Source organism: Curcuma longa, chromosome 10, assembly GCF_044706935.1.
Source record: "Curcuma longa cultivar G26 ecotype Majalengka, Jawa Barat chromosome 10, ITB_CL_G26_1.1, whole genome shotgun sequence".
NCBI classification, from domain to species: Eukaryota; Viridiplantae; Streptophyta; class Magnoliopsida; order Zingiberales; family Zingiberaceae; genus Curcuma; species Curcuma longa.
The window spans coordinates 494,139-638,317 of record NC_133870.1 but is presented as its reverse complement, the minus strand read 5'-3'; the positions used below and the strand labels follow the sequence as shown (position 1 = coordinate 638,317).

The window sequence follows — 144,179 nt, the reverse complement described above, 5'->3', positions numbered from 1 at the left end:
TAGATATCCTGTTGATTCCATATATGTATATGTTGTGCATTTCCATTCTAGTATCCACTGAGTATTTTATACTCACCACCCGGACCCTGGGATTTTCCTTTCTTTCTCCCCATGTAGCAAATAAGGATGTGTTTAAAGCTTGGAGTTCTGTCAGTCTGCCCCCATCATGTCACAACAGGAGTGTTTTGTTGTTTTTACTTCGTATAGTTTTTAGACTGTATTGGATTGTTGGTTTCGGATTTATGTGTGTATCTGTAGTTTGAATTTATGTTTGTGGATGTTATCATTGTTATGATTCCACTGCGTTATTTATGTTTTCGTAGACTTGTAGAGTTTATCGTTGTGATGCTTTTCGAGTTACAAGTGTTGTTATGTGGTTATGCATGTGTTTGGATTGATGAGTGGCTTAGTGGACCACATTTCATATAGTTATGTATTGTATTGTTGGTTGGCCGTGTTGGCCTTATGTATCAGGGAAAGTTGAATTGTTACAATGGAGATACTGTCGAAATTTTTCAGATGGTCGTCTCTCAGGACGTGACATATCAAGATATCCTCTTATGGTGTTCAAGGACTTATCAACCTCCATCCCAAGGTTGGGGCATCTTTCCTTTTCCTCTATACCAAGGTTTGATTTTCCTAAGTATTGAATCGAGGTTCTATTCATCCTTCTTATCGATTTAGACTTTCCTTCTTTCTTTCTTCAATTTATTGTGGATTCTTGAGATTTTTCTTTCATGGGTTCACATCAATGACAAACATTATAAATAATAATGGATATAGCCTTACAATCGATAGATGAGAGATCTGGGTTAAGATTGCAAGAATATGATCAAAGATAAATAATATATATTACATTATTAAATAAATTGAATCAGTTAGAAAGGAGGTATGTGATTGGTAAACAAAATAATTAAGAACTCTGCTCAACATAATTATGAGATTTATGGTATTCTCAATTTTAGGAATTTGTTGTAATTGTAGTTTTGTTGATCTGGGTTGGTGGTGCTTATGGTTTTGTGGTGGACGATTAATCTCACCCGATTGAATTGAATTGTATGTGTAAGACATGTTAGAATTATTTACGATAATATTTTTATTTTAAAAATCTATTTTCTTATCTTTTATATTCTAACCAAACAAAGGAATTGTTAATTCTATATGTATTCCTTGCCTATTCTTTTTCGTAGGAATAGCTATGTTAGTCTTTGTATTTTCTATTCTATGAATCAAGCATATCATTACTTTTTTTATTAAGTCATACCTCGGTTTTGTTTTCATATATACAACATCAAAGACAAAAAGAAATATAATGTCCGGAGATATCTATATACAACTACAATCTTTCTTGGAGGAGATGTAATTATTTTGTCCCAATAGTGTAGTGGTAGTTAAGGTCAGATAAGGAAGCAAAGATTATTTATTTTCTTGTAACATCTTTTGTGGTTTAACTTCACACCGTACAAAGTTGTAGTTGAATTAAGAGATTGTAATGAAATGTGTTATATAATGCATTTAATCGTGGTCAATGACTTAACTAGAGAAATTAAAATACATTCCATTGTTCAATCGACAAATGTATTACTCATTAATGCAGTTTTCTAACTACCACAATCAAAATTTTTAGCATTGTCAAATATTATTTAATGTTTTAGATGTTTCAATCAATTTGTTCTTGTGAATCTAGAACCATCATTAATAATATAGTCTGAAGCACTTGTGTCGGAGTCATGGCCAAGTAGATATGGATAAAAATTGGATGTTGCGATCATTAAAAGAAAAGAGCATCCCCAGAGTGAGCTTGGACTGCCTTCTTTCTAGGGCGTGGTAAGTGGTCGTCCCCCTCAATCATTATTGTTAAATTTACCTATTATTCCTTTGTCTTTTATGCTTTGAATTCTAGAGTTCCTTTGCTTAATCCTCTAACAAAGCTTCTTCTTTGATCAGATGCACTAGGAAGGATTTTCAAGGGAGTCTAAAGATGAATTGAAGAGGTAATGTGAAAGTTTAATCTTTTACATCTCCTGGGTTAACTTTTTTCCTTTTGTTTCAAAACCATTTAGTAAATACTTTTATAATGGATTTAATACATGATGAATCCTTATTTACTTCATTTATTTATTTTGTTTTGATTCTAATTGCATATTAAATTGGAGATACTCTATATATTTGCATCGTTCTAGGCATTTTGCTTACTTTGATTCTAATTATTAAGTATATTTTTTTCTATCATTTGATTTATTGACCTCAACCTTTTAATAGCATTGAAAAGGTTGCACTGACATGTTATTCATGTTAACAATGATTTTTTTTCTCTTTCTATTTCTACAAATCATGCACATGATCTTTTCTTGCTTCTAATTTTTCCATCCATTTGTTGACTAAGCTAAGTATCTTTGCTTATATATACATTAATTGTTTTTTAATAAGATATTGTGATAAATGTTTGGGAAGAAATAGAAATGCTTTAGTTTATGATTGAGATTGATTGTCTTCAATTCTCTGTAATTCTTTGAGCATAATTATAAATTCTTAGAGAAATAGAAATAAATTATATAAAACTTGTGCTAATATTAATTTTCTTGGGATCTTATCCATTACAGTATGATATCTATTGCTCATGATAGATATCCGTAATTACATTTTGTTATTAGCTTTATTTGTTGTAACGCCCGAAAAATCTCAAAAATAATTTTAGAAATATTCTATGATTTTTCTAGAATTTTAGAATATTTTTCTAGAATTTTTAGATTAGCGGAAGTAGCAAAAATAAATAGGAGCGTAAAATGTCCTAGGCGGGATTTGAACCCGCGACCTATAAGAATTTGCAACTCTTAAAATATTTCCAATGACCAAGGGAGCCCAAACAAGTCTGTTCCAAAAAAAAAGGAACCGAATTTTATTTATAGGCGAGTTAGGTTTAGAAATCACTTAAAATAAATAGGAAGGAAAAATGTCCGAGGCGAGATTTCCCGAAAATTCTCAAAAATAAGTTTAGAAATATTCTATGATTTTTCTGGAATTTTAGAATATTTTTCTGGAATTTTTGGATTAGCGGAAGTAGCAAAAATAAATAGGAAGAAAAAGTGTCCGAGGCGGGATTTGAACCCGCGACCTATAGAAATTTATAACTTTTAAAATATTTCCAATAACCAAAAGTTCAACAGATCTGTTCCAAAAAAGAAGGAACCGAATTTTATTTATCGGCGAGTTAGGTCTAGGAATCACTTAATATAAATAGGAGGCTTAAGAGAGGGTTTTGATTATCTTCGAAAACCCTTCCCTCACCTCTCGCCCAGAACGCCGTCGCCCTCTTTTCTCCTCCCTCTCGGCGCCCCAAACCCGAAGAACGAGGAGTCCGTCCCCTAGGATCACAAGGAAGGTTTCCGGAGAACTTCTTCTACAAGGACGCTCCTCTCCGCGAGAAGAACGCGTAGACATAGGAAGATCGCCGAGAAGATCTTCTTCTCTAACGGAAGAATTGTAAGGAAATTAGCGCAGGAGGTAAGTACCTCTCACCTGCAGTATAAGTAGCTCCGTTCGTATGCATAAATCCATAGTTTTAGTTATTCAAAAATTTATGTATGTATGTGGAGATTAGTTTCTCTTACAGAATGTTTATGAAAATAATTTACCTTGCCTCAGTAATTATGGACTCGAGTTCGTCCATGGGTGGGCTCCTAGATCGCCCCTAGGCCCTAGATCGCCTAGTATATGCAAGGTTAAAGAGAAAAGAATTATTAAAGAAAGTATTTTACTTTTTATATGGCATGTGCTTGGACTCAGATCGTCCATGGGTGGGCTCCTAGATCGCCCCTAGGCTCAGATCGCCTAGTAGTACCCTAATGGGTTCGGGATTAGCTACCTCGGATCTATTTAGGGATGCGCGCACAGTTAGCACAATGCCGGGCCCACAGCAGGATGATTACTATTTTCACTTACTATATGTATAAGTTTTCAAAAGTTCATTACTAACTTGAAGTGAAATTAGTCTTTAAGATTCATGTTTAGTTCAGTTATGATTTTAGTCCATGTGCTTGTTATGATGCGTATGCTATGATATTTATCTAGCTTATATGTTTCAGTAGCAATAAATGACAAGCATGAAGATATTTCCTTTCATATTTTTCAAAAGCATGATTTTAAAATATGCATCGTTTTGTGAGTAGGATGGTACTTACTAAGCTTTATGCTTATAGTTTTATTTTCCTTGTACTGCAGATAAGGGCAAAGAAAAATTTGAGTAGCGGAGGCGGCAGAGACGATGCGAAGTGTGTGCTGTGGTGGAACTTAGAATAAAGAGCCTTGGGAACTTGCATCATTAAGAATGTTAAAGACTAGTCTTTATGAATTATTTATTTTCCGCACTTTCGAATGTTAACAACTATAGTAGTTCTATGCATTATTTGATAGTTGGTAAATTACATGCTAATTAGTAGTGAAAGGTAAGGTTAGAAGTTACGAAACCATTGTGATGCCATTATGTTTAAACTTTATGTTAATTGTTTGAGAACATGTGTTTACTCAATCATCACATAGAAAGAAATTTTAAATTAATAGTAGATTTTAGCAAGTATAAGTAACGTAACGGATCGCCTTAAGGGTAAGAAGGGCGGTCGTTACAGAGTGGTATCAGAGCAAGTTCTATCCTTCCTCCACACACACATCCAGCATCGTACCTGCAGCTTCCAAGTAAGAGTACCTCTCACATTACTAATGCTTTCTTACTTTTATGTTATAGTTAACGGAAGCATGCTTATACCTGATAGCAACCTATGCATTCTAGTTTTCATAATTTATAGTTAACGGAAGCATGCTTATACCTGATGATACTTTAAAAAAGTAGTAGTCTTATATTGGTCTTACTTGTCATCTTATGAATAAAAAGAAATGGCTAGAAGACGGATCAATAGAGAGGTAATAACATTCTTTTATGATTAGTAAAGATTGTTTTTGAGTTGAACATGCTTACATATGTAAGTGATGATGATAGAAAGTAAGTAATAGTAGTAGTCTTATATTGGTCTTACTTATTTTCTTATGAATAAAAAGAAATGGCTAGAAAATGGACCAATAGAACCATAGGATGCTCAGGCATGGTTCAAGACATTAGAAAGTATCATAGAACTGCTAGATTGGCCTAAAAATGAGAAAGTAAAATATGCATCATTCTGCTTGACTTGGAGATGCCAGAATGTGGTAGGAACAAGTAAAGGCAAAAAGAGAGGTTAATCAAATGACATGGACTGACTTTGAAACGGAGTTCTTTGAGGAGTTCTTCCATATGCGAGTCACGAATAAGCACTACGATGAGTTCACGAAATTTTGACAAGGGGACTTGTCAGTTAATGAAGCAGTGAAGAAATTCAATAGACTATCTCGCTTATGTCCAGATCTAGTCAGCACTAAACGAGAAAGGGGTTAGACCTTTCTTTCTCCCCATGTAGCAAATAAGGATGTTGTTTAAAGCTTGGAGTTCTGTCAGTCTGCCCCATCATGTCACAACAGGAGTGTTTTGTTGTTTTTACTTCGTATAGTTTTTAGACTGTATTGGATTGTTGGTTTCGGATTTATGTGTGTATCTATAGTTTGAATTTATGTTTGTGGATGTTATCATTGTTATGATTCCACTGCGTTATTTATGTTTTCGTAGACTTGTAGAGTTTATCGTTGTGATGCTTTTCGAGTTACAAGTGTTGTTATGTGGTTATGCATGTGTTTGGATTGATGAGTGGGTGAGTGGACCACATTTCATATAGTTATGTATTGTATTGTTGGTCGGCCGTGTTGGCCTTATGTATCAGGGAAAGTTGAATTGTTACAATGAAGATACTGTCGAAATTTTTCAGACGGTCGTCTCTCAGGACGTGACATATCAAGACATCCTCTTATGGTGTTCAAGGACTTATCAACCTCCATCCCAAGGTTGGGGCATCTTTCCTTTTCCTCTATACCAAGGTTTGATTTTCCTAAGTATTGAATCGAGGTTCTATTCATCCTTCTTATCGATTTAGACTTTCCTTCTTTCTTTCTTCAATTTATTGTGGATTCTTGAGATTTTTCTTTCATGGGTTCACATCAATGACAAACATTATAAATAATAATGGATATAGCCTTACAATCAATAGATGAGAGATCTGGGTTAAGATTGCAAGAATATGATCAAAGATAAATAATATATATTATATTATTAAATAAATTGAATCAGTTAGAAAGGAGGTATGTGATTGGTAAACAAAATAATTAAGAACTCTGCTCAACATAATTATGAGATTTATGCTATTCTCAATTTTAGGAATTTGTTGTGATTGTAGTTTTGTTGATCTGGGTTGGTGGTGCTTATGGTTTTGTGGTGGTCGATTAATCTCACCCGATTGAATTGAATTGTATGTGTAAGACATGTTAGAATTATTTACGATAATATTTTTATTTTAAAAATCTATTTTCTTATCTTTTATATTCTAACCAAACAAAGGAATTGTTAATTCTATATGTATTCCTTGCCTATTCTTTTTCGTAGGAATAGCTATGCTAGTCTTTGTATTTTCTATTCTATGAATCAAGCATATCATTACTTTTTTTATTAAATCATACCTCGGTTTTGTTTTCATATATACAACATCAAAGACAAAAAGAAATATAATGTCCGGAGATAACTATATACAACTACAATCTTTCTTGGAGGAGATGTAATTATTTTGTCCCAATAGTGTAGTGGTAGTTAAGGTCAGATAAGGAAGCAAAGATTATTTATTTTCTTGTAACATCTTTTGTGGTTTAACTTCACACCGTACAAAGGTGTAGTTGAATTCCGAGATTGTAATGAAATGTGTTATATAATGCATTTAATCGTGGTCAATGACTTAACTAGAGAAATTAAAATACATTCCATTGTTCAATCGACAAATGTATTACTCATTAATGCAGTTTTCTAACTACCACAATCAAAATTTTTAGCATTGTCAAATATTATTTAATGTTTTAGATGTTTCAATCAATTTGTTCTTGTGAATCTAGAACCATCATTAATAATATAGTCTGAAGCACTTGTGTCGGAGTCATGGCCAAGTAGATATGGATAAAAATTGGATGTTGCGATCATTAATTAAAAGAAAAGAGCATCCCCAGAGTGAGCTTGGACTGCCTTCTTTCTAGGGCGTGGTAAGTGGTCGTCCCCCTCAATCATTATTGTTAAATTTACCTATTATTCCTTTGTCTTTTATGCTTTGAATTCTAGAGTTCCTTTGCTTAATCCTCTAACAAAGCTTCTTCTTTGATCAGATGCACTAGGAAGGATTTTCAAGGGAGTCTAAAGATGAATTGAAGAGGTAATGTGAAAGTTTAATCTTTTACATCTCCTGGGTTAACTTTTTTCCTTTTGTTTCAAAACCATTTAGTAAATACTTCATTTATTTATTTTGTTTCGATTCTAATTGCATATTAAATTGGAGATACTCTATATATTTGCATCGTTCTAGGCATTTTGCTTACTTTGATTCTAATTATTAAGTATATTTTTTTCTATCATTTGATTTATTGACCTCAACCTTTTAATAGCATTGAAAAGGTTGCACTGACATGTTATTCATGTTAACAATGATTTTTTTTCTCTTTCTATTTCTACAAATCATGCACATGATCTTTTCTTGCTTCTACTTTCTATCCGTTGACCTTAGGATCCTTAATCCTAGAACTGATCACTTAAGGTGCAGAACCAAAAGAAACCTTTAGCTTGATTGTACCTAGCCATGCTACAACTAATTCATCACTCGTATCTTCAAACGCCCCTCTCATGCATACTTTTCCTTGAGTTGAGCTCTGAGACAGCTACAAAAACAAAGGAGTTCGTTCCTCTCCCTAAGGAAGCGTAGAAGAAATATAATACTAAGGGTTGCCGTGAATTTGACATATATGGCATTGCACAAAAGTTAAGGAGCTAGGAACAGCTTTGGGAGCATATCCTATTAACTCTTTTACTGCAGGTGGAGTCAGAATGTACTTAATATCCACACAGAACTCGGAAGGAGATGGGACCAGCTGAACCAGAATTCAGAAGTTATGGGGTATTCTTTTCAGCACCAGCCACATCACTTTATTGTCTTGAATGCAAACTTGAAATGAAACTTAAAACCATTAACTTGAACTGGTACCTGTGTATTAATCTAATTTGTTTAGTATGAGTTTGTCGCCGTTAATAATGATAGAGAAGTCATACTTCTCCAAAGACAGATTGAGTCTTCTAACCTCCAATTAAAGTAGTGCAACTCCAAACATCAAAAGGCAGAGTCCCATGAACCACTCCTTTCAGTCGTGCTTGTAGCATACTTGACAGTTTTTGAAAAAAGTTCCTCTCCTTATTATATGCACTTCTCGGAATGCACTACAATAACTTATGTTTTGTAGGAGTTTGAGTTGGAAGTTCAGTACGAGCCCAATAGAGATACTTATAATTTGAGTTCAAAGTTTATGGCAAATTACTGTGGACTTGAACCGCTCAACATGACTTATGTCTTTTGTTAGATTCTCTTTTGAATATTAGTAGCATGTAACATTTTTTACCTTGTAAGTCATCATGTAGGAGTGGGGAAAAACTTGTATATGTCATTTTCCTCTCTCTTTCAAATGATCATAAATAGCCACAATGAAAAGTAGGCGAGCAAAAAAAGTAGTCTCAAACTAGAACTCGAGAGGGGAAAAAGTGAACAATTGGTTAGATCATGTCCCAAATGCTCCTTGTTTTGTTAATTTGAAGTGCACATTATAATAACAAAAGGAGTGGTACTTTTTAATGTGCATATGACTTTCTTTGATTTATCACCCTGAAATGTAGCTGTATTTTAACTCATGTGGGCATCAATCAATGTTTATAGCAAGGTTTCAAATTTCGAACCGTATCACGCGATACGGTCGAAATTTCTCGTTCCGTCGACGCACAGGCACTGTGTAATATCCTAGAAATTTTAGGGTTAGAAATTAACAATAAAAGGGTAAGCTTTAATGGGTTCGATTAAGTGGATTCATGATGGAAGAGAGTTCTGTCAAAACAAATGCGATAAGGAGATTCGTCTTACAGAGACAAATATAACGAAACTAGTTTGGCTCGAACCAGAGGTCGTTTGGTTAGTGAACCAAATGAACCGAGATTGAACCAAACTGAACCAAGTTGGTTTGGTTTGCGCTGGGAGAGGTTTTGACAACATAAATCGGATAAAAAGGTTCGTCTCGCGAAGACGAATCCAACAAGACTAGTTTGAGTCAAATCGGAGATCGTTTGGTTAGTGAACCAAGCGAATCTAAGTTGAACCCGGTTTGCTACAGTAACCGGTTCAATTGTTTTAATAAATCCTAGGTTTTAATTGGATTTAGCCGATAAAAACCTTAGTTAACGGCGGTGGTTTAGATTTAATCGGGAGGTTACTGTGCATTCCCTATTAAAACAGCGCCGTAGCCCTCTTATTCCCTCACGAACTCGACGCCGCTCCTTTGCTGCCGCCGCCTCCTTCACCGAAGCCGCGCCGCAACTCCCTCCTCCTCTTCTTTTTCGATCCTTCTCCCTTGCCACGCGGAACGCCGGTCTTCCTCTTCCCCCTTGCTTCCGCCGCCCTCTGTCGCCAGTGAAGCCCGACGCTGCCCCTGCTGCTCTCAGCCGCCGACGCCGACCAGAGCCGACTCCACCCTCTCCTCTCCGTCTGTCGTTGACGCCCCTGCCGCGACGTCTCTGCCGTGCCGGGACGCTACGCCTGCCGCCAGAGCCAATGCCTTTGCCCCTTCACTGTCGACGCCACACGCCGCCGTCGCGTGGAGAAGACCAACAACAATCCAAGCCGCCGCCCTGTCGTTGCTGCCATCCCCTGCTCGAGCGCCGTCATTCCCTACTCGAATTGCCGTCGGCCACCAGAGGGAGCCAACGCCGAACCCTGCTGCCGGCTAAGGTAAACAGCAATGGTTTATAGGTTGATTAATTAGACTATGGTAGTTGATTAATTAATGCTTAAACAAATGCGATTAATTGAGATGATTAATCTAGATAATTGGGTTAGTAATCAGTTTAATTAGGTGATAATTAGTAACTAATTTCTTTGATTAGTTCATGGATTAAGTAGTTTAAGTTATAGTAGTTAATTGATTCCATTAATCGTTAGAGGTAATCTGGTGATTGGGTAATTAGATAAGCTTATTAACTGATTAATTGCTTTGTTAATTAGTTTAGGGTAGTTGATTTAACTAATGTATTAAGTTCGATAATTAATGAGTAATTAATTAACTAGGTTTAATCGAGTTAATAGCGGGAGTTAGTCGGTTAAATTGAATAAGTAGATAATTGTGTTTTGTTTAATTAGTTACGTTATTGTTGGAGGGTTAATCTCCTTGATTGACAAATTGCTAAGTGGTTAACTTATTAATCAATTCAAGATTTAATGAGTTAAGTAATAATTAATAGATTAACTATGTAATTGTGAACGGTAAATAATCTGGAGAATTTGATTAAGTAAAATAATATTTAATTGTTAATCAGTTTAATAATTGATTAAGGATCATGTAGTTCGTTTGGGGATTTATTTGAATTATTAATCAGATTAAGAATTAAATTATATCAATTAAGTAGTAGTGTTGTACTTGTAAATTTCAAGATCTTGATTGATACGGAGAGATTTTGATCGACGAATCATCTAATTCAGGTGGGTAATTTACTGTATTTGATCAATACAGTTCTTTCTATTTCCAGTGCATGATTCTTTGACAGTTCTTATAGTTTGATACCTTGATTCCTGACTGACACTTGTATACTGCTTATGTTACTCTTGTTCATATCGTGCTTGATCCTATATCCATTGACCTTGGTTTACTGTTCTTGATTTTGTTTCCTATCCTTGATATCTGAGATTATCATGACTTATACCTATGCGTATTGATTGGACTGGTAGGTGTTAATGACTATGAAATGAACATCTCATCATGACGCCTGACAACGATTATAAATCCCAATGATGTGGGTCTATTGTGTCTATAGTTGGCCTTTAGTAGTATATTGATATAGGTGGTTATGACCCCTACTTCCATCATATTGATGGCGACTGTATGGCAGTGTACGCAGTCGATGGCTGTATGGCAGTGTACGCAGCCGAGTCGATGATCTGATCCCGACACCGATTAGGGGTGGTACTCGGAGAGTATTAGAGGACAGATATCGGCCATAGGATATGAGATCACCGGACGCGGAGCACTGATCCCTCGCTTTGGATCACCGGACTACTTTGTTGTAGGGCGCGGAGTACTGATCCCCCGATGCCGGCCATACCCAGTCTCAGATGCTTGCACGAGTGCTGTAGCGTGTGGGGCAGTTGCATCATGCATACGCATATCATGTGCATTATATATATACGTATTAGACCGTATTGATCCTGCATTTTGATTGTTTATTTGTTTGGCTCTTGATTGTTGCACTTTGTTTGACATGTCATTCATATGTGCATTACATGAGACTATTCTAGTGCTTACTACCTGCAGAGTTATTTTTGATATCTGGCTGAACTTTGGTATGTATCCTTGTTATCTTTATTTATCTCTTCATGCACTATCTGTCTCTATTACCCACTGAGTTTTGTACTCACCTTTTGGACCCTGGGATTTTTCTGTCTTCCCAGGTATCAGGTAGAAGCTTACAGATGATACTAGAGATCTGCCAGCTGCGCCATCTCACATCAGAAGAATTGGTAGATTTAAATTTATTCATTTTAGTAATAGTTCGATAGGGTTGTATTAACATTTGTTACATTCGATATGGTTGTAAACCGATTATATACACTGGTATGGTTCTTGTCGCGGTTTTTCCGCTGCGTGGTTTTATACCTCGTGGATTTCAGTATATACGGTTTTTCGACTTCCTCGTGATTTCAAAAGTTGTACTTGTCATATTTTCGCTTACGCATTTCGGTTTTTTATACATGTGTTGGGTTGATTGCATGTGGCCGTGTGGGCCTTATAGGTAGAGTTCATTAACTGTTATGCTTACTTGTATGTGTATGATTGGACGTGTAGTCCATATGTCCGGCCGCATGTGGCCGAGTATACATATTTGTATTCAGGAAATTGTCAGCGATATTGGGGAGGTGTTGTCGAAATTTTTCGGACGGCTATCTCTCGGGTCGTGACACATTGGCACATCGCTAGCACTAGCGATTTCGGCGGGGAGACGTTGCGCGGCCACGGCGACGCCTTCGGAGGCATCGGGCGGCCTCGGTAACGCCAGCGGAGGCGCCGCTCGGTTCCGGCGACGCCACCGGAGGCGCCGCTCGGTTCCGGCGACGCCACCGGAGGCGCCGCTCGGTTCCGGCGACGCCACCGGAGGCGCCGCGCGGGCCCGGCGACGCCTCCGCGCGCGAGCGCGGCATTGTAGTCGCGACTCGACTTGTGATTTATTTTTTTTATTTTTAACTTAAATTTAATTGAGATTTAATAATCAATTCCTAGTTATAGTTGGGAATAATTTAAATAGGCTTTATTAAAACCTATAAAATTATCTTATTATTTTTTTAAAAATATATTATTATTATTATTAAATATTTAGATTAATTTTTTTATTTTAATTAATATATTTTATATTTTAAAAATACTGAAACTATACCGGCACAGTACGATACGGTACCGAAACTGTATCGTTCCGGTCCGAGATCGAAACCTCGGCACAGTTCGATATTTTAAACTTTGATTTATAGTCCCTTTCACTTTCTAGAACTCTGAGATTATAACTACAATAGGAAGTCTATTTTATATCCTTTCAGTCATCGTTCTTTGAATTTACGCATTTGTCTTAGTCTTATACTCACACCAAAGCCTATTAAAAAGCCCTATTTCATTAGGTAGAGCCTATCAGCTAAACTCCTTCAAGTCTAGAGTTGGGATTAATATGTGTTTAATACCTCTTAGAATCTATCTCAGGTTAGGTTAGCCAATCCATGAAATGCAAGGAAAAACTCAGAAGGGCTATATTTGTTCGAAGTCCCTACCTTTATACTCGAATTACATTCACGTAAACCCCAAGAATCAGATCCATCCAAAGTTAGGTCTCCTATAGCTGTTGCCAACAATTGCTTTCTCTTTATAGTTGAGATAGGTTCTTGTTTTGTCCTTTTATCCGAGAAATTAGTTTGAAATTCACTACTAAATTTTTTGAATTGGCTTCGCAATTTCCAATTTTCTATTTGTTAGCATAAAAGATTAAGACAAATTGCATTTATGGTAGATTGCTTGAGTTATTTTAACTATTCATGCATCATCTTAGCTTGTGAGGATTGGTGTGTTAAACATTGAAGACTTTTGACATCAAAGGATTGTTAATTATTTTGTGCATATCCTTCAAATTTTTTTATTGATTTACTCATTTTTTTATGGTTATTGAACATGGCCATTGGTGGCTCATTAACTTATCCATGAAATTCCAATAGTAGTTCTTGCAGTAAGGTCTTTCCTGTGAGTCTAACATCAGTGCCATCTATGTTTCTAAGCTAAGAATTCTTCTTGCTTATCATATTTTCATGAATTTTTATATCTCTCTGAAAGATATTTGTATTTTAATTAATCATCTATCTACCTTGGAAAATCCTTTTTATTACTTTTATCCATGTTATAGCTAGAGGTTAAAAATAGACAACTTTCTCATCTTTTGGAAATCTTGCTTCTAAATGAGTATTTTAGCATACCATGAATGAGAGGTATCAATGTGACCAAAGGTTCTTGAATATTTTCCATTCTATACATAAAAATATTCTTCTCCTTGTTGCTCTAAATAGAATTTGACTATTCTGTGTCCTGCATAGTAAAAACTAATTAGTTCCTTAAATTTAAAATTATTGTATGTCCTGCTCTAGTGAGAGCTAATCTCTTAAACTTAAGTATTTGATAGTTGGGAACTTTAAAAAGGTATCACAAATCATATGTAAACATAGGAGATCTACTCTAAAAACATAGATCTAAATCAATGCACAACATTAAATTCCATTTATTATCTATATATTAAAATCTATGACAACATACTATACTTTTCTACTTGTGTGGTGTGCACAATATTTTTCTTAATCTTTTACCATTGCTATCATGCTTCATACAACTAATGTTGTTTGCCTTTTTTGTATGACTAAAATGAAACAATTTCAGGATAATAAATTGCATATAAAAAGATATGTCTAGAATAATTTTTTTTTAATATTTAATGCTTGTTATATACATCCATAAAAGTTGATGCAAATGAATAACCTTATTTTTTCTTTCTTTTTATAACCTTTTTGTAAGGTTCATTTTTGATTCGATAGATGCTAATCATGGGGTATCCTTTGTGCATTGGGTCATCCTATTTTATTTGGTGTGTTTGAAGATCATCAAGCAACTGATTATATTTGCATATCCTAGTGATACAACATCTGCAAAATCTTGCATGATTATTGTTTTCACTCTTGTATAATAGGAAATCAATTAGTATGTGCTCAAGTTTCAGGAGGTTCTGTTGGTCAAGGAAGTTTGTCCAGTTCTCTTGTTTGCCATTCAATCTTTTTTTTTTCTATTGTAAGATGCTTCTCACATTGATTATGTCTTTTACGATTTTCTTAATATTTATGTTAAACCATTCATTATATTGTTTCTAATTGTTGCAACTTTTGGCTTTGTTGTTGAGTCATGAGATAATAAACTTACGAGGCAATAAAACAATTATTCTCATGATTCACTATTAATTCTTGAACTATTTGACACTTAAATTTTAAATTTGTACCCATTTTATATTTGTAAAATAAGTTAAGCATTGCAATTTTGTGAAAATAAAACTCTTGAATTACTTAGATTTTGGAATGCATTTGATGTAGTTGTCGATAGGAAAGCATACTACAATAGCCCAACTTAGAAATGATTCATAGTAAACCTGCATCAACTGATTATTCTTCTACCCAAATGATTTGTTCATTAAATTTGAAAATGTAAGTTTCTTTTTTGTTTTATTGATGTAAAATTATATTTTCTATATGACTCCTAACTCATTGCATTTGTTTTGCATTTTCAGCACTTTAGCAGTCTCCCAAATCATTCATTACATGATATGCTCACAGAAAATGAAATTAAGGTGAGATTGTTGACAATTTTTTTAGGTCATCTGACTGTTTTCAGTTTTTTTATGTTGTCCTGCAAATACTTTTTCCTCTGAGTTAATTAGAATTTTATAGCAAATAACATGATCCACTATGATTGCTTCGTGTATGCCCTGCCTTAAGAGTTTTGTTCTTATTATCAAGATATCTAAATTCAACCACACAAACATGCACCAGTCCCAAGATACTGCACTTTTTAGTTATTTCATTATGCAGGCACTATATGTTCGGAACTTTTTTAAACATCATGCTGTTCTTTTATTCTTGGTCCATAAGTTTACCATGTCGAAGATATTAGAAAATTTTGTTATCTTGGCCTATTCTACTTTGTAACTTCTTTTTTCCGACACTTTCTAACAGCTTTATTTTGGTCTAAATATGATCATAACATAATAAAAGTTAGCAACTGTTTTATCTTTGTATGCTTTTCTAGATATATTATACACCAGAAGGGCAATTATCTACTGAATGAACAAGGAGTTTATGTTGCTGAGACTATTGCTACTAAAAATTCTAGGCAACCAAAAGACCGTTTTAAGGTTTATAGTGATCAAGATGGATTGATATGCTTACATGACTTAACATGTACTTTATAAAGAGTTTAGGTCCCCGGGGCAATGGTGCAACGGTTGGACATCCGGGTTTCGGTATCGTATTGTGCTAATATTATTTCGGTATTTTTAAATATAAAATATATTAATTAAAAATTTTAATATAAATATGGGGAAAAAAATAATATAAAAAATAATATATACTTTTAAAAATTAGGGATTACAATGCTCCCATATGGTAAATAAATAAATAAATGTTTCATTATATATGTTTTTAATTAAAATAAATATATACATATATATATTAAGTAAATAAGATAAGGGTTTGATTAAGCTGCTTAGGTTATCTATTTATAGGTGAGAGTTGATTGAAATTATTAACATAACTTTTATTATTAACATAATTTATTTTTCTAAGTTTTCTGTCTACACCTTGTGTACCTGTGCGTGTCCCAATTGCGACCGACGGAGAAAATTTCTCTTGTGGAGAGTGAAAACTAGAGTCAAATCAAACCCCCTTCTAGTCTAGTTAACACACCTTTTTTTCATGTCGCTTTTAACTAGGAGTATTGAAAGAACTCACTTGTGCACATGTCTCCTTTGTTGTATGTTGTAATAGCATGTTCTTCAGTATATGTTAGAAAATAGAATTAATGGGCGGGATTACATCATTGTTGCCTTTAATGTACGCTTACTTGCATCTGGGCAAAAAGAACAAGTTTATCCGGGGTTAAACCCCACAAAGCAAAGGATGACAATCCAGAGGAAGAGGTGAAAAATAATGTCATATGGATTGATCATTTCTCATGTAACCTTGCTCTTTTCTCAAAATTGTACCCTAATCAAGTTTTAATGCAGCAATCACCTTTGGCCCCCTGCAAAAGTTGTCATGGTAAATTTATGAAGACTACTTAGCGTGAATAGTTTAAAGTCCTGAACTTTAAATTGGGAGGATTGTCTTAGTCTCATATAATCATTGCAATTTTAAATGACATTTCAGTTGCCTACTTTTTCATTAAATTTTATGACAATTAGTTCAAAAACTTAAACAAGTTTTTAGTTTTTTTTCTTGAAATTTGAATTTTGGTGTCATGCTTGATGATGAATTTTTCTTTTTTTTTAAATGTAAATCGAATTATGCAAAACTTGTAGACACAAAGGTTCACTACCTACAGCTAGGTAATTGAAGGTAAAATATGATACAACATTGTTTGCTCTCTAGTTTTATATTGCAAATAAGGCTTTATTTTTCATTTTTCTTGTTTTAGTGGTCATGATATCGAAATGCATACTTTGTGGAATTGATAATGCAACAAGTCATGCTTCAATGCGCCACTATCTCATAGGAGTAAGCTCTTTTGGTGTACTTTGAAAATATGTACAATTTGGATTTATAAGCTTATTAATAAAAATCTTGTCATATTTTCTATGATCCACCACTTTAATACAGATTTTCTATGTTACCCATGAGATACAATTGATTCATGATTGTGTTAGTTTAATTTTTGTATTTTCTTTAAACATATTTAACAAATTTGACATTCTCTAGGTTTTCTTCTCGCATGAATTTTGTTCTCTTAGTAAAAGCGTGCAGTGCAACAGGTTCAGCGATTGCGATAATTAGGTATGTACGCATAGCCAGCTTTTGATTATTTTTATTTTTTGACAGTAAATATCACCTACTATATGACTTTGTTATTTGCCTTTGATGATATTTGGAATTTTTTTTATCATATGGTAAAAAAGTGTTATGAGAGAACTTCTAATTTACATGCTAAATATGAATCGTGAATGACATTATTTTCACGACTTAACTAAATCATATATTATATTCCAAATCCTAAAGTTTGACCAAGAATTTAACCTCCTAAGTCCTAACCTTTTATGTGGACTTAGTTAATTAACAGAAACTCCCCCTTCCATAAGTTAGTTAAAATGACAAAATGTAGGGGTTATGTAGGGGTGTCAAAAATAAACCTGACATGCTGATAGAGCCCACATCTAGTGTCACGAATGAGCCTCAAATTAGAATTTATAATCAAAAACCCATAAACTCACAAGTAAATGTAATACAGGGGCCACGAGTCGTATTTTCCAAGGATTAGTAGAGAGTTTGTCAAAATCAAGCTAAGATGTCGTTATTTTTGGGTTTTTCTATGAAATGGGGTGTTTTTGGTATTTTTAAAATGAAATACAAATGAAAAGATTTCTATTCTTAAATCTAAATTTATCAAGCATAAAGCTAAAACAATAAATCTAACAATGCAATGGATGTAAAATGGAATTAATGCATCAATCAAAAGCAAGAAATTAAGAGATATAGATGATGTCTATCAAGCAAATGCATGGACTCAATTTAAAACAATAATGCAAAAGATACAATTCCAATTCAAATCACATACCATAAGATGATAAAGGATTATCCAAATTCACAAACTAACAGATCAATTTCAAGAAACAACTCAATCACATTTGCACGTCAACAATCTTATTAACCAAAACAAGAATTCAATCTAATTATCACACGCAATTATCTAACGAATGACACTGACAACTAAAGTTTCAAAATAGCTGAAATGTTATCAGATCAAATTCTTGATACGGTGAACAGTAACCATTTAAACATATTTTCAGATTCAGAAACATTTAGCCGAATGAAAGAACCTAATGAAATCAAAGATTTAACAAGGAATCACTAAACAAAGCAATGCAAATTAACCAAACACTGTAACATTACGGATCAACAGAATTCAGAAACAGAAAGTTCAGAATCAGACAGAAAGAAATTGAAATCCACAGCAGAATAAAACTCAGATTCGGATCTTGAAACTTCCCTTACAATCCAGCCTCAATCTTGCTTTTACACAAGATTTAGTTGAAAACTACAAACCCCAGACAAATCCTTATCGATCTCAATTTGATTTAGATCTGAATTAACTCTTCTGGTTGCGTATCAGAAACCCTCCGATAGCAGAGCAGAGCTTAATCCCGATCTGAAAACCCAGCTCAAGATCCTTTAGATCTCTTGCAATTCAGTGTTTAGAATCCATCAGCAACCTTCTAAGAACCCTTCAGAATATCACTGACAGCTCCGATCTTTGTGAATCCACAGATCTCAGCTAGAAATCGTCGCTGAAAGAAACCTCTGATGAAACCCTCATCGAAAGATCCAGCTTCAATTTGATGCCAACTCGAGGTCGAAGAAGCTTGATAAGGTCTGGAAACTGGATTGGAAAGAAAAATCTCGAAGATCGCTGAAGAAAAACGCAGAGAAAACGAAAACAGAAGCCGCGGGACGAAGGATGAACAGTAACTACGTAAAAATGCTACAGTGTTCTTTCTCGTTAAAGCGTGAATTTGAAAACACTGTGCTGAACCGGGTTCAGCTTCGATTTGCGCCGGTTCAACTCAATTCCAGCCCTGGTTCAACTCAAATCAAGCCGGTTTAGCTCCAATTCGATCCCAATCAACTCAATTCTTGATCATGAAGTTCGGTTCAAAAGAATTTGACTTGACTCGGTCCCAATTAGCTCGATCATGGTTCAATTTGGACCCTACAAACAACCAAACTCAATTAATGCCAAATTAATCATCAAAATTACAGAATTATATCAATCATCTAAAAATAGACCATTTCACAAATGCAATTCAATTATGTTGATTAAACATTTAATTGTCCACAATAAAACCCAAAATGAATCAACAAAATACCATAAAATCCTAGCTTATCAAATTCCCCCACACTTAGCCTTGTGCGTCCCGCTCAAGCCAAAACAATAAAACTAACAAACTCCTACTATCGTACCCCCCTAGATCATCTTCAATCAAAGTTAGAAGCAATTAAAAGAAAATTACCTAAGGTTGTGAAGTATCAAAAACCTAAGCCATGAACTAAACCCTTGTTCTTGGTTAACCACCTAGCAAAGTTCATCCTTCATGACTAATTAAGATAAATGCACCACACTCATTCTCACAAGGTTGTTTTCAGTGGATAAAATCAGTGGCTCTCACCCTAATTCTAATTCATGATCAAGTAAAGTAGGGCTCACTCAAGCAACTTAAGTTTCATGCACTTCCATAGGCTTGCTTGTTTTCTACTCTCCACTAGCATTCTTGATTAGGAATCCACACCTATTAAGGATTATTGAAGACAATAAGCAATCATGAACTGAAACAAATGAAATAAGAATTTAGAAAGAACAAGATTACGAAAAGGAACTTTAAAGAAAATGCATGGTAGTGGTAGATATGGATATACTTAAATGCTAACCAATGACCTCTTGCCCTCTTTTCTATTTCATTTCTTTTATAACACATTTGTTTCTGTTTGTTCTTCAATTCCATGAAACAAATTTGGTTTAACCCTTTCCAATTCCTCTTCTTGATACTTTCTTCTCCTCTTTTCCTTATTTTGCCTCAAATTTCACCAAATATGCTATCTTTTGTTTCTCTTCATTCTCAAGCCCAATTCCTTCACATTTAAATTCTACAAGAGCTAAGAAATAGTAATCAATCATCAGCAAGCAAAATTCAATTCACATGAAACCATAATTGCAAAGTATCAATGGCAAATTTAAATCCAAAAACAATTCAAAACCAAATTGATACTTTCCTTTTTCTCTCCATTTTCTCACTGTTTTTCATCCATTCTTTTTCTATCATGAAGATTGATTACTAATGCTCATCATCATGCAATTTTACTGCAATTAGAGCTCAAATCAGTAGCCAGAAAAACAATTTCAAAGCCAGCTGAAAATTTCAAACAGATTTTTCAGTTTTTCTAGATTTTTTTTCCTATTTCTTTTTTTTTTTTCTTTTTCTTCCTGTCTTTCTTCACTTGATTTCCATTTGTCATCTTGATTTCCATTGTACCATGCAATTCGAACCAATCAGTAACTCAAATAATTTCAAACTCAACTTGAACAGTTAAACAGGTTTTTAATTTTTATTTTCTTTTTTTCTGGCATTCTGTTTCTTTTCTTTTTCTTGCTGCCATCAACAAACTTAATCAGTTTCTCAACTTGTTGTCCAGTGTATGCTTGAATGCAATAATATTTTACAAGAATTAATCAGCTTATCAAGTCTTTTGATACATTTTCCTCCTTTTGAAATCAATTCTGTTTCCTGTTTTTTTTTCTTTTTCTTCTGTTTTTCTTTTTCTTTTCCTGATGTGATTCATTTCAAATCTGAATTTGTGCCCATAACCTTTAACTTCAATCCCACTTCTTCAAATGAATTTCAGCTGATTTATTGAAGACAATTTGAAGCAAATTTTCAACTTTTCAAGGCTTCAGCAGATTTTTTACCACAATTTTTCTTTCAATCCCAATAGAATCTGGTATGTGAGGGAATTTAGCTCTGTTTCAAGATTCTAGCCTCTAACAAAGCATTCTTTGACTATGTAACACATTTCCATTTATATAGCTAATGCATTCAATTGCCATTGAAACAGGCACAAAACTTTAACTTCAAATTTTTTTCAGAAATTGGTACACAACTTCATGCTTTGACACATTGTTTTCATTTTTTTTCAACATCTGATCAAACACCATCAAATGAAATCCTTAATGATCTTATTTCATTTCAGATCATCTCATCTCAGCTTGAAACACTTCAAATTTAAAATTGTTGTTAATTAGAAACAAACAATAGCTCATGGTATCACTTCAAAAATGCCTTTGAAACATTCAAACCAAATCCTTTTGTAGAATAACCTTCCATGACTAGTGTCTTTCATTTTCTTCTCTTCTTTTTCTAATTTTTTTATCAAATCAAACAAATCATTAAATATCATCTTATTTGTTCTAATCTCATCTCAGCTTGAAACACTCCAAAATTTCAGTTCCAACAGTAAGTTCAATCACAAAAATGAAACTTCCAAAACCAACCTTGTACAATTAATTCCATAATTTCTTACATCATCCAAAATTTCCATGATTATGAACACCTCCCCCACACTTAAATCTTGACCGTCTCGGGCAAGAAACATTAATAGCATCTAAGAATATCCACATCCAAGATAAAAGAAAGATGAACCGAAATTAAGGTGAAAAAGATTAAAGAAAGTGATTTGAAGTATAGGTAATAGCATGAAATGTATCAAGCAAAATGTATGGGTGATGAAACAAGTTGATAACCTTCATAAATGTGGACCCTATCATAGAAAATTTAGCCTTGAAAGAACACAAGCAAGTTCTAGAGTAATCAATCACAAAAGTGCATCACACAATAGGGTATAACCTCACTAGGTAGAAAATGTACACTATCTTAATTTCATCACTCTAGACTCCATTGCTAAGGGTCATACAAGTGTCCAAAAGCATTCATCCATGAACTCAAATTCTCAAAATTAAACAACCAAATTTAACTCACTTTTAAAGGCCTCTAAAATGATATAAAAATGACTAGGGGGATACACTTATTCCTTAAACCCAAGAATGCATGAAATGAATTTCAAGCCTTTATTTCCAAACAAAATGCTCATGAAAATGGCATAAATTACTGATATGAAACTGAAAATGAAAATGAAAAATAAAGGATGGTATTAACAATGAAAGTAAAGCGTAAGATAGAAAACTCCCCTTTAGGTCGGGTAGATAGCATCATGAAGTCCAAACAATCCACCTCTAGCTCCTTTTATTCTTCAAAATTATTTCTTGAGCCGGTGGATATAATCCTTTGATCCAATTTATGCCTCACCTTGTACAAAATAATTTCATAAATCCATGCCTTCTTCATTCTGGTAGGCTCCAATCCATCTTTCTTCACATGACCACAAATTAATAATTTGAGCCTCCATGGTGGTTTTCTGAATGATTTCACATTTTCCTCAAAGTAAATTATATATACCCAAATGGTAGGCTCCACACCAATCATATCAACCATTTTCCACCCTATAGCTTCCTTTTGTTGCCTCAGGTCTTGAAATAAAATTTCCTCCTGTTCTGACTCCAAATCTTGGGCAATTATAAGTAGTGGACTCTGATTTTCTTCCAAACAAATATTCTGCAAATTATCTGGCAAAATCTTCAACTCCAACTGTAACTGCTCAATAGGTATGAGTGATCCCTGGGGCTCAGTGCAATCCCCTACACTAACATACCTATCCTCTGAATATATCAATCAAAAAGTGGTGGTCCCTGGGGTTCAGTAAAATCCCCTACACTCATGTAGCCAACCCGCCGGGCTTGTTAAAAAATAAAAAAAATATTTAAAAATATTAAAAATTTTAAGTTTGAAGTATAATTTAAATTGATTAAGTTGAAAGTTTTAAATTTGAATTATAATTTTTAAGTTTAAATTGTATTTTAAATAGATGAAATCCACTAATTCATTAAGTTTTATACTTTAATTTTAAAATTTAAAATAAATAAATAAACTTTCTCAACCCGTAGGCCAACCCAAGCCCGCCGCGGGCCAACCCACGCGGGTCGCGGGCCTAGGCGGGCCAACCCACCTCAACCCATCTTAAAATGGATTGATAAAATTTCAACCCAACCCGCCTAAATTTTTTGGCGGGGGCGGGCCAACCCAGCCGCTTAACCCAACTTGACGGCTATACAAGGTAGTAATAATTACATTACTATTTTGTCTTTATGTTGTATATAAGCTTGTCTGATTTTCTTATGGTTGAATTTAAGTCTAATATGATGTGAGATACCAATAGATTTTTAGTTATTTTATTTTATATATTATTTTACTTTTTCATTCATTTTATTTTAGTGGACCAATTAGAATCAAATTAAACAACTTGGTTTGGTTCGATAAGGAAGAGAATTATCGATAAAATAAAATAGATGAACAGATTCGTTTTGCGAAGACAAATCCAACAAAATTGATTAATCAAATCGGAGATTGTTTGGTTGGTGAACCAAGCGAATCAAAATAAATTCAGTTTACTACAGTAAACCTAGATACCGGTTCGGTTCAAGCTGGGTTTATTTCTTCCGGTTCAGTCATTGTTTTTAGCCGGTTCGTTGCACGCCCGACGCCTTCTCAATCGCGACTTCGTCTCTTCTACGGCGGCTGAGTTTGGCGCAACCAACAAAAACGCCCGCGTCCGTGCCCACCGGCAAGAAAATCGCGGCGGCCACCTTTTAAAGAGGGCGAGCGGGCGGAGGAAGCACAAAAGGGGGCAGAAGAGGAAACCCTAGATCACCACTTTCTTTCTCCCTTGCCGCCGCCGCCGCTACCCTGACCGCCGCCTCCTTTCGTGCCGGAGAAGAAGAAAATAGTCGACGCCGCCGACCCCAGCAATCTCCTCTGCACGCCACCGGCCGAGCCCTCTCTTTTGTGAAGAACACCACCTTCGTTTGCAGACCCCTCGCCGCCGCTACAAGAAAGAAATTGGGACCGGAGTCTCTGATTGAGGTAAGTCTGTTAGGATCTGATTTAATTAGGTTTTAGATGTTAAAGTTTTTCAAGCAGTAGGATTTTCCCTCCCCATTGCTTTGCTCCCTTCTGCCTTGCTCTTGTTAGTGGATGGAGAAAGTGTGTCACTTTCTGTTCGGATTACGATTGGCCTTGCAAAGGAGGCTCCTGTTTCAGGAATAACGTTTCATTCCACATAGAAGAAATACAATACTTAATACTATATTGTTTTAAAACTAAAATCGAGATAAATAAAAGAAACAGTTAGACACACTAGATGGGTTGATTTGAAAATGTAGCTAGTCAAGTAAATTGATTTAAGTAATCAGATCATGTGAAATAAGCAAACGAGATGTGAGATTCGGTTGAGGTTTACTTTGGTATAGAATTTAATATAATATTGTATTAAGAGGGTATTGCTTTTTATGTAAATTTCAGGACCTTGATTGGTACGGAGAGATTCTTAGCGTGACGGTTCGTCAATCAGGTGGGTAATCTCTGTATCTGGTCAATACAGATCTATTCTCTTTTCACTCCATGTTTTCCGTTTCTACTATTGTTGATTAGGCTATTGATCACATTCCTATATCTGGTTGTGTGTACTCCTGTGCTTGGTTAACACGAGTTCTTCTTTCATAGTGCATGATTACCTGATTGATATCTCTACTATAGTCGTTGTTTGATTCATGGCTTGATACATACATTTGTCCTTAATATGATCCTACTACCATCCACACAATGTTCTTAAGTGTTGTTTATCTATGTTGAATTTATCATGATTGATATTGCATATACCTGATGTTGTGGTAGTTAGCAGTTGAACTATGTAAATAGCATGTTGTTGTTAACTCTCACTGCACAGGTTGGGTGGAGCATTATAGCACTGCACAGGTTGGGTGCTACCTCACTGCACAGGTTGAGTGAGAGCATTTTAGCACTGCACAGGTTGGGTGCTACCTCACTGCACAGGTTGAGTGAGAATATTACGGCACTGCACAGGTTGAGTACTACCAAGACTAGCTAGATAGCTCTGACTATGCATGCATTTATTGTTGTTTACTGCATTGATAGCTGGTACAATTGTTATTATAGGGTTATGCACTTGTTATATATAACTACTGCATTTGTATGACATACATGATGGTTATATTAGCCTTGCTCCTGTAGTATCATGTTGGACTATATACCTTTGGATATCTATGCTATTATCTATTTGATACCTTATTTTGTTCTGCACCTTTATCTAGTACCCACTGAGTATGTTTGATACTCACCACCCAGACCCTGAGGTTTTCTATCTCCCCAGGTAGCAGATAGGTACTTGGAGCTTGGAGATTGGCCGGCTGCTTCATCTCACACCCGAAGGTTCCTAGGTTTTGGGTTATTCGTTTGTCTTGGCTTTATGATGTTTTCATTACGTGTATTTTTGATTTTATTTTGATATTGTGCATGTGATAGTAGTGTTGTGGCCATGTAAGCCTTGTATCTTAACTAGTGGGCATCGGTGTGATGTGTAATCTTTATTCCAGCCGCATATGACTAAGTCTTTCTATTTGTATTCAGGGAATTGTCATGGTACTGGGGAGATGCTGCCAAAATCTTCGGATGGCCTCCCGGGTCGTGACATATGATGTAGAAATTTGAAATGTCAGATATGAGATTATTGCATTATTTTTTTTATCTTGAAATGAAGCAAAGAGTTGATGGAATTTTGATCTCATAAAAAAATATGTAATAGATCTTCTTATAAGATTCAACTTACTCAATTGTAATCGAGCTACTACGCCCATGAATATAAATTAGAAGTTACAACTAGAAGATGGTTCAGAAAAAACTAATGTAAAATATTTTAGAAGCTTGGTTGGAGGTTTAATTTATTTAACTCATACTACATTAGATATTGCTTTCTCTATTAGTGTAATTTTCAAGTTCATGCAAAATCCTACAAAGCATCATCTTAGAGCAGCTAAAAGGATTTTACGTTATATTGTTGGAACCATAGATGCTATACTAAAGTTTTAAAATTCGATCTTTACGGATTCACTTATAGTGATTGGGCAAGTTCAGTGGACTATCAAAAGAGCACCTTAACTAGTGTTTTTAATCTTAAATCAGGAGCAATTTCATGGAGTTCAAAAAAGCAAGCTAATACAATCCTATCCTCTTCAGAAGCAAGATATGTAGCAGCAATTTTAGTAGTGTGTCAAGCAGTTTAGATTAGAAGAGTACTTGTACATCTTCATCGATAACAAAAAGATACAACTCATATTTTTTTTTTATGATAATAAGGCAATAATTACAATGATAAAAAATTCAATATTTCATGCCAAAACTAAATATATTGATATTCATTTGCACTTCCTTCGAGATTTAGTTGCAAATAAAAAAATTGAGATAGAGTACTACAACACACATGAATAAGTAGTGGATATCTCGACGAAATCACTTCCAAAAGATAACTTTTTTTTATTTTAGATTACTCCTTGATGTTTATAATTTTGAATTAAAGGAGAGTGTTGATAATTGATTCAAAATTAGTAATAGAGTTAGTGGGTTAATGAGGTGACAATTAGTGGTAGTAGTGATGTTTAATGATTAAAGTAAAAATATATATGTTCAATGTATTTGCATTAATTGAGTTAGTGAGATATGTTTATGGAGTTAGTGGTTTGTTTGAGTTATATAAGTAATTTATAAATATGTTAGATGTTTACGAATGAATCAATTGAAAATTATTTTATAATCTCTTTATTTGTTTTTTTACCTCCGATTAGCTTCCTTCTTAATTATCCTCCTGAATTATCCAACGCGATGAAGGATCACTGAGAGCAAGCAGACAACGTAACCCGATCCGGCGAGGGCAACATTCCTTCTAATCCCCATGTTCAATGTTAATAATGCAGTGACGACAACGGAGAAATCGTGCACCCACGGTCACTGAATTGTTAGGCGCCCCGCTGTTGTCACGGGATCCCCGCACCAAGGAAGGAATGAACTCGCCCCTCCCTCCCACTCTTAATTAGTAGACCGTGTAAGTAATTGAGCTCTCGTGGATTCCGTCAGTACCCACAGCAGAGAAGCAAGAGATGTTTCGAAGAGTTTGGAGAGCGATGAAGAAGGCTACGGGGAAGGCGCCGGTGCGTGGGAGGGGAGAGGAGGAGGAGGCGAAGGCCGAGGAGGAGAAGAATGAGATGCCGAATGGGGTGGCCGGCAAGGGGGGCACGCCAGTGTGGCAGAGGAGGATTCTGATGGGAGAGAGGTGCGAGCTGCCGAGGTTCAGCGGTCTCATCCTCTACGACGAGCACGGGCGGCTCGTCGCCGGCAGCTCTGGCCGTGGTCACTGTCATACTCTCAAGGGACAAGCGCCAGGTGTGACTACTCTCAAGGATTTACTCTAATTGCGATAGTGCATGGTTTTGAGGCTTCTACAACTCGTTGAAACTCCTGCATCTGTAGCAAAATACACTTGTAATGAAATTCCACAAAACACTTTTCTATGGATGTTGAATTTGTGGCGTGTTTAGTTATTGATGAATTTTTATAGATGCTTCCCTTACATGCTTCTGCACACTCAAGTTAGCCCGGCCATCAGTGAAAATGTTGACTTTGTAGCTGTTCTGCCTCTTGTACAACATCCCCTTCATTTGCTTGAGCTGGATTCAGTATGAGGTCCCAAATCCCAAGGGTTATGGCAGGTAACAACATCTCCATCTGAAAATGCACTGAGATTCCTCCGATACAAACAGTTTCAGCAAGCTAATCCAAAGATGCGGATCCAGTGATGATTCAGCAAGCTAATCAAGCAAATCTTATGATTTAATGAGTTACATAAATTATTTTAAAGATTCCTTATATATTACTGAGTGATCATTGTAAATTAAAAATTATTTATACCACTACTAGAATATTCACGATTAACGATAGAATTTTCCATCACTAAATTATTCATCGTTGATGTCATTTAGTGACGAAATTAAATTTTTATCGCTAAATACAACAACAACCAAGCCTTATCCCACTAAGTGGGATCGGCTATATGAATCTTTTTACGCCATTGAGCTCTATCTCCTATTATATCATCATTTATATTTAAATAAATTTTATCTTGTTTTATTGTTGCTAACCAAGTCTTTTTTGGTCTACCTCGCCCTCGTTTGATATGCGTATTTGTCATAGTTTCACACCGCCTAACTGGAGCATTTATCGGTCGTCTAAGTACATATCTGTACCACCTTAAACATGTCTCACGGAGTTTTTCCTCAATAGATGCAACTCCAACTTTCTCTCTAATGCTCTCATTTCTTATTCTGTCCATCTTCGTATGTCCACACATCCATCTTAACATCCTCATCTCCGCAACTCTCATCTTTTGCTCATGTGCTCGAGTCATAGCCCAACATTCAGCGCCATATTACATGGCAGGTCTAACTGTCGTTTTATAGAACTTTCCTTTAAGTTTTAGAGGCACTTTACGATCACATAAAACACCTGACACTACTAGAAAAATGTTAATAGACAACGCGAAAAACGCGTTGTCTTTGTGGGGTAAAAAGCGTTGTAAGAGGCCCTGTTGTAAAAGGGGTCCCTCAACGACAACGCTTTTTAAGCGTTGTCTTTGTTAACATCGACAACACCTTCGCAACGCAGAAAAAGCGTTGTAAATATTACAACGTTTTTTGCGACGCTTTAAAAACGTTGTTTTTAATAGGTATGACAACACATTTTGCAACGGTTAAAAAGCGTTGTAATTGTTTTACAAATTGCTTGGGTTTTTGCAACGTTTTTAAAAGCGTTGTCTTTTGATTTTTTTAGCAGTAAATAAGAATTAATATATTTTGTAAATACAAAACTATTGGCTACAAAATTTACTCAATCAGAGGTACAAAACATACAACTTATATTCACACAAAAACCATTCTTACAGCAGGTTCATAACATACAGCAGGTCGATAACATACAACTTATACAAGTTCATAACACAAATTCAATTTACAACTTCCAACATATAAGCTCCATAACAGGAGCAGGTCCATAACAAAGGTTTCAAGGCAACAGCAGCAGAAATATCATCACAACAGCAGTAGAAATATCATCACAACAGAATATCCTCCAACCCAGGGACTTCGCCAGGACTGGGTTTCAAGGCAACAGCAGCAGAAATATCATCACAACAGCAGTAGAAATATCATCACAACAGAATATCCTTTCCACACCTCTCTCTCCAAAAAATGCATATTTTTTCTATCATTCTTGCTCCTTTCTCTAAAAGGAAACACACCCCAACAGGAAAGAATTTGACAATGGACAAGTAAATTCAGAAGATGCAGAAGAAACCATGGTAACATTGACAGATAAAATCTGGAAAGGGGCTACCTGATACTTGTCTGTCCACCTGTTCAGTTAAGCAATAAAGTCATGTCAGAAACAAAATCATCAAAAGATATAACAAACAGAAAAGAAGGTTCATAATATATAAGTGAAGATCGCTTCATATCTATCCTTAAAAGAGACAAAAACAACTAACAAACAAACAAATCATGAATTTGAAGTATCTAAAATTACATATCTATCCCATAATTTAATTCTCATAAGGCCACATTGGCTACTAATATCTAAGAATTTTCATTTTTGATTGTGTTTACTGGTTAAGAGTGCCGATGTAGTCTTACAATAAATACAATCAAGATCCAAGTTCATGAGGTTGACTCAAATCCTAATGCAATTCTGAACCTCTTTGAACCGACATTAGTGTGATCCACAACAGAATGCAAACATCCACTAGTTTAGTCAACAGCGCATCCATTACTAAAGAAGTGAAAGTTTTAAAGCAAAGAACTACTTTATTTTATGATAAATCTCTGCATGCTATAAATAAATACTATATCATAACCAAACCCAAAATGTTATGGCTGGCATAGTGGCATTAGGCTTGGTAGGCCAAACTTCAACAATAAGTACAAAGGGGTTAGCATCTAGTTTAACAACTCGTCAGTGTGGCATACGATACAAGCTAGACAATATATCAAATGTAAACAAATGGAACAATCAATTATGCAAACACCAATGGGTTTTGGAAGAAGAAGTAAGTGCTCCTCAACCAAAAGCCAAGTAAGAATTACTTTGATTCCAAAGTGAATTTTATATCTAACTCGAATCCATGCAAGAAGGGATCAAGAAATGCTCATAAATTAGGTAAATAAAACTATAACTAGTTTTATGCAAGTCTATCAGTAATTCCACTCATTACCACAAACTTGCTTCAATTCCTACTTTTTTTTCTTAACATTGCCCCCTTTTGAAGAACAACATTTTTCTTTCTAAGTAATATCAGTCCATTTCCTTAACCCAATAGCCAGTACAGAAGCTCAAAACATGTGCCAGAAAACTTGGTAGATCTAGTTCATCTTCATTCCTGCATGAACTCCCTAAAAATGAGAAGTGGAATGCTTACATCTTGAATGATGGATGCTATCACAAATATGCATCACAATCATCATTCTAGGATCCTATCCAAACATCACTAAGCGAAATGATAACACCATCTAAACCTAACTAAGCATCAACCACAAGTGTAGCAATAAATCTGATCAATCTACCGTGTCAATTTAAAGACAACAGTACCTACTAACAGAAAGCATTTAGATCAAACAAATAAATATCAGAGAATGAATGACGTACCCAAATCCCAGACTTGCAACTTGATATTGTTGTATTGCACCGTTTCCACATTAAATCCAATCGCTGAAACAAAATAGAAACGGAAGAAGACAACCAACAGTCGGAATCTTCCAAACTTCAAAATGGAGAGAGAGGGAGAGAGAGAGAGAGAGAGATTCACCAACTTGGTATCGTAGAAACAACCTCGCCCATCTGAAGCCGATCTGAAACAAAGCACCAGATCAACCTCACAATCCAAGAAATCAGTGAAGGAACAAGGGAGGGCGGGGTGTCACTCACAGAGGATGGTGGTTTTCCCGGCATTGTCGAGGCCTAGAACGAGGATCCGCGCCTCGCGGTTGCCGAAGATCGAGGAGAGCATCCGGGTAAAGAGGATGCCCATCTCCTTTATCCAGGAGGTGCGCCGGAGATATGCTCGAAGCGATCTCAGATCCGAGCAGCAGAAACCCCAGTCACTGAGATCGGTTAGGAATCAATTAGAGCAACCGCGAGGAGCGCATCCGGGTGAGGAGGGTGCCCGTCTCCTTAATCCAGGAGGTGCGCCAGAGATACACTCGAGGCGATCTCAGATCCTAGGAGCAGAAACCCTAGTCAGCAAGCGGGCGGGTCGGACGGGTTCGTGCGATTTTCCCACCCGACCCACCATTGGCGGGTTAATAAAATTTAAACCCAACTCGATTTTTTTTCGCATCAAATTCGGCGGGTGGCGGGTGGCGGGTGCGGCGGGCGGGCGGATTGGCGGGTTATCCATGCACAAACTCTTTGAAACCAGCACCTTCTGCTACTCTAAAAGGATGTTCATCACGGATAACCATTTTTGCCAACAATAACCTACACTCCTCTTGAGAGAAACTTGAGGATGTCAAAGTAAAACCACCATTTTTAGTAGGCTGAAAACCAATTGTCTTTTGATTGGGATCAAGTAGTCTATACTTTGTGCAATTCTTCTTCAAATGTGTAATCAGATTACTTGTTCCATGTTGTTTTCCAACAGCAGCATAATCTTTACCACAATGTTTACAACGAGCTCTAGTTTCAGCCCCCTCTTTAAACTTAACGAAGTGCTCCCATACCCAAGAAAATCTTCTATCCACTTTCTGATTCTCAGATTCTACAACATTTTCCGGAAGAGATTTACTTTTCACAGCGACAATCTTTTTCTTTCTTTTTCTCGACATATTTGGCTTCCATTTCAGTGGTTTAGGTGCTGGTGGTGTCTCTTGATTACTTTCTTTGATAGCAGAAATATTCTCTTCAACTTCCATTTGAAAGTTAAGCTCCTAAAGTTGAAATAAACAATGCAACACATATATCACATATATGAGCATGGAAACCATGGGTTTAAGAAACAGCAACACAAGGGCATGTAACTAATCAATATTTTGTAACACTAGATGAAGAATAATAGAATATACAAGAAAGTAAGCTTCAACAAAAAAAAACAAACGAGTTGCATAACAGCAGAAGCAAAACACAGATAATGGCATTGGAAGTAGAATAAAAGTGATGATAATGATAATTGATATTTAATACAAAACAAACAGCAGTAAAATAAAAATTATTGTTAACCAAACCAAGCAAAAATCTAACAAAATTGGAATTTGGAAGTGAAGAGCTTGGATGAATCGAATCAATGTTTTGTTCCAGGAGAAGAGTTAGAGAAAATACCCGAAATTCCACACAACTAGTGAAAAGTTGAAACTTGAAACTAAAGAGTGAAAATTACATACTTGAAACCCTTGATTCTTGACTCCTGAAGCTTGAAAGTTGGGAGAGATGAAAGTGCCGAAGTGTGAGAATGGGTTTGCTGCTGGAAACCCCTCTTTTTTGTCCTTATCTATTATTAAACAAATCATTTTTAATATATGTATACATATATTTTATTATTTGTATATAAATAGGCGGGCGGGTCGGGTTTAGTCGGATTTTAAAATTAAAACCCGAAACCCGCCCGTGTACAAGCGGGTTTGTTAATTTTCTATCCATTTTTATTTTTAATTTTTTTAAAACCTGCGGATTGGCGGGTTCCGGATGCGGGTGGCGGGCGGGTTTAGAGGGCCGGGCTGGTACTGCTCACCCCTACCCATTTGGAACTCTTTCCTCACAATATGCTTATCATGAAAATTCTTTGTCTTCTCCTTGTAAATTCTTGGGTTTTCATAAGCTTTCAATCTTATCTCCTCAAGCTCTTGTATTTGCAACTTCCTTTCTTCTCCTCCTTTGTTTGCATCAAAATTACAAGCTTTTACCGCCCAATATGCCTTGTGTTCTATCTCCACCGGTAAGTGACAAGCTTTTCCATACACAAGTCTAAAAGGTGACATTCCAATAGGTGTCTTATACGCTGTCCTGTAAGCCCACAGTGCCTCCTCTAATCTTTTGCTCCAATCCTTCCTATTTGGTCCCATTGTCTTCTCCAAAATTCCTTTGATTTCTCTGTTTGAAACTTCGGCTTGTCCATTAGTTTGGGGATGGTAGGGAGTAGAAACTTTGTGCAAAACCCCATATTTATTCAATAAAGCCTTCATGTGTTTGTTGCAAAAATGTGATCCTTGATCATTGATAATAGCCTTTGGAATTCCAAACCTGTAAAATATATGTGACCTAACAAAACTCACAACAACAGAAGAATCGTCAGTCCTGGTGGGGATAGCCTCCACCCATTTAGAAACATAATCCACAGCAAGCAGTATATACAAAAATCCAAAAGAAGAAGGAAATGGTCCCATAAAATCAATACCCCGGCCTGTTGAGGCATTTCATTTCTAGAACCTATGTTTCCAGTTCTTTGGCATTTATCACAATTCTTATAAAACAAGTAGGCATCATGAAATAAGCTAGGCCAATATAATCCACATTCTAAAATTTTCCTAGCAGTTCTCTGTGGTCCAAAATGCCCACCACAAGTTGAGGAATGACAAAAAGTGAGAACAGACTGAAATTCATGATCAGGTACGCATCTCCTAATTATTTGATCATTACAAAATTTCCATAAGTACGGATCACTTTTGAATTTATCTTTTTGAGCCCTAGATAATTGTGCAGGAAGAACATTAGCTGCTAAAAAATTAACTAGGTCTGCGTACCAAGGAAACTCACCATGCATCTGAAGAAGGTGCTCATCTCTAAAATCATCATCAATAGCTGTAGGGTGCACATCTCCCTCAATCCTGCTCAAATGATCTGCCACTAGATTTTCCTTGCCACTCCTATCACGTATCTCCAAATCGAACTCTTGAAGTAGCAACATCCATCGTATCAATCTGGGCTTAGCATCAGGCTTTTTCAGGAGATATTTAAGTGCTGCATGATCAGAAAATACAATAACGTGAGAACACAGTAAATAGGATCTAAATCTATCCAAAGCAAAAACAATAGAAAGGAGCTCCTTTTCTGTAGTGGTGTAGTTGGCCTGCGCAGCATCCAATGTCTTTGAAGCATAGCAAATCACATGTGAAGCTCCATCTACCCTCTGTGCCAGTACAGCTCCTACAGCAAAATTTGAAGCATCACACATTAATTCAAAAGGCAAAGTCCAATCAGGAGGAATAATAATAGGAGCTGAGATAAGGGCCTCCCTTAATTTCTGAAAAGCTTCCTTGCATTTTTCATCGAAACAAAACTCCACATCCTTCTGCAAAAGTCTAGAAAGTGGAAGAGCAATCTGACTGAAATCTCTAATAAATCTCCTGTAAAATCCTGCATGTCCAAGAAAAGAGCGAAAATCCCGTACACATACTACAGGAAACAACTTTTATGATAATTGGTACCCAGTTGTCAAGCAGATCAATGACCAGCTCGAATCTGCTGCAAACCTTACCCGTGAAGCAACATCAGAACCGCTACTTTTTCGATGACAGTGAAAGGTGCGGACGTGGTGGACCTTTGCTTTAATAATATAGGTACTATTATTCCTCTTTTAGGTCACTGAGTGGAGAAAAATAATATTCCCTAATGGATTGGCCCCGGGGAGATGTCCATCTCGGGAATAAGTGTGTGCATGCTAACTATGAATTATTGGTGTGCTAGTGGAAGGGCATCTGTAAAAGGGGAACTGATAAGAAGGCACGCAGTACAACTTACTACAAGCCTTACTTCGATTACGAGTCTTGTGAGTCCTGTGAAAACAAGTCCTAAAGTTTGTAAGTTCCCTACTTTTGCAATTTGAATCTTGCCACCTCCTTGCTGTTGAGCTGAAGGAAGGGTCCACATCTCATTATTACCTCCACCTCTGAATCTGGTTCTTGGGGGTTGTTGTTCATAAATAGGTTGAGGTCGTTCTGGCCTCTGGTCAGCAGGTGGATACCCAGGAGGTCCCATAGCAACATCCTTTGCTGGAGTATATGGAGATGTTACTGCACTCGTTGAGGAATAAATATACTGATCCTTTCTTCTTGCCTCCTGGTTTTCTGAAAACTTCTTCAGTATTGGATAATCAAGTTCAGAAATAACTGCTATCGTCTGATAATACCCCTCTGTTTCATCTTTGCTTGGTTTTTCTTCATCAAAAACCGGATTAATTACCTCTGATTTTGGTTCCTCCGATTCATAATCTGGATTAATTACCACTGGTTCATCATGTTCACTATCTATCACTGGTTCAGAATCAATTACTGGATCATCACTATCACTCTCACTAATCCACCCATAGCAGGGAGTTCTTGCTTCTGCTTCCCCACCACCTTTTGTTGCGAATGGGTTAATCCAGGAATCAGTGTCATCAGGCTTCTTATAAGAATTATGATCATCATAATCATCCCATCCGGTTGGTGTTACTGGAAGATAATACTCAGGTGGATGTTTATCCCTATGCAACCATCAGAGGTAAATAGTGCAAATTTACTTGATGGAAGGATTTCTCTCAGCTTTGGAAACTATGTTGCAGCAAGAACAGCTGGACAAGTGCCTTCTTACAATAAAAATGATGAAGAAATTCAGAGTGATGATGATAATAGGTCTACTCATTTACTTGCCCCCTTATTATTGCATGAACTTGCAGAATCAATAAAGCGAATCAATGAGGAAGACAGTGAAGGTGAAAATATCCAGGAAGAATCTGAAGATTTCCTGGGAAATACTCCAAGAATTCTGGTAAGAAAACTAACCAACACAGCTACTATTCCAACCAGAAATAGTGCAGGAGCGGCTGGATTGGATTTAGCATCTGATAAGGAATATTATATTCTTGCCAAAGAAAGAGCTTTAATCTCTACAGGTATTTCAATCAGTATGCCCTATGGAGTTTATGGACGAATTGCTGCAAGATCTAGTGCAGCATGGAGACTGGGTCTTGATGTTGGAGCAGGAGTTATTGATAATGATTATCATGGGGAAATAATGATCATGATATTTAATCATTCTAATCATGATGTTAAAAATTTTGCAGGGGCAGAGTGTTACTCTTTTAACGTTTCTTCTTTCATTAGGACATTCCCTTGCAAAATGTCCCTCCTGTCCACACAAATAACACTTACACTTTTTGTTTCTGATCAAATGCTTCCTCTTTTCTATTCTCGCATGAGTTGCATGAGGCTTGCCCTTGTAAGTTTTTGATCTTCTAACTCCATACTTCTTTGGCCCATAATATCCTGGAATAGGAATTTGCTTGCAAAATGATAGGTTTTTAAGATTTCTTTTGTACGCTGCATCCCTGCATTCCTGCTCAAGAAATTCATAAGCAAAGAGTATTCTAGGTAGTACCCCAACTGTTGGATTGACTTGCCATAAGATTGTTATATAAGTGTCATAAACATTCTTATAGTGACTATAAGTATAAATATGTCTTTGACCTGAAGTCACTACGATTCCCTATATAACGAGTTGTGCACTTTAATATCAATAAACATCACTTGTAATAAGGTTGATTATAAAGTGATTCACTAAATATGCAATAAGTTATGTAGAGGGATGTGAGTGATATATATGAAATTTGTCTCTTCAATATTACAAAAGTAATGTCTATGAACCCCTTGATTAAATAGGACTACTAAAATACATAGTCATGCTCAAGTAAGTCAATATGACATGGTCATACTCAAGTAAGTTAATATGAGATATTGAGTTTATTTGGTTAAATTAGCCAACTTAGATATCAAGAAACACATAGATTAATGAGAAGATGACACTATCTATCTCGTAAATCAATCTAGATATCATGGATAAAATGACTAAGTTATACAATATAATAATCACAGACAGGTTAGGTCAATTCTATGACATTCTCATCACTTGAGTAGTCATGACACATTACTAGATGTCACTCATTGTTTATGTTTTAAAATGAGAGGAGTTACTGTCAATGTTATGAGACCCTATTGGTCACACACAAAGAGCACATCAATTTTAAAATTTATTTTATTTTAGTATGACTAAAATAAAGTGGGCCAAACCATGTGATTCTTCGTTTGAAGGGAGAATTATTGGGATTATAATCAAAGTCTCACATTAAAAAAGATTAATGAGTTAATCTAATTGGATCCTAAACTTATTGCATTAATGGGTTAGTCTAAATGAATCCTAAATATATTGGATTAATGAGTTAATCTAATATGGGTTTGAGTTTTTCAAACAAGCTCACGGTTTTATATCCACATTTGTATTTTCGTGATATGCATGAAAATATAACAAAAGAAAATATCTTATTAGATGAGATATATTTTTTGATACGATCTTATTTGATATGATCATGTCAAACTTAAAAGTTAGAGTTCGACTTCCTCTTTATATAGTAGCTAGCACTATGGCATGGATTATAGAAGTTCTCCAATTATGCTCATGAGACGGGTGACGATTGTGCTTGTGTGGATACTATAGAGGTGCAGACATTCTGATCGCACTCAAATCAACTTCATCCTCTAGATTTGCAAAGGTTTGCGCATCGAGAGGTAACATTATAAACAACGAGTAATTAGAATTCGTATGGATCATGCATGAATTCTTTTTCCATTGTGCATGTATTTGTTTTCGCATCAGAACCTAACAAGTACATCTAATATGAATAGTTGTAAAGCATACGATGATACACTAAAAATCAAATTAAACATGTGTAAGTATTTTCTTCATCATTAAATCAAGTTTGTATACATTGAAATACATATTGAAATTGTTAGTTTTATGGTTCTTCCCTTGTAGGTTAGGTCTAGCAAAAATATTTAGATTGTTTAAGTTAGATGCATATAGTTGATCATGTGCATGGAGTTGAGTCTATATGATTTATCACATGATTAATGGATATTAAATTGATTGAGATTATATGATAGATTTTATGGATCAAGAGTAGAGTCATGTTTCTTCGAACTCATGGATGGTCATCAAGCTTGGAGATGGATCCAAAAACACATGCATTGATTGCTTTAATCTTGAATTTGTTTTAGGTGTATTGATTGTAATTTTAAGATAAGGTTCTAGGTAGAGTTTGTTATCTATGTAGCTATATAATAGGTCTTAGAGGATGTCTCAAGGTTGTCATAGGGATTAGGGTTGACTCTTGGCTATTGGATGGTCAACCAAATTAGAACAAACCTAGATCCACTTTTAAATTGAAGGTGGATCAATCAACTTGAATGTTGGTCAACCAAACCATGGTTGGGTCTAACCATAATATTTGATATTTCGGTAATATAATTTAAGTTAGATACTTATATTTGATCACTTGATGGAATGTACTAGGCTTTTCACAATATTGAAGGGTCAAACATGGATGATAGACTTTATGAATGATCAACTTTTAAGAAAGACCCGACGACCCATATGTATTATGCTGATTGTTCTAATCTTGGATTTATTTTGAATAGATTGATTACATTGGTAGCATTTTAGTTTACAGTAGAGTTTGTTATGTAGAAAGTTTCATTCTATGCCCTAGGTAGTATTTTTAGGTTGTCTTAAGGTTTAGGTTTAATCTCAAGTGTTGGATGGTTAAACAAATTAAAACCAATGCACCCTAAGATTCAATTTGAGTCAAAGCGTATTTGCTGACAAACTTATGGTAGCTCTTTTTCTAGTTTCAAATGTTGTCTCCAATAGTCATATTCGAATGTGTGTCAATCAAAAGTGTCATCCAGATTTCATTCAAAAGACTTATTTAGTGGTTCTTTTGGCAACAAATACTCACACAAAAATAGTTATAACCATAGTTTATTTTGCTCAAGTGCCAAAAAGGAGCACAAAGAAGCTTGGAAGTAAAAGTCAACGTCTCATGCCAATATGTGACATCCTTCATCTTGCTCAAGTGTTAAAAGGAATGTAAAAGAGCTTGGAAAGCAAAAGTCCAGGTCTCATCATTGTTTCTCGACATACTTTCCATAACATCCTTCTCACATAGGATTAGATCTTCATATATCGGATGAAGAAGAAATTTTCTCTCTTGTACTTATTCAGTGTTTTCTTGAGAGAGTAATTGTTTGTAGAGGGCACTTAGATGCAATCAATTTATGTTGTATCAATCACTAGATCTCTAGCAACACTAGAAATTTGATTGGGACCAGGATTGTACATGTTATCTTATTTATTAGTATTGTTATTTGTCACTAATTCATCAAACACATGCATAATAACTATATTTAACAATTGAGAACTAGGAGTGCAAATGACTAATCAAGACAAATAGTATAAAAATATTAATGTTCGAGCTCAAAATATGTGATAATATAAATAATTTAGACTCAAACTTGATTCAAAATGAAATTCAAGCTGAAGTCCAATTCACCTTGTTCGAAATTTGATTCGAACATAATCAAATAATAACTCAATGACTCAAATTTAAATTCGGTTTGAGCTATTTGAGTTCAAATTTTACCCCATGAAGATTTTTTAAACCCAACTTAGAAAATTCCCACAACCTTCTTATCTAAAAACATGGCCCCATGAAGACATTTTAAACCAAATATTCAAAGCAATTGCAACAAGAAATTTAAATTAAAATGCAAAGTTAGTAAGCAACAATTCTCAGCCTAAATATGATTCCATTGAGATCCAGCATGGTCCACATGAGTTGCAGATAACAAATTCATACACAATGGCAAGAAGTTGCTTGCTCATGGAGCAGCCTTTTGCTTTCTAGCAAGCTTCACCCTGCTCTTCTAGTTTTCTCTGTTCCACAAGCTCCAAATATCCTGAAAGGTAATCATCAGACTCGATTGTTCCATCTGTCTCTAAGCATAATGTGGCCAAGTCAGCATGAATGTAATCAGGGGCAAGGTTGGTGGGAACAACAACAATAACGATGGTAGCTGGACTAGACACTTAGTAAACTTATTCCAAAGAAATCAAAATAACATTTCTAAGAGCCCTTCAATCTAAAGTAGTCGCCAGCCATGTCACTGACAACCTAGGCTCACTCTTAAAGAGGCTTTAGGTTGCTGAAAAGCATGGAGGTATACTGGGATTGCTAATCCCACCATTTGACCCTCCAAGATGCAGTCATCTCTTAAAAACAACAACTATGATCTATCATAACACCTCCACGTCCATGATTGATCCTCAACTCTAGCTCCTAGATACATGGCATTTTGGCCTAAGCTTGCAAGTATTTTTTTTATTATTCAAGCAGGGCCAGAAACCCAATAAAAGTAGGTTAAAAATTATTTGGACACAATTTGCAATAACCATTGATCATCATCTACTCAAGCACACATTCCAGCAGTTACTAAAGCAACTATTAATCAATGTAAGACTAAAATCTTGTCCACGAGTCGATAAAAAAACAACCTTGTGAAACCTTGTTTTTTAATACCAATAACAGCATTAGACTTGATTGGGAAAAAAATAATTGGCGAGGCAAAGGAACAATAAATTGCAAGTGGCGAATTCTAATGTGGTGGTTTTTTGGTTCCTTTTCCTTGCCATCCATCAAAGCAAAACCAAGCCCAAATATGCAATTGAGAGCAGCTACACATGAAGCACCAACCCTCAGGTTCCCAGCTAAACAACACAACCAAGATTACTACGAGAATGTGATAACACCACCTCATATCTTTTGCTTGAAGCATCAGTGGTAATAAAAACTATGAATTTTGAATTTACAAAATTTAGTGGAGACATCACTGTATACTTGTCCTATGCTCTTCCCTGTCTGAGATTTTGTTTGGGTAAATAGAAACAATATTGTCAGAAATTGAGATGATGCCTCTGCAAATAGAGAGCATTTTCCATGACCAAACCTGCAATTGTTTAATAGAATTCTTACGGATTTTTTTGAAACACCAACCACCATTTGCCTATCATTCACTCACAGCGCACAAAATTGTACTTTTCGGCAAGTGCAGAAGTGTTCAAAATATTATTTATCAGCATCTTGAACTTCAAACTGTATTCACCTCCACTGAAATATAAATATAAAAATAAATAAGAAACTGTAAGAAAAGAAGTTAGGGGCAGTATATGATGACGGACCTGATGACTAACTAAATGCAGTGATAAATAACTGTTTACAAAAATAAGCCCAACTGTTTTCAGGTTGCACATCAATTCCTCTACTAAATGGGTCTTGTAACAGTGAAAGCTCAACTAGGGAACAGCAAATCCATCCGTCGAATAAGAAAAACACTTGGCTCTTCTAATTTATATATCACATGGTAGTATTGACCCGAAAATTACTATACCAAAAATTCAAATTAAAATCTATCCATAGATATCTTTCAACTTTCATATAAAATAGACATATATCTTAAATACTACTGTAAACTGTGCAAGACAAATTGAATATATCACTAAGAAACAAAGAAATTACATGTGACCCAAACAGATTTAGCCCCAAAAAACAGAAAAAGCAACCAGATTAACTAATCAGTATACTTAACATCAATTAGTCATGATTTTATCAAAAAGAAGCCACATTCACAAACACAGAATAATAAATGCACAGTTTTCTAAACTTGTGAGAATCTTACGAACCAAAAATAGATGTATTTAAGCAATCAAGAAATAAAAATAATACCAATCTAGGAAAAATCCAAATTTATGGGATTCCTCAAGTTAGACAAAAATGTATTGAGGAATCAGGGAGAGCAATAGAATCATATCAAGACCGCGGGGAAACCAATAAAAAGCAAAGTTTTTCTTCAAAATCCAAAAAGTTCCTGAGTGTAAAGATCCTTGTCATTGACATGTGAGTTGACCAATTGATCATGAGATTTTCATCAAATGCATTGCTATCGCGACCAAAAGGGGGCAGCCCGTGCAAGAAGCTCCCCGCCAATGCAGGATCCCAAGGAATGGTCTATTGTACTCAGCCTTACTCTGTTTTGCAAGAGGTTGTTCCAAGACTCGAAGTCGTGACCTCCAAGTCACATGGCAACAATTGTACCATTACGCCAAGGCTCCCCTTCTGCTATCATGACCAAGAGGTACAAAAAGAAATACAAACGAAGGCTACAAACAAGTGATGATGAGAGATGAAATATCAAATGTCTCCTAATAGTTCTAAAAGAAAAAAGGCATTGGTGCAACCTTCCTCTAAGAGATCTGACCTTGAGTTTTGAAGTTCAGATAGAGTTTAAATTAGACTGTCTTGTGATTTGATATGTGTGCTGAAATGTGCAAGGACTCGGTGGATACACACATGACGATGATTTAGAGCAACCACGTTCATGGTTACCCAATGGTCCGTTGAGATCAAAAAAGGATGATATGGGACATTTAAGGAACCATAGGACAAGGACCATAAGAGTGTAGCTGTGAGTAAAATAACAAACTACGTAAGAAGAGCGTGAAGGGTGGCATGAGGGGGGAATAGTGATCATAGTAACTCCCGAAAAGTACCACTAGCTTTTGCCTTCTCGGTCAACTATCGATGAAGAAACCTCTTACAAGCTTAAGAATTACAAGGATAGATAAAAAAAAATACCGAAAGATAGAAAAAAACTTAAATATAATATAATTTCAAATACTACTACAATTAAATTAAATTATTCAATATATAAATTTAATTTAATTTTAAACAGATTAAATTAAATTTAAACGTATCTGATCATAATTATCTCTACTTGGGTGGACTCCAATAAATCCTAAATTGACTTTTACTCGATCCTAATTTTTAAAATATTAATTTAATTATTTATTTATTTATTAAAATTATTTAAGATATAAATTTTTTAAATAAAATCAAATTTGATATTTAAAAAAGTTTGTATGTTCTAACGTTTATGATGTCAATAGAGCTCGAGAATTAAAATCATCATTCAAGAATTATAATATATATATATATATCAATCATCATTCATTTATCATTTTGCTATGCAATAGAAAATTTATACAAAACTTTTACATATTCTCAAAATAAAAAAATATATTATTTCATATAATTTGAAGTTTTTAAATAAATGTAGCATAATCAATCCTTAAATTCATCAAAATATATATAAAGATGACCATCATAAATGCTAGGTTTCAGACATGATGCCTCTGCAATGAAACTTAAAAGTGAAGATCAATTTTCATCACCATTATAAATGCAAACTCTTGGATTTATACCTCTACAATAAAATTGTAATTAAAACTATTTAATTGTGTAATATTAATAAAAATATGATATGAAAATTGTATCGTTCTGGTTATATATCCAAACTCTAATACGGGTCGAAATTTTAAACCATGGTATGAAACGAATACTTTCAATTTTAGTTAACCATGTTTTGAGCAAGCTAGGGGAATACAAAGATGCCAAAGAGCTTTAGCAATAAGTTGTTGATTTTCATGAAAAGCCTGTACAAAAAGAGGAAGCCTAAATAAAAAAAAAAACAATTGAAGAGGTTGTCAAGAAAGTTAAGAAATTTCACAAATTAAGGAAGAGGAGGTAATTCAAGCTCCAACCATTGAGGACACCATAGTGGACTCAAAACCCTCCTCTTGAGCAGATGACTCAAACAAAGAATCATCCACCTCTTCACGAAGTGAAGAGAGCAATATTGGTTTGTGGGGTCGGGTCATCCACCTTCAAGATTAGTCGGATCCAAACGAGTTGGATACCTTAATTACCAAAAAAAAGGCCAATACAATTGAAGAGAAAATCTCAAAAAAGAAGACCCGAATAACTCACAATCCAAATCAAGTCAAAAGAGCACATCCTATATTTTGGGTGCAACCAAAAGGGACACTAGAAGAATAGGTGTCGAAAGATAAAGGACATAAAAAATCCTAAACTTGGTTTGGTGAATTTGATTTGTCCACTCCCCCACCCAATTTATAGAAAGAAGTGAAGAAGAAAAATCACATTGTGTGCTTCACTTGATGAGAAAGAGGTCACTACACACTAAAATACCCAAATAAGAAGGTGGTGAAGGAGAAAGCCAAAAAAAGAGAATAGAAGAAACTTAGGAGACTCAAGTTGAGGGAGGAGGAGGAGGTGGGGGGAGAGGGGTAGCTTCAAGTATGATGATAAATCTAGGGTTGGAATGCATGATAACTCTTAAGGGTAATTTCCATGATAAGACAACCTTGCCTAATGTTAGGAAGGAAGAAATGAATCTAGACAAACAATTCAAAAGAGGTAGACACATGCCTAGGAAAAAGAAAGTCCAAGAGAGGCAAGATAATTCCACGATGAGAAAAATAGAATTGGAAATTCAAACTTCAAGGGCAAAGCTTGAGGAAATAGAGAAGACTATAGAAATTTCTTAATGGGTCTAAGAACTTAGATGTGATGCTTCGAAGGCAAAAGCCTAAACATTTAAGGCTGAGGAACCATCATATGCTAGGGTGACATATGACTACAGTATGGGAGATTCATTAGGGCAAACAATGCCAAAGTGGTATTTAGACCTAGGAAGGTGGCTAAGGATGCAAGCTCTAGGGAGAGATTCATTAACCAACTTGGGACCCATGATTTGGTAGATACAATAAAAGGAGACTAAAATTAGGACAGTAGGTGTCTAAGCGTTGAGAGGATTTTAAAACAATGTAGAATTTCTTGTGAATTTCAAAAATTCGTAAAATACGGCTATTCATTGATCAATCACCTAGGGATCTTGAAAAAACAATTAGTTGGGCTTAGGTAGAAATAGACTGGAATTACAAGTAGTAGGCAGACATGGGTAGGAATCAACTAGCACATTGCAAAACTACTTAATTTAGCTTTTTCAGCTTTATTTTTCTATGTTGTCGAAAGGGAAAAATAGTATTGTATAAGTTAGGAGAATTAATATTCTTCTCAATAAGATGTTAATTTAAAATTCTCGACTAAAAGGGAGCTTAGGTAAGGGGGAACCTAGACTTAGGTCTCGCATGGTAAGCATTTTAGTTCTAATGATGGATTTGGTAAATTTTGGTAAATTGTGACAAGGAAGATAGGCTTAGGTCTAATCTTGCATGTTGTTATATTTTATTATATATGTTATTTTTCTCTAACTTAAACAGATTGTCAAATATCCAAAAAGATAGATTATTAATGCGATCATGCCCAAAATGCTTTGATGTCACGTAGGGTTTTAATGCTTGGGTAAAAGGTTTGCATTAGGCTCAATCTTGTGATTTAATGTGTTTAAGTGTGTAGGGATTCAATGGATAGACACATAGGGATGACTTGGTGCGGTCAAGGTCGTGGTCACTTGATAGCTCAATGTCCATTGAGATCTAAAAAGGATGGTATAGGATATTCAAGGAATTGTGAACTAGGAGCATCAAAGTGCAATTATACCTAAGATAGCAAACTACATAAGCATAACATAAAGGATGGCACAGGGAGAGAGTCAAGGGTGGGCAAGAATTCGATGCATTCGAGGGATGAAAAGCTTGACGGAAGATAGCTGAGGACTACATCTATGAAGGAGTGAGCATGAAAGGAATGAGAAGTTTGACAAGAGATATCCTAGAAGCGAACACAGTAGTATGGTGAGTTGAGAATTGAGCGAAAATATACTTGGGGGTGTGTGTAAATCTCAATTTAGATGACTCGATCATTAGATGAGTTGTAGTCAAAATATTAAGTCAACTGAAGGATTCCTTTAACTGACTAGTGGTTGAGTCAACTGAGGTGTAGACTTAAATGCGAACAGTCAGTCAACTGGTTCGTATGGGCAGTCAAATGATTGGATGGTATGTGTTTACTTGCATATGTTTATTTTGTTCTGCTATGTGTTTGTGACCTTGGTAGATCAATAGCAAGAGAAGTCTAGAAATTCTATTCGCACTACATGTGTTCCAACAAAACAAACTCAATATAAAGAACTAGAAATGAGAAATAGATAGCTATCTTTTCTGATAAAATATCAAACCTAGTGTGAGACAATGGACAACAAACCAAGGCTCAATGTTTGTCTAAGCTTACCTGTTGAAATGGATCACTTTCTTCCCCGTTAATATGAACTTCCTTAAATTTAAAAATATAACATTAATTTTAATAAAATTTGCTAATTCTATCCAGATCTACAGTAGGTAGCAGAGCGTCTAGCATTTGTTTCCACAGATTATCTAACATGCTTTTTGCCACCACTTAACCCAGTTGTTAGCTGATCCGACCAGTGACGATCAATAGCCTGTTAATCTCTAAAGAATTTAAGAAATTTCAGAAGAGTTACGAGTTACAACCTTATCCGGCTTATGGAAGCAATAGCTCGAAAAGCACTTCGAATCATATCTTCATTACGATCTACTTCTTGCTTCACTGCATCTGCCTTTGGCTTGTGACTGATAGTCTTTTCAAGAGGATCAACAAGTGAGTCCAGAACTGCATGAGAAACAATAACAAATAATTTGCAAGTAAAAACTAAAAAAACTTCAATATGATAAACAATCAGTCAAAAAAATAAAAACCTGCAACAACAGCAGCAGGGCATTTATCTGCAAGTTTTGAGAGGATAAGATGGCATGGCATCTTCACATCATAATGATCTGAAAGGATCATAAAGTTTAAAGGTTCAGATGACAATACAAACTAAATTTTAGAGGCAATCAGGCTCAACACAAGTAACATAGCCAGAACTAATTAATCATCTGAGATATGGAGTAATTCTCTGAACACTGAAGATATAGTGAAGATATTAGATGAAAAAAATGTCACATCGGCCGAGATTTGCTACTCTAAATGACAATAATCATAGGTTGCATTAAGTTTATCTTTGCTTGCTTATTTTAGAGAATCCATACCACTTAATCCAGAAATCAGGTAAGGAACTATAAATGTAGAGGGATTCATTTGATCCAGACAACTGTCCAACAAGGTGTCCACACACTCAAAAGCTGCTTTTCGAAGCTCAAGACCATCATCTACAATGTGCTTGAAAGGACCAAGATCCACTGTTCTTATCATTTCTTTCTGCAAAAATAATAATAATAATAATAATAACATATGCTTGGTGGTGCAATAAACAATAATTACTTTTAATAAAAATCAAGAACCATTGCCAGTTACAAAAACAAAAAAGAGGTAAGAAAAACAAGCTTGCCAGTATATATATAAATGATATGATTTTACCAAACCCGCCTCCATACCCGAATCCAAAAATCCTCATACCCAATTATTTAATCGGATCTAAAAAATCCCTCCATACTCTCCTCTATTTGGGTCGGGTATTGGATCCTCCATCGAGTTCGGAGAAAATTGTCATCTCTAAAATTGTTCTTCAAATGAACTCTAGAAGCAAAATTTTGTAAGAGAACATACTGTTTGAATGAATGACAACAAGTCAATAATTAATCTGGTTTAAAGCAATTCATGCCAATCCACAAGATGCAGCAAACTTGGCACCAAAATTATGCTTAAACAGCATAATCATGTAATTAAGAGAAAATGAATATCTTACCAAACTAATATAGCCTCTCATTAAATGTGCCAACTCTACATCCTTCTATTGTTACTCTATGCAAAATCAATCACATTCTCTTTAATCTTGCAAGATAAAATTGCTATAACACCAGATTGTGAAGAAAGCTGAAATAAAAAGTCTTATAGATAATTCTGACCACATTAAACTCAACAAAAGGTTATTTTCCAATCCCTATGCAGATGCCTCATTTAGAAAAAGTGGATTAGGCATTCCTAGTGAATGCAAAATGCCTCTTTTACAAACAGACCAAATAAGGTGAAGACACACCATACCTTAATGACAGTCTGATCATAAAGCAGTGGTAATAACTCAGGAAGAAGTCCTTTAATCAAGTTTGGTTTGTTATGAGCAGCTGTACTCAAAGCCAGAACAGCTGCACGACGAACATGCTGTTGGAAAATACATTGGATTAACATCAACTTCAACAACTAAAAAGATTATTTACATCATTAGAAATCATGAAGTAATACTCTATCACTGTCTTTAATGAGCATCAAGAATGTGGAGATTTCTGGATACAAAATTTCATCTATCTTTTCAGGTCTTTCAACAATAGCGTATTTAATAGCAATAACAACTGTTGCTCTTGTGAATGCAGTAGAACTAGCAGTCCGTTCCTACAGCAATAAACACAAATGTGAATTCTGCAAGTGTAGAACGTGCTATAAAAATTTCCATCACAACTCAAACAAGGTAACAAGACACCTGTAGTGCGGGTACGAGCTTTTTAGGCTCAATAAGCGCAATTTTGCCCAAACACTCAGCAACAACATTGCGAACCCCTTCTTCATCACTTTCACAATGATTGAAGAGTAAGCTCAATATCTTCTCAACATTAGAATCCTGAAACTCACTTTTGCCAGGCTGATCAATAGATTGTCTAGCAATAACCTACATAGACAGCAAAAAAAGTTGATGAATTGCACCTAGACCATATGCCCTAAAAGAAATCCGAGATTTGAAGAAATAATAACCTCTTTCAAAGAATGAAGCAAAAGGTATTGCTTTTTTTGTTGATTGTCAATTTGATCCAAGATAAACGGAAGATATTTAGATAGATTGCCCACAGCAATGTTTCCAAGAGCATATGAAGCTGCAGATTTTATCTCTTCAAAAGGAGACTGGAATGACTCAATAACAATATTCTCAATGTGCACATGTATGCTCAGATCCTTCCTTCTTCCAATTTCTCCCAGACATAGCAATGCCAGGTGTTGTTTAGCCTGTTGAATTGTAAAAGACTCAGAATCATCAACAATAAATAAAATGACAATTTTGTTAGTAGCTGTGGCATGAGTTCACCAAAATTAGATAGTGAGATCTGATATTTCATATTTTTAATAAGAAAAATCCTCTCATTTCTAAGCACCAGCTCAAACATTAACAAGTTTCTAGAGAATAAGGATAAAAAAATAGTTTAGTTCAGACAGCTACATTTGCATAGAGCCTCTATAACTTCATATCATTGTACATATAGGTCAGTCAAATTTACCTTTGTAATAAGTGTGATAAGGTACAGAGATTCAAAGTTCGGATTGTAGGACCATAGCATAGGGTTGGAAGAACCTCCAATAAATTGAAATATTTTTTAAAAACTAAATTTTACATTTATAACTTATTGTTTACATTATTTTTTTAATATATAATAATAGTAACATGGGCATTATATACTTCATCCAAATCCTTGTAGGATTGACTCTAAACCAGAATCTTATTAATCTATGATCTTGATCTTGAGCTAGGATCTTATGAATATACAATCTTGATCTTGATAACCTTGACTAGATGAAATAAAATTACTTTCTTATAAATATTTTAAACCTTGAGATTTACTAAATAGATCATCTGAGAAGAAGTTGGTAATCTGGGATTCTTTTAACTATCCACTAGAAAAAAGTGTTTTTTTAACTTCTGTTGTTGTCATGCATCAATAATTATCATTTATCTTAGTGAAGTTGCTACTTAACACATAAATATGCAACGGTTAAAGAATTTTATTACATTTTTCAAATAATTAATACATGATTAAAATCAATTGTGCTTTGTCATATTATAATATAGATCCTAAGGTCCAAATCACAGTCTTAACTACCAAGCATGGTATGGCTCAACGTGAATGTAACATATAGCATCCTTTAAGATTTTGGTACTTATATGCTACTCTGATGGAGTGGGATAAGACTTGGTTGTTGTTGTTGTATGTGCTACTGTGACAGGGTGGTCAATAGGCAAACTGTCTAATTGCAATAAGTACCCACTGTTACTGTCTATTCCTAGCCAAACAGTCTTTCCACTTCTCATACGGGCGTTTGATTGGGGATTATCGTTGATAACCTTGGTTATCTGTCCAAGGTTATCAACGATAATCTTATTTGATTCAGATTATGATCGATTCCCAAGTAACGCAGCATCACCGCTACATCAGCAAATGAGTTATAATCCGAATATATGATTACCTTGACAGTCTAAGATTTTCTGCGATTTGAAAGGTTAACAAAAATTTTTTCCATGATTATCCTCCAATTTTAAAACTGAGTTAATTAAAATATACCGTGAAACCTAATTGAAACCAAATTAATTAATTTAATAAATTTTAATTTAAATACTTATAAATTTAAAAGAGATAATTTATTTTAAATTTAAAAAATAAAATTAATAAATTATATTTATTAATTTAACAAATTATTTTATTAAAATATATATAAATTTATTTTAAATTTTAAAAAATAAAATCAATGAATTATATTTATTAATTTAACAGATTATTTTATTTAACGAATTATTTTATTAAAAGAAAATTAACAAATTATATTTATTAATTTAATGAATTATTTTATTAAAATATATATAAATTTAAAATTTTCATGAATTATTTTATTAAAAATATATAAATTTATTTTAAATTTAAAAAAATTATAAATAAATTATATTTATTTTTTATATATTATCAATTTATTATAATCATTAATATTATTAATTTAATTTAATTTATTTAAATTTTAAAAATAAATTGAATAAGGGTAATATAGTAAATGTTAAATTATTTTCTGATTATGTTTTATTCCCTCCAAATAAAATATAAGTTGAACTAAACAATATTAGGTTATGTTTTATACCCATAACCTTGGTTATGTGATTACCTTGGTGGTAATCACATAACCAAAGTTATGTATGATAACTTGAACCAAACACACCCATAGGGCTTTGTAATATACACTAGATTACATAACCAAAGACTAGACACCAGTGGTTGTAGCTTTGTCTCTTTCCAATAGTTAAAACAGGAAAAATAGCCCTAACTACACAAAGTCCCTCACTAGCCCATATAATCATTTATTCCATGAAATCTCTCAGTTCACTCAACATCTTAATATCTCAAATCCTATAAACCCTCCTTTGTCTTAACTTCTAGACCATTCAAATTCTCCATTTTCCTTCTTGTATTTATCTTTCATCCTGGCATGGATCTTAAATTGTAAAAATTTGATATTACATGCATGGCAATTGGAGAAACATAATATTTAGCAGTCTACCAGTGTGATTACATCGCTTTTAGTGGAACACTAAGGATATTGCATCTCTTAAGCAGCAATCTGCCAGGTGTTATGCCAGCATTGTCAAAAGCATCAAGGTATCACAAAAATTTAATAAGCATTCCTTCTCGATCCTTGCTAGCTATTGTTTATACTAAAGCCAGGAATACTTGGTCATAGGCAATGGAATCGTTATTTCGTTAATCAAACTAACTAATAAATATTCATATTCTATTCATAAGTTTCCATTCTCGAACAATAACTACTCTATTCCTGAATCAATTCCATCTATGAACCAAAAGTACTATTACTGCATTATGTATGCACCAACTTCATTAATTTACCATTAGATGTTTGAACTGGTAATGCAAAACATTAGTTTTTCTATTATTAAGACTTGCACTATGTTACTAGGATTCTGGTTATGTCCTTTACTTGAATCAAGAGCTGGACCTTATAAGGCTATGTCATGCCAGACATATAGATCTTTGACCACATATTCCCACTTGATAACATGTTTGGAATAGGCTCATGCATGAGTTGGATACACATACTCAAGACCAATTTACATTGATAATAAGATCCAAGTAACAAATACTATACCTGGTTGATTTCACTTTAAGCAGACATGAAAATTATAAAGAGTGGCCTTAAAGTGGGACCATCTTTTAAAAGGAATTGTAAAGTGATAGAAAATCATAGTTGTGTTGAGGGCTAGACCTTATAAGGGTATGTCGTGCCTGATTTTTTTCACTTAAACTTAACATTATAAAGAGTGGCCTTAAAGTAGGACCATTTTTTAAAGAGGGAATTGTAAAATGATAGAAAGTCACAGTTGTGTCCCTATGCTACAATATAGTACTCTTGTAGAAGGATGTACAACATCACTTCATTTTCATCTTCAAGCAATTTGTCTAAATAAGTGCAATTATATTACAGAAAGTGACCCATTGCAGAGCCTGAAGGGGGATAGCTTGAATTTTATCATGAGTCATATACCAATCATGTAGAAGTTCTTAACATTCCTAAATCTACATTAAAAGATGCAAATGTTCCAGAAACAAAGAACAAAAAATTCATAACATACAGAATTCATATTGCTATCATCTTTCAGAATTCCTTTCAGCATGTCTACAGTGGTTGCACATTTCTGATCACCAGCTGCTAAGCAAAGTACAGCAACACACTGTGCAACAGAATGAAGAGCCTGTTTAGCAAGACCACCAGACTGTGGTGAAGGCTTAGCACTTGAAAGGAGCGAATCTAATAGTGAATCAAAGCTTGTATTTGCTGAATGAACCAAGGAAGCAAAGAATCTCTGTAATGCCTGCAAAAGTGCAAAAATAAAATTTTAGTCAGTGTTGAAATACAAAATTTCATGCTGAAACAGCTGAAATTCTATGTACTTGCAAAGCTTGACCCTGCAACAGCGAGCTCCTGATTAGTATTAGAGCTTGAGGAAGAACTTTATGACTAACAGTCACACCAACACTTTGACTAGATATTTTGGCCATCATCATCGTGCAGCAAAGTTCCAGAGCAAGTGCAGTCATATGTAAGTCTGCTTCACTGCCAAAAAAAATCATAACTTAGATTCATGATATATCAAGTAGCATAGTATACAGTTCATCAAAATAACCTCATAAGACTATATGCAATATTATCAAAAGAACCTTATAAGTGTTGAAAGTTCCACTACTATAACTTCATAAGTTGTTGAGCTAATTTGCTCGCCGTATGCAACTACTAGGGAGTTGAGTGTGCCCAATGTTGCCTGTCTCAAGGCTCTGTTAGCCTGTAAAATATGTACAAAAAACAGTGTGTTAAAATGAAATAACCATCATTGCATGAGAAGTTTATGAGCTATCAGTTAATGGCACGGGCATATACCTTCCGCAGGAATCCCGTCAGTTCAGAAACAACTTGTTCCAAAACACATGAGAGGTTTATGCGCAGAGGCGAGTTAGCAATTACAGCAAATGCCTGGATTCACTAAATATATTTAGCAGAGTAGGAAACATCAATATAAATATATAAACTCTGTTTACTTTAACAACATTGTATAATGAGCCTGATTTACTAGCATGGAAAAAAAACAGATACAACTAACTTGCAAATGTTATAAACTTGAGCAGAATATTAGAAATTATGACAAATGCCATAAAGAGCAGTTTTGGATGGTAGGCGATATGCAGTCGGCCAACTGCCTAGAACCTAGGCAGTAAGCGAGAGCCTATGAAGTCAACATCGAAATATTATTAAAATATGAATCATAAACTCAAGCTTGCAATTACAAAAGGATAATAAGAGGTTTAAATGGATTCAAAGCAATAGGACAAAAAATGAAAACTACTTAACATGATAAGATAAAAAATAGGTAAAAAGGATGATGAAGAAGAGGATGCAACTTACTGTGAAGAGAATGAAAATTTTAAGAATATATGAGGAAAAAACAAGAGAAGATAGAATAAACCTAGAAAAGACATGGAAGAAAATTTAGCCGAAAAGAAGGTTCTTCCAGTGGGCAATAATACTAGTAATCACATCACATACATGGTACATACTACCTCTATATTTAATCTTCTGCAAAATTCCATGGATATGTCTTCTTTGGATGGTGTAATCCACCCTTTGTATCAAGTCTTCTCATGCAATTCAAGAATTGCAAACAAAGTTCAACGCATATGAATCAATGTTAAAACAGCTTGAGACCAATGAAGCCGACTTGACAAGGCATAGAACAAGGGAATTGTCTTGTTTGTATTGTTCTTGCAAATGTGGGTTAATGAAACAGATTCATGTATGACAAGTGAAGATAAATTAGTTTAGAGGTGATATTCAAAGTTGATATGTAAGGTCAGTTTGCAAGCTTTGCATGTTAAAGATATTTTGTGTAATCAATGATGCACTCAATGTGTTCACTGAGTTTCTGTATGAATAAACTTAGTGTCAGTAATATTAATTAGTTAACAAAGTGATTTGCAGATGTTAGGTGTTACGACTCAATTCACAATCAACTTCATTGATCCATGTATAGTTTAGATAAGCATGCGTTGGAAAATCATGCAGGAACAACACTATAATAATGTCAATCCGGACATCAATATAATAGTGAGGCCCTATTCCACTAGCAATGATCAAAAAAGCCTAATTCTTCAGCAACAACAAAGAGGTTTTTGGCAGCTCCACACAATGAGAAGCCTTCTCTTTGTACGATGGCAAGCAAATCCATCCATATCCCAATGCAAGGTCGTCAAGCTCCTGTCACCTATGTAGCCTGCAGCAGTATATTTCCTTCCTCTCTTCTTCCTCATGTCCCAGCACGAGGCTGTCAAGCTTGTCACCTATGAATCAAACAGCAGTAAGCTTCCTCCCTCTCTTATTTCTTCTTCTACTTACTCATGTCCCAGTGCAAGGTTATCAAACTCCCATGACCTAAAACAACAGTGGTAATCTGCTTCTGCTTCTCATTCTTGTAGACAAATATAGATACTTGGACATGGTTACCCCTCCTGTATCCATGTCAACATGGGTACAAGAGGATAACCAACTCTTCATGGTTGGCTTGAATTTCATAACCATATCGGTGGCATATTCGCAAGGGTAACCAATGAGTCTAAGTACTCAGAGTTGATATTCTTCTTCTTCACATCCTCTTCGCATCTCAGTGCAACATTGTCGACCTCCTATCACCGAAGTTTCGAGCTGCACCAAAGTTTCAATTTGTGACCGGAATAATATGGATTTTAGTACCATATTGTACCATGTCAACACAGTTTCGGTACTTTTTTAAATGAAAAATATATTTATTTAAATATTTTTATTAAAATTTGATTGTTATGGATGTTTATTATTGAGTTAAATTTGAGATGTTGAATGTTAAGTTCAAGTTTTGATATTATATACTAATAATCATGGTTTGAAATTTCAACCTGTGCCACACATCCATCTTAACATCCTCATCTCCGTCTTCTGTCTCGGACATGAATGATACGATTTCGGTATCGTACCGATATAGTTTCGCTATTTTTTTAATTTTTAAATATAAGTGTATATTAATTAAAAATTAATTTTATTAATATTTGATTATTTCGTTATTAATGTGATATTTTGAGGTGTTGAGTTCATATTTCAATATTTTCTCATAAGATGATATTTATTAAATTTTTATAAAAAATTATTTTAAAAATTAAATAATTCTTAAAATTCAAAATTAAATCTAAAGTTATAAAATTATTTGAAAGGTTGGAAGATAATTATAAAATTATTTAAAGACTAAAATTATTTTTTGAATGTATTTGTAATTTTTTAATTTTTTAAAATTTATTAGAAATGTTTAAGAATTATATTTTTAAAAAATATTAAATTATTTTACATTCATATTCAATTTTTAATATATATTAAAAAATTTAAAATATTTTTAAAATTAACAAATTTAAAATAATTCTTAATATTTTATAACTATTATTAATAATATATTATATTTATAATTAATATATATAATTAATTATTTATAATAAAAAATCTATTTAAAAAAAACACGACCCCACAAAGAATGCAGAGGGGGCGCACACCCTCCATACCTCTTAAAGAGCCACCACCACCATGGGGTTACAATGCCCTCATCGTCGCGGTGCCAGTAACATACCAGTGTGATCCCGCGCCAGAATAGTAAATAGCTCCCATTTCGGATGGCACAGCTCACTATTTCAATCCCTGAGATTAATTGAAGTCACTAATTAGGCATGACAGAATCGAGTAGGTTTAAATTTAATTTAATTTAGATTTATTTTAATTACTTTAAAATTAAATTAAATTTATATATAAAATAATTTAATTCATTAATATTAGTATAGTATATTTTATAAGGTTAAAAATTATATTATATTTATTTTATTTTTTCTATCATATTTTTTTCTTTGTTTACCTCGTGGACAAACGAAAAAGGGAAAATAATATTTATCCTTTAAGAGTTTATTTTTCTCTCTCTGATTACCCTTGTGGATGGATAAAAGAGGGGGGGAAATTAACAGGTCAAAAGGAAACAAAATAACGGGCAAATGAGGGGAAAAATTAACAAATGAATGACAGAAAAAAATTAACGAAGGGAAACGAATTAGAATTATCTGTGTAAAAAATGAAAAATGACAAACAAAAATAGGGGGAAAAGAAAGGAAAAGGAAAAAAATAACCATCCTTAAAGAGGTTAAGAGGTTTTTTCTCTCTATTTACCCTCGTGGACGGATGGAAAGAAAAAAATTAATGAGAAAAAATTAATGGATGAACAAGGGAAAAAAATTAACCGAGGGAATGGAATAGGAAAAGAATTAGAACTGTGTAAAAAAAATAAAAATAGGAAAATAGGGGGAAAAGGAAAAAAGGAAAATATAAAAAAAATGGATCACAACAGTCAAGACCCGCGAGGTCATTGCTTCCTTCGTGAGCTCATGAGGCCACCGATCGAGGTCATGGTGACCTCGTAGCTCCAAACCAGTGCCAATGTCAGTAAATAGGCATAACAATAAATTCTACCCGTGCCAACTGGCTCAGCTTCACATTTTATACGTTGCCTATGAAGCATTCCAACGCTCTCATGTCCCAGCACAAGGTCATTAAAGCCCACAACGGTCTTCTTCCTCCTCTCATTCTTTAAACAAGTATGACCATTTGGATTCGATTTGTACACTCATATATGTGTCGACTTAACATACTATATTAGATCTTTCATATTGAATCATGATTAATAATTCTTTTAGACATAATCATGCTTACTTGAGTAACAAAGTTAAGGCCAACAATAGTAAGCTTCATCGATCTCTTCCTCCTCTTCTTCTTCCTCACATCTCATCGCGAGGTTGTCGAGCTCCTACCACTCATGAAGGCAACATCAATAAGCTTCTTCTTCCTCCTCTCATTCTCATAAATGAGTATGGCTACTTAGACTTGATCTTCATACCCATATATGTGTGATGATGACATGGGTATGAGGAATATCTAATGAATTTTTTAATGCTCCGTTCTAATTGTATTACATCTTTCATATTGAATCGTGGTTTATAATTCTTTTGGACACAATCATGCTTCTCTGAGTTAACTCATCATAAAATATTGTTGTGTGATATGATGGAACAGTTTATTATTAAATTGCTAAGCGCAACTAAAAGGACAACTTAGGTTAGTCTCTTCTACCTATATAAACTTGGAAGTATATAAATAAGATTATCAAATGAATAAGTACATCAAGCTGAATGATAAAAGTTTATATAATGGTCATTCATAAACAAGCAAATACAAATTGAACAATAAATACGTGGAAATGATGAAAACTAGTCAAGCAATGTAATCCTAGATCTTAGGCCCATTTGTGCTTACAGCAAGGCTTCAACCCATAAGCAAATATTAATGGGTGCTTCCACTTGATTCTATATTTCAATTAAGAGGGTCTCAACCCATTTACATATTTTAATTGAGGGTGTTGGAGTGTGTATGAGATGATATAGTATTTGATGTGTGGATATGGCTATAGTGTTTCACCTTAACGAAAGAGATTATAATTTGTGATAAAGCTTTATAGTTGGTGATAATTGTAGATGCATGAGTGGTGATGGTAACTCAAAGTTTGATAATTGGTGATAACTTAAAGTTTACTCTCATGATAATTGGTGATAACTAGTTGATGATTAGTGAAACCCTAAAAGTTGGATAATTGATACCTAAAGTTTGATAATTGGAGATATCTTAAAACTAGCTTTAACTTAAAGGTTCTTAATATTACATGATAGAATTCTTGAACAATTATGAATTCATGTACATTTATTATTGATCCACTATGCACATTTGTACTCATTCTCCTATTACTATTTTCTTGATCTCCAATTATATGTTGGATACTAACTTGGTTATAGCATTGATTATGATTTCTCATATGATACATGTTTACTTAAGTTATCTGCTCTAATATTATTTTAGATCACATGTCCCATGCCTTATCATATGTTTGACTAAACTCCAACGAGCTATGATAGATGTAAATTATTGGATATTTTGAAATTAAGTCCAAAATATAATGGTAGTCAAAATCAAGGTTCAAAATCTCTGACTCATACCGAAATTTTGGCTTTTAACTAGAACAATACTATTTCAGTATCGTGACAATATTTAGATATATGGTGCCACTAATGGATTGGGATTAAAGAAAGAAGGAAATAAAGTATAGAAAAAAGACATTGTTTATGTCGAACATGGTTTTAAATCTTACACCATGCCGTGCAAAACAATTAAAACATATCATTCCAGTAAATTATTGAAACTCAATACCACTCAACACAAACATATCTTCCTCCTTCAACCTCCAATCTGTCATCGATACCCTGTATCGGAGCATCAACACGATACTAGAACAATATCTTTCCAGTCAAAGATCAAAATTACGATACAACTCGAGATTTTGAACTTTTGCGCCGAGTGGTATCGAGTTTCAGTGATTTACTGAAATAATACATTTCGACCGTTTTGCTCGACATAGTATGAGATTTCAAGCAATGGTCAAAATTCAATCAAGTAATTCATCTTGGTTAGTAATTCAATTGTTATATATTATTATTAAGTGATTAACCTTTTCAGATAAGCACAAGGGCTAAAGACCTTGATTGAGTACTTACATGAAAGCTTTATATGAAATAATATTTCTTTAATTTGAAATTTTAACTAAAAAACCATCTTGGTTAATAACTTCAAGGTTTGAAATCTCGAGCTAAGATAAGTTTCAGTCCCTACTCAGCTCGAAACATACCACCTGTGCCAAGTGTCAATACTAGAGGGTATCTCAAACACCATAAGAGAAGGCGGAAGGAAGAAGAGAAGAGGATGGAGAGGAAGAGACCTCGATGCATTGCTAGTGTTGGAAGGTGTTCCAAACACCATAGGAGGTGGAGAAGGAAAAGAGGAGAGGAAGAAGATATGATGCATCACTAGTGTCGTAGGGTGTGCCTAACACCAAGAAAGAAGGAAGATATGGTATGCCGTCGGTGACCGAAGGTGTATCGAACACAAGAACATGAGGAAGGAGAGGACTAAGAAAATCCAATGTTCTTTCACATTGTTTGTTGTTTTTAAAGACTCATGCCGACCTTGCAAAGCACGTGGATGACTCATGTACCTCAAGGGAAGCCTTTGGAGTGTCATCATCATCATCATAGAACGATCACCAAACAACCTTAATCATGGTAGAAGGTTGTCATCGCGAAAGGGTCGCCAAAGAATCATTGTCATCTCAAAAGGGGCATTGAATAGACATTGTCATTTTGCAAGGCTTGCGATCATGCCGAACAACCATCACAAACGCCACCAATATTGTCCATTGTTTCTAGAGTTTAAATCGTTCATGACAGCTTAGTTGAGGGGTTTCTTCGATCTATTATTAAGCATGCTGATCAGCGGGCAGAGGGAAATGTTTTGCCTATATCAACTGACAGAGAGCAATATTTTATACCATGAATAACTCAGTTGCTATTACTATCAACCAGTAATTAGCCCTATCATATAAGCAGATATATTTAGTTTTGCTCACAAAAAGGGCCAATGAAACTTGATCAAGTACTTGCATGCAAGCTTTAATATCGAACAATAATTGTAATATAATCTAAGGAACTTTGCTAACAAAAATAAACTGACAGTTTTCCAAGGACCTTTTTCTCAACATACATACATTAGAAACATCAATAAACAGCACATGAAGTAGGAGTTAAAACCAAAGCAAGTATGGCAAATTGATGTGATATAAAATATGAAAACAATTAAAACACTACATATGAGATATTTAGCACTAGGAATTATGAAAGTTGAAAACAAATAAGCAGACACATAAAAAAGATATCAGATCCACATCCTGCTATAATAGAAAGTTCTGATGAAGTAAATATAACCTTCACAGCTGTTAGCCTGGTGATCTCATTTCCCATCCTATCAACTAGTATGGGAAGGCAAGCTGGTAGATCCTTTTGAAGGTTGTCACCAAAAGTCGATATCACAAGGCTCATGCAAGATATCGCACATTCTTTAACCTCCTGGATTAAATTAATATAAGTTAGATTCCTCCTTGATCAAATTGTCCTACATACCACTGAGTTTTCATTTTTGATCTTAAATCATGATCCAATATGATTTAATCTGCATGTTTATTGAGTTAGCTTTGTGTTGTAAACTCTAAATCTAATTCATCAAAAAGAGAACTCAGGACAAGCAGATCTTTATAGATATAATCATCTATTCATAAATACATAAATGAGAAAGATAAATTAGAATGCTAGTAATCAATTAAAATGAAAAAAGTAAAAAAAAAAAAATCCTTGAATAGTTTCTTAATTTATAAATCTCATAAGAAGATTTCAAACCCTATGAGAAGCAGATGCCACAACATAAATTTGCTTTGTTTTTTTTTTCAAAATTTTTAGTTTGGAGACATTATAATATAGATGAAAGGTGTTCAAAGCAAAGATATAGTATCTCACCAACCTGATCTTGATCTTGATTTGCCAAGCGAGCCAATATAGCACTATAGATGGGGCTAACATATGGTCTGAAGTCCGGCGTGGAAGTCTAGAAAAAGGGAAGCTCATTTTAACACCTCAGACAACAGCCAATATTAGAAAATAACATGTTACCTCAAAATTAGGGCGAAGTACACGAACTAATTCTCCGCAAACCCTTAATGCTTCAGCAGTTACTTTATAGTATCTTTCACCAACAGCAGATAGAACAGGACTGGAGAGAGCCTGAAGTTGTGCTTTAGTAAGCAATGAAAGAATAGAACAGGTATTCAATATTCATCTTAGAAATTACTTTATAAGCCGCTTTATAAAAGATATGGTGGATGTTTACATACAAGGTTGTGAAAATCGCAATGTTAAAACACTAGAGTGTCAATAATTCTTATGTGTGGCTCTTGTAGAATTGTACAATCCAAATATACAAGTGAAGTTAGTTCTACAAATAAAGGTTCAAAGTTTTTGTTTCTTTGTCAATTTCGAAATCATCCTGGAATGGTAGCCTCAATGTTCAGCCATGAATACACATGATATGGGATATGGGTTGGCATGAATATGATGGTATTCCCCATCCCCCCCCCCCCCCCCCCCCACCCCCCCTCCCCCCTCCCTATCTTACTAGCAGAGGCATCCTAAATAATCAATATGCATGAGACAGACTTTGTTAAGGTTAACTTAAAGTTGTAAGAATAGCATGTGTTAGATTAATTAATTCACAACTTAAAACAAAATGTCATAATTGAATATTTTAAAACTAGCTGAATCAAGGGCTTAAATGTGTGCAACATATGTAAGAATGGTACAACCAATATATGATTGCCCCATTTTTAAAAACAAAACCACATAATACTTAAATATATAATATTTAGGTGTGATAATGAGACCATAAATTGCAAGTCACAACTCTTGTTACTTCTTCTTCCCCGGCATGGTTTCCTCTTGCATCCATGACTCTTTTTCGCTTTGGCACTTATAATTATTAGCTTGATATTCTGATATCACATGGCATAATATGTTGACTTGTTGATCATTGATGATTGAACAAGTAGCAGCAGCATGGCAAAGACTCTAGGTATTTTGCTAGGAGAATCCCTTGATGGTAAGATCAAATGGCTAAGAAGAAGCTGTGCTTCAACACATGCCAATGGGTGAATCTCCTAGCAACCTCGAGGAGGGCCAATCCAGCCTCCATTGTGCCCTTGACAAGTCAATCCTTCTCCATCTCAAGAAGCCTTGAATCAAGGAGGCACTTGAGGGAGAGCTTGAGGGATATAGTGTGATTAAGAAGTCAAGAGGCTTCTTAAGGACATGATCCTTTGCAGCGGCACCTAGCTGAACCCTAAGATGGCTTGCAAAAGTAATAAAGGGAGAGCTTGACGGTGGGGTCCACCTGGGGACAAGGGATTTCATCATGGCAAAGCAGCAACTGGAGGTGGAGGCTTGTGGAAGAAGATTGTCGTGTAGCTCACAAGTGCAAGAGAAGACTGGATTCACGTGACCTTAAGTTTGCATTATGCACAAAGCTCTTAGCCATAGAGGGCTTCGATTACTCATACATGTGTGAGAAAAGAGAGAGAGAGAAATGAGAAAATTGTCTACCTCCCAGTCAAGGGAATACTTCTTTTTGGACAGCTCTTGCTCATGTAAAGGGGCTCTATGAACCCTAAAACTACTAATGTGGACAAAAACCAAATAGACCAATCAACTATTAATCTACTGTTTCTGACAGTCACCACCAACACATCACTCTCATCATCCCCTATCACACAAACCCACTTCCGGACAATCACAATAAAATCTAATTGGCATCCATTTTGTGAACAATACTGGAATAACATTGAAGTATATAAAGAATAATAAACTAAGCAACTTCCTACACCATATTTAAGGTCTTGTTTCCTATGGGGAAAGGAAACATCTAGAGGAAAGAAAATTCATAACAAAAGGTTGGAAAATGTTTCCCTAGATTTGATTTACTTGAAGTGAAGGAAAAAAAGTGGAGCTTTCCTTCCAATTGTTTCTTTGGAGGAAATGAAAGAGGGCCGACAAGTTAAATTTCAAAACTTTATTCGTTAAACACATTTAAAATATATATTTGAAGAAAAAAACAACATTTCAAGTTTGGATTTGAGCTCCATTACATGCAAACAATGACTTCCCACCCACCCACTCACTCCACACACAAAATTGGGAAATATTTTCCCACTCTTTTCCATCCCTCCTATTTTTGCCAAAGGAAATGGAGGGAGAGTGTCACTGGGAAAATCTTTTTGCCACCTTTCCATCCATATTTCCTTCTTCCTGCCTATATTTGTTTCCCTCATTGGAAACATGCACTAAATGTAGAGTCATGTCTTTTCCATGTAAACACATGACAAATAGCATAAGCCCAAAATAAAAATAGTTTTCTTTTACCTTAATGTACGGATGAAATACAGATGGTGAATGTGAAGCCATAACCAATCTGGTGAAAACAAGGGCCTCTATCTTTAAGTTTGAAGTGGAAGATTTGTCCTAGATAAAGGAACAAAAAATTAGCAATGCAGATTACGTTAAATGATCCTTACAAGGAGAGACAGTATTGCACTAAAGCACCAAGCAATAACTTACAGTTAAAGCCTTTTCGATCCCTGAAACAAGAGAGCTGATATGCTCAGCAAGACAATTAGGTAAGACAAGCACAAGTTCTTTCAACACTGAGAATGCTCCAACCTAAACGCATTTACTGCAAATTATCATTAAAAATACCAACACTAGCCAAGAACTAATGTAGGAAGACATCTTACCTTTGTTTTAATAGATTTTTCACGGAGTTGTCTATTGATTGATTTCACAATTTTTGGCACTTCTTGATTCAACAACCATCTTGGACTGCGGAATCAATAAAACAACATAATGTTACATCAAAAAAACTGCATGAGAAGAATAGCATTAGTGGTTTGGGCAAGTTGAAGTGAAAATCTTAATTAGGTATAAGATAATAATGGAACAATGGAACATAAGACATGCAGAAAATGAAATTTTGAAATAGAAAGAAGGAAAACATATAATAAATTGTGGAAAGGAAATATTAAAATAATAAAATAAAGGAAAACATCTATGAAAAGATAAGAGTGCAAAATATCCTTTATATTCACAATAATGTGATTCTGCCGCTAATATCTTTTCATTTGGAAGTCATTGCAAAAAAAGTTTCTTTTAATTTACTAAATCAACTTGTCAAATACACCTCAAGGTATTAAGTAAGAACTGATCCATTCTAGATACTAGTCAGAAGTCAGATATGTACTAGGAGCAACCAACATATCAATGTTTATACAGGGTGGTACTAGAAGGCACCCAGGCCAGGTGAAAATGAAGAAGAGGGTGGTGTGGCTCCAATGTGAAGAAGCAGGAAAAAAAAAAAGGAAAGTGGGGATGAGGAGAGAAAATAAAAAATTATTAACTGATATGATGTTATCAAAATAGAATGTATAAATATTTGCTGACTTGAATTAGGATTGCAAAGGATACCAGGTCTTCCAACTGAAATTTAAGAACATCAAAGTTGCATTAGTGGTTTGAAGCCTAAGAGCTTGGTAAAGTGGCACTCAATATCCCAGAGACTGACTGTTCACCAACTATTCAATTAAAACATGCATTTAAAGTTGTCAGCTGATTTAAGATGGGAAATAGATGACTGAGAAGGTTCAGTAACTAACCCACTATCTAAAATTTACTTGTAAGTGATCTGAGCAAATATGATATTTGCAACAATAAAGACGAACCCATTGCATATGATATAGAATTTTTTTTAATAATAGGTGTATGATAAACAGAACAAACCAAATTTAGCAAATAACATACAAGAACCAAATAAATAAAGAAGTGGTGCTACTTGGATAATTTGATCTTAGTTCATTTTAGCTCCACCTTGAATGGAAATTACAGATACTACTTTAACTGCACCTTGCAATTATAAAATACATCAACAGTGATCACAAGATACTCTTCAAATTGTCTAGCTTGAAAATTACAATGCAATTAATTACTTGCCCTGACTCATTAATGTCGACCTGTCCCTTTGACACATTACCAGTCTGGTGTAGCAACTCGATAAATGTGTTAAATACGTCCATCTGAGAAAACAAGGATATTTGTAGTTAAAGGACACATCAGCATATCTTGCCTCTCCAACAATGATTTTAGAAAAATTCTAGCACCTTGACATTCTCTTCTCTTTCTTTGAATCTTTCGATCAGCTTGGGGCATGCCTACAAACAGCATTAGGAACCATCTAGACCATAAGAAATGGGGTATAGAAAGTGGGCAAGTTACACTCATAACAATACTGCCAAGTAAAAATTAAAAAGGAAATATGCATGTCAATTTTCAAATAGAAATACACAACTTCAAATAAAAACCATAAAATTCAGTTGTTAGAAGATAGAACAGTGGTGATCACAAATATATATATGATCTTCCAAGATTATATGTAGCATAAAATAAAAGAAATTTAAATACTTCACATACCTCTGCATACAACATTGTAAGCATCTCCGGCCGTGATACAATAATTGCCTGTAAGCATTTGGCAGCTGCTCTTCTAACTTTCCAGCTTGCATCCTCGTCATCAGTATACTCATTTTCACTTTCACTGCAGAATTTAGAATTCAGAGCAAAAACACAGAAAGATAGTTCTGAGGTTATGCTTATAAACATCTAAGCAACATACTCATCTTCCTCCTCCTCATTCCCTTCTTCATCAGTGTCCTCTTCCATGTTATCAGTAAAGTTTGGATCATAGCTTAAATACTCCAAAGTTAGATTTAAAATATTATCACAGTAAGGAGATATGTCCCTTGGACATCTAAGCAGAAAACTCTCCAATGCCTGAAATAAGTTGGAAAAAGGTACATCTAACTATCTTTTACACAATGATAATGTAATCTATTTAAATTATGGAGAAGTTAACAAGGACCTAGGCCAAATTACCTGCAAACTGTATTCACGAAGTTCTTCATCAGATTCTGACGCACTCTTGCAGTAATTGATAAGCAATGGAACAGACTCACCAAGGTGTGGCCCAAAACGATATCCAACAGATCGACTAAAAGAACAAGAGTATGCACATTAAACTCTAATAATCTACACAATTAGGCATTACAGATGCACATTTAAAACAAATCAAGAAAGCAAAATATGATTGGTAAGTCAAATTGCTCAGAAGAGACTAGAGAACAGACATGAATAGATAAAAGTCACAGAAACAGGCAAGTTCAAATAGTAGCAAATAGCTCATGACAGAATCTAAAGATATATAATGGCAAAGACAGAAGATGATAACACTATCATACCTCCAACCAAAGTAGATGATAAGCAAACTGTAAAGTGCAATTACTTTTTTTCAGGCTAGATTAAAATTTTAAATATCTCATTGGTAAATAAGCTTAAGTGAATTTATCAAATATTTCATATTACAGACAAATTAGTGTGTGCAGAGAAAAGACCAGGAAATTCACTAACCAGTCGACTCAGTGTTGGTTGACATTGAATTTATATGTTTGATTTACTGTAGAATTTACTGTCAGTGATCTTGATATATACTGGACCTTGTAAGTATTGATTGTGTTGATTGACTTTTGATCCATATTTCAATCCATAAGTTGAACAAAATCATGAGATTTGTTCATTGATTTATATGTAATTGTTTGCAATCTATGATCTAAATTGTTTATCTGTGATCTGCAATTTGAGTGGTTGTGATCTACGATCTAAATTGTTTATCTGTGATCCTGTCTCCATTGATAAAAGGTTTTTGGTTGAAGCCCAGTAGCTGAGTATACCAAATAAATCAGCCTATATTTTAATTTGTTTAACCTTATAGGTCTTGTATAATATGAAGTATAGATTGGATCTAAGTTGCACAATGAAACTTGGTTGGTTGTGTACTTGTGTTACTTTCAAATGGGTAGGAACCATAAAAGAAGTGACTTGCAGGATGTGATGCGGATTTTGGAAGATCAGATTCCAACTGGCGAATGAATTTAGAGGACCAAATTCATGGAAATGAGAATATTGTGGTTGTGACCTAGAAGTTCATTAGGGTCTACTTTAATCAGGAGCTACTTGATCATGATAGAGCTTAATTTGACATAAAGGCTTATATATTGTAGGCTCAGTTTAAGAGGTGGAGACCAAAAGGAAAGAATGGGAGATCATTGAGCTCATGCAATCCAAGAAGGCCACCTTGGGATAGTATCTATCATTAGCGAATTATTTCTCTTTCCATTTGACTAATCATGAATTATCTATTGATGTGTTGTTAAATTTTCTAGGGGTGTATGATTAAGGTGTAGTGAATGATGATATATTTTTGTGCATTAGATAAGGTCATTGTTACAAATGTGCATAGATTGATGAAATGTACATATGCTAAAAAAAAGGAGAAACTCTAAAGGAATAGTTCATGTTGTTCATGTTGAGTTTGAAGAGAGAATTGTGATGTGTTCAAAACTGGAGACAAGGTCAAGGTATGGGGCTGGCGATTAAAGTAGGGTTAAGTCCAAATGTTATTTGAATTTAGGTCGCCTATAGTGAAACCACACCGAACGAGGAACCTCAATTTATCTTATTGTCTCTTCTAGTTGGCTTCTTCTAATTATGCTGTGCTTTTAATCTCTTATACTTCATTTCATCATAGGATGCTCTCATTGATTTTCCTTGATTTGCATTCATGCTGTGAAATCATATGACCTATGATGATTATGGACATTATAAAATATGAGATTAGGATGTAATGTATAATAGACAAAGATATGATGTTTATGGATATTAGTATCTCATTCAATGACACACAGGTATGGATCCAAATGTCCAACAAGATTATTTATATTATAAATTTTTACCCCAACAATAGGGGAATTGGATGGCAATTCAAAGTGGTTGGTGTTCAAGTGTCAATGTCACACGAGTACATAAATGGTGGATAAAAAGTCCATATATAAAAGATGTTAATCGATAGATAATGATGATCATGCTTTAGCATCATGAATTGTTTTATACACATGAGCTACTAATGAGATATTCTTGCAATATGTAAAATGATACGTAACATAATTTAAGACTACCTCCCATATATTAAGCTCTTTCAAGATGTATAATTATAGTGATCACCAAGCTTGTTAGTTGGACAGTGTCGAACATGATGTAATTCGAGCTTGTGTACCCATGTTTGAACAAACAAGCGATGCCACTTTCAAGGGGAGGTAAGAGTGGATGGGAAACCTAATTTAGTTCATTGTTACTCAATTTATCCTTGTGGCATATATTGAAATTTCATGTCATGAAATCCAACACAATCAAAATTTTAACCTTCCAATAAAATTTTGAAACCCAATACCAATCTACATAGCTAATCTCTCTGGTGTCATCCATGCAAAGGACTAATATATTGGACCAGGCAATGATGAATTTTGACTAATGTTTATTAGTCGAGGTGCTTGTTATATTTTTGTAACTTATTTTTCTAAAAATTTTAATTCAACTACCTCAATATTTAAAATGTCATTGGAAGTTAGAGTTGGCCTCCTACCTTTAGGGCACACTTTACATCATGTTGTTTAAAATTGGGTTGTACTTCAAGGTGTAGGTCTCTCTTCTTCACTGATTTGTGTAGAGTTCTAGTGTTTCAGGCTCACATTCCTCCTAATCACATAAGTCTCATGTTCCTCCTAATCACAGGAGTCTGAGGTGGTGGCATCTCTATCTTTACAAACTTCATCGACGAGACAAACTCCCAGTTTGCCACACTTCCCAATAAATCTCAACATTGTCTCTTTGCCATAATGATAGTCGCTCAATTAGCTCCTAGCTATCAAGCCACTAGTAAGGGGTGAACCCGAGATCTAGCCCAACAGTTTCATTATAGGAGCTAAGTTAAAGTCATAGGCACAAAAAAAGATCAAAGGATGATGTAAAAAAAACAAACAGGGAAACCAAACTTGCAAAGAAACAATTAGATAAGTAGGCTAATTAAACAAGAAGACAGAGACTGAGAAGTTCAAAAAGATGGTAAAAGAGATCTAAAAAACTTTTTTTTTACAATTTTCAAATTTTTCTCCTTTGTATTTGTCTCATATTGAAGAACTACTAGTGAATATCAAACCATAAAATTTTGTTGGTAGCAACTTCAATTAGATTAGCCATTTTATATTATTTTCAACATCTCTTCTCTCCAACTTAGATGGTTGTAAACTTCTCTTTCTAGCATTTCTCCCCTTTCAATGTAAATTATTGAAACTCCAATCTTGTTTTTTTAATCTGAAACACTTTTCTCTATTAGTTGCAAGTTCAAGGAAAATAGATTAGTCCGTCTCTCTTCTAGTATTTTCTTTTTCTCGAGTAGATGCCAGAATTTACAAAGCTAGAATCATAATGTATCTACTTCACTCTACAACCTTTCACAAGTGTCATTTCATTTTTCGAAAAATTCAAAATCCTATGCTATCTTCAATGTAAGATGAGTAAGCAAGAAGATTAAATTAAATTCTTTGTAAGTCAACATAAACTTTGTCATTTGACAATTTCTCTCACTTGGTGTCATTAATTTTCAATCCAACCATCAAAACTTCAGAATAAATTCAACTTTTTGCATCTTCTAGCCATTGTAGCAGCATTACCTTCCTCTGTCATTTCATTGTCGCAAAGTTCAAAATACTGTGCTATCTCCCATTTAAGATAAGGACGAAGATTATATTAAATTCTTTTAAACAGGATTTGAAATCTCCAGCCATGCCAATGTTTTGGTCTTTGACTGGAAGATACTATTTTGGTATCATAGCGACCTTTCGATGTATGGTATCATTGATAAATTGGAGATGGAAGGAGAAAGAGATGAAAAGAAAAAATGAGACAACTATATAATTAAGCACAGTGTTTGTTTTCCATTTGAAATGCTATAATTTGGACATTATCTTCTACATATACAAACTATAAAAAAAATAACACTATTATTGAAACTTTAGCGTGTCAAGAGATGTCGAGTGTTAATATGAAATAATACCCATCGACACAATTGACACAACAACACAAGAGACATTATCTCAATGCCAAGTTGTATCAAGTTTCCATAATTTATTAGAATGATATATTTCGACTATTTCGTCCGGCACGGTGTGAGATTTCAAACTCTGCTTTGAGTCAATATAAACTTTGTCCTTTAACCGTTTCTCTCTTGGTGTCATCAATTTTCAATCCAACCATCAACATTTTGAGAATAAATTCCACTGCTTGCATCTTCAAGCTACTATACTAGTATTACTTCCCTCTTTGTCATCGAAAAGTGCCTTTCTCTGTTTTAATTTTCTCTTTGTTCATTAACAAACTAGACGTAGATAGTGTCTGTGATCCAACTTGAGACGGTGTCAACTTGAGAGGGTGTTAGAAATCATATCAAGTTATCAGATTCATGATTACATGTTGAATAGGTTTAATCCACTGGATATTTAAATACAAATTATTATAGTTAAGTCCTATAAATGTAACATAATAATTATCCTATACAATAATACTAACAAAACAATAATTCACCCCCTTCTCGACATAAAAAAAAATCTTGGATCCATTGGAATGTACTGATGGGAAAGTCTTGAAAAACCGTTCCGGTGAATTCTTGCAGAACAAAAATTTTTCGGAAACGATTTCAAGTTGTCCTCATAGTTAATCAAACCAAGGTTTGATCAACGCATTTAGATCATTGGGCTCTTGTGTTTGGTTTACAGGATCCGAGATAAAAGGAATAATTTAATTATAGCGGAAACATAAATTATACCTCTTCTTAACGGGATGTCTAGAAAGAGTTGAAGACCTCTCGATCTTCTGTTGTATTCCTCTCCTCTTCTCGAATGTTGTGTGGGCAACGATCCTTCGAGATGATTCCACCAAGTCTCTTCACTCCGATGGCAAGCATGCAATGAACCAACCCTTTCTTTCCTTCTCTTTTGCTTCTCCTTCCTTCTTCTTGTTGGCCGCCGGCCCTAGAAGAGTTAGAAGAGGAGAAGAGGAGCTGGCCCTAGGAGAGCAAGGGAAGAAGAACTCCTTAGAGGCCGTCGGCCCTAAAGAAAAGAAGAAGAGAAAGGGAGGAGGGGAGCCGGCCCTTCACAATGAGGGAAGATGTGTCCGGCCCTAGCACAAGGAGAGGAGAAAAATTTTCCTAGTAGTAATTTTCCCTTTGCAAGCCTCCTCTTTTATAGCTTAGCCATCTCACAAAATTTGGTATGATTATAATCAAATCACATCTTCTTATCCAGATTTGATTAGAAAAATCATAACCAATTTTGTCTGCGGAAGAGATAAAATTATGATTCTAATCAAATCAAATCTCATCCAGATTTGATTAAAAAAATCATAATTAATTTTGTCTGCAGAAGAAATAAAATTATAATTCTAATCAAATCAAATCTCATCCAGATTTAATTCTAATCAAATCAAATCTTATCCAGATTTGATTAGAAAAATCATAATTAATTTTCTCTGCGGAAGAAAATTAATAATTTCGTAACGGAAATTTAATCGGAATTTCTTAACAAAATTTTTCTCCGAAAAAATAATTTCAGAAATTCTTAAAATTTCCTATCCGAAATTTCATATAATTTTCTTAGATGGATACGAGGTTTTATCCAGAGGCTACAGCAGGGACCTAGAGGAGAAATTAATTTTGGCCTCCTGATGGACTTGGGCTTCCTGTGTTCTTCCTGAACACCCAACTTCAATCCCATCAATAATAACTCATTCCACTAGAGAGTTATTATTGCACTACCGCACCAATCCCATATTATAATATGGACTCCTTACTATAAGTACATTAATCTCCCTGTGTTTAAGATATTGTATGTCCGTTAATTAAATGAGTTACTGACAACTCGAATTTAATTAACTTCTAATCTAAGAGTAGTATCACTCAACCTTATTTATCATGCGGACAAAGTCCACCTGCAGGGTTTACATGATAATCCTTATGAGCTCCTCAAGGGGACATCATCAACCTATATTTAGGACACAGATTCCTTCTATAATTAACAACACACCATGTACATAATACTACTTCCCAACTCATCAGGTCTTTTGATCTATCGCACTAAATCTCACCCTTTGATGAATAAAAGAAATATATACTAAGTACATGTGTTTGTTATTATATTGGGATTAAGAGCATGTACATCCATTGTAACAGAAGTTTAGTTCGATTATATAGTCAGTATAAATTGAACAATTCTCAGATGATCCTGCTCAATACACACTTAGTGTACTAGTGTAATTCTATAGTCAAGACAGACTAAGATCAAATTACACTACAACCAGTTCAATGGTTTGTCCAATCCATCTTGGTTGTGAACACTGTTTGTAATCTATAAGGTACTGATAACATGGTCTTCTGTGTGTGACTCCGCACACCATGTTTATCTACAATATAGATTAAATGGAACCTTGCATAAAAACTAAATACAAACATTGACCAAATGTGATTCTTATTTCAGAATGTTTATTTACATAGATAGCTAGGATTCTAGTATACATCCCAACATGTACATCTAACCAAATTTTTTATGGTTAATGTCGGTCAAGCATACATAAAACCACTCAAGATACCACATTAACAAGGCAAATTAGGCAAATACATATGCACAATTTGATAGAGAGGAGAGAGAAACAAATCAAAACTATTAAAACATAAAAGTTGGTGAATGGAAAAATACCTTAAGGCTCCAATCATTTGAATGTTTGTCCTAGCAAATTCAGGTTTCATGTTCTTGCTTTTCAACAATCGAACAACTTCAGATGTTGCCTTTGCCAGCAGATCATCTGGTAGACTTGAGGCAAGTGATGCTAAAGGCAACAAGAAATGGTATACACTCAATTTCAGAATTATGACATGGAAGCAGATGATGTACTACTTGTGTATATAAGAGACCCTCAAAGTGTGTGTGTGTGTCTGTGTATATGAAACACTTAAAAAGAAAAATAGAGCTTTGAGGATTCACATGCAAAAAAAAAGCATCACATAAAATAACTTATTCCTCACCAATACAAAGAATTGATTTCTTTCTGACACTGGCTTGATTGGAACCCAACTGGGAAAGAAGAGCAATCAGCAATTCCTCGTGAGCATCCTTTGTCATCAAGTTTCCAAATTTTTGGAGAGTGTCACCTAATATGTCAAGGCACTCACACTTTATTTCATTACCCTTCCCCTGTCACAAAAGAGCACAAGAGAAGTTTAGTAAGAATAGATCTGTTGCCTAGGGAAGCAAGAATTCCTGAAAGAGTAAACAAATGATACCTGTAACAGAACAAAAGCAAACAGTTACTGATGGATTTTATTTTCCAATAGGAAATAGAACAATAATAAATAGTTAATACTATATCAAGCACACACAAGTTCATGGTCACAGATGATTATTAAAAGAAAACAGCATAGCAACATGAACAGAGTTGTATCCTCTGCAACATAAATTAGAATTATGTCAGACCAACAAGTCAACACAAGTACTCAATTACAACTAGCTAATGATAGAGTGATGAAAGGGGATAAAATAACAAAAGAACAAACAGGAAAATATAACTGCAGTGGTGATAAGCATTCATATAAATGTCATTATTGCAATAGTTCAAGCAACCTACAGATCCTGCCATTAGTTTATCAAAGTCAATGCCATACAAATCAAGATGGTTAAATTTAGACTGTGAGACAGAAACAAAGTATGGTATGCTCCCAAGTGAAGGAAGAAAACGAGTATGGAAGCTGGATGTGCAAGTCAAAATTAGTCACCAATACAATAATACGTTAGAAGATCTTAAGAGCAAGCTAACTGCAAGAATTGTTACTGCAAAGGTGATAAAGCCAGCACTAGTAATGGAACCACAAGCTGCAGGAATAATGAAATGCGAAAGAGAGCAAAGACATGTGGTCAAGGGAAAACAAAAGATGAAAAGACACCATGATGCAATAGAAGTAACAGAAGAAATGACAGGGCTGGCTGACTTGAATTTCTAAAGGAATAAAGATAATACAAGGGAAATAGTAATTACATTAAATAGTAAAAAGGAGTTAACCATATGGATGAACACAATACAGCATAAGAGCAATAAACTTTGTGTGGCAAAACTATTAACTCAAACATTGTAAATTGGGGGGAAAACCCCCTCTTCTGATGTTTTGCTAGTTGTTTAAAGTAGCATAGTTACCAAAAATATATATATAGCACTAGTGGAGTAATTGAGACCTTTGATGGTAAAATGTTGAAGTTAATTATTTTTCTTCAAAACAATATAATATCCACTTAAATTGAAATTAAGTAGGGACCAAAGTTTGTAAAATTATAGGAAAATTTGAAGGGTGATAAATGGCAAATAGACTACAGAGAAAATATCTGACACTTAGAGAGATGTCAAAACAAAATATTACATTTTAACAATTTTTTTATCTTTTAATCTTGCAACTAATGAAGATAACTGATGATAAACAAAAGTCAGATTAAGATTCTAACATCTATTATGAGAGTCATTATGATCAAGAGAAAGAAAGTAATCTTGTCTAAATCTTCCACTCAATAGTAAAAAAATCATGAACACAAAAGAAAAATAGGATTGCGAACAAGGTTGAAAATCTCAAGCTAATTTGGTTTCTGACCAAAACAACACGATTTTCTTAATGTGTGATATTGTGTTGATACAGTTTTGGTATTTAATTTCAGATATACGTACATACCAATAAAAAAGTTATTTTCATTAATATTTGAAAGCAATATCCTGCAAATTATTACAAAAAACTCTACCACCTTGCTTATAGAGGTATCTCACTATCTAGTGTTCACATTTCATCCCATAATATCTTTTGTTTTCAATAAATCTATAAATTTTTTAATTTTGTTCTTTTTGTTTCCTTTATTGGTTAAACAAAAAGTTAATTGTTTCTATTTATTTCCTCTGTAGGAAATGAGAACTCACTAGCTAACTGAAGAAAGAATTTCACCATGTATAAGATGTGTATTCTATATCTAGAAAGCACATATGTGTTAATGCTTGTACAACATTATTTTTTGCAAACTAAAAATTGTTCAAATGAGATTAAAATCCCTTGTAATCTTCTTCATCCAAAAGAGAGAAAAACACTCTTTCTTCCGTTTTAAAATTCATGTAAGAAAACATTATTGACTATTCTTTTACAAGTTGTTACGTACTCGTCTAACCCTTACTATTTGACAAGATACAAAGGTTAATATATAACTCTTTTCTACATCATTTTTAATATCATAATAAAATTAAATTGAATAAATTATATCATTTTTTATAAGCAACAATAAGGTCTTGTATATAAATTCCTAGTGTAAAGCCTTTGTTCCTCAAAAAAATAAATGATAATTAAATCTATAGTTCAAACTTCAATCAAGCCCTATAATTAGTTGTCAAAACATAAATAGCTTTAAAATACAAAAGAGTAAAATTTATGCAATTTACATTGGTTTTGAAATAATTAATCTAAATTTTATTTTATTTAGCAAATCCTGTAGCTGGGGGACACCAGTAAAAAAATGATTCAAGTAGAAGCCAAATAAAAACACCAAAAAGTAAACATCTAGCAGAACAAAGAATGCACAACTATATTTGCTTTTTATTTCTTTCAAAGTATACATCTTTGTTAATCCATTAACTACTAAATTTTTTCTTCAGTTCAAGAATTATTATTTGAATTTAGACCAAATGTTAACTTTTATCTAGCTTTCAATTAAAATTTTATTATACATTGATTATTTAAGCAAAACCAAACTAATTATTATTAGGATTTTTAGAAGCCTAAATCGAAGCATAATTGGGGTGTGGTTGAGTCCTTTAGATAAGGTTTGTTATTTTGGTTGAGTGGGTTCACATTGGATCCAATTTGAATTCAATTTGATCAATTTAAGATTGAACCAAATTTATTTTGATTCAAATCAAGTTCGATTGTGATTTCTGATTCAGTTGGATCTAACTTGTGGATGAGATTCTAATTTATTTATTTTTCTCCCGTCTCTCTCATGTCCTCTCTCTTGTGACACAGGAGCAGTCGCCTCCCACCCAATCTCGCCTCACTCTCAAGATGTCAGAGCAGCCATCAATTCCACTTGTTCCTCCTTTCTCCAGCGGGTAATCATCTTTCTCTCCCACTCTCAATGTCGCTCTCTCTCCCTCCACCCTCTTCTCTTTCTTTAATGTTGACACATGGGTCTGCATCTTGTCGCTCTCTCTCCCTCTATCCATGTTGAAATCACCTACGTTAACGAATTTCAGTGTCGATCAGAACGAAATGTTCCAAGATTTCAATCAGCACAACTCAACACCTAAAACCTTGATAGTGAAACTAAAATGCTAATAGTACTTCAATTTTGAAGCAAAAGGGGGAGCAACAAATTTAATTTCTAGCTTCAAGACCTAGATTGTTGCTTGTGATGGGAAGAATAAATGAATATGGGAAGTTGTAAGTAGCACCTAGTTGGTGAGAAAGTCTTCATGAAGTACAAGGTTTCTTCAAGATAACAGGAAAAGTATGAAAGTATTTTCTATTGAAATCTTCCCTTTTTAATAAATTCTACCCTTTTGTTGTTCCACTTTTACAAAATTTAGCTACTCATTCTATTATCAATTGGTACATATCTTGGTCATGTTTAACTTGCACTAATCAAACTTTTCGTTGTTGGTTTGTCACAACCACATGCTTTGGTGCCTAGGACACTATAGCACCCTAGGTGCTATAGTCGCAACCTAGTGTAGAAATGCAACCTCATGTTACAACTTGGTAGTCGGGCAAATGAAGTGTTACATGTCAATGATGATGAAGAAGGCTTACATGGTGATTGACATAGAAGGAAGGACCATGGTGGTGGTTCTAGTGTGTCGTAAGTTGAAGTATGATTACTACATAGTAGAGCTCACTACTCAGAGTAGAGGACTAGTGAGCATTGGCGATATATCAAAGGAAGTGGATGATAGTTTGGCTATATGCATCACCAACAGAAAGACATGGGGTAATTGATAGCTAATGTTGTTAAGGAATATCGAGTATCATTTGTTGGATGACAGAGAAAAAACTTAATGACCTATAACATTCACAAGTGAAGGTTCAAACCAACGGTTAGCAACACAACATTGTAATGGGAAGGCAAGATCACAAGAAAGGATTGAGAAAACTTCTAAGGTGTTGGATCTTTGGAAAGCATAAAGATAGTAGCAAGTGTTTGTTGAGGACACATGGAGCATGCTTTTGGAGCTTCTACGGATTGGCTTGGTCAAAGATGGCATGGAGTAGCGAGATCACAGGTATATGATCTCAGCAAGGCCACAAAGAACCAAGAAACAACATGTCATAAAATGGGCAAGGGAGAAGGCAGCAACTGAAAAGAACTAGATGGAGTGAGGCGAGGATCAGAGGCAAGAAGAAAGGGATGTCATGCCACAACATCAAACCTGCTATCACCTTCCAACAAGAAATTGGGGAAGAATTTTGAAAGAAACCATGCATTTTACCAAATTGAAAAGAAAATAGTAATTGTATTCAATAAAAAACTAAAGAGTTACACCTTATATAGGACCATAGTTTCCATGAATACAATAAATAAACAATGTAGAACCACTCTATTAATTTTAACAAGGAGCTTTCGGAAAGATGAAATGAAATAAGCATGCTTAACAGCTTTGAAAAGATATAACAAAGGAAAAATGTGTACAATGATTATGAGTTTATAAAAATATATTTTCTGTGGACCACAGCAAAGCAGAGAGAAGTACTACCAATACTGCCCTAGAGAAGTACTACCAATACTTCCCTATGTTTTAAAATTTTCAAATTTGCCTACTCTAAACCCAATCAACCTTCAGCAAAACCCCCTAGATTGCATTAATCAGGTAGGTGACCATAGCACAAATTCAAAATATTGCATCCTTAATTAGCAGCAAAGGATTTCTTTAAAAAAAACGTAAAAGGATAGTGAGCCTCAAACATTCAAGGAAAGAGTTCCATAAGACCCCCAAAATTTTAAACAATGATTACATAGATAATGTATAAAAAAATTAATTGATTTGAATATTACTAGTAATAGAGACTACATATAAGTCCATGGAGGGATAAAATTCAAATACCGATCCAAAATAATTCATACAAACACGGTTTGATAAAAATGCCCGCTAAAAATAAAAAATGGCATTTAACTTACAGGATTAGTTATGCCCTTTGTCAATTGAGGGCCAAGTGAAACAAGTATACGTTGCGCAAGAGATGGTGTGTTAACTTCAACAATTATCGTCTTCAAGGCTATACTAGCAATATCACGATATTGATCTTTCCCATTCAGCAACTTGTCACAGAGCTTATTCGCCATTTCCATAATTCTCTCCTCACTGACCTTCTTGACAAGAGGAGCTAAGCTGCACTCAGAAAAAGGGAGGGAAAAGATCAATAGCAACATACTGAACTATATCATGCAATTTAAAATCTCCTAAATGACTTGGCTTGAAAATACTACGAAAAAATGTTGCTCGACAACATAGTTGCAGACATACATAAGAAACGATGCTGTCAATTTCCAGGTCTGAGCCAAGAACTTCTTGGAGTGTTGATTGATTTGTTTTTGCAGAGGTAAGAATTACTTTAGTCTATGAACGACAAATATTATGTTTTTCTATGCAAAGGATAATAATGGAGCACAAACTTCTCCTGTAACTCCAATGATACACGCAGTGCAAAGTAAAAAGGGGATGAAAATAAATGGATGAGAAACATCTTAAAGTACATTAATCTCTGATACAAATACATTACAATCATTGTACCACTAGAAGTAGGTACAAATCAATCTCATTTGAGTCCCAAAAGAATAACAGGGGACTTTTTTAACAACTGATACATGCAATCCAAAGTAAAAGAAGGGATGACAAATAAGTGGATGAGTAACATCTTAAGATTCACATAAGTTCACTATAATCACTTTACCATTAGCAGGTACAAATAAATCCCACATGAGCCCCAAAAGAAAAACATGGGTTTTTTGAACAAATCGCAGAATATAGCATATGTAATATCATCCCAGCAAGAAAGAAATTACAAATTTAAAACTTGAGAATAAAAAATACTGCGATCTGACAAATATGTTCTCTTCTAAACAATCTTTTGATACATGTCCAAGGAAAAAAAGGCCATAATCCTGCATGCAACTTTGACCAACATTCAATTCTTCTACACTAATGTATTTAATTAATGGAAAAAAGAAAAGAGACAAAAAACAGAAAACAATGTCAATTACTGACATTATTCTAAATGTTGAAACTCATTTGCCATGCAAATAATATACAAGAACAATAAGACATACCAGCTACATGGATTTATTCAGCCAATCCAGATTCTATAATATCCACATAATAAGCAAATGAATATGTTAATATAAAGTCTTCCAAATCAAAGGCGTCATAAGCGAAAGTCTTGAATATAATGTAAGACTCAAACCATTTCACTGCTAGTCCAGAAACATCTCCAGCTGCATCTTCAAGCTGTTGGAGAACAGCACTTGTTAATTTCAACTCCAGATCAGAATCAGCTTTAAAACCTTCCTTGTTCAGTTCACTAAGCAGATCTGAAGTTGCCATATATCGATAATCCTTATCCTTGCCTGTCATCTAGAGGGCAGTCATTATCATCAGTACCCAAATAAGCAAAAAAAAAAACCTTTTATCAGATTTTGTAAGACTAAAGTTCTGTATGTGCATACCTTCTCCAAAATACTTGTTATATTAATGTTTGCCATATTTAATAGGTTTGACAAACTCAGACAGAATTCTGTACTATGCCTGCACAAATAGATTCCAAGAGTTAGGCCAGTACATAAATTAAGCTCACTACATATGGCGCACCCAATTTTAAAAATCATGATATGTGGTGGTGGATCGTAAGGGTTTATGTAACTAAAAACTACCAGAAACAGGGTCCACAATGCGCCTATTTATTGGTATCATGATCTTGATGAGCTATATTTGTCAAATCAGAGTGCATATCTGAAGAATTTCAACATAACATCACAGATGAAATCATGGTTCGTAAAAATAAAATACTTAATACTTGGACACTTCAATGCCCCCCCCCCCCCCCCCCCAGCCACGCACCCACTATTTGTGCAAGAGTTTCAGACACAATGACCACGTGAAGAACATTTAGAATATCAACCACAGCTGTCTTGGATACTCGTAACAGGAGTAACAAAATCAAAAGCAAATATTAATAGTGTGACCTCAATGATTTTTCTTTTTCATTTACAAATTATTATGTTCATTTTCATTAATTGCTTCGTTCAGGTAGTTTCATAGCAGAACGAAATTCCTTCGCCTAATTAATACAAATCCCTTGAATACCCCGGGAAAGGGGAAGTGAGAACGAACCCTGACGATCACGAGAGAGGAAGCCTTTTTAACCACCTGCAGAGGTTATCTTAGAACAGAGATTCGTCCTCAGCCAAGCGTCCACTACCGGATGATCGACAGTGCTGGCGGTGGTGATGGTGACGGTGACCGACGCCAACAGAGAAGGTGGACTTCCGAGCAACTAAGGAGACCCCAAGGCGACTGCCCTCCGGGAGAGAGGAGGGAAGGAGCTCGGCGCTAGGCGAACGGAGACGGCAAACAGGGAGGTCCCGCGAGACGATCGGAGCAGAGAAGTGGAGTGAGGTAAATAAAAAGGGTTCGGGCTGTTCTAGGTTTGGGGATCTCTCTCGTCGCCGTCGGATTACGATCGAGGGGCAGAAACAGCGAGCCTTTCAGTCCTAAGTTGGTCCGTCTCAAACCACGCTCGGCAATTTAGTGAAACTTAGGTCTCACAAATATTCAATTCAGCTATCCTACTTCATATTTTACTCGATCACACATACATTTTCTAAAATAATCCTTCCTTCATCCGTAATGTTTACATCGTATTATCCAATAAGCCCATTCCTGATCCGCCGCTCTTTAAATTCTCAAACTGTAGATTGGGTTTCATAGGGACTGTTGCTCTTCCACTCTACTATCCCTTTCCAAAGTTGTGTTCTCGAAAACCTTAATATCAGCTCCTTTTAACTGTTGATCTCCTTTGAAAATCATAATGTTAGAGCCGCTCCATCAACTCCCTCCATCTTAGTGGCAAAAGGTGAATCCTTTACCTCGATGGTCTTTCACTTGCCATTTTCTCTTAAAGAGAGATAAATCATGCAAATTTTACCCTTAATAACATTAGCGCTTATAAAGGGGTAAGATAATTAGTGGGACTTCTGCACCCTCATTAAGAATTGACCTCCGATCTATCGGTGGCAACACTTTTATAGGAATCATCTATCTGCGCTAACACAACAATAACTTTTATTTTTTATGTAACCTTACATAATATCCTAAGATCTTGGTTCAAACTTATCGTCTTCTCTAAAGATAAGATTTTTAACGATAAGTCTTTGGTCTGATATAATGTTAATATACTTTAAAACTTAAGAACCCATGAAATGCTCATTATTCTCATGCCCTAAATCCCTTACTTGAAGGTATCAAATTGAGTTCTTCCTGCCATCATTATATTCTTTATGTTAGTATAATCAGTCTCCAAGATTTTAATTTTTGATAATATACATGTGTCTAATCAAGTATTGATCAACGGTTGATCCAAATATGACTAGATGTTTAGAAATGAATAAAGTCTAGTTAGATCAAAGTTGATCGGATGATTAGCAAAGGTAAAGTCGAAATAGATCAAGATTAACCGGATGATTAGCACAAGTCTAAGTAGGTCAAGGAGTGACTGGATGCTTAGCAAGAGAAAGTCTAAATAGATCAAGGATGATTGGATGTCTAATAAATGGTGAGTCCGATTAAGCCAAGATAATAGGATGTTTGACAAGGGAAAGTCCAAGCAGGTCAAAAATGATCGAATATCTTACAAGTAGAATGTCTAGGCAAGTCAAGGATGATTGGATGTCTTACATATGGCAAGTCGAAGCAAGCTAAAGGCGATCAAATGTTTGGCAAAGAGAAATTCTGAAGGAGTAAACATAAGATGATGACAAGTCTTGGAAGAGTATAGTTCAAATAATAGGTAAATCTAGTAGGTCAGGTAGACTTACAAGATTAAACTATGTTGCTTGTTTGCACTTATATGCTTGTATTGTAAGAACCTAGAGCTGGAAGTAAGATTGAGGAAGCAGATAAACACAAATCGGATGCAGCCAAACCAAGTCTAAAGTGAACCAGTTTTAACATGGGTCGAACTGGACACTAATTGATCCAGTTAACTGGACAATCGGTCCGATCAATCGAGAAAATTGGTCTAATCGACCGAATGAGTTCAGGTGCGAAATTAGATCGATAATGTGGCTTGGTTTGATAGACCAAAAAAAGTTTTTGATCGATTGATAAATCTAATAAAGACGAGATCGTAAGGCTCGATCCAAATCATGAAGAACTCAATCTTTTTGATCAGATTTGACTAGGTCCAGTAGATTGATAGGGTTTATCTGTAGACCGATATAATGCTATAAAAGGACCACAAGATCAAAGCCTTAACACATCAATCTCTCATTCTACAATTCTATTTCCCTACTTTATGCTAAAAGGAAAAGCAACAATGTTCTACTCGTGTGACCGAGGAAGTGCCAAGAAGAGTGTGAGATGCTCAGGGCTCTGGACCGACCATCAACTTAGTTGATTTGTTTTAATTATACACATATGTGCTGCATCTTTATCTATTAGTGATTGTATATAAAAGTATAAAAGGATTCTCTGTTTTTGAACAAGTTTCGAAAAGAAGATACACATAGTGAACTCATGCTTGAGGGTGTAGGACTTGGATGTACTAACCATGGGAAGTTGAGAACCAAGAAAAATTCTGTATCTTGTGCCCTTTTGTCCTTTCTTTTATTGCTTTTATATTTCATTGCTACTAATGCTCTTGATAGAAAGAATGAACAATGAGTACAAAAATGAAGATGATTAATATTCACCCCTGATCCGGTGGGGATATTTGATGATGACGTGGATGACGAGTATAATAGGAGGTAAGGGAAAAAGATTAAAGATAAGCATTCATTAATTTAGGAAACCCCGACCTCTCTCTAGCCTCGGTATGCTTCCGTAAGCATGAGCCGAGCTCTTTTGGCCTCGGTATGCTTCCGTAAGCATGAGTCGAGCTCTCTCTGGCCTCAGTATGCTTCCGTAAGCATGAGCCGAGCTCTTTTTGGCCTCGGTATGCTTCCATAAGCATGAGTCGAGCTCTCTCTGGCCTCGGTATGCTTCCGTAATCATGTGTCGAGCTCTCTCTGATTTCTATATGCTTCCGTAAGCATGTGCCGAGCTCTATCTGGTCTAGGTATGCTTCCTCAAGCATGAACCGAGCACTCTCTGATTTCGGTATGCTTCTGTAAGCATGTGCCGAGCTCTATCTGGTCTAGGTATGCTTTCTCAAGCATGAGCCAAGCTCTCTCTGGTCTCGGCCGATTTCTTTAAGCGTACGCCAAGCTCTTACCACAATCTTTACACACCTCTCGCTTCACATGCCGACCTCACGACTTGGTCCCAACATCATGTGTTGACCTCATGACTTGGTCTTAGCATTGCATGCTGACCTTTGAACTCAGTCCCAACGTCATGTGCCGATCTCACGACTCAGTCTTAGTACGATCCCTGCATTCAAGATCAACCTCCTACACGTGATATTTATTGAAGACATGGTCGTTCCACCTAATCCGAAGAGGATAGAATCGATTCTTCCATGAAAATAGGAACACATCCTTGAATATGTATAAACAGACAAAGTCTCTCCAAAAGCGGAACTGGTATGGTAGAATATTTCTAAAACGGTTGATAAGATTGTGGAACAGAAGACAATTGCTATAAAAAGGTAACCCATACCTATGGGTATAGGTACGCAGACATATCTATCCTAATTTCTTCAAGCCTTTAACTCCCTGCGCTGAACCCTAACTTAAGCGTCAGAGTGGCTTGCCGAGATCCAACCCCGGCGCCATTCTAACCCTCCTCTTTTTCAGGACCTCTCTTCTCTTTGGATAACTTTCTTCGAGGAGCGTGCACGTCGTTCGAACCTTGTACCAGCGTTTGAACCATCAACGGTGTATTAGTAGAAATAAATTGGTACCGTCTGTAAGAACATTGAGCCGAGACGCTACGATGGTTAATAATGAAGGAATAGGTGGTGAGCATGATTCTACTGAAAAGAGTTACAGAGACAAGATGATGGTTATGTTAATTTGAGAGGTGTCCTATGGCAATCGCCTTACGATTATATTATTTATTGGATAAATAAAAATTCATTATTTGAGTGCACATTCCATATGTGTTTGATTGGATCTTAAATTCAAATACTGAATATCCCAAATATGATTTATAGCATGAGAGAATTTGTGATTGGATCATAACTAGTGAGCATATCTACATGTGCAATTATGAGTGTATTGAAATTATCCCTAGTTGAGGAATTGATGAGCACGGATGTCATTGATTCTGTCGAGACTAGCACGTTTTGAACTCCTTGGTTAGCCAAGCAGCTGATCTCACTGCCGTCAACATCGGATATTGAGAGTTAAACGTGGAAGCTGGTTAAAGGTAACCAGTTCATTGGAATGACCTGTCCTGAGACTTCATATAGTTCTATTCATATGTCAATGAAGATATCAGTGCAGCTATAAGTGCGAGTTTCCTTTGACTTGCGGTATTCAAGTCACCTTGGTCATGGAGGCTTATACTTTGACATCTTAAGCAAGCATCTCCGAGGAGGTGTGGACCCGAGATAATTGGGTATAAGTCGAAGTGCCCGAAGGTATTTGAATATCCCACAGAGGATTCATCGCTTCTTGGAAAAAGAGACGTATACCCTGCGGCCACTTGTCAGGATTGTTACTAAAAGTCTTTGGCCAAACCATTACATGTTAAGAGTACGAGACTCTTGGACACATCTACAAGTAACTTGAATCCACAGGACAAGAAAGCAGCTTGGGCTAGGCGTGACGTAGTCAGCCTAGTGGGGACCGACATATAGACCATGTCCTGAATCAAGCGGGTATAAGACAGTGAAAGAAACGAGGCACGATTCAGTGTAGCTGCTGAAGGGTTTAGAAAATATCTGAAATCAATTATTGATTTTTTGGTCAATTAGGGATCATGATATACTACTAGGTGTCACTCATGATCATTCCGTAATTAATGATTAATTACGAACGACCAATATAACCAGGAACCTATTGGGTCACACGCACTACAAATTCTCCGAATGACTTAAAATAACTTTGAGAATTAGATTCTCAAAATGAGAGAAATAAAATCTTATTGTACCAGACAATGGACAAAATGATGGAACTCGTCTTATGAAGACGAAATGAATGAAATTGATTTCGTTCAAATCAGAAGTTCGTTTGGTTAGTGAACCAAATGATTTGATTTTGAACCAAATTGAACCAACGTAGTTTGGTTCATGATGGAAGAGGTTTTGGTGAAACGGAAGAGATGAGAAGCTTCGTCTTTGGAAGATGAAACGAACGAAACTAATTTGAGTCAAATCGGAATTCGTTTGGTTAGTGAACCAAACGAACCAAAATAAATCTGATTGCTACAGTATGGGTCTGACCCGAATCTGGTCAGGTTCAACCCATTATCAATCGGTTCAATCAAAGCCTAATCACCGATTAACCCTAATGGCTTGTTTGGGAGGAGGTGAGGGAAGGGGAAGGAAGGGTAAATAAGGGAAAGGAAATTTGTAAACTTGTTTGTAAAGGAGGGAAGGGGAGAGAAGGGGAAGGAAGGGTAAGCTTTCCCCTTGCATGCCCATAAATAGACATAATTCCTTACACTCCGATTTGGGATGTAAGGAAGGGGAAGGAAATGTTAAAACATATTTATTCCAATTTTACCCTTATATTAAAATATTAATTATTAAAATAACTTATCTATTAGATTTTTGCACCATTGCTCCTCGTCACATAACACAGTCAGTCACAGGATCTCATCACTCGCACTTCTCGATGTCAACCTTCGTCGTAAATTTTTACATCAGTAAATTTTTATAAAAATATATATATAAATGTTGATTTATCTTTTATCGTACCAAAGTGTACAAATTTTGTATTTCATATATTTTTATATATCTATTATTTTTTTAATTTTTTATTTATTTAAGTTGTAAATATTAATTTTTATTAATCTTATGAGCTATATATATTTTTTCACATATAAATTTATTTTAAAAAATAAAAGTATTTTTGTAATTTTATATATTTAGTTTATAATTTCGATTGACGAACTCATTGAACGAATAGTTATAAGGCATTAGATAAAATAAAATACCTAACGAACAATTATTTCTAAATTATTGTAGATCTATTTTAACAAGTAAGGATATTTTTGTAATTTTATATATTTAACTTTCATTTCCTTCCCCTTCCTCCGCATATGTTACGTTAATGAACCTTCCCTTCCTCTCAAATAAGAAAAATATAAATACTTCCCCTCCCCTTCCTTTCCCTCCCCTCCTCTTCCTTCCCCTTAACGAACCTTCCCTCACCCCGAGTGTAAATGTTTCGGTTTAAAAGAGAAGCTACAGTGCATCTCAAGGGACGCGCAAGCACGCCCCTTTTCTCTATTTTCTTCCCGCGAGCAGAGCGGCGCGGCCCTCTCCAAGATCGCGACGAGGAACCAGGAATAAGGCTTCTCTTCGAAAGAAAGGGGCCGACGGTGGAACCTTCTGCTCTAATCGGGTTTTCTCCACCAACGACCTCCTTCTTCCTGAGTCCACCGGTGGTATTCTTCTTCCTGAAGAGCACGCTGCCGCGAGTTTTCTTCCCCGCACAACGCCCTCCGGTCGATCGCGAGCCCGACCGCCTCCTTCACTCTTCCTCTAGTGAGCGTTTGGCGGCAAACGGACTGTCAGCCCTGGGTTTCCCGTGCGAGAGCCCGGTTCACGGTCTTCCTCCCTGTGATAGAGTCTCCACGCTGGCTGTTTCTGGTCCGAGTGATCGTACCCATGCTCAGACGATAGCCGCCTTTGCTTTGATGGCCAACTGCCGTCCCTAGTTTCTGTGTTGCCAACCAAAAGAACCAGAGAGCTCGCTCTCTCTGTTCTGTGTTGCCGAACAGAACAAACAGAGACTTGGCTTCCCTATTTTGTGTTGCCGAACAGAAGAAATAGTGACTCGGCTTCCCTATTTTGTGTTGCCAAACAGAAAAAATAGTGACTTGACTTCCCTGTTTTCGTGTTGCCGGCCAAAAGAAATTAGTGCTCTGTTTTGTGTCAACGGAGAAGAAAGGGTTGTGTCTTGTTTTCCTTTCGGAGTTTGTATCCATTACCGGAGCTATTATAGCTACCGGTTGGGCATCATTGTCCTGTTGTTGATACACTCGTGTAGGGTTCCTTCTGGCCTCTGATGAATTGTTTATCAAGGACAGATGCGGCCGGAAAACAAACATGAATAATAGCTCTTACTAAGAGTTGTCCAATCATGCTCAATCAACCACAGTCGTTTGATGACCGTTTGTTAATTTCACGGAAGCTTACGAGGCTTCCAAAAAATTTTCTATCAACGTCAAAAACATTCTGATTGTTTGTCCCAAATTGGCGATCAATGGGTGGCCACCATCAACTACACCAGGAAATCAATTTTTGGTGATAGTTAGAAAGTCCCGGAACGATCGCGACACACGTTGTTGTGTGGTTTCCGGAATAAAGTTTCTCTTGATTCGATCATCATCGATCATCGGCTAGTACCGAAGATGATGGCACGACTCATGGCTTCCGAAACCGTCCAGATGGGAACTTGGCGTGGACCACCAGTAGAGGCGGGACTCCGACGATGACTGCTTGATTGATGCTGATCCATCTCAAATGTCATCGGAAAGGTACGCACAGAATTATTTAATTCTTCACAAATTTTAATTATGCATGTTTAGAATAATTTTATTATTCTGTAAAATTTTGATTTCCTGTCATGGCTGGTACATGTTGTTTCCTATTTTGCCATGCATGTGTTATTTAATAATTAGTTTTAATTATTTGTATATTTTCGCTGCACACGTTTGCGAAACGTGTTAACACGCGCATTGCACTGGGACGATCCCAACAAGTTCCACATCTAAAAACACATGAAAAAGATCATGGATTTAAAATGATGGAATATATCTCCATTGGTATGAGGTCTTTTAGGGAGAGCCCAAGAACAAAGTCATGAGGGCTTAGGCCCAAAGTGAACAATATCATGTCATTGTGAAGATGCAGACATCCTTAAGGATTCAACAATTGGTATCTGAGTGAGGTTTCGATCCTCGAACCTGTGGGATATGGGCCCACTACGCTTCCTCTACAGGTCATGTAACTGGCGATGGGCTCAGACAGACTCAGACTACAATAGGAGCAGGAGCCGATGATCGTCCAGCATGAGCAACGAGCGATGGGCTCAGACTACCATAGGAGCAGGAGTCGATGATCGTCCAACATGAGCAATGGGCGACGGGCTCAGATAGGCTCAGACTACAATAGGAGCAGGAGCCGATGATCGTCCAACATGACCAACGAGCGATGGGCTCAGACAGGCTCAGACTACAATAGGAGCAGGAGCCGATGATCACCCATGCAATAATGCAAGGATGATGCATAACACTAATACAAGCAACATTTATCAATCTACACTCCATATAATATGCACCAGTATCAAGATGATATGGAACTAAACAATGAACCGATAAAAACTGCATACGACATGTACCAAATAATGACATACTAGGACAGATATAAAAAGTATAAAAATTACTACTAGCTATAGCAAAACAATAACTAACGACTAGAAGAGTCATGATCTAGATCTAACCATGTGGTTGAACCTTAAACAAAGGAAGTGGGTACTCCCGTGTCTAAATCAAGAGGACCAGACACCAGGAAGAATGTTCTAGTTGCGGCTAGGTAGGAAGTCCTAGTAGGTCGGATGGACCGAGGGGCAGAAAGTCCTGGTGGGTTGAGGATTCAGACATCAAACGGAGGCTTTTCGTTTGAAGGGGGTCTGTGGTCCTTTGTTTGAGGGGGGATTGTTTGGTTGCAAGGGTGCAAACATAGTCCCGCATCTAAAACACATGGAAAAGATCATGAGTTTAAAAGGATGGCTTAGGACCAAAGTGGACAATATCATGTCATTGTGGAGATACAGACATCCTTAGGGACCCAACAATTGGTATCAGAGCTAGGCCGCTCTTCACCGGACTAACCGTCAGAAGAGCCATGATCCAAATTTAACCATGTGAGTTGAACCTTAAACAAAGAAAGTGGGCTCTCCCGTGTCTGAATCAAGAGGACCAGACACCAGGCAGGAAGTCCTAGTAGGTCGGGTAGACCGAGGGACAGAAAGTCCTAGTAGGTCGGATGGACCGAGGGGTAGAAAATCCTGGTGGGTCGAGGAATCGAACATCAAAAATGGAGGCTTTCCGTTTGAGGTGGGTGTGTGGTCTTTTATTTGAGAGGGGATTGTTGGGTTGCAACGGTGCAAACATAGTTCCACATCTAAAACACATAGAAAAGATCATTAGTTTAAAAGGATGAAAAGTATCTCCATTGGCATGAGGAATTTTGGGGAGAGCCCAAGAATAAAGTCATGAGGGCTTAGGCCCAAAGTGGGCAATATCATGTCATTGTAGAGATGCAGACATCCTCAGGGACCCAACAATACTAAATTGTTACGCCCCGGGAGATAGCTGTTCAGAAATTTTGACAATATCTCTCCTATAACAATTCATTTTCCCTGAATACATATACATAAACGCCTACATGGCCTATCCATAAAATAATACCTGTAGGTATTAACTAATAAATAATAAGAAATGTGACCCACACGACCACACACGTGCATAACTCAATAATATGACCCACACGGTCACTCACACAATACATTGCAAGATGAATTCAAAATCGACACATCAATCGTAACGAAACATACTAAAGACACTACAATCCTAAATATTGATACGAAATCATAACTCGAAACTCCAGATACGGGTCGTAAAGCACTCACTTCCACATTTGATATTCTATGATCTTGCACCTTTAATAATAAATATGATATAAATTAAATCAAAAATTGATACTCCTCTATGAAAATTTATTTATTTTGTAACTTACATAGATTTGAAACCATAGTGCAAATTCTGTCTCTAACTTTAATAAAAGATAATTGAGATACCAAACATAACTATAAAGGGATTACTAATTGATTATATCAATCAACTCACCTTATATATAGTTTGACCTCCTCACAATTCAGGAGTATGTATGTTCTTGCAGCATGATATTCTTATTGATTTAACCATCTTGAATTAGAAGCACCAAATGGTTTACTAAGAAACTTGAAAATAGAAAGCATTGTAGGGTCAATTGGCTGAGTATCATCATAATATCTAGGATTCTTGCGATGTCTGGTGTTGACAGTATCAGCAAAATAATAGGAGCAGAATGAAGTTGCTTCTTCAACCAAATAAGCATTACATATTGACCCCTCGACTCTTGTTTTGTTGTGAACATTATTCTTTAATTTTCTCAAAAATCTTTCAAATGGATACATTCATCTATACTGAACAGGACGAGCTAATTGTGCCTCATAAGGTAGGTGAAGGGGTAGATGTTCCATTGAATCAAAAAAACTTGATGGAAATATACACTTAAGCTTACATAGTATGATAGAAATATCTATTTCTAGCTTGCGGATATCAGCCGTCATAATACACCTGACAGACAAATCTTTTAAAAATAGACTCAGTTCTGTAAGTGCTTGCCAAACATTATTAGGTAGAAGGTCATGAAAAGCTATTGTCATAAGTCTTTGCATGAACACATGACAGTAGTGACTCTTCATTCCAAACATTTTTAACTTATTTATATCCACGCATCGGGTCATATTGGAAGCATACACATCAGGAAATTTTATCTATTTCAACCAACTACATAAAGCTTGTCATGTCCCGAGAAACGGTTGTCTGAAAAATTTCGGCAGCATCTTCCCTGTAACAATTCAACTTTCCCTGAATATATAGTAAGATAGGCCCACCCGACCATCTACATATACACACATGCATCAATTATAGCAACCACCACTACAACAAATCCACATACATCGACGATAATACCAAAGCACAACGATAGTGCTCACAATAAAAATCCAACGACAATTCTACAAACCACACATCAGAAATAATACAGAGTCACACAAACAAATAAAATCTGAAAACTATACAAAGACCCATAAACTCCTGCTGTGAGATGGGGGGGTAGTTCGACAGAACTCCAAGCTTTAATGTTCTTATTTGCTACCTGAGGAGACAAAAACCCCCAGGGCCTGGGTGGTGAGTATAAAATACTTAATGGAGACTAGATAGAAGTGCATAACATAACAAGGTGTCAGAGGAATATAAGCATGAATATCAAAGGTATACAGTCTCAATATGAGCAAGGTCAACTACGTACAAATAATAAGTATCATATAATAATGTATATCATGTCATACAAATACAACAATCATATAACAACAAGTGCACAATCACAATTATATAACAGTAAGTGTATCAACTATAAATGCAGTAAACAACAACAAATGCATGCATGATCATTGTCTGCACTCGCCACCCCCAGTCATCCACCTAGTGCAGTGAACTGGGGCGCAAAACAGGACAACTGCACACCCTCTAACCGCAAACCACTACACATGACTGAGGAGCAGAAAAATGTCACTATTTACACTTGCCACCCCCAGTCACCCAGCCAGTGCAGTGAATTAGGGCACATGATAGGAATCACCCGCTCCAACAACAGACCAACTACACGCAAGGGGGAGGGGCAATCTTCATGAGAGCTATCTAGCTAGTTCTGGTAGCACCCACACTGTGCAGTGCTATAATGCCCTCACCCACACTGTGCAGTGAGAGTTAACAATAACAACATGCTATAATGCATAGTTCAACACATAACTACTACAACATCAAGATATGCACAACATCATGATAAGTTAACAAAGATAAACAATTAAGGAGACTGTATTGATGATAAATAGATCATATCAAAGCCAATGGTAAGTGTCAAGCACGGATCAAGCAACGAATATAATGAGGATAGCAACAAGATAATTTTGCACTACGAAAAGAAGACCTATGTTGACCAAGCACAGGAGTACCCACCTGGTAAGATGCACGTCGCAATAGGAATTCTCCATATAATAAGATCTATAAATCAAAATCCTACAATTTACACAAAATGCAACACCCTCTTAATACAATATTATATTAAATTTTACGCCAAAGTAAACCCCAACCGAATCTCACATCTCAACCAAATTTAACCTAACTAAGTCCAATTAACATAATTTAATCCGATTAACCTAATTAAATCAAATTAATACAACTCGATCGGTTTAACCCAACCAAATCCAGTTAACTCAAGTTAACCTTAATCGGATCAAGAGTTAACCCTAACCCAAATCAACTCATCATTTTCAATTAATCTAATTAAACTGGTTTAACTATAAGCAAACCTTAACCTAATTCAATTAACATAACCTAACCAAATTAACCCTACTAATCCAATTTAGCTCAATTCTCACTTAATCCATCGGTTCCAACCTAATCCATGGTAATCACATTAACCAATTAAACCTAATCTCAAGTTAGGAATCATTAGATTAACCTAATCTTCACTAATTCAAAACCAACAGCTCAATCCTATGAAAACAGAGCATTCCTATTTACTAATCTATTCCAACCGAAAAGAGCAAATCAAGCATAGAACAAAGTTGAAACAAGAATTCCCAAACCCCCCGGACTCGTTGCTAAACAAGAATTGAACTCACCTCAGCTCGAACCCTAATCAAGCTCTGATTCTTGTTGTCGAAACCAACTTCAACCAATGAAGGAGGTAGCGCTGGTCAATAGAGGACAACGGCGGCAGTGTTGGTTTGTCGGGGACGGTGGCTGGGGGAGGAAGGCGCCGTCGCTAGTCCTCACGTAGCGGGCGGTGATCTGCAGAAGATGGCGGCGGTGCTGAGCAGAGAACGATCGCGAGTCGACGGTAGCAGGGCGGTGGCATTCTCATAGAGGAGGGGCTTGGCTGGGGCGTGCAGAGGCGATCGCGGGGGTCAGCGGGTGTGGGCTTTGCAGAGGGGTGATCGGGGAAGGAACTCTATTGTGTTTCCCTCATTCGCTCCTCCACGCTCGTCTTTTAAAACCTGATAGCCATGGGGTTTCCAGCGCCGGACACAGGTGTGCAACGGCTTTCGCGTTGGTTCCGATAAACCCAATCGTCGGCGTTGCGGGTCGCGTGGAGAGGAGGCGGGTGACACGGGTCGCGTGGTTGCAGGTCATGCCGAAAAGATTTAGTTATAATAAGGAATAAACAGTAACTTTCAAATGGGCTAAACGTGCTTAAACCAGATGCTGTAATCATTGAACCGGTTACTATACGAATCAGGTTCAATCTTGATTTATTTGGTTCACTAACCAAACAACCTCTGATTTGATCCAAATTAATTTTATTTGATTCGTCTTTGCAAGATGAATCTTTCCATCCCTTATATTTTGTCACAACTTCTTCCATCTCAAGCCAAATTAAGTTGGTTCAATTTGATTCAAGCCAAATCGCTTGGTTTACTAACTAAATGACCTCTGATTTGACCTAGATCGATTTCGTTGATTTCTTCTTTGCAAGGCGGGTTCTAATCTCTCCACTAGCAATTTACGTGTTTAATCTAATTCTAGCTCTGGCCCATTAATCTTATAGGCTTGGCTAATTTTGGCTTCAACCAACTCAATTCGGCCCAATTAAAAACTCAACCTTTAATTGGTTAATCCTAACCCTAAAATTTCTAGTATCTTACAAAGTTTCTTTACCTTCTCTGTCTTATGTATAACAAACCTTTAGATATTAATTTGTTGTTTCATTTTGATGCAATTCAGGTTTGTTAACCAATCCTTTTAATTCCTCTCGTGATTTTGTAGTGTCTTTAGTTCTTCTAGGAACATTCATCATTGTATTTTTCTTCCAACCACATTTGCACATGCTAACAATGCATTTATTTATCACTTTAGAATTAGGGTTCATATACTGGTAGAAATTCATAACTGTTTATTTAATCAATGATTTCTGCACCTGACTTCATTGTTGGTTGTAGTTTTCTGACTACAACATTCTTTAGAATTTTTTTTTTATTTCTCCTGAAAGGGTATTTTAACTGGCAAAAATTTATGATATTATCAAACCAAGATACCTTTCCACTGTATGGTAGTGAAAATGTATCAGACTCGATCTGTCATGCAATGTGGACATGCTAATTTACCAATTGTGCTCCATCCTGATAACATTGAGTATGTTGGAAAATCACTAAGTGGGTGTTTGGTTGGGGGTTATCATTGATAACCTTGGTTATCTGTCCAAGGTTATCGTTGATAACCTTGTTTGGTTCAGGTTATAATTGATTCCCAAGTAATACAACATTACCGCCACATCAGCAAATGAGTTATAACCCGGTAATGTGATTACCTTGGCAGCCTAAGGTTTTCTACGATTCCTAAGGTTAACGAAATTTTTTCCATGATTACCCTCCAATTTTAAAATTAAGTCAATTAAAAGGTACTATGAAATCTAATTAAAATCAAATTATTTAATTCAATAAATTTTAATTTAAATATTTATAAATTAAAAAATAAATTTATTTTAAATTTAAAAAATAAATTTATTTTAAATTTAAAAAATAAATTTATTTTAAATTTAAAAAATAAATTTAATGGATTATATTTATTAATTTAATGAATTATTTTATTAAAGTAATTATTTTAATAAATTATTTTTTAAATTTAAAAAAATGAAATTAACAAATTATATTTATTAATTTAATAAATTATTTTATTAAAATAATTAATTTTAATAAATTATTTTATTAAAATAAAATTATCATATTATCTTTATTAATTTAATAAATTATTTTATTAAAATAATCATTTTAATAAATTATTTTATTAAAGAAATATAAATTTATTTTAAATTTAAAAATATAAAATTAAGGAATTATATTTATTAATTAAAATAATTATTTTAATAAATTATTTTATTAATATATATATAAATTTATTTTAAAATTTAAAAAATAAAATTAACAAATTATATTTATTATTTTAATGAATTTTTTATTAAAATAAAATTAAAAAATTATACTGATTAATTTAATGAATTATATTAAAATATAATTGAATGAAGGGTAATATAGTAAATATAAAACTGGTTATGTTTTATTCCCTCCAAATAAATAAAGTAAACCAAACAACATTAGGTTATGTTTTGTGCCCCATAACCTTGGTTATGTGATTACCTGGTAATCACATAACCAAGATTATATATCATAACTTGAACCAAACGCACCCTAATTGTTCATAATAAAGTAGCATACAAGGTAAAATTGATTTTACTTGCAACATCATAAGTCTCTGATCTTACATTCCATAATTTATTCAACTCGGCAATCAGAGGTTGTAAGAAAATATCTATTTTCTCTTTCGAATTCGTTGGACCTAGAATAAGCACAGTCAGAAATATAGATTCATCCTTTATGCACATCCATGGAGGTAAATTATAGGGTGTTAATATAACTGGCCAAGATGAATATTGTTGTCCTGACTGACCAAATGGTTGAAATCCATCTGCAGAAAGTTCCAATCTCACATTACGTGGTTCCATCGCAAAGGTAGGAAATATTATATCAAGATGTTTCCATGCAGGGGAATCACAAGGATGACACATTATACTTTCTTCGTGCATATGTTGATGATGCCACATCATGTGAGAAGCTGTGGCCACAGATGTATATAAGCATTGATGCCTAACAGTTAAGGGAAAATAATACATAACCTTCCGTGCAATATTTTTCTTTTTCTTCCTTGGAATGCGACTACGATGCTTGTAACGAGGGTGACTACAAATTTTACATTTAATCAATTCAGTGCCTTCATTCTAATATATCATGCAATTATTTATAGAACAATCAATCTTCTTTACGGGTAAACCTAAACCCCTTATCAATTTCTTTGTACTATAGAAACTATCAGTCATTTGGTGATCAGCAGGGAGCAACTCTGACATCAATTAACAAATGTCATCGTAACATCATTCTGAGAAATGATGTTCAGCTTGATGTTCAATAATCTTGCAGTAGTTGTTAGTTGGGAATGGTCAGATGAAATACCTTCCCACACTTCTCTTTCACTAGCCTTTAACATGTCATATAGTTACTAAACTGCAGGTGTTGGTATTTCATCTACATTAGATGGATCAATTACATTCATTGCGTCATAAATCATTGATTGCATCATATTATCATCAGATGTTGATTCCCCTAAAATATATATATAGTTGTGTCAGATGAAGAAGCAGCCGAAGTTCCAATTCCATGAGAAACATAAGACTCACTGTGACAATACCAATTGTAATAGTTTGGAACAAAACTATTTTTACATATATGCACTTTCACAGTATCCTCATCACGGAAAGCTTTATTTCAACATTTGTAATAATTGCACGGACAATGTAATTCTGCACCATTCATGCATTCTGGATGACTCTTAGTAAAGTTCACAATCAACTCCAGCATAAAATTCAGCTCGGATAAATCCATCGTCTAATCTATTATACATCCAAGCTTTATTCATATACATTGTAACCTTCTACAAAAATAAATTTTCATTGAATAGAAATAATATGTAAAATTGAACGCACACATAATTTAAATTACTTTTTATGCACTTAGACTTTATACTATCAATAATATTTAAACTTAAATTAAACATTCAGTTTGAGTTTTAATATTAATATTGGGACTAACCATGCTACATAAAGTTTAATTAATTTCATCCTTTCATGTATCTCCAACTCCAATATACATTCATTGGACCACTTCACTATCTTATTCATCAGTTTTGCCAGTGTTTTAAATTTTGAAGAAAACTTGAAAATGAGGATAATACAAATGGCAAGATTTGTTAAAATAGTCATTAAATTATGAGAGGGGACCAATTATATATTCCAATCAATTACAAACTGTTATATATGAGACAAGATTCATTATTATTTTTTCACACATCACTAGGTTGAGGATGAGGTGACCATATACAATTCAAATTGTATACATGTGATCTCTATCCATCATCTTGTTTGTATAATCATATTCGAGATGAGGAATATGATTATATATATTTTAATCATGTCCATTAGTATAGTTAAGCCACTTATCTAATTAATTAAGTCATTCCTATTCAATGTATTTCTTAAGTTGTGAAGCAAATTTACTTAATTAATTAAACTGATTATTATTTTAGCTATTTTAATTTTATTTTAATTTTAGTGATTACGCATCAAAAAATTATATATTCCTGTAAAGATTCAGCTTAAAACTAAGTGTATTTTACTTATGAGAGAAAATAATTAGTAATCAATAACTATAAATCCTAAACCATCACAATCAAATTTTAATCAGATTCAAGATTACTATAAATTCTAAATCATCACAAACAAATTTTATCACAAACAAATTTATACTGATCATATACTAAAATTTATATTGACATCGCATCTAAATTATACTAAATTCATCGTAACCCTAAATTTATACTCATCACAACCCTAAACCGAGTTAGCCGACCGGAGGGGTTACCTTTGGGGAGAAAAGGTCGGAGAAGAGAATGTCGCACGAGGATAGTTCACCAGAGGAGAGAACCCTGATAACAAATCAGTGTTGGAGGAGAGTTCGCTGAGAGCAAATCAGAGAAGAAAACGACGCGCGTGAGGTGAGTTCGCCGGAGGAGAGTTGTCGCGCACGAGGAGATGGTCGAATCTGAGTTTGCCGGAGGAGAGAACGCCGAGCGAGAGCAGATCGTTGGATCTAAGATCACCAAGAGAGAAGAAACGTGCATGGAGAGAAGAAAAGGGTCGGGCAGGGAACCCTAAATTTGCGATTTTAGTGACGGATTAGCGACGAACTTTTAGTTCCGTCGCTAATTTAGTGATGAAATTTTAATTCCGTTGCTAAAATAGGGTTCGCCCGACTTAGAAATTAGCGATGGAATTTTAATTCTATCACTAAATTGTCGCTGAAATAGGGTTCGCCCGACCCATAAATTAGTGATGGAACTAAAATTTCGTTGCTAAATTAGCAGCAGATTTAAAATTCCGTCGCTAAGTCATATTTTTGTTGCTTTATATTAATTCCGTCCCATATTTAGCGATAAAATTACAATTTCTATCGCTAAAATAGTGACGAAATATATTTTTGTCGCTATTGCCGTCATTATTTTAGGGTGTTAGCGACGGAAATAAAGTTCAATCGTTATATTAGCGATGAAACTTTTTTTTTCCGTTGTCAATCTAATGATAGAAATCTGTCGCTAAATGAATTGTTAGCAACAGAATGATTATTTCTGTCGCTAACGTTAGCAACGGAAAAAAATTTCATCGCTAATTCCGTCGCTATTTTATGATTTTCTTATGGTGAATTTCTTAATAGACTTTATGAGAAAATTAGATGAGAAGCTCTAATGATACTATATAAATGAAAAAAGAAAATATTTCTATATCACTAGTATCTTCAGTCAACACACGTCTAGATGATCAATATATAATTCTCACGTTTCTGATGAAAATTTGTAGTTTTTAATAAATTAATTATTTATCGTCTTGACTTGCTATGGAAAACAAACTGTTTGAACAATAAAAGTCTTCTAAAATCTTTGTCAACTGAGTGAATTAGAATATATATATTTTTTTAAAAGATCAAATCAACACAATCGTAATATATACATCAGCAGCAATTACGATTCAACAATCAGAGGGCTCATTATTATTGACCTGATTCTTTTTATATTTTTTAAATCTTGTTGATCTATTTATTTTTCTATATTTCTTATTTTATTAATCTTCATCTAGAAGATATAATAGTCTCCACACGCGAAGCCTTTAATGGTCTTAAACGTAACTAATTAACATATATTTAATCATATTTCATTCGAAGTATTTCTTAACTATTATCTTAGTCAATTATGGCTGTCATTCTTAGCTTATATAAAGTTGAAGGATACATGTACCGCAGAAGCTGTTAATTAATTAAGTGGCATTTAGTGAATCATGGAGTCGTCGGAAAGTAAAAGAATGCTCATTTCTGTTGCTGCTGCTGCAATTATTGTCTTCTTCTGCTTCAGTGGTTTCTGCTATGCTCAGAACTGTAATGTTTCCTCTTTTCTTAATTAATCAATACTTTTTTTATGATCTAGAGCCCTTTTAATCCATGTTCACTATCGTAATTAGTTGTATATGCATGTTGTTTGTGAACAGCGCCAGCGTATGGCTTCGTGAAGCATGCGGCAGATGCTCCACGGGTGTCGTACCACGACTACATCATCGTCGGCGGCGGGACAGCTGGCTGCCCCTTGGCCGCTACCCTCTCGAAGAGGTTCGACGTATTGGTGCTGGAAAGAGGCGGATCGCCTTACGGGAATCCCAACGTTTCCAACCTCGCGCAGAGTTTCGTCTCCGAGGATGGCGTCATCAATACACGAGCTCGTTGCCTCGGCGGCGGCACCTGCATCAACGGCGGGTTCTACTCGCGCGCCAGCCACCGGGAAGTGATAGATATGGGATTGAACCCGAAGCTGGCCGACCAGTCGTTCCAGTGGGTAGAGCGAGAGTTGGTTTTCTGGCCTCAACTGACGGAGTGGACTTCAGCTTTCAGGACAGGGCTTTTGGCTGCCGGAGTCACCCCTGATAACGGCTTCACCTACGAGCACTTGGAAGGCACCAAGGTCGGGGGGAGCACGTTCGACCCAACCGACGATCGCCACACAAGCGCCGATCTGCTCAAGTACGCCGACCCCGCCAGGATCACCGTGCTCTTGCGAGCCACTGCGCAGAGGATCTTGTTCAAGAACGTTACCGGCCAGCATAAAAACTCACAGGCGTACGGAGTGGTGTACAAGGACGAAATCGGAAACATCCACGAGGCCCGCCTCAAGGGCTTCTCAGCAGGCGAAATCATACTGTCAGCTGGCGCTCTTGGTAGCCCACAGTTGCTCATGTTGAGCGGCGTCGGCCCCGAGGACCATCTCAAGTCCTTCGGCATCGAGGTGGTCCTGGACCAGCCAATGGTCGGCCATGGCATCGCCGACAACCCGATGAACATTTTCGCCGTGCCTTCGCCTGAGCCACTGACTACCACTCGGGGTCAAGTCGTCGGAATCCGTCCGGGCTTCTATGTGGAGTCCTTGACTGGCTCTTCGGTCGCAGCGCTTTTTGAAGGCAACTTCCAAGGCGGCGTAGTAGTTGAGAAATTGGCAAAGCCTCTCTCCCGAGGATATCTTCGTCTCAAGAATCTCGACCCAGAGGACAATCCATCAGTAACTTACAACTACTTCACGGAGCCTGACGATCTTAAAACATGCGTGGAGGCATTGCAGACGATCATGAGAGTGATCGATTCCCAAGCGTTGTCCAAATTCAGATATCCGAATCAAACGGTGGAGTACTTACAGGCTCTCACTGCGAGCTTACTCGTCATTAACAGAGCAAGAAGTGCGCAGAACGCCACTTCGCTGGAGCAATACTGCAGGGACCTCGTGCTCACCATTAGCCATTACCATGGCGGGTGTGAAGTAGGGAAAGTGGTCGACCATGAGTACAGAGTGATCGGCGTGGATGGGCTGAGGGTGATTGATGGATCCACCTTCAGTTTCTCCCCAGGAACTAATCCTCAAGCCACTGTCATGATGTTGGGCAGGTGATAATCAAGTAGTGAATTTTACGTCTAATTTTGATTATTATAAAAGCATGTCTAACAACTAATGAATGCCTTGCTGCTTTTTTTTTTTTGATGGTGATATTTGTAGGTACATGGGAGTTCTGATACGAAATGGTGGTGTCGAACCAAGTGACTGATCTTCTTGTTGATATCCAAACGTGTGTCGCCGATCCTCTATTTATTTTCACGATTCTATTTATTTTCATAATAAATGTAATATGATCTATGCTTATGTACTTTAATTCTCCAATAAGACACTAAATTGAACTACTGTATACAAGAGCTAATCAAATCATCATTAGTGTTCTCAGACTACTACGATACAACGATAAAGTATTTCGATAGTTGATCTGATATTAATGGATTGATTTTTAATTACGATGCACGATAGATTAATTTTTTTAATGGAAGAACAACTCTGAAACATTAAAAAAATATAAAATTAAATATCAAAATGATAAAAATATAATAATAATAATAATCATCATCATCATCATTATCATCATTAGAAGAAAAACAGAAAGCCTTTAGCCCTAGTAGGTAGTGGTGGAGCTACTAGTGGGCCAAGCTGGGCTATGGCCCAGTCTTTGTAAAATACGGAAAAAATAGGATTAATGGAATTCAGGTTTAAAACCCGTTAATCCGTTAAGAATTTGTAAAGCCGCAACTTTTCCTCTCCCCAACCGCGAATTCCTCTTCCCCCTCGCGACGCAGCTTTTCTTCTTCCGCCCGAAATCGCAATCGGGCCTCTTCTCCGCCGCCTTTGGGAGGTTGCTGTCTGCCGCCTCTTCTCTGCCGCCTTTGGGCCGCTGATCAAGCGGATCGTCACCTTCCCCGCCGCCTCCCTCCCTCTACCCTTTTCTGTATCTTCTTCCTGCTCTTGCTTCGATGATCTAGAGTTTGTGCTGTGTTGCCATTGAATTTGGTGGAGATTGGGCGGCCGTCGGGATCGATCTGTGACAATTAATGCCGGAGTTTTTCTGAAACCCTAGATCGAGGATACATCATACAAGGTACTCTCTTTGTTTTCTCCCTATTCGGAATATTGCAACTTTACTATTTTATTTTGGTGGAAGCAGAAAAACTTGATCTTGTTCTTTATTATGCTTTCCTGGTCTTGAGATGCTTTAGTTTATGGTAGACAAATCTATTGCAAACTCTCTATGTGATCGTTCGTGACAAAAAAAAAACTTTTGAAGCTGTACATTAATCTTGTCTATTTGGTTTGATCTTGTTCCACTTGTGAGTAATGTAAATAGTTTGTCACTCAATCTATTTGTTTGTCTAGGAATTTAGTGTTGATATGATGCTCAATCTCACAAAAGTATTCCTTTTTTTTGTCAATACTGCCACATTGTTTTACTGGTTTCATCTTAAACTTTCCTCGAAAATATGATGTTTCCTGTATTCTTCTTCTTGACAAACACAAAGTTATTACAGCATAGGTGTGTACTTGTGTTGGATTTCTGAATTTGATGGAGTTTACAAATCGATTTTGGAGATCGATCGGTGAAGATTGTGATCGGAGGAATCACGACAGAGCGTTATTAGGGCTAAGCTAAATGCTAGGGCACGGATCATAAGTTTTCTTTGGATCGGCAGGGAGGAGGAAACGGAACTGGCTAAGCTAAATGCTAGGGCACGGATCATAAATTTTTAATTTATGATTAAAAGTGGATGATGATGATTAATTTGTGTATTTTGAGTTGTTTGTGTTTTATATTTCTTGCTTCTTTCTTTTTCAGAATTAGATGATGGGGAAGAATAAAACTCTGCATTCATTTTTCAAGAGAAAAAGAGATGAGATGTGTTGAAGATCGGGAGATGGCTAGAGGAGGGGGGGGTGAATAGCCTCTTTTCGCAAATCAATCGATTTTCTCCTACAAAATGTTAGTACACGGCGGAAAATAGAAGAAAAACAACTAATAAAACACAAACAATGCAAACACAAGGATATACGAAGTTCGGGGATAACTTGCCCCTACTCCTCGGCGTGTCCATAAGGTGGACGATCCCGTGATCTTCGGTAGATCACACCTCGGATGAATCCGGCTAAAAAGTACCTCCTTCTCGGTGGAGTAACCTCTCCACAATCAATCTCAAGAATAAAAGTTAAGTACAGAGATTATAAGAAGGAGAGTTGAGGCTAATAACACAATGAACTTAGCACCACCTCAGGCAGAGAGCTTCAAAAAAGAGCACTGAGCACAAGCGAGCAGAGAACACACCAAGCACACACAGTCTTTCGTTGTAGTTGTGTAACCTTCTCTTCTCCTTTGCATGCCCTTCTTGTAGCCTCTTCCCTTCAACGGATACCTGAGTCCACTGCAATCCGAGTCAGTTGCTGAGTCATCAGAGCTCTCCAGCACCACTGAGGTCTCTCCTCTAATTACTAGTCTACGCTCCTCTGAGCCCACAGCACCTTGAGCTCATCCTCCTGTTTGCAGCTCAGATCTCCCGTTGTCTTTTACCTGGAAATCCATATTCGACAAACTGCCATAATGCAAAGCCAAGCCTTGACTCTCCCTTCATTTGAATTTAAATCCTATCTGCAAGCTCAGAGTAAGTGATTAGCAAAGCATAGCAATATATCAGAGTATCAGAAATCAGAGAATCAGAAATGAGCAGAAACCACTGAACACGATCAGAAAAAGGTTAATCGATCAAGCCATCGATTAAACGTTGCAAACCGTTTCTCAACAAAATGTGTAATCGATTAAGCCCATCGGTAATCGATTACCACATATCTTAATCGATCAGGCGGATCGATTAAGAAATGGTAATCGATCAAGTGATCGATTACCGTCGCTAATCTGATTCCTCATTAAAACTAGTAATCGATCACAGGATCGATTACTCTTGTCCATAATCGATCAGTGAATCGATTATGGTGGGTTCTGTGGGATTTTTCAAATTCTTACAGAATGCTCTGTAATCGATCATCTGGCCGATTAACCAACCTAGCCCTTGGTTAATCGATCCACCCATCGATTACACCAAAGTGAATTTGAATCCCATCCAATCTGATCACTTGGTTAACTCGTATCTAACCCGAGCCAACCACATTAGATCATGTATTCAGAGAACAGGCTCCCAAGCCTCCTCTGACAATGATTCGGTCCGAAGACAGGCTACCAAGCCTTCTCCGACCATAGTTCGGTACAGAGAACGAGCTACCGAGCCCTCTCTGACCTAATCCGGAGAACGAGCTACCGAGCCCTCTCCGACTTCATCCGGTCCAGAGAACGAGCTACCGAGCCCTCTCTGACCTAGTCCGGAGAACGAGCTACCGAGCCCTCTCCGACTCCATCTGGTCCAGAGAACGAGCTACCGAGCCCTCTCTGACCTAGTCCGGAGAACGAGCTACCGAGCCCTCTCCGACTCCATCCGGTCCAGAGAACGAGCTACCGAGCCCTCTCTGACCTAGTCCGGAGAACGAGCTACCGAGCCCTCTCCGACTCCATCTGGTCCAGAGAACGAGCTACCGAGCCCTCTCTGACCTAGTCCGGAGAACGAGCTACCGAGCCCTCTCCGACTCTATCCGGTCCAGAGAACGAGCTACCGAGCCCTCTCTGACCTAATCCGGAGAACGAGCTACCGAGCCCTCTCCGACTTCATCCGTCCATTGGTCAATCTGAATATATTGAACTTAATTCTTATCCAACTAAAATGAACTTAAATCTGTGTCAACATCAAAACAACAATCGGGACAAACTGCATCAACAATCTTCCCCTTTTTGTTGTTTGACAACACGATTTAAGTTTAGGTCGAATATCAACAATCTTCCCTTTCATATATGTAAGTAAGGAGATCAAGATCCTCCCCCTACATTACTTTGGGATTAAGTTCATGTAAGGGAGATCAAGATCCTCCCCCTACAACAATTAAGTTTATTACTTTGGAGATTTACGTTTCCCCTTAATTAGTCATTCTAAACTTAAACTTAGTCCATCCTCTCCCCCTTTGTCAAACACCGAAAAGGGTGTAGACTGGTCATCAAGGCTCACCAACTCCCCCTTAATCCAAGCGTCTCTCCCCCTTAACGCATTAATATAAAACCAAGAGTGAGTAAATAACATGAGAAACAGACACAATATAAGGAAGAAATAAACATAGCAAAATATGTCAAACATAAAGAAATCATAAGAGAAAATATGTGAAACAACAGTAAAGTCAGAAATAGTCCAAACAATAGTCAAAGTCACATGTATCATGTAAGCCAACAACAAAGGATCAACAATCAGGATCAACGTGAAACTCTATCATGCCACTAATCCGTAGATCTAGCTGAAACATCAGGTCAGCGAGGTGGGAAGACGGAGGAACGTCGGCAGTAGGAGCACTACTGGAGGGCTGCGGAGGTGGATGACCGCTCATCCAAGCCTGCATCATGTCATACATGCCGGTCATCTGGCCTCTGATCTCCGTGAAGCCGGAGTCCATCCGTGCCCCGAGCTCCGAAAATCCTGTATCAATCCGCACTCCAAGCTCGGTGAATCGCGCCTCCAGTGCCTCTATCTGAACCTGGTAGTCTGGCTCCGCCACGTAGTCCGGATCCTCCTCGTCCTCAGCAACATCTGCTGCCTCGTCAGCGGGATCCTCGACATCCATAGCAACCGGTGCAGCAGCAGGAAGTGGAAGTGTCCCTGGCGCTCTCCCATCTACCCATCGTACCTCCCCGAACCGTGTAGTGATCTTGGATTTCGAGAAGGCTCGAACTCCAAGTCTAGAATATTTCTTAGGTCATCTTTTCAACCTTGCCCCTTGTTACATTTATACCCAACGACTCCAACCACCCGTGAGAATATTGCCATAAGGCATGTGTACTTTGCCGTTTACCGGCGAGGTATGGTGGATGATAGAAGCAAAGATGTTAGCGGTGATGTCAACATCAAGCCGCTGAAGTAAGAGCATAGACCATAAACAGATGGGGAGGTCGAATGACAGCTAAAGCTCTAGAGGTGATGGGAAGAATACAGTTGACAACGATTTTGAATAAAATATAGTCAACTGCAGTCATCCTAAGAGCCCGAAAGGCGGTGATACCGCCATCCGGTCCATCAGGACGGGGACGATGAAGAAGCTGCTGATGCATCAAATCAATGGTGATCTGATCAAACGGAGGAGGGAGGACCTCGGGTAATACCGGAAAGCAGACAAAATCAGACTGAGCTGGTCGACAACCAAGATAATCAGATAGGATCCTATAGTTGAAATCAATGTTGGTCTTGGCTACCCGAGTTCTATAGTTTATGCCATCGGTAGTATGAAGATTATTGTAAAATTCAGCGAGACGATCAAAATTGACCGCCCGCTCACAATACACTACAGATGACAATTGATAATGCTCAATAAGTTGAAAGATAGAAAAACAATAATCATGAACAAATTGGCGATCCACTGCACGTGGAGGAATTAGTTGAAAGGAAGATCTAGCAAAGGCTTCTTGAAGAGCAGCATTAGGAAACCTAGAGTCAGTGGGTGGCTGAGGTCTAGAGGTAGGTCGTGTAGGTGGTGGTGGAGATCGGGAGGTGCCCTCACCAGAAGGGTTTCCCTTAGACCTCTTCCTATGGTGACAAAACATGAACATAGAACAAGGCAAAAATGGGTAGAGGCAAAGGGAAGGCCACGGGAACACAACCACGGGAGGACACACGAACATATCACCAAGATAACTAAGGATTAGAAGCAAACAAATAATCAAAAATAACAGTAATCAAATGAAATGAAAATAATGACAGAGGAGGAAGAGATTACTTTGGTGCCATTTGTTTGTCGACGGCGAGCAGAGAACCGCAGGAAGGAGGGATCGCAGCAACGCAAAAAGAAATCGCTCGGTTGGGAGAGGGTCGCGCAGTTAGAAGAAGAAGAATCGCTCGGTTGGGAGTTTAGGGTTTGAAGAGGCGATGGGTTTTGGCCGGTGAGAGTATTAAAAATGGGTGGGTGAATCGATCACCAACCCGATTTATTGCGTGGACAAGTGTTAATCGATCAACTGATCGATTATACTCTGATTATAATCGATTGCCGAATCGATTAAAAACCATTCTGTTCGATTTTGAGAAATTACAATCGACTCGTAATCGATCAACGATCGATTACGTGTGACGGTAATCGATTGAAGATCGATTACAGATCGATGTTAATCGATCAACCGAATCGATTACAAATCATATGTAATCGATCAGACGATCGATCGAAAAGGGTTCTGATCGATTATGTGGATTGGTAATCGATCAACTGATCGATTACCATGTTGTGTAATCGATCACCAATCGATTACAATCGGTTCTGTTCGATTTCCTAATGATTGGTAATCGATCAACTGATCGATTATTTCAAACTGTTATGTTCTGATTCCTAATTGATTTCTGTAATCGATCAACATTCTAATCGATTATCAATTCTGAAACTTTTCTGAAACTGAAACTGTATCAGTTTCTGAAAACGAGTTTCAGTTTCTGAAAAAAACCATCAGAAACTGAAACTGAAACCTAAACACATCCTAACCATCAAAAACCCTATCAGTTTCCAATTGCCAAGTTCTTGTGTGCCAAAACTTCTGTGTCATTTCTTGTGTGCCAAGTTTCAGTATGTGACAAGTTTCAGTTTCTTGTGCCAAGTTTCTGAAAACGTATCAGAATCTAGAAAACTATCAGAAACTGAAGCTATGAACAAATCCTATTTCTTGTGTGCCAAGTGCCACACTCCTATTCTCAAGTCAAGTCATGAATCCTTTGCTCCTATCAATCTATGGTCCAATTGATCTTCCTAGGTTCTTGCGTGCCAAATCAAAGAAACTCAAACATAATCGATTTCTTGCGTGCCAAATCAAAGAAACTCAAACATAGGAGACAAACACAAGAATCAACCAATGTATTTGAACAATGTAGATAAGTTCCAATAGGATTCCAGCCAAGTTTCCTTGACCGGAATGTACAAGTATGATCTAGGAACCAAATGCACATCAATTATACATTGGTATTCCCCATACTTGATTGATATATCGTCAACCTCATTATTCAAGGGATGCATGATACATTTTGAATAATTTGGTTGATCCTAGCATCTCACCCCATTTCTAGCAATACAAAAATATTTTGTTAAACCTTATAGTTTGTGTGAGATGTCCCCAAGTTGCCCAACAATTTGAATGACCATGAAGGATTTTTTTTTAATTAAAGAAAAACTTATGGTGCAGTGCACATTCCCAACTCCCTTCTTAAAAAGCTAAATTCACTTTCGGGGAGTGGTTTAGTGAAAATATCCGCTAGGTTTGACTTTGACTCAACATGTGAGAGTACAATATCTCCCCTAGCCACATGGTCTCTAATGAAGTGATGTCGCACTTCAATATGTTTGGTCCTTGAATGATGGACTGGATTTTTTGTAAGGTTTATGGTGCTTATGTTGTCACACAACACTTGCACACCCTTGTAGGATAATCCATAGTCCTCTAAAGTGTGTATCATCCACAACAATTGCGATACACTCTCTCCCATGGCAATATACTCCGCTTCGGTCGTGGAGAGAGCAACACAATGTTGCTTCCGACTTGACCAACTAACTAAGGATGATCCTAAAAATTGACAACCCCCACTTGTGCTCTTCCGATCCAACTTGCACCCAGCATAGTCGGAATCGGTATAGCCTATCAAATCAAATGACTCGGTACGGGGGTACCAAAGACCAACCTTAGTTGTGCCCTTAAGATATCTCAAAATTCTCTTAACTGCAATTAGATGAGATTCCTTGGCACATACTTGGTATCGAGCGCACATACCCACAGCAAATAATATATCTGGTCGACTAGCTGTGAGGTATAGCAAACTCCCTATCATACTCCGATATTGAGTTAAATCTACAGGTTTTCCACTCTCATCATTATCCAAACGAGTATTGGTTGCCATAGGAGTGGTTACCTCCTTTGAGTCGCTCATTTTGAATTTCTTGAGCATCTCTTGAGTATATTTGGATTGATGCACATGAATCCCTTCTCTTGTTTGTTTAATTTCAAGTCCAAGGAAGAAAGTCAATTCTCCCACTAGACTCATCTCAAACTCACTCTCCATGTGCTCAATGAACTCATTCAAATAGCCCTTATTGTTAGACCCACAAATTATGTCATCAACATATACTTGGGCTACAAAAATATTTTCACCATCTCTACGTAGAAATAGTGTAGGGTCTATTTGTCCTCTCACAAAGCCTTTTTCAATTAAAAATGTTGACAACCTCTCATACCAAGCACGAGGTGCTTGTTTTAGCCCATACAGAGCCTTCTTTAGCTTAAACACGTGGTTTGGAAATTCAGAATTTTCAAACCCCGGTGGTTGTTCAACATAGACCTCTTCTTTAATAAAACCATTTAAGAAGGCTGATTTCACATCCATTTGATAGAGTTTGAAACCTCTATGTGCTGCAAATGCAAGCATCAATCGAATGGACTCCAATCGTGCCACGGGAGCATAAGTCTCATCGTAATCAAGGCCTTCAACTTGACTATAGCCCTTGGCTACTAAGCGTGCCTTGTTTCTTACGATTTCTCCCTTATGGTTCAATTTATTTTTGAAGACCCATTTTGTTCCAATAATGGTGGTCTTCTTGGGTCTAGGGACTAAATCTCATACTTGGCTTCTCTCAAATTGACCTAACTCATCTTGCATTGCGATAATCCCAATCGGGATCATGCAATGCCTCGTCAACTACTCTAGGCTCAATTTCAGAGATCAAGGCAACCTCATTAGCCTCATTCCTAAAGAATGATCTAGTTCTAACCCCATGATGGATATCTCCAACAATTTGGTCTTGGGGATGACTAGAGGCTAACCTAGTTTGCCTTGGTGTTGGAGGAGCTTCTTGGATAGTTTCACTAGGCACAGGATCAAGCTGAGAGTCAGACTGTGTTCCTTGTAGCCTAGGCTCATCATCATCAGAGTCAAGCTCAACATTTTCAACACTTGGGCTTTCATCTAGTCCTAATCTCCTAAGCTCAAATTGAACTCCTTCTACATCTACTGGTTGATCAATTGCTTTTGGAATTTCTTCAAATGCAACATCAGATGACTCCTCAACTATTTTAGTCTTCTTGTTGTAGACTCGATAGGCTTTGCTGACAAGAGAATACCCGACCAGTATCCCTTCATCAGCTTTTGCTGTGAATTTTCCAAGATGATCCTTGGTGTTTAGAATGAACACCTTACACCCAAACACCCGAAGATGTTTAACTGTAGGTGGTCTTCCAAACCAAAGTTCATATGGAGTCTTTTCTAAAAATCTATGGATAAGGACTCGGTTTTGCACGTAGCAAGCTGTGTTTACAGCTTCAGCCCATAAGTAACTCGGTAAAGAGTACTCATTAAGCATGCTTCGTGCAGCCTCTTGTAAGACTCGGTTCTTCCTCTCTACAACACCATTTTGCTGTGGTGTTCTAGGAGTGGAGAACTCATGTCTATATCCTTTTTCTTGACAAAATTCTAAAAACCTATGGTTTTGAAATTCACCTTCACTACAAGAAAAAAAGGATTTCCCGGCGGTTTAAAAATCGTTTAGCGGCGGTTTGGAACCGCCGCAAAATCATTTCCCGGCGGTTTACCAAACCGCCGCTGATACCGGTGTCGTTAAACCATTTAGCGGCGGTTCTAGAGAACCGCTGGAATAACCGCCGCTAAAGTAGATTTTTCGGCGGTTGTTTTTGCGGCGGTTCGAAATATTTCCCGGCGGTTTGTTTAGTGGCGGTTAGAAATGATTTTCCGGCGGTTGTATTTGCGGCGGTTTGAGATAATTTCCCGGCGGTTCTTTTAACGGCGGTTAGAAATGATTTCCCGGCGGTTGTTTTTTGCGGCGGTTCCAAATAATTTCCCGGCGGTTCTTTTACCGGCGGTTCGAAATACTTTACCGGCGGTTTGTTCAAACCGCCGCGAAATGGTTTCCCGGCGGTTCTTTTACCGGCGGTTCGAAATACTTTACCGGCGGTTTGTTCAAACCGCCGCGAAATGGTTTCCCGGCGGTTTGCTAAAACTGCCGCAAAATAATTTCCCGGCAGTTTTAGCTTTGAGTGTGCAATTGCAAAAATTCCAGCATGCGATGATTTTTACAAATAAATAGAAAAATAAACCAAAAATTGTAATAAATAGAAAATTTTACTTGCATTAATTTCTTACAAAAGTTGTCAGGTGTCAAATCACAAACAGTGAATTTAGGTTACAAAAAAACTGAAAGTTTGCTTGGTTACAAAAAAACTGAGAAATCTCTTTCTCAAATGTCAAAAATCCTAGAAATAGATCCCTCGCTTTCCTTCAACTAGGTTGCAAATTCGTTGTTTTTTGAAAAGTAGTCATCCTTGGAGAGCTCTTCAACTTGTAAAGTAGTCATGCCTGCACAAGTACAAAAAAAAAAGATTAGAAGAGACAAACTATAACCTAAAGAATTTTTAACAACAGTATCATTCAAGGAAAAAATTTTCAACAGTATCATTCAAGGAAAAAAATTTCAACAGTATCATTCAAGGAAATCTACTTCAATTTTTAACAACATTAATTTCATACTAGCAGGTAAATCTACTTCGATTTTTTAACAACAGTATCATTCCACGAAAAAACAATCAGTTTTTCCTTAATTGATCCTAATTACCCAATCTAATCCAGCAAAATTTCTTAAACCACATCATATTATAAAGCAAGACATTACCCAATGAAGAAATGAAAGACATTACATATTATAAACCACATCATATTATTTAGCAAGACATTACATATTAAATAGTGTTGTGAGAAGCAAAGAAAGGATCTATAATCTTACATTCAGCTTTGTTTCTATACTAATTTTTCTTAGCAGACAAACGGAGTAATCACACTAATCAGCAGGTGCACTAGTAGTTGGGAATCAGCAGCTTTGTTTCTAAAATTTCTTATTAAATAGTGCCCTCTTTAAAAATAAACAATAGAAGTTCATTATATGGAATGAGCATGGATAGAATAATTGATAACTTCATAGACAAATTTGGGAATTTTTGTGCTCACCCTCAAGAAAAGGTTTCAGCTTGGACTCTAACCAATCAATGTTCTTCTCCAAGTAATCCATGCAGTAGACAAGACCTAAAGGCACATAAACAATAGATTATATATTTAAAAAAAAACAGTATCTACATAAAACACTTCTCATAAGCAAAGGTAAATAATAAAACATACCTAAGCTATGATGCAATCTAGCTACTAATTTAATTTGGACTACGGTTGGAATGATCAGCAAGTTGTTGAGCATCATGACTAGCCGAGGAAGATGGTCTTGCACCTTGTGAGAGTGCAGGTGCACTCCCTTCATCTGGGGCCTAAAATTAAAAATACTGATTGAATATAAAAAATTAAAAGTAATTTTAAAGGTGTTAACATACATACCATCACACCAATCAAAGAGGCAAATTCAGGTGGCAAATTGCTTCCTTGCATTTGCAGAATATATTTAACAGCTCCCTAGCATGCTAAATTCTTTAAGTACATCAGAAGAGTAATGTGAAAATTAAGAGCGACACATGGACATATTAGAATTCCTTAATTTGCTAGTACATGCAGCGTAGGAGAAGATACCGTAGAGGATCATCAGCTTCTCATACCATGCTTTCCCTATTACGAAAGGATCTGAGAGAAGGCAATTTACATGATCTTCTAGGGGGATCCTCCTATATGGCTCCTCCAGCAGCAGTACCTGATCCATTTATATCATCCCTCATGTACACCTTGCCTTTGGATGAATCGTCGTTGCCATTGAATGAATCACCAAAAGATGCACATGCAAACTCCTTTAATGAAGGGAGCCTTACCGGCAACAATTCAGATGAAAAATTGGTTGAGAGGTATTTGTATTTCTATTATTAAATTTCTATTTCATGGTATAGATGTGTGTGCAATTCCTGGAAAGCTATCAACTTTTTTGTGGTTCATGCTTGTTTTGTCATCATTTTTTTTTCCTTTTAGCCATATGAAGTTCAGACCATTTGAGATGGGAGACCGTCTGAAGTAAGATACTTTGGTTATAAGTTCATGCAAATTATGCCTAGTGTTGGAAATATTTTAGCTTTGTAAGTTAACAATACATACATATATACAATGCGGAATAATGGTACCAAATTGTTCTTTCTTATTAATATTCAGAAGATATGATACAAGCTCTAACAATTTTATTGGTACAATATAGTTAACATGGATAAGTAGTTTCAAATACTATATGATCGGGAAGTTATCATTTCTTATGTACTATAGTCGGTCAGGTCATCTATAGTTGGAAGAAGTTGTGCTTTGGGAAGCTAAAACTTGCTTCGGGGGTTGATATTAATGAGTCAGCCATGTATAGTGAAATGCTGCCAATGAAATTAGGAAACAGAATTAAGTTGTTCTCTAAATGCTTTTATGTTTCTATTCTCTAAATGTTTTTTTTTACTTGTTTGATTGATGTGCTTCAAACCTCAGGGTTGAACCATCCCTAACTGACAAGGATCAGAAAGAGAGAGCTCGAAGGTGCGACTTTGTGCAAGAGCTTGTTCTGTCTACCATATTCGACGACACATTGTGAGGCATAAATTTCACGGGTGACAGTATTCAGAATGCTTGATAAAAATAGACAAGCATGTTAGGAGACAGAAAATTCTTGTTATAAATCAAGATAGGAGATCTTGCAAAAACAAGAGGGAAAAGTGGATCATTTGGAAATAACAGATCCAAATCAAATTTTCGTATAAAGCAAGATAGGAGATCTTGCAAAAACAAGAGGGAAAAGTGGGAGAATGCATACCTCTCCTGGCCCTAAAGAGGGGGGAAACGGAGTGCTAGGGGAGTTGTCGTCCGGTGGCCGGCGGAGTGAGAGTGGCGGTGTCGGCGTGCGCGAGAAAGAGGGCGATCGGGTGTGGGCTAGGGTTTGGAGTGCGCGAGGAAGAAGGCGATCGGGAGTTGGCGTCCGGTGGCCGTCGGAGCTGAGCCGATACGTGTGTAGGACAGGGGTGACGGTGATGGGGTGTGGGACAGGGGTGACGGTAATGGGGTGGTAGCGGGAGCTGAGCCGATGCGTGGAGACGGTGATGGGGAAGAGAGCGGCGAGTGGATGCGGAAGAGAGTGCGGGAGTAGAAGGAGAGAGTTAGGGCAGCAGTGAGGGTCGTCCGATTAAATCTAAGGGGGCTTTCCTTGGTATCTAAGAGATCCACGTCCATGCTAATTAGTGTTATTTTGATTAAATAAAAAATTATTTTTAAATCATCGAAAAAATAGAATATAGTGGCGGTTAAATTTTAAACCGCCGTAAATTAAATTTTAAATCACCGCGAATTACTAAACCGCCGCAAATCAAATTTAAACCGCCGCTAAAAAATTTGTTTTTGCGGCGCTAAAAAATTTGTTTTTGTTAATTGAAACCGCCGGGAAAACAGATAATAGCGGCGGTTTTTAAAACCGCCGCTAAATAACTGCCGCTAAAAATTTGTTTTTGCGGCGGTTAATTGAAACCGCCGGGAAAACGGATAATAGCGGCGGTTTTAAGAACCGCCGCTAAATAACCGCCGCAAAATCGTGATTTTTTAGTAGTGTGTAAATGCATGAGACTGTTTGATTCCATTTCCATCTATTTATTTTACTCCATTTCATAAACTCTTAATGCTTTCATTATCCTATAACTGTGTTATTATAGATAAAGAGCTCCTTTATGATGTATCTGTTCAGGCAACCCATCTTGGACAAAGATGATGATAAGGTGGGATCTCTTTTAACTTCTCATCTTCACCTATATAGGAAGCTGGACAAATTATGGAATAAACCTCCCTTCCCCATCCTTGCTTCACTTCCCTTCTTATGCGAGATGACTTAGAGCAAGCCGAGTTTGGGGCAAGAAAATAATTGTAATATAAAATATACATAATAATCTATAAAATATTAGTTGTAAACTAAAGGGGCAGGCTTGGTGGCGCGTGGCAAAAAATCTTGTCCAACACCTATCTTCTCCCACATAATCTTGACAACTCCTTTGTGATGTATCTTATCAGACAACCCATTTTGGATAAAGCAGGGTGCGTTTTTAACATCTCATCTCCAACTCCAACTATGTACAAAGTGGGATAAATTCCCATCCTTGCCCTGCCTCCTTTCTTATTTCGCGGTGAGATAATAAAATATAATATAAAATATACATAATAACTATAGGGGCAGGCTTGGCGATGCGTGGCAAAAAATCTTATCCAACACCTGCCCCTCCCACATTATCGATTTTTTTTCTTTTTTATCTCATTCCTTGCCCATTAACATAACGGGGCAAGATGAGACAACCTCAATCATGGCAGATCCAATCTTAATTGGGATGAGTTAAATTGGCATCCCTAAGTTTTTAGAAGTGTTATGTTCCTTATTAGGCATGCAATTGAAGATAAAATTTTGAGAAGTCATTAAGGATAGAAATTGAATGTTGAAGCTAGAATTGCTTCATGACCATAGTCCCACATGCATAATTATGGTCACCCATGGCATCTATATATTAAGAGGATGTCCCTCTCAAATGACTAATCATTTCAGAATTAGATGACTCCTTTCCACTTCAACAGTGTAAAAGCCATTCTCTCCTCAACCTTAATACATTTGATTTTTATTGTTATTTTTGTTTAGGGACTTTGCCTAAGAATGATCAAGGGGCCCTCCTTAACACTCCCCTTCCATTTTGCCTAAAGAAAACCATGGATGAGTTTCCATGTCAAGGGCCCATGATTCCTATGGGAAGCTTTTCTCAAGCCAAAAACAAACATAGGAGACAAAAGAATCCATAAATGCATGAATTTCATCTTGTAAGAGATGAATCCAGTTCAATTAAAAGGGCTATTCCTTTGACCAAGACTCAAAGGGAGGATGATACTATTTAATGAAAGAAGCCTCCTAGATTCTAAGATTGTCGAATCCTTCTTTAACAAATAAATCTAGTTACACAAACGAAGGACTCTTAGGTAGCTTGGCAAGATCAGAAGACATTCTATAATATGGTTTATAATAAGGCATTCTTTAATAATTTATGATGATCTATCCAAATAGGCACAATCATATCACCAAATTTCTATTCTATTAAACTTTCCTAGTGATGATGAGATCTTCTTTAGATCACTAGTATGTCTATTGAAATTGCACACTTTTCATATAGGTTCCATATCAAAGTAGTAGTATCAAGTCTTTAGAAATGGCTGGGCTAGCCTATTCCTTGGAAGATGACGTCAGACAGAATAACGATTATTCTGGAGGCGGAAGATTAGAGGAAAATTATATAGAAAACAAGTATAAAATATTGGAAAAACGAAGAGAAGCCACCATCTCTAGGGTTTTTGTCAAATTTTTTTTTATTAAATAATTAAAAGTCATCTGAAGGGGAGCCTTGGCGCAACGGTAAGGTTGCTGCCATGTGACCTAGAGGTCACGGGTTCAAATCCTGGAAACAGCCTCTTGCCAAAGGCAAGGTAAGGCTGCGTACAATGGATCCTTTCCCCGGACCCCGCATGGCGGGAGCTTCGTGCACCGGGCTGCCCTTTTTTTTTAATTAAAAGTCATCTGAAAACATCTAAACATGTGTATAAATAGACCCTAAACAAACCCTAGCTTGAAAAAGTTAAAAATACCCTCAAGTCCTAAAAATAAAAAATTCTATAAATAGTAAAAAAATATATTTTGAGCCTCCGAAAAGGCACTAAACGATATTTGATGGGTCTAAAAGTGGGTTGGTACAGGTTCCACTCGTACTGAATAGAGGTATCTGAAAGACTAGTTGTGATACCCGAGTCAAAAGTTATAGCTCGTTGAAGTTCGACTCCTCTTGTGACATTCCTACATTAGAAGAGGCTTTTATAGGACCCTATCTGCAACATGTGCAGAATCCACTAGAAAATAAAAAATAGCCATGGTCTTGCTTAAGTGCCAAGAGGTTTCCGCCTAAGTGTCTTGACATTTTTACTCCTTTGGCCTTTCACATGCTCTCAAAGTTTAGCTTGCACCTTTAAGTCATGGTTATTAGTATCGATGGAATCAACATATCTTCACAATGGTATTAAATTATCCACTTTGGGCTTAAGCCCTCATGGTTTTATTTTTGAACTCAACTCAAAAGGCCTCATACCAATAGAAATATCTTCTATTTTATAAACCTATGATCTTTTTCCATGTATTTCCAATGTGGAACTTTGATTGTATCCAACAATGATGAGTGAGTGTGATGAAGCATATTGTAGCTAGAGTGCTCCATTCTCATAGTCCATGTGTGGTGGAGTATATAATAAGTTAAGAGGTTTCCCTCCTAAGTCCCAAATGACTTGTCATTTTGGGGTGGAGTGAGCTCCACCCACCTCACTTCAATAGTGAAAAATATAACATAATGTTGTTATGTGAAGGATCCTGAATATTAATGCTTCACCTAAAATTGTATTTTGATTACTATAACTGCTTGAAACAAATTTCAGATAGACATCTATGAAACCTTCTTGCCCAATTGCATAATTAGACGTTACAGACTTCCACTTGGATTGCTTCAATTGTTATAATCTATGTAGTTACAATTTCTTACTGGGCATATCCCCTCTCAAATTTAATCTCATCATTCTCATACTTATATTTTCTGTTTACCTAAAAATACCATTACTGTAGATAGAGTTTCTACTTAAATAAAAATATCCTTGCAGTAGCTGTGTAATTGATGAAATTTCACATCCATCCATATCTCTACAATGGTATGAAATTATCCACTTTGAGCTTAAGCTCTCATGGTTTTATTTTTGGGCTCAACCCAAAAGGCCTCATATCAATAGAGATATCTTCTATTTTATAAACGTATGATCTTTTTACATTTATTTCTTATGTGGGACTTTAATTGTATCTAATAATGATGAGTGAGTGTGATGAAGCATATTATAATTAGACTGCTCCATTCTCATAGTCTATGTGTGGTGGAATATATAATATGTTAAGAGGGTTCCCTCCTAAGTCCCAAATGACTTGTCATTTTGGGGTGGAGTGAGCTTCACCCACCTCACTTCAATAGTGAAAAATATAATATAATGTTGTTATGTGAAGGATCCTAAATGTTAATGCTTCACCTAAAATTGTATTTTGATTACTACAACTGCTTGAAACAATTTTCAGATAGACATCTATGAAACCTTCTTGCCCAATTGAATAATTAGACGTTACAGACTTCCACTTGGATTGCTTCAATTGTTATAATCTATGTAGTTACAATTTCTTACTGGGCATATCCCCTCTCAAATTTAATCTCATCATTCTCATACTTATATTTTCTGTTTACATAAAAATACCATTACTGTAGATAGAGTTTCTGCTTAAATAAAAATATCCTTGCAATAGCTATTTAATTGATGAAATTTCACATCCATCCATATCTCCACAATGGTATGAAATTATCCACTTTGAGCTTAAACTCTCATGGTTTTATTTTTGGGCTCAACCTAAAAGGCCTCATATCAATGAGATATCTTCTATTTTATAAACCTATGATCTTTTTCCATGTATTTCCAATGTGGAACTTTGATTGTATCCAATAATGATGTGTGAGTGTGATGAAGCATATTATAATTAGACTGCTCCATTCTCATAGTCCATGTGTGGTGGAATATATAATATGTTAAGAGGGTTCCCTCCTAAGTCCCAAATGACTTGTCATTTTGGGTTGGAGTGAGCTCCACCCATCTCACTTCAATAGTGAAAAATATAACATAATGTTGTTATGTGAAGGATCCTGAATGTTAATGCTTCACCTAAAATTGTATTTTGATTACTACAACTGCTTGAAACAATTTTCAGATAGACATCTATGAAACCTTCTTGCCCAATTGCATAATTAGACGTTTACAGATTTCCACTTGGATTGCTTCAATTGTTATAATCTATGTAGTTACAATTTCTTACTGGGCAATCCCCTCTCAAATTTAATCTCATCATTCTCATACTTATATTTTCTGTTTACATAAAAACACCATTACTGTAGATAGAGTTTCTGCTTAAATAAAAATATCCTTGCAGTAGCTGTTTAATTGATGAAATTTCACATCCATCCACCCTTCCTACCAGAATAGTTCAGGATCTACATTGGAGCTTGATTTAGAACACTATGTTGTTCCAGCACCATCTTCCATTGCCGGTGCTCTTTATGCAGCTAACTTGGCAGAGACACCAAGATCATTGCTAGGGACTGGGGATTCCTCTAAAAATGATGCCTCAACTGGTGGTTCATATGGCACAAGTAAAGCTGGTGACTGTTCTAATAGCTTCAAGGTACTTACATGCAACTCTTTTCCTAGTTCTAAGGTCATTGGGCACATAAAAGCATAGTTAATTTCTGGCCTGTAGATATGTGCAGAGCTTGTAACAGGCAAGAAAGGAAACCTTTTTAGAAGTGATAAGTATGCCCTGTTTAGTTTTTGTCATCTAGCTACTAGTGTTTTTTAATGATATTTATCAATTTTATTTTCCTTTGCATCAATCTTTTCCCTATTTTCAACCTTTCCAAACTTTTATATTTTTTCACTCATGATATTATGCTTGATTTTATTCTATTCTATAACTTATTTCAATCTTTATTACTAGTTTAAATTTATTCTATACTATCACTTTATTTCATATTTTCATTTACTCAGGACATGGATGCTGTTGTCTCAGATCCTTGCAAGCTTCTCTCAATTCCTGGTTTCGACTCAAAGTCAGTTGGCACATTCTCACCGGTTCCCAAGCAAGAGGTTCAGAAAGGACTCTTGGTTGATAGAGGCGTGGGCCCACCTAGACTTATTAAATCAGCTGGTGCAGGCATATTCACATTTGATCGCAAGTTGGACTGTGAAACAAAGGTTTGTTCACGGAAAGGATCCTCTGCTCACTTTGTACTTTTTAATTTTGTTCATTATTAGTTGGCTTGTGTGCTTCTCTAGTGTATCTTTATTTCAGTTAAAAAATTGATGTAGGATTAAAACTTTTTATTATATTCACAGTAGTTATACCATTCATTTCTTGGCTCCGGGTTATAATTTCTAAGTCATTTAGAAATCAAAATAGCCATATGACATGTGGGCTCTAACCACAAGGTCTGCAGCAATAGCTTGTTATGTTCTCACCAAACTAACATGGATTTCAAGATGCAAATTTTGATAATTCTAGATTGCATTCTATGAATAGGTTCCTAAAAACATTTGCTAGTCACTGCCATGCAGTTGTGATAAAAGTCAAAAGATGGATTTGCAGGTAAGGGGATTACTTACATCCTCTCGTTTAGTTTACTACAAGAAAATATACTTTTGGTAGAGAGAAAGACCTCCGCTCCTAGAATTTCCTTTGCGTATCCTTACCTTAATAAGGGAATAAGCCCTTGAGTGATTCCTTTGTGAACTTCCTAGGGAGGAACCCTAGACCTTGAGCTTTCGAAAATGGAAGAAGAAGAGGGGTGGTTTCGGTGGAGGAAGAAGAAAATGACTTTTCATCCCCTTGCCTCTCCACTTACTCCTATTTATTCTAAGTGAAGGTGTCCCTTCGCCTCCCCTACCCTTATCTACCATTTCCCTTACCTTTCTAACAGCACACTTCTGCTGGGGCTCCTGGTTATCACATGCATCATAAGGGTTTGTTACTTGCTTGGAGGTTCGGGGTTTGAACTTTGGCTATGTATCCTTTTTGCTCTATTTTCTTTTATTTTTGAAAGAGCCCACATAAAAGCCCATTATAATCATGCAAAAATTCTTATAAAATTGCTAGAAATTTTACGGGCATTACAGTCCCTACCTTATAAAAAGTTCGTCCTTGAACTTAGAATAGCTCTGGATATTTTTGTTTCATATCGTCCTCGCGTTCCCAGGTGGCTTCTTCGAACCGTTGACTTTGCCACAAGACCTTCACTAAGGGCACCTTTTTGTTCCTTAGTCTTTTGACTTCTCGGTCTAGTATCTGTATAGGTCGACTTTCATAACTTAAGTCCTCTTGAACTTGCACTGTTTGTGGCTCAATCACTTGGTCTGTACTGGGAATGCACTTCTTGAGCTTCGAAACGTGGAACACGTTGTGAATAACCGACATCTCCTGAGGCAGCTCTAGCTAAGCTACCTTGCCGACTCTCTTCAGGATCGGATACGGTCCCACATAGCGCGGACTCAGCTTACCCTTCTTTCCGAATCTCATCACTCCCTTCATAGGAGCTACTTTGAGGAATATCGAATCTCCGACTTCGAATTCCAACGGCCTACGCCGCATATCCGCATAGTTCTTTTGTTGGCTCTGAGCAGTTTCAATTCTTTGGCGGATGTTCTATATAGCTAGGGTGGTGTCGTCGATGAAATCTGTTTGGAGTCCCATCTCCTTCTTTTCACCACCCTCGTACCAGCATATAGGAGATCTACATCTCCTTCTTCCCACTTCCTATCAATCAAGATGACCTACTCGACTGAGCAACTGACTCAATTCCATGATTAAAATCAGTGTTAACATTTATATAATCAATTAAAAAGTGAACATCAGGAGCCAACATCATCAGAGAATAATAATAACTCATATATAGACTAACAGCCTATAGTCTCCTCATAATAACTCATATATAGGCTAACAGCCTATAGCCTCCTCAGAATTTATTATCGCATACGTTATCTAACATCACGCCACCACTACTCAGGTGTACGGTTGAGTACTCTGAGTATAAAACTAGGCTTATAATTAACACCTTTTAATATTTATCATTTTTGTATCACAATTAATTCACTTTATATCTTTTCTCATTTCTCATAATTATTACATTCTTAATTTGTATTTTTCTAGATTTGGTCTAAACGACCAATTAAATTCAGATGACATCTTATTCATTCATTTATGTATCACCGTCACGACCCGGAGGTGTCATTCCCGCCTTCGGGAGGTACCTCACTCGGTGACAATATAATAAAGAACCCCAACTGAAAATCAGCACGTCAAGTCTCTGAGCAACTCTAAAGCAACTTAACCAAGGTAGTATTAACTCTGTGCCTGCAAAACTAGAAACCAAAAAAATATAGATAGTTAGCCAAAGGCTAAGTGGGTAATCAGAATAGATGTGCATGAATGTACTATTAATTAAGAAGCCAAGAAATTAGAATGGATCATAATCTCATATTATCTCTTTCAATTCTTGTACAGTTCTCCATTAGTACATAGTATAATATCTGTATATATATATGTATATACATCTCTTTATCATTCTATTCATTTATTGTTATCTGAAAATCAAGTAATATTACTTTTATTTATCATCACCAATAATCTCAATCTGATCAAATATTATGTACAGCATCAACATTTATATATTTAATTAAATAGTGCATATCATGAGCCGATAACATCAGAGTGTAGTAATAACTCATATGTATGTAGGCTAACAGCCTCCTCAGAATATACTGTCGCATATGTTATCAAACGTACGGGCTTTCTCTCTAGCCCTCACCGGTGGAAGACAAGGTAAACACTGACCGTGGCCTCTGCTCTACCACAATAATATGTGATCGGTCAGTGCTCTGGACCAAGGGCTACATTACGCCACCACTCCTCAGGTGTACGGTTCAGTACTCTGGTAAAACTCTAGTATAAAGCTAGGCTCTTAATTAACACCTTTTAATCTTTATTATTTTCTCTTATCTCATTTCTTGTTATATCTTTTTCATTGATTATCATCAGTGTTACATTCTCAGTATGTATATTCATCATTTGGTCTAAACGACCAACTCAAATCAAATTATCTATTGTTCACTCCTTTAGGTATCACAATCATGTTTACAAGTAAAGGTGCATGAGTATCAACCGATAAAAGCTAAGTATCAATAGAATGATATATTAACAGCAAGAACTAAAATAGGTCAAACAATGTAATGATAAGTATCAATAGGCAGAGTAAGTCAGAGTATTTGTTAAATTTTGAAAACACCCTTTTTCCATTTTAATTACCCCCAGATGAAACCCATGTGTGAACAGAAAGTAAATCAATTATTTTTACCCTTTTATGATTTAATTATTTTAACCCTGTTTCAGTATTTTAATTATCACTTTAATCCCCTTTTTTAAAAATAGGTATATAAATATACATGATCAATTTTAATCTAGTTATTCATGCACAAAGATATATACGAGTCAAAGGACAGAAGGTACCCACATTTATCTCTACCAAACTCTGAGTGTCAGCAAATTAGCGTACTCCACTCGAATCAGTATCTACACGTAATATTAGAATAATTCAAAATCAGAATATTCCTAATACCTTCATCCCCGTACCAATTTCAATAATAATCCTCATTAACAAATCGCTTAACGAGAGTATACCTTCTAGGGTCGCGATTAGTTGCACCTAAAGGCAACGATTATTTCTTGTTGTTGTTGGCCGATTGAAACAGGCAGCAAGTTTACCAATTGACACACGAACTCGGGGCTGACGGCTGTGGACAGGCAACAATTAACAACGGCTGAAACAGGGCAGAAATTAGAAAAGAGGAACAAAGAGATACCAAGGTTGCTTTCCCTTCGTCGTTGGTAGCCTCGATCGCGATCGACAATTTCTGCTCGCCACAGCGTCGTAGGCGGAAGGCAGCAGAGAGAAAAAGGGTTCATCACCGGCTGGATTAGGTGAAGAAACAGAAAGGGAAGCCAACCCTCGATTTCGTTCATCGCAACCCTCTCCCTTGCCACACGTGATCACCTTCGCGAAGGCGACATCGCAGGCGTCGGCATCGACGTTCACGGCGCAAGGAAATACGGGTGGTTGAAGGCGGCGCTCGCAGAAGGAAGGCAGCAACGATCGCGACGTTACAAGTAGCGATCGCGGGCGGTCAGAAGGGCGGAAGGCAACGGCGTCGCGGGCGCTGGCAGCGACGTCGCGACACAGCAAAACAAGGGTGTCGCCGCTGTGGAAGGAGGCGGCGATCGCGATGGGCAGAAGGCAGCGGCGTGGGAGGCAACGACGTTGTGGTGGGAGAGGGGTTCGGCTAGGGCTTTCGAAATCCCTTAAATTGCATCCGCAATTTTTCCACCGAAGAAAACGGAGCGGAGGTTGCGAGACGTGTTCAACGATTTTATTTTATTTTATTTATTTATTTATTTATTTGAATTCTAACATTCTTCCCCTTTGATCTCCGCCCTCTGCCCCTTTTAACCATGGTTGTCACAGAATTCTCGGCGCCATAAGCGGAACTTCCAGTCTCCGCAGTTCCGACGAATGCGGGCACTGCACGATCGCGTCGCGTTCGCACGTGCTGCTGACGAGAACCAACAGAGGGAGCCATGTCGGAAGAAGACAACGAATAGGAGAAAATCGCGTGATTCATGTTATAACGAGGAGCTATAGTAATTTTAAACCGGGATTAGGGTTTTGAGCTAATCGGATCACGCGGCCCAATTAAGCTAGATTGAACCAGCTTATAACCTAGGGTTTACTGTAGCAATTGTATCGGTTACTGTAGCAACCCGGATTTAACACAAAATCACTTGGTTTACTAACCAAATAAACTCTGATTTGCTCCAAACTAGTTTTGTTCAATTCATCTTCACAAAATGAAGCTCCTCATCTTTTCTGTTTTCTCAAAACCTCTTCCATCACAAATTAAACTAAGTTGGTTCAATTTGGTTCAAAACTGAATCGTTTGGTTCACTAACCAAATAATCTCTGATTTGACTTAAATTAGTTTCGTTCATTTCGTCTCCACAAGACTAGTTTCATTCTCCCCCACTAGCAAAATTTCTCGTATCTTACAACATGAGTCTCCTAGCAAGTTTAGTCGAAGGAGACGCGAATTACACTGACTAGACCAGTTCTTCAGTGCCAACTCGGATCAAGCGTGAGTCAAGAAAGTCATATGATGAGTCAGCGAACCGAATCTATATAGGAGGTCGAATCTGATCGCGTGCATCCTTGAATGATGGTTGTGCATCTTACCCACACGCATGCCTTATCTGCGAACGTCATTTCCGAGATGTATGTCATTTACAAGACACCTTAATGAGGGTGAGGTGTCCAAGGCGACAACTGGATCGCCATCATGATTCGGATTTGGTGGGGCAGTGAGCTGGATATTACAACACATTTCGCATTTTCGTCTGGTCGATCGGATGGCCAGGATGAAAGCAGCCGAGGGTATAATAGGATGGGGATAGACATGTGGCGTATCCATTGCCCTTATTCTTCCTTGCCTTCACCTTCCTTTTCCTCTGCCTTCTTCCCGAGCGACCTGTGTCTGCAACTTCGTCGTTGCCATTAGCCTGTAAGTCACCGCTAACTCTCCTTCCTTTCCTTAGGCTCGCAAACTCTAGAGATGGACACCAGAGGATCCCCAGTCCCATGGTATGAGTCGATCCCATCTACAGTCACCCACGAGACCAGAGAGGAGCTTAGGATCCTATTTGGAGTATCAGGCATCTGTAGGATTAGGATATCGAAGCCAGATCAGTGACCTAATACCCCACCTCCTAGCTTCATTACTTTTTTCTACGAGCAGCTGATTGGTGGCCTCTGCTCTCCCCACCCCCTCCCCTCCGAGTTCTTCCAAGGCATAGCCACCTGTTTTCACATTCCTCTTCAACAACTGACCCCCAATTCCTTCTAACTTCTCTGCAGGGTGGCCCTCATGTTCCAAAGCTACCTCATCCCACTCAGCTTGGTCTTTTTTCATTAATTCTTCTATCCGAAGAGGATGGAACAAGGAGTATTTTACTTCACTGCGAGGCTGGGTTGCAACTTCCTTGGTAAATACCCGATCTTGCATAAGGGTTGAAACTCATGTTACTTTTTCGTCAGACCTCCAACTCCCTTCTCATTCCCGACTAAGTGGCAGCCTAATATACCGAGTCCTCCCCCTAGAGTCCTATAAGAAAGAGAGAGCACATATAGAGGTGGTCCAGTGATGAGTTAGAGTTTTATGCAACTTATGAATTTATATTGGGTTTCTTCTATAAAAATTAATTGCTTAATTGATATAATTTGATTGTATTTATTGTATGATGGATATGTGGATGCTAGATTGTAATTTCTATGATTTTATGTCTAATTTTTCATTAATTGAAGTTGATTCGATCATTGTAGGGCTCAAAATTGAATCAAGATCAAGTCTAATCGAGATCAAATCCAACCAAAATTGATATAATAAATTGACCCAAACCTCATGATCAAGACTCAAGTTTGATTTGAGCTGAACCCATGCGAATTAGAGCCGAACCAGAACCGAATTGGAGCTGAACCGAGCTAATTTGGAATGAACCAGAGCTGAACCAGAATTGAATCGGGTTCAATTCAAATCGGCGTTTAAACAGGTTTAACGAGAAAGCTACAGTGTCCACGACTTTTGGTTACTGTTCATCATCTTCTTTCGTTCTTCCCGCACCGTTTTTCTTAATTCTCGCGCGGTCAACCTCAGATCTTACCATTCCAACTTGACTTCCGGATCCTAGAAGACAACCACAAGTGAGACTCGACGACAATTGCGAGTGAAATCATCTGGTGAGGGTTTCGCCAGAGGAATTGTTCCGCCGTGGGGTTTCAGCTAGGATCTCTTGATCCGAACAAATAGGAGCATTCAAGAGCATTTGAAGGGGTTCACCAAAGGTTCTTGAGGGTTCCTGAACTCAAATTGCAAACGATCAGATCTTGTATCAAGTGGATTCTCAAATTCTTGATTCGGCTTTGTTCGGTGTATCACGAGAGGATTTCGAGCACTGCATTGATTGGATCAGATTTCATTCAAAGTTGAGCTGAGCTAAGTGGTAATCTTGTGGATTTTTGGTTTTGGATCAGGTCTTGTGTGACAGCAAGGAGTTTGAATTGGAAGGGAAGCTAAGTTTTATTTCTGCTTTATTTGTCTGTAATTTTATTTCTGAATTTCTTATTAAAGAGATCTATCAAAGACTCTTGAATTCATTTTGTTTGGTTAATTCATCATGCTCGTGTAGTTTATCTTGATTTGATTTGTTTTAGTGATTTCTTAACTGAATTCTTAGCTCAATTGTATATTTAATAGTTTTATGGAATAACATTTAACATAGTATTCATTAAGCGGTGCTCTGGGTATATTCAATAGATAAATCAGAGCAAATATCATCTTCGATCGGACTATATATATATGAAAAAATTTATAGTTGTTGCACATGTGTTATGTGTTATTTGTAAATTTTATGATGATAACCTTGAGCAGGACATAACGATTTCATACATCTAATCAGAATAAAATATTAAAACACGCTTAATATTTCTATAATTCTATTCGCATTTTATATAGGAGCATTAGATTTTAGAATTATATAAAATCCAATAACTTAGGAACTTCAATTGTATTTAATCAGCAATAAGACTACACACAAATTTCGCGTCTTTTCGTGCCCAGTTTCATGTCATCGCCAATCAACGAACTAGAGACGACGGACTTGTTTGCAGTGCAACAAGAGAAGCATACAAGCCATCCTGAATCCCCATCAATTGTTCATGTCGTCCTTGCTCAGCCACAGCGCCATTCTTCACCACCGCAATCGCATCGGCTCCTCTAACAGCAGAAAGCCGGTGCGCAATGACTACCGTCGTTCTCCCAACCATGGCTCGATCAAGTGCATCTTGCACCACTCTCTCCGACTCGGCGTCCAGCGCACTTGTCGCTTCGTCAAGCAGCAACACTTTCGGATCCTTAAGGATGGCCCTCGCAATGGCTATCCGTTGCTTTTGTCCGCCTGAGAGCTGCACACCTCGCTCACCGACGTTGGTGTCGTATCCTTGAGGAAGGCCGGAGATGAAGTGATGAGCTCTGGTGGCTTCGGCGGCGGCTATGATCTCCTCCTCCGGTACTGGTCCTTGCTTGCCGTAAGCTATGTTGGAACGTATGGTACCATTGAACAACACGGGCTCTTGGCTCACCAACCCAATCTGCTGCCTCAACCAACGAATGCTCAACTTCTTGATCTCTACTCCATCCAACAAGATGAAGCCTGCATCAGGATCGTAGAATCTCTCCAGAAGAGCAATGACTGTGGACTTTCCACAACCGCTCTCTCCGACAAGTGCAACAGTCTGCAGAACATTAATTGTGCAAATTAAAGAAGGTACTAAATTAACGAGAATTGAACGAAATAAATAAACTTTCCACAGATATCGTTGAACTTAGGAATAGAGTATGTTTTGTTCTTCTTGTAAATACCTTTCCGTGAGGTATGCTCAGGCAAAAGTCAGTGAAGATCTTCACATGCGGGCGAGATGGATAACTGAAGTTGACGTTTTCAAGCTTGATGTCTCCTCTCACACTTTCAATCACAGTTCCCTCATTGGAGCTCGAATCAATTTTAGATTCGCGATCTAGAATGGCGAATATGGAGGCAGCTGAATCCTTGGCATTGGAATAGTCGACGAGAAGTGTGCTCGAAATGGAAACCATGAGAGCTGCCAAGGATAAAGCATAGAACACCTACAATTCGAAATAAGACTCAGAAAAGAAAAAATGGAAAGCGCAGAGATTGTAAGATGGAAATTTAAGGGAGATGGAAAGTTAATTACCCTGAATACTTGGGTGAAATTTGCAGTTCCATCACGAACAAAACGAGCTCCGACATAAAAACACAGGGCATATGTGCAATACATGATTAGAAATGACGATCCATAACCCAAGCCGCTTATTATTCCAAGCTTTTGTGCTCGACTCACTGGGATTGCACATTTTGCTTGGTAAGCAGCCATGCATTTCTGCTCTGCTGTGAAAGAGGCTACGGTGCGGATGCTGGCAATTGCATCACTTGCCACTTGGCTTGCTTCTTCGTACATTGCCTTCACAATGTGTAATAGTTTCAAGAATAATGAAACGAGAGACAAAGAGAACAAACAGTAGACTATTACCTTAGCATCTCCACTGAAACCACGATGGAACTTCTGTTGAAAAAATTCTTGTAGACCTAGTAAAGGTGCTAGCACAAGTATTATTAGTGCCAATTTCCAGTTTGACACCATTGCTATCACGATTCCCACAATAATTGTCGCTATTGTCTGAACCATAACAGCCAAAGTATCTCCGACAAGCCTGCGCACGGTCGAAGCATCTGTTGCTAACCTCGCACCTAGTTGTCCACTGAAAAATCATACTTGAAACTATTTATTCGGATCATAAAAGTTGTTACTCTGTGCAGTAGTTATCGATCCAACATCTAAATACAAGATCAAAATCCAAACTAACCTACTATTAGACGGCTCATCAAACCAACCAATTTCTTGGTGCACCATCTTTTCAAATGAAAGGGATCTTATACGCTGGATCAGCTTGGCCCCGGCCACTCCAAATAAATAGTACTGCACTGGCACCACAAGGAAAGCGATTAGCCCTAGAAGACAATACATCAGTGCCCAAAACCTTGCGCCTCGACGAAGTTGATGTGGTGGTTCAAAGAACGTCTTAAACACGCTAGAAATTAGAATCCCAAAAATAGGGAATAGCGCCCCATGCATTGCGGCAAAAATGGATCCCAAAGCAAGAACAGGTACTTCCGACTTGTTTAGGTATGCCAGTCTTTTAATATATGTTTGTCTGTGAATGCTGCTTTGAGCGTGCTTCTCTCTGATATGATTGTTTCTTGTTGAACTTCCATCTTGGGTTTCAACGAGAAAATCAGTGGATGTTCTGATAAAGACGTTGCTTCGTCCAAGTGATGAATTTTTACTTAAAGATCTTCTGATAGACAATTCGCTGCTGCCTGATCGACTCAACTTCTGTGCATGGGCAACAAATGGAGAAGGAGCTCCTTTCGCATGTTTATTACCATCTTGGAGTTGTACTAGTTGGGAGTAAAAACTTTGAGGGTCCATGATCAACTCATCATGTGTTCCTGCATGTTTAATAAGAGATGAGAGAGTATAAATACTTGAGAAACCATAATGATCACTTGCCTTGTTCGACCAACTTTCCACGAGACACGACTGATATTTTATCAACGTTCTTGATGGTGCTCAAACGATGAGCGACAACAATCGTGGTCCTATTTGTCATGATCGTCTCTAGTGCATCCTGAACTATTCGCTCAGACTCAGCATCCAATGCACTTGTCGCTTCATCAAGAAGCAGGATCTTGGGATTCTTCAGAATAACCCTTGCAATTGCAATCCTCTGCTTTTGACCACCAGAGAGTTGTGTCCCATGTTCTCCGACCATGGTATCGAGCCCCTGGAAGAAACAAGCTTACATTAAGAAGAATAACATCAACAATAACATGGTTAATTGGTGATATTTTTCTTTACGTTTGGCATCTGCTCGATGAACTTTGCAGCATTAGCAAGCTCCATAGCTCTCAAAATCTCTTCAGTCGTCGCGCTTTCCTTTCCGTACGTGATGTTTTCCTTAATAGTGGTGGTAAACAAGACAGGTTCTTGGCTAACAAGTCCAATTTGTTGCCTTATCCATTTAAGCTTCAGTTTTTTTAAGTTGACGCCATCTATCAGTACTTCGCCAACTTGCGGATCATAGAATCTCTCCACTAAGCTGATCACAGTAGATTTTCCACTGCCACTCTCTCCTACTAAAGCCATAGTTGTACCACTTGAAATACGCAAGGAGAAGCCATCAAATATCAGTTGTTCAGGCCTCGATGGATAGCTGAAGTGAACGTCTCTGAGTTCAACCTCACCCTTGATATCTTCCAACAAAATGCCGCTGGTGTCATAAACATCGATACTCGGTATTTGGTTGATTGTCTCGAACATTTTGTATGCTGCAGCTTGGCCCGACGCAAAGGCAGACAGGCATGGTGATGCTTGGCCAAGAGACCTAGTTGAGTTGAGGGGGGAAAGAAATGAAATTAAATCCAAGAATATATATATATATAGCCAAGACTTTTAGATTCTGCTCAGATTGAGGAAAGTATCCAAAATGCTATGAGATTTGTCTGAGGACTTACATTCCACCTGTAGTGACAGCTATCATAACATTGAAAACAGTTCCTCCGTCGTAACCTTTTTCTATGATAAGCTTGGCACCATACCAAACAGCCAGACCATAGGAACAGAAAAGAATAAATATAACGACACCCATTCCAAAACCAGCAGCAGTCCCTTGGCCAACAGCAGCGTTATATGATTTATTTATGAGTTTCTTGTAACTATCAATTGCTTGATTCTCGCCATTAAAAGACACAACCTGATAATTGATATGGTAAACAAAAGAGAGAAGGTGGACTAGAATTTAGAACTATAAATAATAAAACTGCACCAAATACAAACAACTGCATAGAATTTAACCATACTGTTCTAATAGATCCAACTGTGTGTTCGACCACAGTACCAGCTTGGGCATATGCCTTCTGCCCACGGTTTGAGGATTTGAAAATAACTAATGACATGGCGGCTCCAGCAGCAGCAATAAGAGGTATGCTTGACATTAGGACGAGTGTCAAGAGCCAGCCTTTCGTCAATGCAACAATAAAGCTACCAAACAAGGTTGAAGATAACTGAATGAATTTGCCAACCTGAAAAACAGTAATTGCTAGTAACACAAAGAACATGATTGATGATTGTATGTTTTATGGGTTTGTAATCCAGGAACTCTACCTTCTCTCCAATAGCATCTTGGATAAGTATTGTGCCTCCAGACATTCTACTTATCACTTCTCCTGTTGTTGATTCATTATCAAAGAATTCAATTTCCTGTCTGAGAATTGCTTTCAAGTATAAACAACGGATCCGTGCTGCCTGCCTTTCTCCACTAACCATCCAGCAAGCCACCTCTGCCAAAGAAGTTACTTGGAAATGTAAATTAGGAAATTGAATGAATGCACAATGATGAGGTTCCAAATTCATAATACTTGGGCCTTAATGTCACACTTACGAAGAAAGGATGAAACAGCTGCTCCAGCACCTAAATAAATAAATTTTACAACCACCTGAAAAGGAAAATCTGACCAATTAACAACAGTATAAATAAAACAGAAACAAAACTCGACAAACTACTTTTTTTTTCAAGTAGTTCAACAAGAGGGGAAAATTAAAATCAGACAACAGGAATCTGCTTGGTTCAATGCTTCAAGCTCAGACTTGGTAGTGGTGACTTTGCTGCTAAAGGTAATGTTAAGCTTGGGAATGTAATGGATGGTTGCTCGAGCAGCTCGAACAAGGTGCTTAAGAGGTTGACCCTCAATTAAGCCAAAATAGCTTCTCCACATCTACATCACTTCTTCATGGATGAGAATTTTGAATCTGAATTGAGGACAATGAGTTGGACGTTAGGATGTTTCAAAAGTTCCCCTTCTATCATACCTTCACAACCTTTCTATAGGGTTGAAGAGCATGCCAAATTGTTGTTTTCATAACATAAATGATTCATCATCTATGATACCCCACCATGATACTGATCTTGCTTCAGGTCAGTCAGCCATGCCTACATGATTCTATCGGCACTGTTGCTTACGTATGTGAAGACGTTACCATAAGACTCACCTCTTCTAGAAGGTCGATGGTTCGACAAATTAACTGACCTCTCCCAAGCGGTCAACATATTGGCACTTATAAAGATTCGTAGAAAGTCACTAGTAGCACCCGCACCCTTTACACCAAGCTCCCAGAACCCTTCCCACCTAGCTCTCCAAGCTCTCCCCTCCAAACAATCCGAGCTCCTCGAGCACTTCGAGCTCCCTGAGCTCTCCAGACCAAGCTCTCCAAGCTCTCAACACCGAACTCCCCAAGTTATTCCCTTCGGACACCAAGTTCCTTGAGCTCCCTATATGCCAAGCTTGATTTCTATAGATCCTTATTCTGATTGTGGCTCATCTACAGTGACCCCCCTACAGCTATAGGTCATAATCAGAAATGACCTAGAATACCTACGTGACCTTCCATGATCCACAACTCCACAATCCATAATCCCTAGAGCCTAACAGCTAAGGAGGCGGTGAAAATTATGACTGATGAAGGCTATGGTGGCAGTCTATCCTTTTTACACCAATAGGGAATCAACATTGTTGAATCATTCCCTCCCTCTTAGATGAAGTTCCTCATAGTACCAGTAGTGGTGGAGACCTAACCCTTGGCCAAGATTACTAACAACGCAGTAATGGAGTTTACTTAGAAAAATCTCATCTGCAAGTTCAAGTTGGCATGGAAGTTGATCTCAAACAATGGGAGGCAATTACAAAGAAGAAATATTCAGACCTAGTGCAAGGAATTCAAAATCCAACAAATCTTCACATTAGTATTATATCCACAAAACAATGACTAATTCAAGGTCGCCAAGGCATCATACAATGTCTCAGAACTAAACTCACGCACATTAGGGTGAGTTGCGTAGATAAGCTACCTAGCATACTGTGATCATGTTGCACTAATATCGATGACCACCGTTAGAGAAATCTTGTTCAACCTAGTTTATAGAATCGAGGTCATCCTCCTAGTTGGGATCAGGACAGAGACGAAAACAATACACTCTTGTGACAATTCTAAAATAGAATGTCGACTTAGACCTCATTACAGAAAAGAGGGGAAGGACTTCTATCAAGATGGAGCCTTACAAAAGCTGTGTATGCCAAGCTTTACAACCAGAGGGTGGTTTTGTGCTCTTTCCAAGTTAAGGACTTAGTCCTTCAAAGAATTTAAATTATAAGAGAAATTGGCAAAATGAGAAGAATCATTCAAGGTGATTCAAAAGCTCAGCTCAGGAACCTACTATAAGTGAAGAGATTGTGACATTCCATCCACCAACGCCCATCTATACACTATTCAAAGCCAATCACCCTAAATGGCAAGCTCTATATCACTCTGAGCCAAGATCTTCCACGATGGGAAGTTACCTCCTACTTGACTGCCTCTTCATTTTTATTGTCATTCAATCTACTAGGTCATTCTTTTCTTCAATTAAAATGCAGTTTTGAAAAGATATTCAACTTTGCTACTATTCTAGATGAGTCTCCCAAACTTTGTCTCAAGACTATAATTTCTCTCCATTCTCAATTGTTCACCTAAAGGTGGCATGATCAAGCTCCCTCTTAGTCTTAGTAGTTCGCCTAAAGACAGTCGACTTACGAAAGTCTCTATTTGACCTGAATGGTTCACTTAAAGGTTATAGAATTGAGCTTCCTTTTAGCCTCGGTAGTTTGCATAAAGTCTCTAAGGCCGATCTACAACCTCTCCTCAACCTTAGTCATTTGCCTAAAGGTAATGGGTAATAGCTCTTCCCCTAAGTCTCAATGGTTCGCCTAAAGATTATGAGGTTGACATACGAAAGTCTCTTCTTGACCTCAATAGTTTGCCTAAAGATCACAACATTGAGATCCTTGTTAGCCTAAGTGGTTTTCCTAAAGACTCTGAGATGAATATATAATCTCTTTTTGACTTTAATGGCCCACCTAAAAGTTCTGAGATTGAAATCTCCCCCTTAGTTTTAGTAGTCGGCCTAAAGACTCTCAAGTCAACATATGAAAGCTTAATCTTGACCTCAGTGGTTCACCTAAAAGTTGCGAGATTGAGCTACCTTTTAGCCTCAATGATCTACTAAGATTTTGAGGTTGATCTACAATCTCTCCCCGACCTTAATAGTTCACCTAAAGGTCGCAGGATAAAACATTTCCACTTAGTCTTAGTGGTTTGTCTAAAGACTTTGGGATCAACTTACTAAAGTATCTCTTTGACCTTAGTGGTTCACTTAATGACTCTGAGGTTAATCTACAATCTTTTTCCAATCTCAGTGGTTCATACAAAGGTCATAGGATCAAATTCTCCCCCTTAATCTTAACGATTCACCTAATATTCTGAGTCAACTTATGAAACCTTTTTTGACCTCAGTGGTTCGTCTAAAGGTCATGAAATCAAGCTCCCACTTAGCCTCACTAGTTCACCTAAAGGCTCTAAGGTCAATCTACAACCTTTCCCTCACTACAGTAGTTCGCCTAAAGGTTGCAGAATTGAGTTTTCCCTCTTAATCTTAGTGGTTCACCTAAAGGTCGTGGAGTCGAGCTCTTCCTCTTAGTTTTAATGGTTCACCTAAAAACTCTAAGATCGATTATGGAAGTCATTTCCTGACTTTAGTGATTTATCTAAAGGTTACGGGATCAAACTCCCTCGTTGCATTAGTGACGTTAACATAAAGGCCTTGAGAATGATCTATCAGTCTCTCTCCAATCTTGGTAGTTCCCCAAAAGGTCACGAGATTGAATTTCTCATCTCGGTCCTACTGGTTCTCCTAAAGGCTTTTGGGTAAACTTACTATGGTCTTTCCCATATATCATCTCAGATAAGTTCTCTCCCTTAGCTTCCTTGGCTTTAGGGTTGAGTTTCAGGTCCCCACGGGCGGGGTCAGCTGGTCAGGGCATGGGTGCTTGCAGCATGAGGTGGGTGGTTCGAGGGCTCATGGTTGCATTTGCGATAATATCAATCTGTGCCATGTTTCCAAATCCCTCGGCCACCATGCCCTGGTCAGTCCCGCATTCACTGTGATTTACCTCTCCACAGATGGTCGGGGGGCCGATCGTGTGGGGCCGCTAAGTTGGCGGATTCCAACCTTTTGCAGCTTGAGTTTCAGACATCTCTCTTAATTGGACCTCATCTTAGATTAAATTCTGCTTAGTCCCATAATCTTTGAAGTCGGTCACATTACACTAGGCTCAATCATATTAATATAAATATTTTAAATATAATTTATTTTAATTTGGTATATTTTTCTAATTTTTATTTTTAATTTTGCAATTAAACTAGGCCTGTGGACTTGGATTTGCACAGGCCGATGATCATGTTTGATTGAATTATTAATTAGATAGGCTTTGCTAAGTGTTCAACCCAAGTACAACCATTTGTCAACTTTAGGTTGGTTATAGGGGTTATGCTCAACACAACCCTTTGTCCTAAATTAGTAAGTTTTCATATAGATTGCTAATAAAAAGCTCCAACAGGGTTGTGTGAATTAGAAAAACTCAAACAAATATAGAGCATTGTATTTTAATAGGCCATTTAGACAAGTGTCCTCTAATGGTATTCTGTCAAGTGGATACTTTTTTGCAATGATTAACCATCATGAGTCTTATGTAAAAATAAAAGAGAGAGAAATAGAAAATGAAATAATAATTTAAAAATATAATTGTAGTCTAATAGATATATTTAATTTATACAAGTTATTTATGTAAAATATTAGCACAAATATAGTAGTTATTATGAACATGGTATGTAATCACAGTTATAAAAGTAGCTGAAATGTTAAAATTATTATTTGTATGATCATAAAGTCTTTTTAAATTAAAATCAAACACTATGGGTAAGTATTGCTATTTTGTTATCATTTATATATTCTTTTATGTGATTAGATATTTCTTGAGGTTATTGCGTTCCAAATTGCACGTACCACAAGATTTCATGCATATATTTTCTTAACAGCAAAGAATCAGCACTAAAATACGCTTAATTTTACACTTCAAGGTGTTACTGATTGGTCCAGTATGACGAGAAAAACACGAAACAAGAATCCTCAAATCCATCTGGTTTCCAAAATAGACAAAATCACAGATACGAAGGATAAAAAAACGAAAAGAAAAAAACATAATTAAGCACGCACACAATCTCATATATATTCAATATCTTAATTTGGGAAACGAATCGAAGCCTACCGGGATGATTAAGGATGATCGATATATAGATTAACCCACCTTGGATACCTCACGGACGATGGAATCCTTGCTGGCGTCTCCGAAGGCGTTGATGAGCTCTCCGAAGATGATGGTCATCAACGGCATTGCCATGCCGCTACCCACCGCGCCGACCGTCCCCGCCGTCATGAGAGCGACGTCCCGCGCGTCTGCGAAGGAAAACAGCTTGTGGAAAGGCACCCTCCCCATCTCGTCCGTCTCCCGCCGCGCCTCCTCCCCGTCGCCCATCGCAAACCTCGATGGATCGGAGAACACTTTGTGGCGAGTGAGGAGTGTACGTTGGTTTATATAGGAATGGGGGCAGGTTGGATCCGACGGTGGGGACGAGTACGACAAACAATGCTTCTAGAAACAAACACAATGCTGTCTATGGTGCATCTCCTCTTTTGAATCAAAATGAGTCTTGGCAATTAAATCGGGACCGCGTGGCTGGATTAATAAAAGCTGGCGATTGAACTCCTACCTTATATTAGCGCAAGAAAAATAGGAAAGTAACTAAAAATAATAATAAACACTTGTGAATTAGAAATATATTTAAATCAAATCAAATTGAACATTTATCACAGGAAATCCTTAGTAATTAATAATTACCAAATAGACTCTCATATTAGCTGAGGTGTTTGTTCTCTTTATTCGAACGGAAAGACATGCATACTTCAAATTCCTTCTAGAAAATCAGACTTCACTTCACTGGATCAAATTAATTCGATGGGTACTATAGCTCCTGTCCATAATAGAGTTATGCTCTAAAAACGCCGGGCTTCATGGATGTGCTGTGATACCATGTTCTTTCACCCAGCTTGGGCTTACCCTAGTTGGCCTGAGCTCAGTGGGCTTTTGTCCATGTCAGCTGGAGCCCAAGCTTGATTGACAATTAAACTCGCATGTCATGTGTATGGATGGATATATGTACGTGATTTTTATTTTTAATTAAATCACGTGATAGATAGCCTATGTATTTTTTTTTCTACATATAGTTAGCATCATCTGTTTTCCTACAAAAAATATAATGAGTCAATTTAGAAAATTTATCCACGACCACAAAAATAAAATCCATACCTCATTTTAACCTAGGTAATCCTATAGAAAAGTCAATGGAAATATCAACCTAAGGTTCACTAGGAATTGGTAAAGGTGTGTACAATTCATAAGGTAAAGATCTTGATTTTGCTTACCTACATGTGATGCACTTCTCACAAAACTTGATTACATCTTATTTCATGTGAGGCTAAAAGAAATGTTCAACCAAAACTTCTAGAGTTTCTTACTCCAAAATATCCCATTAGTCTCCCACTATGAGTCTCTTGGACTAATAATTCCCTCAATGAACAATTAGGCACACAAAACATATTCACCCTAAAAAGAAATCCTTCATGCCTATAAAACTTCCCAAATGCAGCATGTTCACAAACATCAAACACATTTCCAAAGTTAGGATCATTAGAATATAGATCTTTAATGTATTCAAATTCTAACAATCTAGTGTTCAAGTAAAGATCAAGGTACACCGTTGAGACAAAGCGTCTGCAACAGTGTTTTCCATACTTTGTTTATACTTCATCACATAAGGAAATGTTTATACTTCAATGATTCATGATCAGTGTAAATGACAAACTCTTTAGGCCACAAGTAATGTTTGTAAGTCTACTGCGACGTCTCCAATGCCCTACACATCTCCTTATTATATTGGAATAGTTGAGAGTTGCTCCACTCAACTTCTCACTGAAGTAAGCAATGGGTCTCATATCCTGTATAAGCCTAGCACCTATACCAATACTAGAAGCATCACATTCAATTTCAAATGTTTTAGAAAAATCTAGGAGGACTAGTAAAGGAGCAAAACTTAGGGGGTGTTTGGTTTGAAATTTTTTTTTCTATTTTTTGTTTTCCATTTTCTATTTCTGTTTTTCTATTTTCTAATCTAGTTTTTAGAAAACAAAAAATACGTTTGGTATGATATACTATTTTCTATTTTCTAGAAAAGAAAATTAAAAAATATGTTTGGTTTGTTAATATAAAAAATTATAAATAAAATAATTTTTTTATAAAAGATATTTTTAAAATAGTTTGGAACATTCAATATAATTAATTGACTACATCTATACGAGTACCGACCGAACCAATTTATTATTTAGTCGGTCTAATTAAATTATTAAAACAATCGATTATGTTACAAGAAGGAATATGAAATAGATAAGTAAAGTTAGTTTCGAAATAGATTAATAAATAATTATTTCATTTGAATTTAAAATAATTATTTCATATGAAATATATAAAAATGATATATAACAGAACACTCTTTTTTCTCTCTTCTTCTCTCTTGCAGAAAATAATTAGATATAAAGCAACAAAGTTCCGAGTTGCTGTAGCGGGACGCTAGCGAGAGAAAAGCTTCTCCCGGAGCTCCACCGTGTCAACCTATGGGCCCACGTTGCTAGGCCTGTAATAACCTGTCACCGGATCCGGCACCCAAGAATTTAGTAACAACGATGAAGAAGTGGAAGCAGAACAAGTGGTATTGGAGGATTTCATCACCACTGTCGTTTTCTTCTTCGTCGCTGTTGCTGCGGCGGAGTATGCCCTTCTGAATCCATTATAATACATCGTTCATTAAGTTAGCATTAGCACATATAGGGGCAAGCTGTTATATAAGCTAGAATTAAAAGGCTACGACATACCTATTACGAAAGACGGTGATGCCTTGGGAGAGGGCGGAGAGACATCGAGCCATCGCTAAAGAAGCTTGGTTGTTTCTTTCTTGTATGAGTTGGATTTGAAGAAAAGACCGAGTCGAGCCAGTCGTTTGATCGATCTCCTTCCTCGTTCTTCACTTCTATCGATGTCTGGTTTCTGCTGCTTGATTTGGGAGAGGATGTAATGTTGGTTTGGATATTTATACAGGATGAAACTTTGGATTTTGGTTGAACGAAAGGGAATAGAAATGGCGGAGAAGGTGGAAAACGCCGTGTTTTTGCATTTCCCTGTAGTTTCTATTTTCCATGAAAAATGATATTTTATCATTTTCTATTTTCTTAGATAATGCCTTCTCATTTTCCAGAGAATGAAATTGGAAAACACAAAACAAACAATAATTTTTAGAAAATAAGAAAATAAAAATGGAAAATGACCAAACCAAACACCCCCTTAGCTTTTCTTTCAATGTGTTGAATGCTCTCTCTTGCTCCTCTCACCACTTGAATAACTCATATTTCTTGATGACTCCAGTTAGAGGAACTGCAATATTAGTAAAATTAGGAACAAATAATCTATGGAAGTTGGCCAAACCATGGAAGCTCCTCATTTGGTTGATTGATGCAGGTGTTGGCCACTCTTGGATTGCTTTCACCTTTTCCTACGCATTTAGCACTGACAACAAAACCAAGAAACACAGCTCTTTCCATACAAAAGGAGCATTTCTGAAGGTTAGCAAAAAGTTTTTCTTCCTTCAACACTCTCAAAATAGACCTTATATGTGTTACATGCTCTTCCACACTTTTGCTATAAATGAAAATATCATCGAAATACACAACTATAAATCTTCCTAAGAAAGCATGTAAAATATTGTTCATCAAACGCAATAAAGTACTCGGAGCATTAGTTAAACCAAAAGGCATTACTAACCATTCATATAAGCTATGGTTGGTCTTAAAATCAATTTTCCATTCATCACTTTCCTTCATCCTAATCTGATGATATCCACTTCTATGGTCAATCTTTGTGAACACACAAGAACCATGTAACTCATCAAGCCTAGGAACTGGGTAGTAATACTTTACCGTTATGTTGTTGATGGCTCAACAATCAACACACATCCTCCATGTCCCTTCCTTCTTAGGAACTAGTAACACTTGGACTACATAAGGGCTCCCGCTTTTTTGAACTTACCTTTGATGTTTCTTTGCTTCCTCTATATTGCTTCGATATGCAGGTTGATTTGGGTGGATGCTCCGGGTATGAAGTCAATTTGATATTCAATTCCTCGAATCAGAGGGGAATCTCTTTGGGGTAAACATCGTCGAATTCCTATAAGAGAGAAACAATAGCACTTGGCAAAGAATCGTTAAGGTTGTTAGTGCTCAAGAGTGCCTCCTTATACAAAAGTATAAGTGGCAGTTGTTTTAAAAACGAAGCTCTTTTGATCTCACTTTTTTGCATAGAAGCTATCTTCTTTTCTTTGTTTTATTTTCTCTCCATTCACATTTTCCTCAATTTTTCCATCTTTCTTTTCTCTCTTCTTTTTATTCACTATTTGTAATTTCAACTGATCCTCTACAACTTATCTTGGGGTACAAGAGTAATAGGTTGTCCCACCCAAGTAAAGAAATACCTATTCATGAACCCATAGCTACCTTCTGAGTCAGTAGTGCCAATTTTTCCACCAAATCAGTACTTGCCTCACTAGGGCAACTCCCTCCATCAATAATAACGTTGCAAATCTTGTTATTTACAAAGTAACGAATATGAAACAAGTTATCCCTTTGGTCATCTTCTTCCTTCTTAGCTTGCAAATTGAGAACTCGACTTTCCGGCAGCGGGTCCCGGCAACACTTTTATGAAATTTAGCTTTGGTATTAACTTCAAAGATTGTTACAAAATGGAGGAGAACCCATGAAAAGCTTGTTGCAAGAAAGAGGAGAAAACATGAAGTCTTTTTTCATTATCTTGAAAGTAACCATACAAGGTGGTTTTATTACATGAGAGCCTCTTGAACATTGTGGACACATGAACGTTGGAGCATTTAAATGCATTAATGGGTTCCAACATTCAATGTTGGACACATGAACGTTGGACACATGAATGTTAGAGCATTTAATGCATTAAATGCATTTAATGCACTTAATCTTTTTGGATATAGAAGGAGCATTTAATGCACTTCATCATGATGAATTGAAGGATCCTCCTTGTTGCTTTGTCTTCTTACATTTCTTTGTCTTCTCACATGATAAACTAGATTTGACTTAATCTTTAACTATTTGACACCTTGAACTTTAACACACTAGGCGTTCCGACAGCGGGTCCCGGCAGCAATCTCTGCTTTCCGACAGTAGCTCCGGTGAAAAGGGAGTTTCTCTGGCGAACCAATAGTAGCTCTGGCGAGCTCTCCTGGCTGGCGGCATCTCTTCACAAGGCTCCGGCAGTCGGTAAGGAAGCAAAGGAGGAAAGCTTTGGCAGCTTAGAAAGGTCTGACAATAGGGAAGAAGGAAGAACAGCTATCGCCGGTCCTCTCTCGCGATCAACTGGAAGCAGGGACGCATGGGAAGAAAGGGAAGTGCTCGGGTTCTTCGATCACCCTGTCCAAGCAGCCGACAACCTCATTTTAAGGAGCCGAACACTAATCTCACCAGATTCCCTTGTTTCTTCATGCGGCGGCAGATCGGACGAGATCAAATCTCCTTCCTTCTTTGTGCAAGGGTTGGCTGATAGACGAGATCTTCTTCCATTTTTGCTCGCAGTTGGCAAAGGGATTTCTTTCCCCTTTTCGCGAGATTCGGCCAATCAGGATTTGTTTCTCGATTTGCAGGCGGCGGTCGGCAGTGAGAAGCGTGGTCGCGCGCATGAAGAAGAAAGCAAACTAGGGAGAAAAGGGAGAACCAGTTTAGGGTTTTCTTAAATTGGGTTCAATCTGGCTTGGTTCAACTTGGTTCATAACCAAAACGTTTGATTTAGTAACCAAATGACCTCCGATTTGATACTAATAAATTTTGTTCCTTTGGTCTTTTCAAGATGAGGCCCATCATTACTTCCATTTCACGACAACAAATTTAACTTTCCGCATCACGTCATTAACAGCGCACAATTATAGTGTGCTATTAATAATAGTTTTTACGGCACACCTAATAAGTACACTGCAGATAATATGTTATATTTTATAATTAACAGCACACAAATAATAGTGCGCTGCGAATACTATTTTTCACAGCGTGCAAAAATTATACGCTGTTAAAAGGGATTAAAAAATATCATTAACAACACGCGTAGATGTACGTTATTAAAAGAAGACTGTTAAAAAAGAATATTTGATAAATTTTTTTCCCCAACCCGCTTACGCTTGGTTTTCCCTATCGCCCTCTGTTATGCGAGTTCCCCCGACAGCGCTCGCCTGGTCGCCTGGTCGCCTCCCTTCCGCTCCTCTCCACCCGCGAGGTTCCCCCAACCGCGCTTGGCTGGCCGCCCTCTTAGTTCCTCTCCACGCCCTCTCTGTTCGTCTCTGCTCCTCTCCGCCCATGAGGTTTCCCTGACCGTGCTCGCCTAGCCGCCTCTCCACGCCCTCTCCGTTCCTCTCCACTCCTCTCTAGCCGCCCTCTCCAGCCCTCTCCACATGATCGAGCTCGGCTTCTCCTTCCTCTCCATCGTCGCGGCTCATTCTCCATCTGTGCTCACGTAGGAAACCCTCAGTCCGTGCTCCTACGGCCTGAGTCCTCCGGCCGTTCATCCTGACATGTGGCAATGCACTCGTCGTTCGTCCTGAGCTCCTTCCTCCATTCTCCTCAGTCCTGTTTCCTCTCGTTGCAGCAGCAATCAAAGGTATAACTTAAGTGTTGATTTCATATTTTAGGGATTTTATTACATGTTTTAGGGTTTGGCATGTTGTTGATTTTAGACTGTTAATTTTAGGGTTCTGATTTTGTATTTTAGGGTTTGCCATGTTGTTGATTTTAGGCTGTTAATTTTAGGGTGCTGATTTCGTATTTTAGGGTTGTAATTTCATTGTTTATTTTTGTGTATTTTAGCAATGGATTGTAATTTCATTTTAGGGTTGTAGTCATTTAAGAAATGGATAAGGAATGGATGCATTTGCCTTCAAGGCTTGTACCGGAATATGAAGAAGGGGTTCAGAAATTTCTTGCACAAGCTAGGAACTATGCCAAAACATGCGAAACAATCTTATGCCCTTGCAAGCGTTGTCAAAATAAGAAGTATATGAATTTTGACCAAGTGTACGAGCACTTAATTATGAAGGGGATAGATCCTTCTTACACTATTTGGGTCTTCCATGGTGAAACTTATACATCACAATTTCAAAGTGAAGGTGGTTCAAGAAGAGTTCAAGAAGAGGAGGGTGAAAGTAGAGAGACATATCACTTATATGATGCCTTTGTAGCGAAAGAAGAGGCTGGACACATTATGTCTGAAACAAAAGACTATGAGTTTGTTGATTTATTAGAAGATGCAGAAACTTCTCTTTTACCCGGTTGTACAATTTACACAAAGTTATCAGCAGTTGTCACATTATACAATTATAAGTCTAATATGGATACACTGATACTAGTTTCAATGAGCTTCTTAAGATCTTAGGTGGCATGCTTCCAGAAAAAAAATACACCTCCAGAAAATGTTTACTCAATGAGAAAGTTGTTGAAACCATTTGATTTAGGATATGAGAAGACTCATGCTTGCCCAAACGATTGCTGTCTATTTAGAAAGGAGCTTAAAGATTTGGACTCATGCCCAAAGTGTGGTTCCTCAAGATGGAAGGTTGACAAAATCACTACTAAAGTTCGTAAAGGAGTTCCAGAAAAGGTGCTTCAGTATTTTCCCATGATACCTAGATTGAAAAGGATGTTTAAAATAGAAGAAAAGGTTGAAGACTTGATTTGGCACTCCAAGCATAAAAGTCAAGATTATATGATGTATCATCCAGTTGATTCAGTAGCTTGGGATACAATAAATCATAAGTGGCCCGCTTTTGCATCGGATCCTAGAAATCTGTGTCTTGGTCTTGCAACGGATGGATTCAATCCTTTTGGTGACCTTAGTTCTAGATATAGTTGTTGGCTGATTATTTTGGTTAATTACAACATTCCTCCATTGATGTGCATGGCGAAGGAAAATCTTATGCTAACATTATTGATTCCAGGCCCAAAGCAATTAGGAAATGATATAGATGTATACTTGGAACCCCTTGTGGAGGAATTGAAGGAGTTGTGGGACACTGATGTGGAGGCATATTGATGTGGACAAGGAGGGGATACAAGCTTACAAGACAAAGCCAAGGAGGAAGAGGTATTGAAGGGAATGGGAGGACCCATGACAAGATCCAAGACTAAGAGAATGAAGCAAGCTTTGGAAGGCTTAATAATGGAGCTCAAGGAAAAGGAGGATCAAT

General features: G+C 36.7%; 5 protein-coding genes and 1 long non-coding RNA gene across 7 annotated transcripts; 3 read left to right on the top strand and 3 right to left on the bottom strand.

Moving 5' to 3' along the window:
* The first annotated feature begins 23,699 nt into the window (after nucleotides 1–23,699).
* On the top strand, nucleotides 23,700–25,735 carry LOC141835712 (uncharacterized). The gene is made up of 3 exons (XR_012602411.1): nucleotides 23,700–24,055; nucleotides 24,494–24,542; nucleotides 25,362–25,735. It is a non-coding gene; the product is annotated as an uncharacterized LOC141835712 (long non-coding RNA).
* Nucleotides 25,736–29,424: 3,689 nt separating this feature from the next.
* On the bottom strand, nucleotides 29,425–31,262 carry LOC141835683 (ADP-ribosylation factor 1-like). The gene is made up of 4 exons (XM_074723051.1): nucleotides 31,013–31,262; nucleotides 30,898–30,936; nucleotides 30,734–30,796; nucleotides 29,425–29,447 (listed from the first exon to the last, which is right to left on the bottom strand). The coding sequence occupies exons 1-4, from the start codon at nucleotides 31,113–31,115 to the stop codon at nucleotides 29,425–29,427; spliced, it is 228 nt and encodes a 75-aa protein (XP_074579152.1). The 5' UTR covers nucleotides 31,116–31,262.
* A 9,466-nt stretch (nucleotides 31,263–40,728) lies between these two features.
* On the bottom strand, nucleotides 40,729–80,248 carry LOC141836265 (cullin-associated NEDD8-dissociated protein 1). Of its 2 annotated transcripts, none has more exons than XM_074723708.1 (29): nucleotides 80,006–80,248; nucleotides 79,342–79,420; nucleotides 79,080–79,249; nucleotides 77,797–78,007; nucleotides 72,633–72,801; nucleotides 72,307–72,436; nucleotides 65,546–65,660; nucleotides 65,286–65,443; nucleotides 65,084–65,207; nucleotides 64,774–64,824; nucleotides 64,607–64,689; nucleotides 63,358–63,442; nucleotides 63,182–63,283; nucleotides 62,987–63,085; nucleotides 60,689–60,799; nucleotides 60,540–60,623; nucleotides 59,951–60,091; nucleotides 52,917–53,009; nucleotides 52,700–52,821; nucleotides 52,433–52,595; nucleotides 52,114–52,353; nucleotides 48,468–48,716; nucleotides 48,199–48,384; nucleotides 47,964–48,110; nucleotides 47,766–47,882; nucleotides 46,814–46,982; nucleotides 46,481–46,558; nucleotides 46,256–46,394; nucleotides 40,729–41,054 (listed from the first exon to the last, which is right to left on the bottom strand). In XM_074723708.1, the coding sequence occupies exons 2-29, from the start codon at nucleotides 79,375–79,377 to the stop codon at nucleotides 40,958–40,960; spliced, it is 3,669 nt and encodes a 1,222-aa protein (XP_074579809.1). In that variant the 5' UTR covers nucleotides 79,378–79,420; nucleotides 80,006–80,248; the 3' UTR covers nucleotides 40,729–40,957. The 2 variants fall into 2 exon arrangements, with proteins under 2 accessions (XP_074579809.1, XP_074579810.1); XM_074723709.1 differs by having other exon boundaries at nucleotides 80,042–80,248.
* An 18,505-nt stretch (nucleotides 80,249–98,753) lies between these two features.
* On the top strand, nucleotides 98,754–100,610 carry LOC141836528 (protein HOTHEAD-like). The gene is made up of 3 exons (XM_074724042.1): nucleotides 98,754–98,868; nucleotides 98,979–100,416; nucleotides 100,526–100,610. Exons 1-3 carry the CDS (start codon nucleotides 98,772–98,774, stop codon nucleotides 100,572–100,574), a joined length of 1,584 nt encoding a protein of 527 aa, XP_074580143.1. The 5' UTR covers nucleotides 98,754–98,771; the 3' UTR covers nucleotides 100,575–100,610.
* Nucleotides 100,611–111,995: 11,385 nt separating this feature from the next.
* LOC141836019 (protein DEHYDRATION-INDUCED 19 homolog 2-like) lies at nucleotides 111,996–113,081 on the top strand. The gene is made up of 2 exons (XM_074723429.1): nucleotides 111,996–112,289; nucleotides 112,903–113,081. Exons 1-2 carry the CDS (start codon nucleotides 112,003–112,005, stop codon nucleotides 113,003–113,005), a joined length of 390 nt encoding a protein of 129 aa, XP_074579530.1. The 5' UTR covers nucleotides 111,996–112,002; the 3' UTR covers nucleotides 113,006–113,081.
* Nucleotides 113,082–126,833: 13,752 nt separating this feature from the next.
* LOC141836017 (ABC transporter B family member 11-like) lies at nucleotides 126,834–136,285 on the bottom strand. Its single transcript, XM_074723427.1, has 12 exons — nucleotides 136,073–136,285; nucleotides 131,278–131,332; nucleotides 131,001–131,176; nucleotides 130,697–130,918; nucleotides 130,352–130,590; nucleotides 129,696–130,221; nucleotides 129,348–129,621; nucleotides 128,641–129,286; nucleotides 128,307–128,535; nucleotides 127,971–128,237; nucleotides 127,618–127,881; nucleotides 126,834–127,490 (listed from the first exon to the last, which is right to left on the bottom strand). The coding sequence occupies exons 1-12, from the start codon at nucleotides 136,259–136,261 to the stop codon at nucleotides 126,834–126,836; spliced, it is 3,744 nt and encodes a 1,247-aa protein (XP_074579528.1). The 5' UTR covers nucleotides 136,262–136,285.
* Between the last annotated feature and the right edge of the window lie 7,894 nt (nucleotides 136,286–144,179).

Bases quoted from the DNA above. Each gene is read 5' to 3' on its own strand.
- LOC141835683 (XM_074723051.1), bottom strand. From the start codon at position 31,115: ATGGGCATCCTCTTTACCCGGATGCTCTCCTCGATCTTCGGCAACCGC. The intron at 30,797-30,897 runs GTTGGTGAATCT...ATTTTGTTTCAG, and splicing joins GGTTGTTTCTACGATACCAA to CGATTGGATTTAATGTGGAA. The intron at 29,448-30,733 runs GTACGTCATTCA...TTAACTGAACAG, and splicing joins GTTGCAAGTCTGGGATTTGG to GTGGACAGACAAGTATCAGG.
- LOC141836265 (XM_074723708.1), bottom strand. From the start codon at position 79,377: ATGGCAAACATTAATATAACAAGTATTTTGGAGAAG. The intron at 79,250-79,341 runs GTATGCACATAC...ACTGCCCTCTAG, and splicing joins TAACAAGTATTTTGGAGAAG to ATGACAGGCAAGGATAAGGA. The intron at 65,444-65,545 runs GTAATTTGGCCT...AACTTATTTCAG, and splicing joins TTCGTGAATACAGTTTGCAG to GCATTGGAGAGTTTTCTGCT.
- LOC141836528 (XM_074724042.1), top strand. From the start codon at position 98,772: ATGGAGTCGTCGGAAAGTAAAAGAATGCTCATTTCTGTTGCTGCTGCT. The intron at 98,869-98,978 runs GTAATGTTTCCT...GTTTGTGAACAG, and splicing joins TTTCTGCTATGCTCAGAACT to CGCCAGCGTATGGCTTCGTG. The intron at 100,417-100,525 runs GTGATAATCAAG...TGATATTTGTAG, and splicing joins ACTGTCATGATGTTGGGCAG to GTACATGGGAGTTCTGATAC.
- LOC141836019 (XM_074723429.1), top strand. From the start codon at position 112,003: ATGCAGCGTAGGAGAAGATACCGTAGAGGATCATCAGCTTCTCATACC. The intron at 112,290-112,902 runs GTATTTGTATTT...TTCAAACCTCAG, and splicing joins GATGAAAAATTGGTTGAGAG to GGTTGAACCATCCCTAACTG.
- LOC141836017 (XM_074723427.1), bottom strand. From the start codon at position 136,261: ATGGGGAGGGTGCCTTTCCACAAGCTGTTTTCCTTCGCAGACGCGCGG. The intron at 128,536-128,640 runs GTTAGTTTGGAT...ATGATTTTTCAG, and splicing joins GATGAGCCGTCTAATAGTAG to TGGACAACTAGGTGCGAGGT. The intron at 127,882-127,970 runs GTAATTAACTTT...TTCGAATTGTAG, and splicing joins ATTTCACCCAAGTATTCAGG to GTGTTCTATGCTTTATCCTT.